This window comes from Convolutriloba macropyga, chromosome 1 (assembly GCF_964194025.1).
Source record: "Convolutriloba macropyga chromosome 1, txConMacr16.3, whole genome shotgun sequence".
In the NCBI taxonomy this organism is placed as follows: Eukaryota; Metazoa; Xenacoelomorpha; order Acoela; family Convolutidae; genus Convolutriloba; species Convolutriloba macropyga.
The window spans coordinates 75,423,747-75,567,925 of record NC_134468.1 but is presented as its reverse complement, the minus strand read 5'-3'; the positions used below and the strand labels follow the sequence as shown (position 1 = coordinate 75,567,925).

At 36.4% G+C, this 144,179-nt stretch overlaps 3 protein-coding genes across 11 annotated transcripts in view; all 3 read left to right on the top strand.

Moving 5' to 3' along the window:
• Positions 1–15,889, top strand: part of LOC142342668 (CUGBP Elav-like family member 3-A) — a 50,047-nt gene extending 34,158 nt beyond the window's left edge. For 4 of the 9 annotated variants that reach the window (XM_075394141.1, XM_075394178.1, XM_075394169.1 and 1 more), the window contains 10 exons: positions 269–460; positions 3,055–3,202; positions 3,574–3,777; positions 4,074–4,253; positions 6,196–6,279; positions 8,445–8,710; positions 9,028–9,292; positions 11,719–12,258; positions 13,597–13,740; positions 14,176–15,889. In XM_075394141.1, coding sequence (XP_075250256.1) covers positions 269–460; positions 3,055–3,202; positions 3,574–3,777; positions 4,074–4,253; positions 6,196–6,279; positions 8,445–8,710; positions 9,028–9,292; positions 11,719–12,258; positions 13,597–13,740; positions 14,176–14,303 — 2,151 coding nt within the window. In that variant the 3' untranslated portion in view covers positions 14,304–15,889. Of the gene's footprint in view, positions 1–268; positions 461–3,054; positions 3,203–3,573; positions 3,778–4,073; positions 4,254–6,195; positions 6,280–7,429; positions 7,500–8,444; positions 8,711–9,027; positions 9,293–11,332; positions 11,360–11,718; positions 12,259–13,596; positions 13,741–14,175 lie in introns of those variants that run through there. The other 5 variants (XM_075394195.1, XM_075394151.1, XM_075394204.1 and 2 more) reach the window with 5 other exon arrangements.
• A 44,532-nt stretch (positions 15,890–60,421) lies between these two features.
• Positions 60,422–116,880, top strand: LOC142342664 (uncharacterized). Its single transcript, XM_075394128.1, has 11 exons — positions 60,422–60,619; positions 60,699–60,854; positions 70,714–71,188; positions 71,716–71,816; positions 81,703–81,809; positions 85,978–86,378; positions 89,328–89,539; positions 96,929–97,230; positions 107,182–108,294; positions 108,654–109,085; positions 116,157–116,880. Exons 1-11 carry the CDS (start codon positions 60,459–60,461, stop codon positions 116,513–116,515), a joined length of 3,819 nt encoding a protein of 1,272 aa, XP_075250243.1. The 5' UTR covers positions 60,422–60,458; the 3' UTR covers positions 116,516–116,880.
• Positions 116,881–124,418: 7,538 nt separating this feature from the next.
• On the top strand, positions 124,419–141,611 carry LOC142350438 (heparan sulfate glucosamine 3-O-sulfotransferase 1-like). The gene is made up of 4 exons (XM_075402319.1): positions 124,419–125,002; positions 139,062–139,394; positions 140,334–140,398; positions 141,164–141,611. The coding sequence occupies exons 1-4, from the start codon at positions 124,871–124,873 to the stop codon at positions 141,609–141,611; spliced, it is 978 nt and encodes a 325-aa protein (XP_075258434.1). The 5' UTR covers positions 124,419–124,870.
• Positions 141,612–144,179: the final 2,568 nt, after the last annotated feature.

Genomic DNA, 144,179 nt, shown 5'->3' with positions numbered 1-144,179 from the left:
CCTAGTTGATGCAATAAATTATCAATCGTAAGTACTATTTTTGTTCATTCTGCTTATGTGACGTATGGAATTGTGAATAGAAAATTGAGGAATTATTTTTATTGAAAATTATACTTTTGTCTGTTTTGAAAAAGAAAGCTTTCGCTAGATAAAATGCGGGGTTTTTGAAAGCCACCAGCTTGCTAATATTTTTGGTTTTTTTTATATCTATTTTGACTTTGACCAAATCCAGTTTTCAATAATCTGGTTAATAATGGCCTGCTTACAGGGAGCTTCGTCGAGCATTGTAGTAAAGTTTGCGGACACTGAGAGGGAGAGAGCCATTCGAAAGATGCAACAGCATTTCAATGCTCAGATGAGTGGAATGGCAGCAGCTGCATCCGCTGCCAGTAGTCCCGTGGCAGCCCCGAGTTCTGCCAACCCCCTTCTGGCAGCACAGTACGCCACAGCATACACTCAGGTATGTACCATAATCTCAATCACTCGATTCGATTGATCATCATTTCGGTTATTTAGTCGATATGTTTTCTTTCCTCATAAGTGTGTATCTGTTTACCTAGCGAAACTTGTATGTTATTTCAATACTACTTGTAATGGCAGCAAAAGACATTAATGGTTGGGAATAGCAAGACAAATTTGTTTTTATTCATCCTACGCTATAGTGTTGCTAAATAAATACCCACGTTATTGTTCATTCATAAAAGTAAAAAAAAATCGTTGCTGAGGAAAGAAAACAGTTTTAAAGTTAATGATGCAATTAGTACAATTCTATTTTTGTGTCGATGAAGAATAAATTATTTTGCTCAAAATTACCTATGGAATCGGACACAAATGATCTGCTGTCCGTGGTTTCTGTTCTTGATTAAATATGAATTGTATTTTAAAAGGTGCTGTATTATACGACGTATTGTTTGTTCTAAGAGCTGACTCTTAAAAATGTTTTCAAGCACTTATCGATGGTGATCTTGTCCAAATATGGAAACGGTCCCCTGAGCTGAAGTGACTTGTGGTGATCCGCAAGGTATTGTAATATGTGGTGTTCCGCCAGGTGCTGTGCTGTGATGTAAGAATCTTCCTTACATGTATCGACGTTTTTAAGTCAAGTGCTAGTAAATTGGCCGAAGTGTTGATATTGGTATCTTGTAAGTTTAAATGACAAACTGATTGTCAAAATCACAATTATATGTTCTATACAACAGTTAGTTCAGCCAATTTGCTATCTTGTATTGTTGCCGTGTTTTCAGATTTTGATCGTATTTTTGTTTTTCATGTAATTACATATAGCTTTACGTTGCATTAGCGTAAGTTGAATATGTAAAAATTTTGCCTATTTTTAAATTACTTTGGATTTTGTTATCGTTATCAGCTACTGATGAATATCAAATTTGTGGCGGCTGTTATTCTCGATGCAATTTTTATAGGTTGTATATATGCTGCCGCTATTGCATAGCCAACAATTTTAAATTCCGTTGAAAAATTTGAGTTTAGCCGTTAAACCTACCTTTGATCATTTTCTGAAAGTCAAACTAGGAATTAATTATGGCATGTAATCTGACAATCTGACTAAAGTAGTAAAAATTTTCAGTGATTTACGTTAGAGCTCTTGATCAAACCAGCCATCTTTTATACCATCGTCTATTTCAGCGAGACTCACGATGGGAAAACGAGAGCTATCATATTGCGCTACTCTAGTTTGAAAATTGGCTGAAAAGAATTATTAATTTTACCTTCGTACTAAAATATTAAACGAGGACCCGACACTCTCTGAAGATAGTTTATTAAATATTTTAAAAAACTTTTATTGGTTTTGATCAGATGCTTATTGTGATAATTTTGTTTGATTTCCACGTCAGCTATACAATTAAGATTCGCAGTGGCGATAAATTAAGGATTTCCGTCCTTTAGTATATTAAGTTCAATTTTCTTTTTTTCATAATCCAATCTAAGTTCTTTCAAGTTTCAAAAAAAAACGAACCGGCGAAAGAATATTGAGAATATTCGTGAACATTGAGAAAGAAAGTGTTTCAATGAAGATTGTATTTGAGCCAGTATGAAACCGTACCACTTTATGTTAGTGGTTAAAAATTGGTGGTTGATTATCTCTCCGTGTTGTCACTAAAAAAACCAAAGATGTGTCCAGGAGTATTTTTTTAAGTTTGCAGTTGAATAACCAACTGGGCTTCTGTTGACAGTTTCCAAAAACGTGAAAATAGCACATACAGAGCAATAGAGCTCTTTAAAAGTTGATGTGATAGTCGCTAATGTCGCTCACCAATTTGAATTTATTTGTACAAGGTTTTTTTACATAGTTATTTTGAAAAAGAAAACGGAGCCTACAGATTTAGCTAAAACTGCCAAGATTTGATGTTAAGCCTAAATAAGGTGTTCTTGAGTATGACTATGACAGTCATAGAATAAGGATTAGTAGTCTTTGACGTTTTCAGTTTGTTTGCACTCGAAATGTTGATCTCGATGTTGACTGTCTTTCAGATTTTCATCTTCGATAGTTATCTGTTCTGTGTCTATTTAAAATCATTCAGCAAGCTTTTATTAATGAATCACTCTTGGTTCAGAAAAAGTTCGCGTTTAGTTTACCAAAAAACACATCAATTAGTTTATTTTTATAACGATTGTCTTTAGCGTTATAGAATGACTATTCAGTGTGCGTTCAAAATTACTTCCGGTTTTAAAATTAAAGATTTGCTGTTTTAATTTTATCGGGTGACGCGAAAAGTGACAGGCTATTATCAAACAAAGATTCAATGTAAAATCATCAAAATTCAATTAGCCCCAGCACAGTAAAAAAAGTCCAAGATTCGAGCTATATGCGAAAATGCAACTCGTGTAAATCTATTTAAAAAAGACGGCTGTGCCATATTAGTGTTCTTTGAATTATGAAAAGCTGTGTTATAGTATTCTGTGAGTATAACACACGTCAAGCCAGTAGCCACGCTAACGAGTATCGTTCGTCGAGTCAGTTTCTAGTGATGATTGTTTAATATCTAATTACTATCCCCACTTCGGTAATAACAGGTGTTTTTGGTCTTGTTTCAGTTGGCACAGCAGCAGCAACAGCAGATTTTGGCGGCAGCAGCTGCAGGATCTTTCTATTCTCCCTCGGGACCAGCTGGTTGTCCCCCATCGGGAACCCCTGTCAGTGTGAACGGATTGGCATCCCCAGCTTGCTCTGTCACCCCTAATGGTTCGCCTCTTTTGCAATTTTTACTGCTCATATAAAGCGATGGTATGCAAACTTACCGTGTGCTTGCTTAAAGGGTTTCAATGTTGATCCTGAATATGTCATTAGGAACGAATGTCATCTGGCTTCACTTACAAAAAATTAAACTCCTATAGTGCGTGAAATTGTTTCATTGTTTGTTCAACAGTTAACATATTTTTGCTAATTCCTCGGGGCGGGATACGTATTGTTAAAGTAACAAAAAAGTCACCGTTTTGTCGAGACAAGCTTGAAAACATTGATAATTAGATGTCTGTGCAGTTGTGTTAAATTTTTTCTTGAAATGTGCTTTGTTTCTCTGTCCATTTAGTTGTTGTTGTTTGTTTGCTGTGTAGGACTAATTGGACCTCACCACCAGTTGGGTTCAGCTCTCAGAGGTATCTCGGGTGGCGTCGCTCCTCCCCAGCCCCCTCCCCACAGTCTGACCAACGGGGGCAGCCCCATCCAGGCCGCACCCCTGGCGTCCCAACAGCACCCCCACCCTCAACACGCCTCTCCCAACACCAACTCCCCCACTGACAAAAACTCCACTTGCTCAGGTAGGATTCCAGATAGATCCAATGATATATAAAGGCACTGTTTGGTATATAGCTGAGCCCATCCATGCTGCGATGATTGATACTAATGCTAAATGATTCTTCTTGGAAAATTTAAGCAGTAATTTTTTTATAGTTAAAAATAACAGTACAGAAGAAATTGCTGTGGGAATGTAGCCATTCCTAGTGATGGATGTTTACGGTAATTTGGCGCGGGACGTCTTATGCACCCCAGGCTTCAAATTCAGAATAAATCGCACTCTTCTTAAAACATTTCTGAAATTTTTCTTTTATTTCAGACGAGGCCAATAACAACACTAATGGAGCAGCTAACGGAGTCTTGATGCCAGCGTCTGGAGGCGGTGGTCATCACGGACCCGGAGGCAATGGAAACCCAGTGAGCAACAGTCCAGCTGCTTCCGCACCCCTTCTCTATCATCCCTCTCAGCTGGCTGCCTCTGCTACTTTGCCCGAAATTGGTTAGAAAATTAATAGTATAATTCTGCCGGTTGCGGAAAAAACCTCACGGAAATAAACCCCCACTTCACTATTAGAGAACTGTGCATTTAGCGCGTTTGGCCATGCCCCGCGGGCCATGGCCATGCCTTAGCGACCCGTTGGACTTGATATGAAACGATCACGACTAAATAAATTATCACGACCAAAATTAAATTTTAAAATGGGTGTGTATATCCGTGGGAGTTTATATCCTAGACACTAATTCTGCGGTTGTTTAAAGTGAGCCTTTTCAAACAGTCTTTTTCCACAGATTTTGTAATTTATAAATTTATAAAAAGGATATTGCAAATTTTTGCCTATCAAGATTTTCTTGTGATACTCAATAAAGTTAGTGCTCGTACACAGGTATCGGTCTGATCGAAAATCGAAAATGGTGTTAGAATGAGCCACTTTCAAAAAGAAGTGCCAGTTATCAGTGAATGTTGCAAGTTAACTTTTTCGGGCTCATGTTAATGGTTTGATTTGGTATTCAATTGATTCTAATCAGTAGCCATAAGCAATTAATTCCCCCATATCAGCAAAACTATGAGCTGGTCTGAGTCAGTTTCTGTTTTTATAGTTTTTCTTAAACATTTTTTTTGAACAAATAAATAACTTTCATAACCAAAAAAAGTACATCTTATTTTGTACAATTTTGCAAATCAAGGATATAGGCTCTGTTTTCCGAAATAAAAAGATAACTTCTGAAATATCTTATCTTTCGTTTATTTACCCGAAATTAAAATGCTGCAATAATATTCTGTGAAACCATGAACCGAATTTCATACAACTCAGACATTTTCGCGTGTTAGATACTTGTTCTTGTTTCTGAGTATACTTGTGAAATCGCTTCAAGTGATGTAAACTGGTGAGACAGGTCGCCCGCCTACAGACTTTATCAGACTTTATAATGAGAAGGAAAAGGAAAATTTTAATTGGGGGAAAACAGATAGTCGCAGATAGTAATTTAGTAAAAGACGGTGCCATCTGTAAACGCGATAGCTTCTATTTATTTAGTCACTTTATTCAGGCTAATGTATATTTTTATCCTCTAAACAAAAGCGAGATGTCAGTTTTTATAATTGCTTTTTCAACCTTGTTGTTAGAGTGGTGTCAAAGCTCATATTTATTGCAAAAATGTCTTCTTCGTTTAGAAACCAATTTTTAAAAGATTGTTAAACTTGGCTTTAATTGGAAAAGCGAACCATTTCTTTTCTTTAATTCTGTCTTTTTTACCGTTGCAGTTGTAGTATTTTATCGACTAGAAATTATTAAACAGTTTAGTGCTATTTTACGCGGCGTAATTTTTACGAGCAAATTAATTTCAAGTCGCTATCAAGCAAAACCGCCATATCGTCTATATCGTCTCGCGCATGAAGTATTTTGCACTAGTTATTGCAGTTTCGCTAATCGAAGTTATCACTTTTCATCCTCAGGCATATTTTGCAAAAGCAGCAGTATAAGTTGAAGGCAAACTTGTACGTTTCTCATTGCAATTACAAAAAGTGTTTAACTAGTTGTCAATGTGTGGTAATATTATTTAGTGGATAGAAAAAATAAACTGAATTGTAAATTATTTGTGCATATTTTCTCCTTGAGTTAATGCTACTGCTGCTGTTTGTTTATTGCTGAGTCGAAAACCGGGAAAAGTTATTTGTCATCATATTTTTCAATTTCCTTCTTTTGTTTTGCTGCAGTTGAGTTTGAAGCAATCTGCCCTTCGATTTACGGCAGCTAATAGTCACAATAACCACTGATAATACTCAAATTTACCAGTACCACAAGTATTGCTTATAACGTGAGAGGAAAAGGAGTTAGTTTTGTTGTAAAAGTAACAATTATAGTACTAGTATTAGTAATAATAGTGCTGGTTATAACAAGTTATGACAGTGGAAGGTGCAACCACGTCGTCTTCTCTTTCAGTCGCTGCATCACACGGAGTGTCCTTGGCCGAGTTACAACAGGCAGCTATAGTACAACAAGCTGCTCTCACGGGAATGCCCATTGGTTAGTTCTACCACCTACTAACATAATATTCTACTAAATAAGACAGCAGTTTCAAAAAAACCCATCACAACAAAAAACCGCCTAGATTTAGACAGGAAAAACCCACGAAAAATAAAAACAACCTATTTTTAGATGGGAAAACTCATGGCACGAAAATTCAAATTTCCTGGCTTAATCAGCCAATAAAATATAAATTCAAAATTTAACTTTTGCCTGCTGGAATTTTACTGAATTGTGCTTTAAAACATAAGTATCAAATTAGTTATAAAGCCTAACTCGAACTGTTAATTAGTTTGAGCACTTAATCACTGGCGATCTTGAATATGTGTAGTTCCATGGCTGAAAAAATAGGATAATTTCTGGTTGCAGTTGAGTTAAATTATGTCCATAGACAGAATCCCAGGTACAGTCGAGGTCTGCCGAGATAAGGGAACTAAAAATGGAACTAAAAAATGGCAAGATAACTTTAAAAACCTTTTGTTTCAACCTGCCAAATTTACTTAATGAACGTGAAATGGTTCTCATTTATGGAACTACAAAGTATAGCAGAAAGATGTTTCTATTAAATGACTTTTTGAAAGTTACTAGAACAAGATCGATGATCACGTACATGCTGCACTTGTTATCAAAGCACGCTTACCTGGAAATTCTGACAAACTTGTTATAGTTCTTATTTATAGTGATAAATGAGAAGGAACTGTCGCAAAGAAGTAACACTTGACAGGAATTTAACATCAATCCTCGCTTCGAAACCTTGTTTTCAAATGTTTTAGGCTGCGTTTTTAGAAGCTGACTTCTCGCCTGTTTTTTTCCCAAAATAAGGCAAGAAGTTGACTGTAATAAATCAGCCTTTAGTTTTTGAAAACAAGGGTTTGAATGTTTTCATTGTGGGTTAGAAATTGGGTCTTGACCTCCACAGAAATCTATAGAATAGATTTAAATGTAATCTTGGTTTCTTTCTCTCTTTTACTATGCTGTTAAAGCTAGCTATGTTTTGCATGATTAGATTTTTCACGCAAGTATAATAATATTCGGGAGTTCTATTATGGACAAAATCTGAGGATGCATTGAATGCCCTTTGGACTGGTTTGAACAAATTAAGGAAATGTTTCCGGTAGAGATTACTATAAACTGGTTGTTTATTATGCAGAAATGATCCAACAAATACTCGTAAACAACCTCGGCTTAGCCCAGGTGCATCAACAACAACCCCACTTCAGGTTTGTAAACAACAACAACTCTGCTGCTGACAATGATAATGATATTGATCACCTAACTTGTATCACTAATTAATTAATGATGATGAGTTGCTATGGTCTGTTGAGTTATTTCTCGTGACCCGTTCGAGTCTGTCGTTTTGTTTGTCCTGAAAACAAATTTGATCACGAGCATCACACATATTCACTCTATTTGATGCAATGGATTGTTGTGATTGATAAATAAACAAGGTTATAACTGCCCTTGTTTTTAAACTGGTTTTTCTCAACCCGATTGGTTAAAGAGCTATTGTCAAGTACCGTGTACGTTCCTGCTACGTTTTGTCCGAACCTATTCAATTTTGTTGTGGACTGGAATCTTTAATTAACTTAAAAAACGGGTTAATTACTACAACAAAAAAACGATTAAACGATAATTTATTATTATCCTCACAGTAGATTTTCATTGTAGAAATATTCAAATTTCATTATTTGTCATCAACCCATTGTCAAATGTTCAACTCTAATCTCAAATTGCTGGATCTCAACTTCGGAGCCTTTAAATAAATATATTATGAAGAGAATCGAAGCAATAATTATGGAAATAGTATCAAGTTAAGGAAGTGAATTTGATTGAACCACCTTGTGTCTCGGATATGGTTGCGCGTGGAAGCACCTCTGTCATTATCAGCGTCGTGTAGGCATTGGTTCACATTAAAAATTTCCCCGTCCAACTATTCGATTTTCAATGATAATAATAACACTGCTGAAATCTACGTTATTGTGAGTTCAACGTCTTGTGCAATCTCAACTGAGTTTTGAATAAGTTTTGTCCAGAGATCCAACGTTGTTGTCAACGTTGTTATAATACAGAACTGGTATTATGTCCTTGTGTTTCATCCTGGTCAACTCTATTGACGTCACTCTAGTTTGTGTATTGTTTTGCGAGATGGGCGTGTATGGTTTTAGTACCTTCGGGGCAGGCACCAACTTCCTACCACCAACAGCAGCAGCAGCAATTAACAACGGCGCAGCTTTTGGCAGCGGCGGCTGCTTCCTCACCCACCCAGGCGCCAACCCCGGTCACGGGGGGCCAGGGGCCGCAGCAGCTACAGCCGGGCAGTCACCCGTCGCAGTCGCAGCTCTCGCCGCCCTCAACGGGGGGACACCCAACCCAGCAGCACCAATTGATGGCAGCTTTGATCCATCATCAACAGGCACAGCACCATCAGCAGGTAAACAATTCTACAATTTTCACCTATTTTGTTTATATCTACTATTGTTATACATGACACTTTATGCATAGGATGGCCGAGAGTATCTGAATTCTCATTTTACTGAAAATTACATTTTGGTCCATCCAATTTTTGTACGAAACTGAATCGGGGACATAATCTCGCGATTGTGTGTGATCAGATTAGTTTAACAAGAAGGAACCGAAATTGATTTTAATGTCAAGGGAGTTTTAAGAACTTTAATTCGTGCAGCCAATCCGACAGAGGAGTGTTTGAAGTATGTGCAAGTAGAGTATTTTTGACCGATGGTGGTTTAGGCGCTGGTGGCGGCAGCAGCGGCCCAGCAGCAGCAGGTGGCAGTGGTGGCGCAGCAGCATCAGCAGCAGCAACAACAGCAGCAGCAATTGGTGGTTGCGGCCCACTGTCAGCAGCAATTGGCGGTCATGCAGGCGGCAGCCTCCTTGGGACACCAGGCGACCTCAGCGGCAACGGCGGCGGCTTTGGCCCAGGCTCAGGCAGCGGTGGCCCAGGCGGCAGCTGCCCAACAGGCCCAAGCCCATCTGCCATCTCAGCAGCGAGAGGGTGAGTCACCTGTCACTACTACCACCACTACTAATCCTTATAAATTCTGTCTCACCTTCCGTCTTAAACCATGCTACCTGGTCTATACCCTGTTTATTTGAGACAGAATGAGTAAGGAGTATACTTTAAATTGATTTTTTATTGTGAATGTTTAACTTCTTTTGAACAACTTTTGAAGCAGTTATTGTAGTTGTGTGTCTTTTTATGCAAAAATATTTGCTTGACCCCTTTTGTTCTAGAATCATCTTTACCTTGATTTTTTTCGAACGAATTGGGATAGAACACTGGTAACGCCCCCCAAAGAATTAAGTTTCGGAGCAGATCTTTTCGAGTTTTACTAATGGTGCAGAACAAAAACGTAATATGAAATGCGATTTTGTGGGTTTGGACGGAACTCTCCGTAATTCGCCGTGATATTGCCTAAAAGTCATTTTTTACAATTATCTGAAACCCAAACAGACAATTTGAAAAATCTTAAATTTTCTTTTATTGATTTCTGTTAATTCACAGCTTGGTTTTTTAATTGCTCTCGAATGCAGTTTGAGGCGATTATTGCCAACGTGTTTTTTTTGTGACAAATTTTTGCTTGATCGTTTTTGCGTTTTTGTTCGAGAACATTTTTTGAGTTCTGAAGTGACTTTTTAACGCTTATTTTTTATTTTTTTGTGTAAGATTGCGACTGTATGATAGTAAATCACCACGGCTTGTAAGATAGTATTGCGATTGTAAGATACTAAATCACCACAGCCTTATATCCGAGCGGTTACTGCTTCTGTTGAGAAATGCGGAGGTCGGGGTCTGAATTCCTCGCGAATTGGACTCTTCGCAACAATAAAGAAAAATTTATCTCAGCTGCCGCGCCTGAATGAAAATGCGTTGTCTGAGTTTGAGAGCAATTTGTCTAACGTTAGTCGGTATATTTTTAATACAATTTTTTTGCTAGATTGTTTTTTGACTTTCGAGTGACTAGTACGTCATTGCCTTTTTGAAAAGTTTTGTTTGATATAAATTGTCCTCTCATTCACAATTTCAAGCAGCGAAAATCTATTCGCAGAAGTTTAATTCAAAATATCATTAATAAACTAAAATTGGTTTCTTTATAAATTTTTAGTATTTTAATAGCTTACATTTTTACGGCAATTGTGAATAAGTTGTGCCCCCTGGGTGAAACAGTCTACTGTGACCACTTCGTGTTTTTGTTTGAGAGTAATTCGTTGACGAAATAGCGAATTATGTGATCACAAGGAAAAGACTGAACAAATTAATGACCTCAATAATCAAAATTATTTCTTTTTGTTCCTACTTTCTGAAAATTTTTGACAACGTTGGATGTTAGGTTAAATGGATGTTCGTTTTTAGGACTGTTTTATTTCGATATCTCAAAGCGCAAACAAGTGCTGCCACTATACCCGATTTTTTTCTAATTTTTTTGTGTGAAATGCTTGAAAATGACTGTTTTTTTTTGGAAAAATTGTTCATTTACTGCTTACTATGTTGAAGTGCTACGTACAGATTTGAGCAGTTGCAAAGTTTGATCATAATGAATTGTTGAACGTTTTTGCCATTGAGCACTGATTACTTTTTTGGAAGCTTGATTGAAGTTTTAGAAGAGTGAATATACTTTTAAAATATTCTCTTAATCTTTTTGTCAATTATAATCTCTGAATAATACCTCATAAACGTTTAATATTCGGTGGTTGCGTAGAATTTAACGTTGCACTTCATTTTTTTTGGAAAACTGCAAAAAGTTTTTTCTTAGAAGTGATAATTCGCCCATCTACCTTATCAATTCATAACCTTCTAATACAGATTGAACACCAAGAAGTTGTCATTTTGAATATTTATTGCAATGTTTGCTGAAAGGCGTAATTGTTGCATTGAAAAATATTATATTAACCCTGGTTGTGTTTAAAAAATAATCACGTTCTTTGTATTTTGACAACAAAGAAAGTAACTGGTTTATTGTTAAGTGATAACAGTAATGGCGATGTTTTCTTGTATTGTCGGAAATGAACTAATTGTTTTGTGCTGTGATTGTAGGAGTGCTTTCTCAGTCAAATCGTGCAAGTATGTGCCCACTATGAGTCACTGATCTTACGAAACCCCTCTATTAAACATCCCCACCCTCCATTACTACGTAACTTCATTATACATTAGATCAGACTCCTTTTAAACATCTCTTCTAATCCGTCTTGTGAAACTGACTGATTCGCAACTGAGTGGCTTCAGTTTTTGCTCTTATCCTGCTTACAAACAGAAACCCTTTTAAACCATTCTAACATTTGATATAACCAAGATTTCAGTTTTAATTATTGCGGACATGCAATTGTTTCAAATTCAAACATTTTCACAATTTTTCTTGGAGTTATATTTTTTAAAACTGAGATGATCACATTATTGAATTATGAACTTTTTGATGAAAGCAGCATCAGCAACTGCTTTCGTAAGTTGCGAAATGAACACTCTCGGCGCGGGGCAAGTGCCAATGAGTCAGCTTGCACTTCCGGCTCCTACAACTAACGAAATGTCATTGGTACCATACGCTCAATCTTCAGCACAACACGCGAACAACTCTGACAAAGTACTTTGCTACACCACGTCATCATCAACGTCCTTGTCTTCCGCTGCAATGTACCCCCAACCAGGTGCTCTAGTACCATTCGACAAACAAATTCAGCTGCAAAACTCACAAATTAACCCGCAAATTGGGATGATGGATGGAGGAGTTCCCGCTGTGGGAGGAGTTGCAAACGTTTCTGGATCCAGTGGATCTCTGGTACTGGACTCGAATAACGTTCTCAGCGAGGATACGATGGGAAACTTGGTGTACGGGAGCGTTGCGCCGGCTAGTAGCAGCTGCAATGGACAATCGACGGCTGGAATCTACGCCAGCTCAAACGGGTCAGAGTCACCCTGTAGCACCACCAGTGCAGTCCTCCTCTGTGTACCTCAGATTATTAAGAAAGGTCAGCAGGGTTTATCACCTATAAGAGGGCACCTGAGGACACACACAAAACTGACTGTTCTTCATGTTGTGCGTGGGATAATGCTTCTCAATGATGACGTCACACCTATAGATTGCCTCATATTGTTGGCATACGTCATCATTAGCTATTGTGACGTCATTTTGGGTTGATGGATCGAAATCTGTGAAAATTTGATCACGGCTGGTTGTGTTGTAACGTTGATTTCTGCTCTGTAATCATTCTTCTAATGTCACCGCGAAGCTTCACTGAGATATGCGAAAAGGACATGTGGGATGGCGTAGATTGTAGTTCTTTCATCTGGTATCTTGTTGTACATGGTTGCGGGAGTTCAATATTGTGTCTTTTTCTTTCACAATTTCATTTCTTTATCATTCTGTCATTTTTTCAAATACTAACCACCTTGTTTTGCTACCAGTTTCTACTAACGAAGCGTTTTGAGTTCAATGCCGATTTTATCAACTTGTCCTCATTTTAGTAAATATGTAATTTTAGAGCTCGATCATTATTGAGCTAACTAACTTGCAATAATGAAGATTTTATTGGCGTGAAGTAGTTCTGCTTTCTAACTGACGCTGTCGCTTCTGCTATTTTCTTCGCTTCTCCTGTAGTCTGTCCTAACTTTATCATTTGTAAAACCTGAAACGGGATGGAGGTACAGGGTCTTTGAGCCTCGGTTCCAACTAGCCAAAACTAGATCCTGCTTGCCACAAATTTTATAGTGACCGACAGTAAACTCACGAAAATTTACCAATTCACAGCTGTTAATGGTAAAAATATTAACTAATATATTCGAATTGTAATGGTCGAAATCTGAACAATGGCTTGGTGTGATAGAGGCTCAAATACTACGTGGTAACGACCACAAATATCATTTTGACCTTCCTAGATATAATAAAACCAAGCTACTTGACAATTGACTTGAAAAGATATGGGCGGCAATTTAAATTGATTTATCAATTAAGAAAGTAGTGATAGAAGTCTTAGACATAGAAACGAATCCGATGTCCAGCTGAATGATTCAACTTGAAATGAGTTGATATTTCACGCCAAGTGGTTATTTCCCATTAACCCTCACCCTACCCTATCTTCAACCTATTTTTTACTCATAACTGGGGCTACCTATCACTTGAATTTGATCCTAATAATGAGGTATTTAGTTCTGCGTGGAATTCTAATGGGAAGAAAACCAGGCGACAATAATCAAACAATCCCATTTTCATGACTGTGAAAACTGAGAAAGGGAGAAAGGATGACAGGGTGGTGCGCTTTGACTTGACATTGTTGTAAGGTGGTGTATAACGTGGGTGTATTGTTTAGGGCCGGAAGGCTGCAACCTTTTTATCTACCACCTGCCGCAGGAGTGTACAGATGCGGACCTGACGCAGATGTTTATGCCTTACGGCACGGTCATCAGTGCTAAAGTCTTCATAGACCGAGCCACAAACCAGTCCAAATGCTTCGGTTGGTAACCACATACTCTGCATCATATACTCTCCTTACACGAACTCTGTTTGTTCAATCTTCCTCAAGCCGTATCAATTTTACTTCCGCCTTCACCATTGCTTAATGTTGCCCTAATTTGTGTTTTGATAACTGTCAGTATATTTGTCAATATGTAAGGTGGGCCTACTTGTAAGGACTTCATGGTGCCTTTTGTGTTAGGGTTCTTGTTCGATAACCCTGAAAAAAAACAGCTATCGATAAGCATGCGTGTGAACAAATTGATGCGTTTTTATATTTCGACAGCCCGGCTTAATGGAAACAGCTTTACGCTCCAGGCGCTCCTGCTAAGTTTAAGGAACGGGGAGGGGACAGAATAGATCACCTTTCCCCCTTAGATAAAGATTCTTGGCGGAGAAACAAAATTTCAAAGTCGTGACAATTGAGTTTTTTCAGGATTTGTAAGTTATGACAACCCCCAGAGTGCAGAAGCTGCCATCCATTCTATGCATGGTTTCCAAATAGGCAACAAGAGACTCAAGGTTCAACATAAAAGGCCAAAAGACCAGAGCAAGCCTTACTAGCCACAACCCCGCCCCACCTACCCACACCCACACTGCAAACACATTCAATTACCCTTCGAATGGAATCCAGCCAATCACCGGCTGACTCGTCACAGCAGTAGAATCGGGGCAATCAACCAATCAAATTCCGCCAATCATCTATCCATGCTTCAACTTTCCAAAAAAAGGTCACGCCATGACTCATGATGAAACGTGATTGGTCAACATTGTAAGCAGTCACAACAGTTGCAATAAACTTGACATTAAAAACTTTCTTTTAGTTTACATCTTTGTAACCTTTGGTTTGCTGTCATCTCATTATTTGATTAAGCAAAAACTATCATTTATTTAGCGGGTGACTTTGAGATTAATCTTGCTTGAATAATCATTTTATTTTTATAATACAATTAATTACATTTCACAATACTAAACAATGCCAAATATCTTTCTCTTCTTTTCTCTTTATGCGTAAACATGATTAACTTGAAGCTCATTTATAGCCATTATTTTCTAGTATCTTGCTTATTTTTCTATCTTTTCATTTGGTTTCATTTTGGTTCATCCATAGCTTATTTTATAGACTTTTTCCAGCTTTCTTGCTTAAATAGAACCCAATACCCCCCCCCCCCCCCTCTATTCTCGTTAATGATTCCGCTATTATTTCTTCCTCCTACCTTTCTGGATGTCCCAATTAGCTCACTCGACACTGTATTAAGGAAGTAGAGATTAAAATAGATTGCTTAATTAACCTCATTTATTTCACACAATACTCCTGTCTTCACCTCAACCACATATTAACCAGTAACTTCCCCCCCCCCATTCCCAACCCCATTATCTGTTGCTTAATAGCTGCTTTTTCCTTAGAATTTATTGGGAAAGCCAAAACAAAAGCATAGTTTATTACGACTACTGTTATCTTTGTGCTGCAATCTAGTTAAATTATTCCTCTAATTTTGTTCCATTACAAAATACCAATTTCTATTAATAAAGAAACGTCTAAAAATATAAAATTAAGTGAATTAAATGATCGATTCCGAAATTGGTATTTCAACGCTGCATTCATTCCAATGATCACTCATTCCGACTGATGCTAAACAAGCGAGAGCTTCTAGAATGTTCTACTTATCTTCTCAACCATTTCATGCGGAATCTATCGCTTGCTATTTTTAATGTACGGCCAATGTTGGGCTTATTTTAATCGCATTATTATTCAGGCTGTTCAAACAGCTTTGTATAAACGAACCATGAAGCATCTAATATAAAATTTATTTTGAAAAATATGTAGGGAATTGTTTGTAACCAAAGCAAAACTTAAAGTTGCAATAATGATGGTCTTTTCGATTATGATAGATTTTGATTGATCGGTTATTTGTCTGATTTCGACTGAGAATGATATTCGGCTTATAGTCCTACTTTGTTCCAGTTCATCTCTATTTCTGACGAAGTGATTTGTTTCTTTAGAGGCTATCTATTTCACTACTATCTCCTTTAGCCAATTTCGGTTGACATTTATTGAGGTATGTATAACATCTGCTGGTTTTGCTGATTTATTCTAAAATTTCAATCATTTTCGCAGCCTTAATTCAGAATTTATTATTCATTATTTGCTGTTTTTCATGTGTAAATGAGATTTAGTTGTAGCACCCCCTCCCCCCCCCCCCCCCCCCCCCACCCCACCACCACCACCGCTATCTCCTGGACCCTGAGAAGATAAAAGGAGGATTCATAATGTGCGTACGCGCAACGTTCCAACCTGTCAAACTCCAAGAACTCTTGAAAATATGAAAAGAATTTATAGTTCTAGATGCATATCTTCCGGTATGCATTTTTGTTATGCTTTATCGTATTGAATAATTTAGGATTCGCGTTGCGAATACTTGTCTCAAGAATATGATAGGAATTGCTAGGCGAATACACAACTACTTGTGTATTACGAATTCTGATTATTGGAAACGCGGTGCGAATCCGTTGCTAAGTTTAGCTTAAGATTATGAAGAGCGTTTACAGAGTAACTTGAATTCAGATTGACTAAATGAAATTATGATAACTTATGATAAACTATTATGAACAAAATATGAAATAATTTAGTAGACTAACGGGAATATTAATATAGGTGAATAAATAGAAGTCATAACTTTTAGTTATAAAACACATGATATAATTATAGATATAGAGGGTAAATAATTTAGTGCACATAAATGTTTCGATATATAATAGGTATCTATACGTATCACATTTCCCTCGTGACAAAAAAATTTTTTAATGTATTTACAATTTTTAGAATCAACACAAAACATGTAAACGAGTGGGATGAACATAACTTAACTCAAAGTTGTAGAAGTACTACGAATGTGAAATTTAAGAATAATTAACGATGAAAATTTAAGCATATGCGAGGCTTATAAATCTGAGAACTTTCAATTGCATATGTGTTGTATATGTTAATGAATGTAAATTATCACCACTTGACAGACAATTACAGCACATAAAATTCTCAATGTTTAATAATTTTGGAATCGTAAAACGAATACGCTTCAAAATTCTCAACATGGAAACTGCGTACATTAAACTGAATAAATTTAGCGCACACACAGTAATGAATGGATTCGCAGGGCGAATACTTGAATAAATGTAAAACTGACAATAGGAGAGCAAATGTTATAAATTAAAACAAGGTTAACATTAATTTTAGATTAAAGGAGCGGAAACAAGATTAAATAAATGAATGGAGTTTATGACAGTTTTGTTGAGTTTTTAGCTTAAATTTCATTTTCTGCATCCCAAACAGATAGTTCTCTCTCTTGTTCATATTCATGGTATCTAACTCTTGAATCTGGTGGCGAAACTTGGCCAATTTGAGTTTCCGGTCTTGGAGGAGATGGTATTCTTGAATGTTCCGCACTTTGAATCATGGCTACTACTGTATTCGCGGTTGCTGCCTCTTGCTTCTCTTTTTTCGATTTGCGTTTTCTCTGTTTGCCGGAACTGGTAGAGGTCAGGGAACTGGTAGGCGAAATATCCGCGTCTGTGAAGCCGTAAAATTGAGGCCGATTTCGTTTTCGGGTTCCTTGTTGTTTTTGCGGGTCGGGATGTGTGTCTTGAGTCCGCTGGTTTTGAGTGGAAGACATTTGCGGAGCGGGTACTATTGAAATCAATTGTTGTTCCTGAACTGTCGCGTTATCATTGTCGTTGATTGGAGCTGCATTTCGACGACGTTTGGGCTGTGGTTTTGTAAGTTTACGTACACTGAGGGCTCTAGAAACGTTTGAGTTGACCGAGGAAACAACTGAAGTGGTGTCTCGATGCCGGTGTCGAATTTTGATTTCCTCTCGCTTTTGTTTTTTATTGTCGTTGCTGTGCTTGGCAATCTTTATTTCAGTTGTCTGTTCATAAGGCGCAGGACGCCTTTGTGCGTACGTCCAGAGATTTGTAGATCTTTCGGCCTTGGTGCCAAACTTTGCCAGATCACTATCTCTGACTTTGACTGGCGTTCGCCCCGGTTCGTTAATTATGGTTGTCGTGGGGGAGGATTTAGTGACGAATGAGCCGGGTTTTAAAACTTCGTAAAGCCCAGCAAGCTGTCGTTTCGCCCTCTTTTTTCTTGGCAGTTTTCTGGCTAGCTTCAAACTTAATGATTTTTCTGTTCTTGGAATGGGGTTCGTGAGCTTGGGGTGGATTATGAACCGCGATTCCTTACCGACTGAGTCTCGGTATCGGAGGCCTGCATCTTGTTGTGCCTTATTCATTGCTGTCTCAATTTCCAGATCGCTTCTCTCCGGATTGACCCATCCAGCATCATCGAGGTATTTGGCTACAGGAACTGTATCGGCATCTAAATAGTGATTAATAATTTTTTCATATGTTAAATTTAAACTTGATGGACATGTGCTAATATTGCGCAAAGGAGTGTTCACCAGATGACCAAAATGAGCTTCAAACGGAGTTATCTGTGTTGTTTTCTGTCTTGTTATTCGTAAGTCAGAAATTATCTGATTAATTGCTTTAGATGTTGAAAATGTATCTTTATTTTCAGTTTTCAAACAGGATAACCGCCGTTTAATTGTCTATATCATTCGCTCCACTAATCCAATTGCTCTATGATCTCCGACTGGCGCGTCGATAATGTTAATATTATTTTCATTACAGTAGTTTGTAACTTGTTTACCTACTAAACAAGTGGCTTGATCTAGAAGGATTGTTCGCGGGATTCCACGAGTATAAGCGTAATCGCGGAGAAATTTTACCACATTTGTCCAATTTGCATGTTCAAAAATTCGAGCTGTTGGATACTTTGAGTAACTATCTATACATGCCAAAAAGTAAATATCTTTATCTTTATCATTTGTTATCGGGCCCCCAAAGTCAATTTGAATTTCTTCATTTGGTTCTTGACTAGCCTTGTGAGGATACCATTTAGATTTTGGTATAATAGGTTTTAAATTCTTACCAATATCTGTACACGGACCGCAGTCTGATGCTTTGGCTAGAATCTCTCTATGCATATATGGCCACCATGCATACTGAGATAATGAAATCTTGCGCCAACTACCAGGGTGGGTCATGTGTATGGATTCCAGTACCGCTTCCTTTATCGAATTGGGTATAGCGACGCGCTAATCCACACACAAGCAACCGGATCTCACGTGAAGGTCCTTCCAAAACGAATATATATAGGGGCTAACTTCCTTACAGCGGTTCTCGTCATCTTGGAGGACACAATCTCTAATTTCCTTTAATACTGCGTCCTTACTTGTTAAGACGGCTAAGAAGGATTTTGTAAATAGTTGGTTTAAATTACTTTCAAAAATTTCCTCTTTGGATAATTCGATGTCTTGGATTTCGGGTGATGATGAAATTGGGGTGTGAATGTTAGGGCTCGTACTAGTTGTCGCTATAGGGGTTGATTGGGTGCGGAAAGTTACTTTGGGAGCAGTAGTAGGAGTTGGGGGGTTAGATTGAGGCACTTCTTTTGCGGACATTATTATGTGGTTCACTTTATTTTCTGCTTTTGCGGCTGAATTACAATTAAAATTATTTGACTGGATTCGTGATGCGGATGCGATAGTGTTTTGAATTAATTGATTTGCAAGGCAATTAAAGTTAGAAATGAATTCAGAATTGTAATTGTTTACTTGAGCTCGATGAATGAGTAGATTAATTGAGGCATTTGAATTATTCGTGCTAATTTTAGCAGGTTTGCAACCGTGGACGCGCGTCTTGTTTACTTGTTGGTTATAATTACTGGTTATGTGCCGCTTTTAGAAAGGAATTTTATTCGCGTGATTAAATAAAGATGTAATTGCGTCGCGAATACGGGAAACTGTTGCTACCATGAATTCCTCGTCGTATTGATTGACACTTTTAGCGTTTTGATTTGGTTGACGAGAAATATAATCAACTAAGCCCATTCTAGTTCCAGGAATATGTTCGATGTTAAAATCAAATGGTAACAAACGGTCAATCCATCGTGTTAATCTACTGTTGTAGGATTTATTAGAACGGTGTGATTTTAGGACTGAAAGAAGTGCTCTGTGGTCTGTTAAAACTGTGAAAGTCTTTCCAAATAGAAAATATTTAAAATATTCAATGGCCCACACCACCCCAAGTAATTCGAGTTCATTTATACTATAGCGTTCTTCATTGCTATTAAGAAAACGAGATGCAAAAGCTACTGTTTTCCACCCTTCACAATCTAATTGTTCAAGCGCAGCGCCTAAACCTTGGCGAGATGCATCGCATTTGATTCGCGTTTCCAGTGTTGGATTAAAATGAGTGTTTTCCGTAGCATTTGCAATAACAGTTTTGATGTGTTCAAAATGTAATTGATGAGTTTCATTCCAAATAAATTTTACGTTTTTCTTTAATAAGGGCCGAAGAGGATGGCATATTTTGGCAAGATTGGGTATAAATTTGCTTAAATGATGAACACTACCTAAGAATGACCGTAATTGTTTCAATGTTTTTGGAGCTTTGATTTCCGCAATTGCCGCTGTTTTAGATTCTATAGGTTTAACACCACTTTGTGAGAATGTGAAACCAAGCAAATTTATTTGATGTTTTGCGAAATGACATTTGCTTAAATTAATTCGAAGGTTATCTGCTTCGAGTTTTTGGAGGCATTTGTACACGTATTTGAGGTGCGATTCCTTGGTGCCTTTGCTAACTACAATTATGTCATCCAGAAAACAGTATGTGTTAGTCAGCCCAACCAATGTGTAATCCATTGCCTTTTGAAACTCGGCCGGCATATCCGTAAGGCCATAAAATCCCGTTTTAAAACGATATGTACCAGTTGCATCGCCGTAAATGATATTAAAATTACAATGACGTGCGGTATCCGGATGCAGTTTTAATTGACTATAGGCATATTTTAGATCAATCGTTGAAAAGTAGACATTATCTCCTAGATTTGAATTATTAATTTGTTGTGAGATTGAATCGATAAGACTATCTATACTTGGCATTTGGTACTTGTTTTTGTGGATCGCTTTATTTAATATTTTCGAATCAAGAGCTAACTTTACAGATTTGTCCTTTTTGACCGTAATTACAATGGGAGAAATGTAGTTTTTATCCGAACATTCTTGTAGTTTTTCGATGTGTCCTTGTTCAGAAAGTTTCTTTAGCTCAGCAGATACTTTGTCTAGTAAGTTTATAGGAACACGACGGCCTTTTTGGTGGGATGGAGTATAATGTTTGTGGAATTTTGAACGAACTGTATGTACTTTGGACTTACCAATTCTGGAGATTATGTCAGGATAATCAATAGCAATATGTTTTTTGATTGGGCAATATTCTTGATCTACCTGATTGATTGTTATATGATTATTTGATTGATGTATTGAGAGTCCAAGAGCTGGAAACAAATCTCTACCCAATAGAGAACGATGTCCATCCGCCACTACTTGAATTTCTATTGGATTTGCGTACCAATTGCCGCTTTGAATTGAAGTTTGGAGAATGCCCACCGTATGAATAGGCTCGTTTGAAAATGTTTTCAATTGTTTAGGATTCGCTTCGCGTATCCACTTCGATTTCGAGTCATGGGAAATGATGGAGTTCGCCAAGGATTTATTTATTATTGTGCATACGCTGCCCGAATCCACCAGAACATTTGTTGATGTATTACCGAAAATTACGGGAAGGTTTATTGCATCCACTGAAGTTGTGGAATCTGTTGAAGATACTGCTGCTACACAATTATCTTCATCTGAAGAATAGTTTGACTCCAAATCAGGATCAAAATTAGCCGAAATTTGATTGTCATCTTCATTCTGATCGTCTTTTTCTACGTTATTGACCCGCGGTTTAGGTTTTGGGTAGGAATTGGGATCTTTAGGTTTGCGGCAAACCTTTGCGAAATGGTTTTCAATACCACAGTTATTGCATCTTTTTCCCCGAGCGGGACATTTATTCCGGTGGTCAGAGGTCCAATTAGATCCACAGAAATGACAGGTTGTTGGCTTTTTCCGTGCTGTTGTATTCATATTGGAGAAAGGGATAGCATTTGCGATGCGCATCCGTTGTACTTGGTTAACAGTTGAATTTGACTCGGTTTTACTTGCATTCATTTTTAGTTGATTGAGCGTACCCATCTCGATATTAATTGCTATTGCCAATGCTTTTTTCGGGTCTACTGTTTCTTTAAGGAGCTCCTTTTGAATGTCTTCATTTTGCATGTTCGCGATGAAGACATCCCGGATGATCGTGTCTCCTTTATCTCCTAGATCACAGTTTTCCGAAAGTTCTTTGAGATGTCCATAGAATTTCTCAATAGGTTCTCCCTTTTGCTGTTTTCGGGTGAGGAAGAGGTCTCTATCGAAGGCTATATTGTGGATCCGAATGAAGGTTGTATTGAGAATATCCCAAAGATCCTTCGTTGAAATTGTTTCAAGATTGACGGTCGAATTCTTTGAGTTGAATACGCGCCGACCTTCCATGCCTAAGCTCAAGTACATTAAAGAAGATGGTTTCCGATCACATAACTTCCACGGTTTATCACCGCAAAGTATGCCAACTTCTGTAACACGTTGACATTGATTCTTCCACGCTGTTTTTGCTTGCTCATTGCGGCTACGTCGATCTCGTTCTGATTGTGCCGTCGGGTTGTCAACTGCATCTTCATATGCTGGTTCAGGAGGTAAGAGGACATGTTCTGGAGGGTCCAATAAGAGGAGGTCCACTTCAATTCCTTCTCGGGCGAGAATTGCGAGTTTCAATTGTATTCTCCAAAACTCCCAGCGAATTGGGGGTTCTAGTGTCGCCTTTTCCCAAAAGGGTTGAATTCCAAGTGGGGATTTGCCGCTGTCCTTTGTCGCTGACTGCGCCATGTTATGCTTTATCGTATTGAATAATTTAGGATTCGCGTTGCGAATACTTGTCTCAAGAATATGATAGGAATTGCTAGGCGAATACACAACTACTTGTGTATTACAAATTCTGATTATTGGAAACGCGGCGCGAATCCGTTGCTAAGTTTAGCTTAAGATTATGAAGAGCGTTTACAGAGTAACTTGAATTCAGATTGACTAAATGAAATTATGATTACTTATGATAAACTAGTATGAACAAAATATGAAATAATTTAGTAGACTAACGGGAATATTAATATAGGTGAATAAATAGAAGTCATAACTTTTAGTTATAAAACACATGATATAATTATAGATATAGAGGGTAAATAATTTAGTACACATAAATGTTTCGATATATAATAGGTATCCATACGTATCACAATTTTAGCTGGAACTTGGCACTTTTTTTCGAAAAAAAAAGTTCAAAAAATTTATCAATATGAAGGTCCCGCAATTTTTGTTTTGCTATTGAGAACAGTCAGGTTTTTTAAATTTGGACATTAATTTCAATTAGAAGACCAGTATAATCAAAAGAATGTAAAATGCTCGAAAGAGAGCACTAAAAAAATAAAATAATTAGTTTCGTGCACAATGAAAACAAAAAAACAGTGAAATCAACCAACTTTTTACTAGAAGTTTGTGTTGTGCGAGTTTAAGACCCAACAGTTTTCGGTACGCTCGTCAGCGTTCAAATTGTCTGGAAAAACAAAAATTGATAATACAGATTAAAACAGATTAATCGAAAGTTTGCGTTCCGTAAAAGCCAAACTTTTGAATCAAACGCGGTTCGAGCAGTACCTGGAAATATTAGTAATTTTACACTTTTTAACTCTATACTTTAGGTGGGCTTAAATGATAGCGCGAAGCGATTAAAATCTGCAAAAAAATCTGAAATTAAATTGAAGGGCAGAAAATTTCACTAAGGTGTAGTGCTTTCAGATTAATGTATAAAAACGCATGATAGACTATAGAATCTTAGCATATTAAAACAGCATATAGAATTCGAGATGAATTTAGGAATTTGTATAATCAAGCGGCAATACCAGGTAAAACAAATCAATCTTTGAAAATTTCGTAAGCATAGCAGGACAAGTCGTGGAAAGCAATTCAAGCATGAAAAACAGCACAGAAAAGCAATTCCGACTAAATGATTGATTTCACGACTACTAACGTGTTCAATTAAAGATAAAAGTAAAGGGGTTAATCAATTGAGACAACTGTAAGAAAATTAATGATAATACTCAGACTGAGCTAGGAAATCTAATCAACACCACTGGATACCCATCAACACCACTGGATAAACCAACTAAAACAAAACACATTACACAGAGCCAAAGAGTGAGCAAGACTTAGCAAAATTGATTTGGCTTTTCAATATAGGTAGTGTCTCACTAATGCCGAAACATGGTAATTTCTATAGATTAAAAAAGAACAAAAAATACAAATATACAGCACAAAAAACGCATATAAGGCTAAATTTTGACAAAATTGCGGTAAAAAAAATGCAATTTAAATAAAGTGCTCAGCTTTTTTCTTCATATCTTGACAGCACTAAATTATTGAGAAAACTGCGACCATTGAAGACGGAACTTTTTAAAATTTCTGTTGAATTGCTTGAATCTAAAGCACCCAACAACAAGGAGAACAATGCAATTTAGAGGAAAACATGTAAGAATTTAAGAAGTAAAAGGTCCTGTTTGGAAGACCTATTCTAAGCAGGTCGGTTGGCGTAAAATAACCTCAATGCACCACACAAACCTGCCTCTATTTTTTGCGAATTGTTATCATTATTGATAATCAGGCCAACCCCAAATAAAACTTTGATAAGCAGAACTAGACTTAACTATTATCAACAACGTTTTATAAACATTCATTTTTAAAGTTGATAAAGTTAACGAAACTATTAAAAGTGATTCACAGAGTTGAAGCTGAGCACTAAATGAACTAACTTGTTTATTTTTAATAACAGTGTTGAAGAACTCTGATACTCAAAAGGGCGGTGAGTTATATCCTTGTGGTTCTGCCAATTTTGTCCGCATTATCATTCTGAGTGTTTTGTTTGTCAGATGATCCAATTTCTTAAATTCAAAAATGCTGAGGACAGAACTATTATTCTTTATTTTAGATTTCTAATTTTTGAAGTGAATTTTCTAGTCCCGCTGAACTTAGCTCCATTAGTGCCACTTAGATCTACAGTTTACAGAAGTCAGATACTTTTTAGGCCAACACGACCAAATGGGACTAATTACCATTGTCCATGAAGACGAAATCGTCAACGCCGACTGTTGAAAGATTTCCAGATGCCTTTTTACCAGTTTTATCAGATAAAGAATGGTAAAGCGTTATGGTGCCTAAATCCTGAGGTCAGCGTTTACGTGTGTTAGTAAAAGTGCGTTCAATGCCTTTTCGTTGAAACAAAAATGCTCAAAACCTCATCTGTGAGACGGCGTGCTGCGAAAACGGTATAAAGTATTCATGAAATTACGAACGACCTCTCCCAGTGCCACTTTGGGGTTGAGCACTAAGTAATATGATGCTTCTATTGATACCCTGGTGCGCAATTTCCGAGATAACGTTTTTCTACTATAATTTTTAGGCTCCTACGTAGCTTTTTACTGGTTTCCAAGATGTTGATACCTTTATCTGACCAAATCTTAACAGAATTACGTCTACGGAAGATGTATTGTAATAACCATATTTGTAGGGCGCCTATTCTGTCTACTTTTGGTGATTACTCGTTGTTAATTACTGTTGCTATTATTAGGCATATTCCGTATAGGCTTCATATGTATGGGCTATCGTTTTGAAGTCGTTAAGAAGCAATTCAGTGTTGCAAGCGTTATGTTAATACAATGATAAGTAAGACGTGCAATTGGAGGCATGGGCCGGTGATCGTGCTTCTTTTATTTCTTCAGACTAAAATTAAAGCGTTGTTTTATATGGGACAAAACAATTTATTCACAACAGCATAAAGGATGATTCCCTTTATGTGATTAGCTAGTACGAAGAGAAAATAAGTAATCAAATAAACTTGTCTGTAATAAATATAAAAAATGTGGAGTTATGTTGAAGGCAATTTTGAGTAGTATCCTTCTATAATTCTATTTCCGTACCTGTCTTGTTCTCTAGTACCATATCTACAGTCAACTTAAATACAAAATTTAATGAGTTCCCAGTTTATTTCTCGGCCAAGAGAAATTGTTATCGTCATATTTGCTTTATTCTAATTTTGTCTGCTTTTCCTTCCTTATTGTGAATAATAAATAGTAAAATAAGTAAGCATATGACACGTATCGCTCCTCCAATGTTGAGCAAGAAATAATAGAGCAAACTTCAACTCGAACTGCACGTGTATTTTCTTTCTCCACTGCTATGGCTGACAGTTGTTTCTCGTTGAATGACGGCGTTGGTAATTTTGATAAATTTTGCTAATGTCCTTATCATTTCTTCTTTTGCTGCAATAATTATGGCCATGTGGGGTAATTCGTTCAGCTCAGGTATTTCAGTAAAAAACGTTTCAGTAGATCGGACAATTTTAAATCTAATTGTATTGGCGAAATTTGTTTGCAGGCAGATAAATCTGATGTTATTTTTAAGTTTGGCCCAGATAGAGTATTTACGTATTCTAAAATAAAAATACATGATAGATATCCTTTGTGATTTTTCGTTCGAACAACTTGATCTGGGTATTCAGACGGAATTAATTCTGTTAGTTGTTTTTTAGACGTAAAAGACGTTATTAGCCATACGCAAATGTCCTAATTTTGCAATTTTTCATACATTCGTAAATGAAGTGATTTAATATTGCAGTTTTTCTCAACTGCATGGGTTTTGCGGTATATGAAATGAGACAAGATTTGTGGTTTTTCTCGATCGGGAAGCCATTCGTACAGATACCTATGGCGGGTGATCCAACACAAGTATCAAGTTGCTCTTTCGTCAAGAGCACTTGATTATTGCCTTGTTGAGCTGAATATTCTGTTTCAATATTCCAGACAGTTGCTATAGCCGGGTTGTTTTCATCCGGAGTTGAAATGGCATAGCCTTAAAAACTGTCATTTCGGTTTCAATTGAGTCGCGTGGAATTGAGACATGGAAAACTAGGCCAATATCGGTTGTCTCGAAGCTTTGGAGAGGTTGGGTTTCGTAGCAAGTGAGTAGTTGCTTCGGCGGAATCGCTAAAATTAACTTCTGTACGTTGTTCACGAGTTCATCAGATATATCTAGCAGAAAAATCTCACAATCTTTTTCTGGTAATAACGCCAGGTTGATTCTTTTGTCTGTCATCGTTGTTATGCTGTTAAAGACTCTGATGCGATACGTGCATGCTGCCGATCGGTAAGCTTATGTAGTTATACAGGGTTGTCAACATTGAGACTAGGTTTGTCACAAGGTGAAGACATTGGTCACGTACATATAAAACTTTTTGACCTTCTTCTAACAGACTTGTTCTGTTTATCAGAGCTTCAAATTTGGTGTCGATAATTTCGAAGTTCAAGTTGACTGTATTTGCCATATCTTGTTGCATCTTTTTAAAGTCACGAAGTTCAGATCCAACTAAATAAAATTTTTGTTGATTTCGCAGTTGTTTTGGCCCAAGTGTCCTTCAATGAGTTGGGCAAGTGCTTTAAGATTTTCTTTGTTTTCTTTTGCTTGTTTTCCACAACCACCAAGACAGGACTTATATACGCACCCGAATGCGGAGCCTGATCCTAGGCCGGCTGCAACTGCTGCGAGACCAATTATTCTCCTGCTTCGGTCTGACGTTGCTCCGTATGTATCTATAGGGTTCACTCTCGACGAGAGAAGCTCGCGGATTTCGTCTCGTATGATAGTGACATCTTCCATGGGTTTTTGATGTTCCACTATGACCAATGTAGCAATGATCGTATTTGAAATGATCTGAGTCTTTTAAAGCAGAATGTAGATTACTGTTGTAACCTGTGCTTGTTCAAAGCTGATACAACATAATTGAAATTTGTTCTATCTGTTCTGTTATATTTGTTTCCTTTAATGTAGTGTTATACTTAGGAAATTGAACTCCGAAATCAACATTAATGTAGCTTTCGGCCATGAATACCTTCTTGACTGGGTTTAAACATATTCCAGAATTATTTATTTCGTGTTCTGGTCAAAGAGGTCTGGTTTCTTCTAACTCAGCAGAGGTCGGACGAAGTTCTCCAATAAAGAGGAGAAATAGTGTTACTTTTTGGGCTTTTTCTAATTTTGATGTCATGTTTGTTGCTCTTTTTGTGTTTTCTTGGATGACCTGGGAGCCTAGAGTCAATTTATTGAGATATTAATATAAAAAATCCTTTTTTACCTGTTTGTTTATTCTGACATGAGTTCTTCTTTCTGAGAAAGCCGAATCGGTTGATGTTGAGTCGGGACTAAAAATTTCGCAAGGCAGCTGAATTAGTGTGGGGTCTGGCGCTAAACTCTGGGTTCGGCAATTTGGCTGTAGTATGTTGTTTGTTAATCTCAACTCGTCGTCTTTTTCGTCGTCTAGGACTAATGGCAAGCTTTTCGCTAGAGCAAAGCCGCTTGAGTAGAGGTGGAAGAAATTTCTTCTCCCAACGAATTGTAATGTTCAGCCTCGTCTGATGTTGTTTGTGAATTGTAGGCCAGATAAAACCAAGCTTGAGTATATGTTGGATGGCGAGCGTAGTGAATTTTTTCTCAAAAATTGATGAGTTGTATCAGGAAAAGAAGGAATTAATTGGAGTTTACGTATGAAGAGATCGTGTATAAGAATTTCGTGCGCTGCGCAAAAAAAACAATGATCTCTAACGGATATTAATTTCTCACAAGTTTTTTCCGATAAATGAATTGTTTAAATTTTTGGAATCAATTTTTCCTATTTGATTGAGCGGAATATAGGATTGAAAGGAGTAATTGAGTTCTGTTAAATTTAGTTCTGACGATATTGCGGTCAGACTAGTAATGTAACCTCATCTAACCTGGTAGTCAATTAAAATCTGTTTTTCTTGTGGTATAGTTTCCCTGTCTGCGTTGTGATAAGGAGGGGGAAGTGAAGAGAGATGGTTAAATAAATGTCCTTTAGTTGCTAATACTTTGCAATTTTCCCCTCTTTTTAAATTTTGATAGACAGCATTAACTTCAATAATTTATAATAAATTCGAATAGCTATTTCACCAGACTGCCGTTAGTCCGCCTGGGAAAATTTTTTGTTCGGCGATTGAAAATAATTTGGCTTCAGGTGCCCTGTTTTTTTGTATTAAGGCTCTAGGGGTCTTGTTGTCAGCCCTGGGTGGAGTCAGATGCAATAACTGTCTGGGAAAGTTTGATGTCATTTAAAATAAATTAAGAAAGTTTCTTTCTTTTTTTCACAGACTATGAGTAAAAAAGGACGTGTTTTCTTTTAACGGCTTCTTAGATTGATTCAATGAGCTTGAAGTTTGAAATAGTCTTTTTTATAATGATTGCTAATAGAATTTTTTCAAGTCAAATGCACCTTCATTTGTAGTTTGTCATTATACATCAGTTGCAGGATGGTACATTGCACAAGCGCTCCAGCTAATTAACTACGGACAAAGAGTCCCTTTCCGGAGACGATTGGAAATTTGTAGCCTCATTATCGATGATATGCCTCTCTTCGATGGTCAATTAATCCAACTTCTGAGCGAAATTGATTGGATTACTGTGAATCAGCACGTGACAGAAGATGGGACGCACACATCAAAGATTAAGGTGCAGGACATCGTCTGTGGGTTGAGTGCAATTTATCTACCTATCCAAAAGTTCTGTGGTGGCTTCGAGCGCTTTGTGCGCAGGTATTGAGTGGTATATACGTCTCTCTCACCCAATGAGAGGGGAGATACACTTTTCTGGTGTGGTGATATCGGTACTTGGTGTAGTTGGGAGGATATGCGCTATGTAGTGAAATGTAAGAAAAGTTTTTTGTAATTGTTCTCATCCAGTGAGAAGGGGAAACTTGCTGTACGAGTTTGATTCCGTAGTTTCCACCTGTTTTCTTGCAAATGCACCAGTGTAAGGCGTGCACGCGTTTCATCATTGTATACCGTGCTTCATTCGGGACAATTCAAGCTTCCATCCTCGGTGCTACAGTGTTCCAAAACAGGGGACCAAAAATTTTGCGAGGCAGCTGAATTAGTGTGAAGTCTGCCGCCCAACTCTGGGGTCGACAATTGACTGTAGTATGTTGTTCGATATTCCCAACTCATCGTCTTTGTCGTTGTCTAGAACTACAGGCAAGCTTTTCGCTGGAGCACAGCCGCATGAGTAGAGGCGGAAGAAAAATTCGTCTCCTAGTTTATTTCAATATTGAACCTCGTCGGATGTTGCCTGTGGATTGTAGGCCAGATAATACCAAGTTTGAGTATATGTTGGATGGCGAGCGTAGTGAATAGTCTCAAAAAATTGTTGAGTTGTCTCAAGAAACGAAGGAATTGATTGGAGTTACGTAGGAAGAGATCGGGTATAAGACTATTGTGAGCTGCGCAAAAATATCAACGATTTCAAACGGGCATTCAGTTTTTCAGAAGTTTTTTCCGTCAAATGGTTTGTTTAATTTTCTTGCAACCAATTTTTCCTATTAAAAGAGTATTTGATTGACCGGCCAATAGGATCGAAGGGAGTAATTGAGTTCTGTTCAGTTTAGCTCTGACGATATTGCGGTCAAAGTAGTAATGTAACCTCATCTAACCTGGTAGTTAATTAAAATCTGTTTTTCTTGTGGTATAGTTTCCCTGCTTGCTTTGCGATAAGGATGGGGAGTGAAGAGAGATAGTTAAATTAATTGCTTTAAGTTGCGAATACTTTGCAACTTTCTTCTCCTTTTTATTTTTGATAGACAGATTTAACTTCGATAATTTAACATAAAATCGACGATCTCTTTCTTATCTTTCACCAGACTTCCGTCAATCCGCCTGAGAAAATAGTCTCTTTGGCCATTGAAAATAATTTGGCTTCAGGTGCCCTGTTGTGTTGTATTAGGGCTTTAGGAGTCTGGTTGTCTGCCCCTAGTGGAGTCTGATGCAAAAACTGACTGGGAATGTTTGAAGTTATGTTAAAAAAATTGAGAAAACCTTTTTCTTTTTTCACAGACTATGAGTAAAAAAGCAAGTGTTTTCTTTTTACGGCTTTTTTAGAGTGTTTCATTGAGCTTGAAGATTGAAATAGTCTTTTTCATAATGATTGCTAATGGAAAAAATATTTTCAGGTCAAATGCACCCTCCTCTTTACATCCATTATACCCATTATACATCAGTTGCAGGATGGTACATTGCACAAGCGCTCCGACTCATTAACTACGGACAAAAGAGTCCTTTTCCGGAGACGATTGGAAGTTTGTAGCCTCATTATCGATGATATGCCTCTCTTTGATGGTCAATTAATCCAACTTCCAAGCGAAATTGATTGGATTTTTGTGGATCAGCACGTGAAAGAAGATGGGACGGACACATCAAAGATTAAGGTGCAGGACATCGTCTCTGGGTTGAGTGCAGTTTGTCTACCTATCCAAAAGTTCTGTGGTGGCTTCGAGCGCTTTGTGCGCAGGTATTGAGTGGTATATAGGTCTCTCTCACCCAATTCGAGGGGAGATAAACTTTTCTGGTGTGGTGATATCGTTACTTGGTGTAGTTGGGAGGATTTGCGCTATGTAGTGAAATGTAAGAAAAGTTTTTTTGTAATTGTTCTGATCCAGTGAGAAGGGGAAACTTGCTGTACGAGATTCATTCCATAGTTTCCGCGTGTTTTTTGCAGATACACCAGTGTAAGCCATCACGCGTTTCATCAGTGCATACCATGCTTCATTCGGGACAATTCAAGCTTCCATCCTCGCTGCTACAGTGTTCCAAAACAGACAAGGATTGCATTGTTTCAGCGTTTCCGACTACAATTCTAGCGCTGAACCGTCATGGAGGATCGAACATTGGTGACTTTGAGCGATCAAGAATGGAGGAATATGAGGCTGGATGACGTGGAGGACAATGGGGAGTGCGTAATTTCTTCCTTTTTCTTCCATTTAACTTGTTTTGTTTCCGTTAAAGTAATGGTTAATCAGTGTGCAAAAGTTCTGATTGCTAGATTGCTTCAGTTCTGACCGTGGCTGTGATGTTATTCGTCATCTATTGGGAGGGAGATAAAGACTGAAATGTTTAAACCTTTTTGCCGGGATACCATCAACCAGAACGTCAATGAGTTCATGGTTCGCTTTGAAATGCACACCGGTTACGTGCATGCTCTCAGCAGTAGGTAAATGAAATACTGTGGTAATTATTTTTTTCTTCGGATCATCATTTTCAGCAATGTTATTTATTTTAGTTTCTTGGAATCCTTTATGCAACTGGCGCAGATGTATTGATATACTGGGAATACGCACAAGGAGGTGCCTGAATGAAACATCTAAATAAGCAAAATTCCACGAACGGCGCAGCCTCCTTGTTTCATAACGTATATCAGGAAGTGGGCAACAGGTGTTCCCATCTTCCAGCTGTATATCTGCTGTTGAGTGCCGAAACCCAATGAAATCTTAGGTTTTGACCACCAAACAAGTCATCTTCAAGGGGATGAAGGAGAAGAAACGTAAGGCTGAACAAAATTTAAATTTATGTGCTTTTTCGTATTTGTTGTTTTTGCTGCTTTGTGTCTGGTGACTTTGTTCGTTAACGAAATCCTTTCTGCTTGTACTGAAAGCATCCTACTGGCACCTTGAAATTGGGATCGGGTGTGAACATACTGCAGAATTTGTATGAGAGTATGTTATATTGTTCGTTGGCTGATTAATACTCTGTGGTACATAAACATTGGATGTTCTGCTGCGCTTTTGACAACTTGTTTAAAAAAAGCCGAATCAAATGTTTGTGGTTAAGGTTTTTAGAGAGGGGAATGGCGTTATTCTATGTCGGTTGGTGCTGCGTATGTATTTCAGTCCTCGACCAATGATTTTATTATCGCTACTTTTTCTTAAATTTTCTTTGGTTTTGCGCCTTTTCAGAGAATTTGGACACTTCGAATCTTACTTAGGACTATTGGGTGCTATATACTATGATGCAGCAAATTTCTAAATGGTTACATTTTTTTTGAAAGGTTGGTTTTTTCAATGATTTGTAATTTCTCTCGTGGGCTATGGTGAACTTTTCGTATTGTTTTTGATTAGGGTTGAGGTTCCACTGCATTTTATAGATTATATGGCAATACCTGCTGCTGCTCACTATAGCAGACATAAAAGAAGCAGATTTATATAAATTTTTATTAATTAATGGCACTTTTTGTTGGATAGTTTTTGTTTTCGTCTCGATTTTGCTCATTTTTCAGCCGTTTTGTGTGCATTTTTCAGTTTGTGTGCCTGCTTTTCATCGCTAGGTTTGTCCAATTGGTTGCAAACGACCTCCGAACGCAGGCAAAATCGTTCGGAGGGTCATTTACCGTTTTGGACTTTTAAGTGTTCCAAAAAATGGCTGTTTTTTTGGTGTGCAGCACTTAGGCGTATAAACTAGTGACGTTTGGTCAACTTTGGAGATTTTTTTTCGTTTTTGCGTCTCGCAGAGAAAGACCAAACGTGGGAATTGGAATTTGAATGCTCGTCAGGACACATTCATTTATCTTGTTCCCTGTGAAGCATCTACGGTGTCAATTTATTGATCATTGGAACTTTTTCAAGATTTTTAGTAGGATTTGGATTCGATTTTTCGGTATTGTCATTACTTTTTGGGTTTTAAACAAGTTTTCGAGCTTCGGGGTTGCTTCCTGTGCTCTCAACTGTTAGAACGGACTTAGTAGAGTTGTTTTGGGGGAGAAAAAATTATTAACGGGAAGTTTGGGGTTTTTTTGCTTATATTCTTCAGGAGGCCTATCATTTTTCGTTTTTTTTAAAGATTCTGTCGCTTTTTTTTCTGACTTCAAGACTTTTTGCTTGCTTCAAATTAGGTTGTTTGCTTTGGCGTGATTTAGAGTGTACATTCTAGGCAAGCGCGTTGCGTCATGATGTATAAATTTGTTGAAGAACTCCGTTTGACTGCGGATGCGGGACGAAGTCCGACGGGGTTGCAAAGAAGGATTATCTGAATTTTCGATGTTTCCCATTGTTTGAGGTCTGTTGTGAGTAATAAGGCTTGCCAGGTGGCGCACCAAAGGTTGCCTAGCTTAAGAAATGGGCAAACATTCAAAAACGGTGTAAAGTTTGTTGTGTATTAGTAAAAGCTTGGCCAGAAATGTTTAGGTGATTAGTTTTTGTACCGAAGTGTTCGGGAACTCCAATTACTTAGCGTTGTCTAAATGGTGGTCCAATTGTCGTCTGGTTTTCAACTATGAACCCTTCTGAAATCTCTTTTCTGTTGGTGATGCATTCGGGGACGCAGTCAACTTCCCTTGTGTTAATCGGGGAGTTGTTGCAGTTTGTGGAGTGAATGAATAACTGTCGTCCACTTTGTAGTTAGTTTCGATTGATGTTTGGGGCCGCGATATTGTCGGGCTACCAAATGACGTTAAATTACAGTTGAACCTATGGAGGTTTTTTAGCTTGGGTTGCTGAAAGATGTGTTAGCAGTCAATATGGGGGTGTTTTCTTTTGTCGGTTATGCCAATGGAAAATGCTCAGCTTCTCTTTGCCGTGTAGATGGGAATTAGAAGGTAATTGTAAGCGTCTGGTCAGCTTGTGACATTCGCACAAAATTAAAAAAGCCGAGCGGGTCAATTTTCTGGTCTATAAGTTCGGGCTCTTTAGCATCTTTCTCAACTCATGGATCACAGCTGGAATTTTTTGAATTAATTATTTCAAGTATCTTTAATTGATGCTCTGGTTTGATCGGACATAATAGAATACGGTGTCCAATTGGCCTATGATTTTTTCCCACTTTGCGGATCTGATAGCTAGAATTTATCAGGGCTCTCTCAACTCAATATAATAACTGAAAGTTGCATTGTAACCCCTTCAATTTTTCTGATTGTGTTTTTATAAGTGGGTGTAAAAGTGAGCAAAAAGATTTAGGTCGTAGTAGTTCCTCTCTTGCTTTCTTATCGTATTATTCACGACACCTGTGATACGATGAAAGTACAGTTGTTGAAATACAAGTTGCATTTTGTTGTGTTGTTCTATGTTGAAGTCATATGGTTGTTTGTTTTGTAGGTTCTGTGTGTTGAATCAAAGCTCTAAGAAACTAAATGGCTTTCTTCCGTGAAAATTTAACGATGATATGCATGCTATTGAAGCATGGTACCTAGTATTGTGAGCATAAGCCTCAGATGTTGCTAACTGTGGTCTTGAATCAAGGTTTTCGTAAAATTGAAGATACTTTTTCAAAGGTCCGTGAGCTCTTTCTAAAAGTCCAATTGTTTGTGCATGCTTAACAGAAGCATTCTCAATTTTACTTTCCAGCGTTTGTACAAGCTCTTTGAATAGTTCTATTCGTAAAGATAGAGCCTTTTTCACCGAATATGCTTCGTGGAATATAGGACTGTTGAAGGAATAAATCTGTTAAGATCTGTTATTTTGCTCGTCTGTGAGAAGATGTGCTAACGTTATTATGAAGACTTCTGGTTTTAACGGCTCTTCTGTATGCTTTTTTTCTCGTTGTTTTCCAGGTTAACATTCGTTAATGAAGAGAATGTGTTATCTGTTTTTTTAGGTGGGATTTCTATTTCGACATCTTGAATAGGCAGTCTGCCAGCTGCAGTTTGACTTTAGTGTCGGGATTGACAAACATTCGTGAAAAAAATTTCTGCCGCTGCATTCGTTTGCGCCTTGGTATATGGCTTAAGACTAGGTTAAAACCCAAATTATGTTCCGTTTTTGACCATAAGCTAGGGGATATGTTTTTGAGTGAAAGAATCTTGTTAAAATTTTGTTGTCTGTTGACAATATAACTTGATATTTTGTTGCTCTCCAGATATTTGCCTCAAAGATTTCTAGAGCGTACACCGTTACCAAAAACTCTAAATACATTGATAGCTTCAACTGATTTGGGTTGAAATTTCTTGATCCGAAAGACACTGGAACATCCTTTTTTGTTTTCTTTCCGGCTTGGTTCTCACAATAGTCTTCAATAAGATGTACATATCCTGCAGCATAGTGATTTGCGTCAGCCCAAATTATGTACTGTAGATATTCTTGAGCTATCCTGAGATTACGTTCACAAGCCTTTTTGAGCGAGCATGTTTTTTTTCTTTTAATGCTTTTTCATGCTTCTGTGTTATAGTAATTGCGATATCATTTCGGAGCAAGGAACAAAATGGGCAAAGCTGTTTTTTTAAATTTGGTATTCAACCCCTAAAGAATTGTATTAATCCAATTAAACAGCGGATTTGCTTAAGGGTGTTTGGCATCCTCAATTTTTTCAAAACGTCGTGTACTTTTTCTTTATTGGGAGTAGAACTTTGCTGGTTTTTTGTGTGGCACAAGAACTCTATGGTTTTTATGCCAAGTTGGCGTTTGTCAATTGATAATCATAGGACATTAATATATCTTTCCAGATGATGTCGAATGCTGGAGATATAATTGTCAGTGAACGGCTTAAGTCTTGTGCTAAGCGTTTAAATGCCCAGGTTCGCCACTTAATTCATCAGCCATTTCAATAGAAATATAAGCTTGACTGCAATCAAGTTTTGCAAAAACACTCTTATTTGCTAGGTGTTGTCAAGCATCTGTCCGTGTTGCGACGGGGAAATTGTTGTTACTATAATCTTGTCGTAGGTGGAAGTTGATTTTTCTCATTTCAATGAAAATTCTTATTTTTCCGCTTGGTTCTCTCTCGGCAAATATTGGTCTGGAGTGTTTTGAGTAGGACGGCGTTGTTACAATGTCGAAGTATTGCATCAGGGCTAGTTCTACAGTTTAATCTTCTTTCAAATGAACGGTTGTCTGTGGACTGGGAGTAAAGTTTGCAAGTCTTTTTCGGGAGTTAATTTTGCATTGAAGCTGGTGTTCAACCCGACGTCAAAGCTATGTCTGGCAAAAATGGTCAGAGGTTTTCCGTCTTGTGTTTTTAGTTCTGGCTGAAGATATTTTGGCTCCAAATAAACTTTAGTAAAATTTCTAATCGTTCTTTTTCAGAACGTTTTGGGTCCAGTGCTTGTTTCAATCACAGAGCAAACCGTAATTTCGGCGCTCAATTTTCTTTAGTCAAGACAGTATTCAAGATTTGGAAACCAAAGTTTCTCCAGGCGTTGAGGTTTTCTTGCGTTGATTTTCTTTTTGATTTGTAAATTGTTCTGTAGGTTTTATGACTGTAAAAAAGCTGGTTAAAGAGGAACTAGGTATTCCACTTGTTCAGGAGTGAATAATTTAAACGTTGCTACTATTGTTTTTGTCAGGTTTGGTTATCCTATAAGGTTGCATATTGATTGCTGCAATTGTTGTTAGTCCATTTTCATCAATGCGGCTAAATGATGATGTGATACACATCCCTTTCTTTTCTTCAAACTTGATTGAAGGTTCAAGAACTCCAGTTTTGTTTCTCATCTAATCCGCATTGTATCAAATATTGGCAGTCTGGTGAAATTGTAAGTTTCTTCGAAGTGTACAGAGCAAGAAATTTTTGAGTGTTCTGCAAAATTTATCTCCTGCTTTGTTCTGAATCATGTTTAAATGTAGACGTAGATCTTGCGTTATCAGAATTCTGTGTTCCGTATGAATAAGATTGTTATGTTTCTCAAAAATGGTATTCCTTTAACGTGTTCTTCAGCTTGGGGGCTTTGAGAAACAGTTCAACGTATTCAAAATTTGATGAGGCAAATATTATGACAACTGTGCTCAATATTTTCACGAGAGCTTTGTTTGACACTGACACAAACTTCTGTTGTTCCTGTTTGATCGATACGATGTTATTAGGGCTGAGGTGTTTTATTTTTTGTAATGTTTTGCGACTCATTTCGCTATAGAAAGCTCCAGTCTCTTGAAAATTATCTTGTGTGTAATTTTGTGTTATAAACGTGACCTAACAAAAGAAATTGTCTTTTGTAGAGACGGCAATCACTTCACAGACATTATGTAGTTTCCTCTTTATTTGTATTTTATTGGTTTATAGGATTTGAATTGTATTGTTTTGGTAATTGTTTTTGTACGTCTGCTTGCTCTATGACTACATCTGACAACATCTATGACAACATTTGAGACTGCTGATTTCATCCGGGCGGGACGAAGCAGTCGCTGAATTTTCGGATTATACTCGACAGTGTTAAAAGTAGCTTGTTTTTTCTGTTGGTTTTGGTTATTAAGCGAATGAGGCAGTGTGGTCTGAGTTGTGGCTTTATATGTGAAAAAATTTAGAGATCGAGTGTCCTGTCGGTTTGCAACCCTTGCACACAAGTCTATTGTGGTAAAACTGTCCTTGATTTGCAAAGCGAGGTTGACAGAATAGTGCTGGCGCAGGTGCGCGGTTCTGATTGCCATTAACAAAATTTTGGTTGAAATTTTGTTGATTTCATTTATTGGGATAGTTTTATTTCTGACAATTAGGGTTTTTGCTGCGTCCCTGCAGATCTGATGTACTGCTTTTTGTTGCTTTGTCCCTTTTGTTTATTTGTTTTTTTTGTTTCTTCCCATTCCTGAAGAATTTCTGATGTATCTCTGTCTGATTCGCTTAGCGATGGAGGTGCAACATGGTTGAACGCTGCGACAACATCGTTTTCAGGCAGGAGATTTTCGAGCATCAGTTGTTGTGTATATTTTTCAAAGAGATCTTGGAATGTTGTTGTTTCTCGTTCTTGAAGCAACTTAAGTTGGTTTTTTTTCGGTAGGCTTTTAATGAAGGCATCTTTCACTCATCTTATTCAATGGAAATTTCGATTTTCTGGCTGTTACATGTTTTTTGGGGTTAGCTTCGATGTCAGGGAAAGCAAATAGAGCTGGGTGTTGTAATTCATTTACAAAATTGTGTGGTTTTTCACTGCCTTGCTGAAACTTACGGGCATGGAACCGGATCTTGTGCAATTTAGTATGATTTGCCAGGTTTTTTCTCTGCTAGAGCTTTTCAAGTGCCCTTTTAAAGTTTTCCTGTATCTCCTCCGGCAGTTTTTGATAAAAAGCTGAAGCTACTCCGAATAGTTTCAAATGCAGATAATGATGCCGCAAATATGCAGTGATGTTACCTGTTTCTAGAGATGAAGCTAATTGTTTTGAAAAATTAAAAATATCCTCATTGGTGGCTCCAGAAAACTTGGGCAGTGTTATGTTAGTTGGTGTTCTCAGAGCATTACTTTAAACAACAACTGGAAGTAATGCCTTGTTAGCATCTGCCATGTTTTTAGTACTGTTTACTCAGCTCTAATATTTAAATTATCATGAAAACTTGCCTGAGTCTAGTTGTTGGAGTCAAATTTGCCTCAAAATGTCAAACTTCTTGTATTTCCAATTTGTTGAAGTAGATGAGTTATTGTTGTTATGGAAAGACCCACCTCTGTTGATTTCTGTTCTTATTGATCAATCTCTTCATTTGTCTGATGACCTCAGCAACTGTCACCATGTGATAATCATAATTGTAGGGCACTTATTTTGTCTACTTTTGGTAATTACAGTTGCTGTTATTAGGCATATTCTTTGTAGGCATCATATGTATGGGCTACCAATTTGAAGTTGTTAAGAAGCAATTTGTTGTTGCGAGCGTTATATTAACACAATAATAAGTAAGACAAGCAATTGGATGCATGAGTCGATGATCATGCTTCTTTTTTTTTCTTCAGACTATTTTTAAAGAGATGTTAAGATGGCACAATACAAGATATTCAAGAGAGTATAAGGGATGATACCTTTTACAGAATTTAGCTATTACAAAGAGAGACTAAATAATCAAATAAATATGTCTGTGTTATTTATAAAAAATGTGGAGTTATTTTGAAGGTAATATTATTCAGTAGTATCCTTCTCTAATCCTCTATCCTTGCCTGTCTTCCTTTCTTCTCTAGTAGCATATAAAAACATAAAATTTGATCAGTTCCCAGTTTCTTTCTGGGCCAATAGAAATTGTTATGGTCATTCTTCCATTATTCTGTTTTTATATGCTTTTCCTTCAGTATAGTGACTAATAGTTAATAATATGTGTAAGCATATGACACGTTTCGCTCCTCTACAATGACACAAGATATAATAGAGCACATTTCTTTTCGAACTGCACGCGTGTTCAGGCAAGTGCATAGAAACCCTCTTCTCCCTCTGCATTTTTCTACGATTTGTATGGTAAAATCGGCCAACGTAATTATCACCTGTGTTTGTTAAAGGAAGAGTCTCTGAAACAAGTATGTTTTTCGGAGTTCTACCGAAAATAGTTGAATGATTGGCCGAGGAGCGTTCGAAAAAAACGGAGTTTTTTGTTTTTCTACTGAGGAACAAACTGCAGGGATGGAGTAATGTTTATGTGTTTTCGATTGTGAGTAGTCAATGCCTTCATGCTGCTTTTACATGCTTTTATTTCACGAGAAGAAAGTGTGAATTGCGTCTAACAGAAAATTGCTTTTCACGTCAATCGCGGAAAGAAATCGCGGTGGCATGGCGCAACAGGATGGACAATATTATGCCACCAAAAGGTTCGATAAGCGCTAAAGAAGGGGCATACGACTACTCCAGTTTGCGGATTTGTTGATGGACAAAGCTAATGGAGAGGAAGTTTGCTTTGTCATGCTCCACGGGGTCTGGTATGCTGCCATCAATGACTCGGGCTGATTTTAATGGACTGATCAGACAGAATATAAAAGTGATGGTGCAAAAAATCTTTTGATGAAAACGGAGTTTATCAAAGAGGATTAGTGATATGCTCAGTTCATTGGTGAGTTCAGCTAGAGACAGCGCTAAAGATGGTATTGAGTTTTCGAATTGGTCCATGGTTACAACGAAATGCTCTATTTTACCAACGATGTCGGCCTTTGACACGACATATAAATCTTTAGTTTTCAAGAAATCTGATCCTTTATTGCAGCCATTATCTTGCAAAATTGAGGCCCTGTCTGTCGGATTTTTAAGAATGACAGTGTCTGGATTCCATCGATTAACGCTTGTGTACTCCAGAATTTGTTTGACATACAAGTGCAAGTATTGTTGTTTCATTTGAGTTCTTGCAAGACAATGTTACTGTCTTTTCAGTTGATTATAGAGGCATTCAATGCAAAACAGTTTATCTTTTTCCAGCCAATAGAAAAGACAGTGGCTCCCAGTTCTAGCGGCTCCCATTTCTATGCGTTTTAATGAGTAGTTTGAATATTTGGATTTAAATTTGGCCCCCAAGAATGAGGTGTTTTAAATGAAATCAAGTACTGTTGATTACAAGGCAGCTTTTTTAGCCTCGAGAAATCTTCTCCTACTGCCAACCTGCACGGTGAACGTATGTTGTCTGAACATTGAGAGAATTTAAGAAAAATTTTACAGTTATTAACGGCCGACAAACAGTAACTTCCTCAAAGAAGCATTGTGAAAGCGCTGTGATGAGGTGAGTATTCATCGCGGTCTGACGGACTTATTGGCATCTTGATTAGTTACAACCAACCCTTTTTCCAGGTCATTGTTGCAGGCGTTTTTGTAGGTTTTATCGTTTTTTCAAAGACGTAAATTGCCCCAGCGCGTATATGTTTTTGTTGGGCTATCAGATGCTGTATTTAGCCCGCATTTTTCAGACATCAAATCTTTTCCCATTAGAAACAGTAGTGTATTCGAGCAAGGCGATTGCACAAGCATCTGAACCGGATCATGGCTATCTTTGCTAAATTACATCGTTGGACTCCATGTCGTACCAAGCGATCTCTCCACTAGTCATTCTAGATCGGGTTTCGTCTTTAAATTAAAAACCATTAAGAAACAGATTATAAAAGAACGCTTAAAACCACACTTAGTGAGGGGACAACAAAAATTTGCAGTTGTTGTCGACAGAAATGTTCTGTAGCGGTCAGATGGCATGACACAAAGCTTGCAAAGGTATTGTCTTGATATTTTTCTTTTAATTTGTTGCCGTGTCTGAAATAGCTTGGGGAGAAATTCTTTTGCATAGTGCTTTTGAGTAAATGATGTTTGAGTTCACATTGAAGTCATAATTCACATAAATACTTTCTTTGATATTTCAAGGGCTTTGTTTTTGGTTCAGTTTAACCAGTTTGGTGTCAAGAACTACCAAAGCTAATTTTGCTCTTACAGACAACCCAACAAGTTCAACCTGGTTCACATGTGCCGGTTGTGTTGTGTTATCAAAGCATCTTCAAGGCGTTTCCGTTCTTATTAACTGAGTTCGTGTTTTCCTATGCTTTGACTTTTTTGCTTTTCTTTGGTCAAATCACATTCCCAGGCATACTTCTTCAACCAAACTTTGAAGTCAAGCAGTGCTTGATTTTTTTTCTGGTGATCTGAGGTCTGTGACCGTGGTCTGTTGGTCTGAGACACAAAACTAGTTGAACTGAATCGAAAAGCTGAAAAATATCCACTCTAGCGCCCTATTAGGAATCGACATGGAGAAAGCGTTTGATGGTGTTTGGACCAACGGTCTGCTCTATAAGCTCAAAGGGTATAAGATCAAAGGGTCAAGGGCAATCTGTTGAAGCTCATAAAAAATCTTACGAAACAGTAAAACCTACATTCAGGTTGACTCCTTTTGCTCAGACGAATTCGAAATCCAAATTGGTCTGCCTCAGGGAAGCGTTTTATCGCCGATCCTATTCATCTTGTTTATCAATTATTTCTTGGTCGCCCGAAAAAAGTGTTCAAATTTGCAGACTTCATCGGTACTGGTTCATGCGGATTTGTCAGCTAACCTGGTAGACCAACGCGGAAATCTGTACAGTACAATAGAAAGTTGGTGCTTCATATGGAAGATGAAAGTGAACGGATCAAAAACAGAAATGAGGTTACCCCACACAGATTAACCTAAACCATCTACAGTCTATCTTAAAGGTCAATTTTGCTAAACGAAAGAGTTCACTAAATCAATAGGAATAATCATCGAAAGAAAACTATTATACAAGAATCATCTCGACAATGCTATCAGTAAAGGATAAAAAACTTGGGACTCAATCCAGCGGAAATGTTCAAAGCGATGGGATCTCACAGTTAACACTCAAACGCTCCTTTTCAAAACCGTTATCCAACCGCAACTCATCTATCCATCCCCAATTTGGGCACATTCTCACTTGAAAAAGCTACAAGTGCAACAGAATCGAACTTTAAGATCGATTTTCAGGAACTGCATTTCTCCGCCAATGTCCGCCTGTGAAGTCTTTCTTGGAGTCCACCCACTAGTTTTTCTGTTCCAGAGAATTAGCGCAAAGTTTCTGACAACACTAGTACAGAATCAACCGGATATAGTGGCTGAAGCTCACTTCGACGCACTTGATCACGCACGACCGACAGTACAATTCCTCGAAAGCTGTCTGAGAATATTTGAAAAACTCTTGGGTAACTATCGTGCTCTAGGATATAGTACTCAATCAGTCACTGCTTTCACCAATGAAATGTGGCTGAGAGGATGACCCTCATCTGATAACTTTGCTGTCCTGAAAATGCTGTCTTTTGCTGTGCAGACTGACACATCAAGAAGCCCTGATCCTTGGAAATCCTTACTTAGCCAACAAAAAATGCAGGATTGTTTTTGGTAACAGCCCTCTCTTCGCAGAGTTCATATGAAGAAGGAGTCAGTGTGCATCACCCCTTTGTATGTGCGGCTCAGCTGAGGAAAACTCGACAAATTAATTTTTCTATTGCCCTCTATGGGACCACTACAGACCAGAAACATTGAGGAGCTCAATCTACTGACTTACAATGACTGCCAATCCCTCAGCCATTTCATAGAGGCGACTGGAAACGTGATCAAGCAAATCACTCAGTGGCTGTCACTGTACTTATTTCATCAATCCCATTAACAAAACTAGCATAGAGGGGACTTTCTTAGACTTTATATATATATATATATATATATATATATATATATATATATATATATATATATATATTTATATATATTTTCCGGTGGTCTGAAAAGACTTTCTCGTATTGGGTAGCACATTTCGCACAGCTGTCTTAAAAAGGGAATCGGTCCTTAAGTCAGAGTCATATGGAAATGACTGCTAGGTCAACACAAGTTTAAAATTGGTAGAACAAAAAATTATGATATTATCGCTACTACTGAATAATTTCAAAAATTGTAAGCAACTTTGCACTTGACAATCAGAAGTTCAATTTTCACTTTTTATGTTTTTTATTAAGACTTTTTTTCTGATTTCCATGAACTCAATGACATTCGATCCAGTTGAATTCACTAATGATTTATTAAAGTAGTGAAAAACCAATTTGAATGCAAATGGTTTCTACCATATCCTGTGATGACTGTTTGCCCGGCAAAAGCAACGAAGAGTTTTTGGTCGAATACCGGGGTACCCACTGAAAAGAAAAGACAAAGACGCTGAGACTGCGGGAGGGCGACGCGCTTTGAAACGGGTTACGGCATGGAAGGGGGTTGCCAAACGAGTGACGCACGACGATTACCCGGGCCGAGGTGTCAACGCTAAAAAACGCAAAATTATGTAAGATTGGCGTTGAACGCGTAGAATTTATGTAAGATCTACGCTTGAGCGTAGATCTTACATAAATTCAACGCATTCAACGCTAATCTTACATAATTTTGCGTTGAATTTTGGCGTAGATCTTACATATTTAGCGTTGAATTTTAGCGTAGATCTTACATATTTAGCGTTGAATTTAGCGTAGATCTTACATAAATTCAACGCATTCAACGCTTATCTTACATAATTTTGCGTTGAATTTAGGCGTAGATCTTACATATTTAGCGTTGAATTTTAGCGTAGATCTTACATAAATTCAACGCATTCAACGCTAATCTTACATAATTTTGCGTTGAATTTTGGCGTAGATCTTACATATTTAGCGTTGAATTTTAGCGTAGATCTTACATAATTAGCGTTGAATTTAGCGTAGATCTTACATAAATTCAACGCATTCAACGCCAATCTTACATATTTTGCGTTGAAATTTGGCGTAGATCTTACATTTTTAGCGTTGAATTGTAACGTAGATATTACATTTTTAGTGTTTAATTTAGCGTAGATCTTACATAAATTCAACGCTTTCAACACCAATCTTACATTATATTGCGTAGAATTTTGGCGTAGATCTTACATTTTTAGCGTTGAATTTAGCGTAGATCTTACATAAATTCAACGCATTCAACGCTAATCTTACATAATTTTGCGTTGAATTTTGGCGTAGATCTTACATATTTAGCGTTGAATTTTAGCGTAGATCTTACATATAAAGCGTTGAATTTAGCGTAGATCTTACATAAATTCAACGCATTCAACGCTAATCTTACATAATTTTGCGTTGAATTTTGGCGTAGATCTTACATATTTAGCCTTGAATTTTAGCGTAGATCTTACATATTAAGCGTTGAATTTAGAGTAGATCTTACATAAATTCAACGCATTCAACGCTTATCTTACATAATTTTGCGTTGAATTTTGGCGTAGATCTTACATATTTAGCGTTGAATTTTAGCGTAGATCTTACATAAATTCAACGCATTCAACGCTAATTTAAATAATTTTGTGTTGAATTTTCGCGTAGATCTTACATATTTAGCGTTGGAGTTTAGCATATACCTTACATATTTACCGTTGAATTTAGCGTAGATCTTACATAAATTCAACGTATTCAACGCCAATTTTACAATTTTGCGTTGAATTTTGGCATAGATCTTTCATATTTAGCGTTCAATTTTAGCGTAGATCTTACATATTTAGCGTTAATTTTAGCCTAGATCTTACATAAATTCAACGCATTCAACGCTTATCTTACATAATTTTGCGTTGAATTTTGGCGTAGATCTTACATATTTAGCGTTGAATTTTAGCGTAGATCTTACATAAACTCAACGCATTCAACGCTAATTTTACATAATTTTGTGTTGAATTTTCGCGTAGATCTTACATATTTAGCGTTGAATTTTAGCGTAGATCTTACATATTAAGCGTTGAATTTAGCGTAGATCTTACATAAATTCAACGTATTCAACGCCAATTTTACAATTTTGCGTTGAATTTTGGCATAGATCTTTCATATTTAGCGTTCAATTTTAGCGTAGATCTTACATATTTAGCGTTAATTTTAGCCTAGATCTTACATAAATTCAACGCATTCAACGCTTATCTTACATAATTTTGCGTTGAATTTTGGCGTAGATCTTACATATTTAGCGTTGAATTTTAGCGTAGATCTTACATAAACTCAACGCATTCAACGCTAATTTTACATAATTTTGTGTTGAATTTTCGCGTAGATCTTACATATTTAGCGTTGAATTTTAGCGTAGATCTTACATATTTAGCGTTGAATTTAGCGTAGATCTTACATAAATTCAACGCATTCAACGCCAATCTTACATATTTTGCGTTGAAATTTGGCGTAGATCTTACATATTTAGCGTTGAATTTAGCGGAGATCTTACCTAATTTCAACTCATTCAACGCCAATCTTACATATTTTGCGTTGAAATTTGGCGTAGATCTTACATATTTAGCGTTGGAGTTTAGCATATACCTTACATATTTACCGTTGAATTTAGCGTAGATCTTACATAAATTCAACGTATTCAACGCCAATTTTACAATTTTGCGTTGAATTTTGGCATAGATCTTACATATTTAGCGTTGAATTTTAGCGTAGATCTTAAATATTTAGCGTTGATTTTAGCCTAGATCTTACATAAATTCAACGCATTCAACGCTTATCTTACATAATTTTGCGTTGAATTTTGGCGTAGATCTTACATATTTAGCGTTGACTTTTAGCGTAGATCTTACATAAACTCAACGCATTCAACGCTAATTTTACATAATTTTGTGTTGAATTTTCGCGTAGATCTTACATATTTAGCGTTGAATTTTAGCGTAGATCTTACATATTAAGCGTTGAATTTAGCGTAGATCTTACATAAATTCAACGCATTCAACGCTAATCTTACATAATTTTGCGTTGAATTTTGGCGTAGATCTTACATATTTAGCGTTGAGTTTTAGCGTAGATCTTACATATTTAGCGTTGAATTTAGCGTAGATCTTACATAAATTCAACGCATTCAACGCCAATCTTACATATTTTGCGTTGAAATTTGGCGTAGATCTTACATATTTAGCGTTGAATTTAGCGTAGATCTTACCTAATTTCAACTCATTCAACGCCAATATTACATATTTTGCGTTGAAATTTGGCGTAGATCTTACATATTTAGCGTTGGAGTTTAGCATATACCTTACATATTTACCGTTGAATTTAGCGTAGATCTTACATAAATTCAACGTATTCAACGCCAATTTTACAATTTTGCGTTGAATTTTGGCATAGATCTTTCATATTTAGCGTTGAATTTTAGCGTAGATCTTACAGATTTAGCGTTGATTTTAGCCTAGATCTTACATAAATTCAACGCATTCAACGCCAATCTTACATATTTCTTCGGTTGAAGTTTGAAGTAAATATTACATATTTAGCGTTAAACTTTAGCGTAGATCTTACATATTTAGCGTTGAATTTAGCGTAGTTCTTACAAAATTTCAACGCATTCAACGCCAATCTTACATAATTTTGCGTTGATTTTTGGCGTAGATCTTACATATTTAGCGTTGAATTTTAGCGTAGATCTTACATACTTAGCGTTGAATTGTAGCGTAGATCTTTCATATTTAGCGTTGAATTAAGCGTAGATCTTACATAAATTCAACGCTTTGAACACCAATCTTACATATGTTGCTAAAAATTTTGGCGTATATCTTACAAATTAAAGGTTGAATTTTTTGAATTCTTTTTCAGACCACTTTATGATTTCAGAAGTTTTTCAATTTTTTTTTTCAAAAAGTAAATTTTTTAACTGTTTCGACCCCATACTGTACAGGTGAGAAAAATCACTTTTTAGTGCTCTTTTATAGTGCAAAATCCTTTTCAGATCATTTTAAGATTTCAAAATTTTTTCAAATTTTTTTTTTCGAAAAATTAATTTTTTCACTATTTCGAACCCTATACTCAAAAAGTGAGGAACAAGAAGTCAGAAAAAATCTTTTTTAGTGCTCTTTTACAGTGCAAAATCCAATTCAGACCATTTGATGATTTCAATTTTTTTTCGAAAAATTAATTTTTTAACTGTTTCGACCCCTATACTGCACAATTGAGAAAAATGAAGTCAGCAAAAAATAACCAATTGCTCTCTTACGGTGCAAAAACCATTTCAGACCGTTTTAAGAATTCAAATTTTTTCCAAAATTTAATAAAAAAATTTAAGTTTTTTACTTGTACTTCTCACATAATAATGCGTCGAATACGTTGAAATTATGTAAGATCTAGGCTAAATTCAATGTAAAATATGTAAGATCTACGCTAAAATCAACGTAAAATATGTAAGATCTACGCTAAGTTCAACGCAAAATATGTAAGATCTACGCTTTATAAGGATTGCGGCTCTTACGATAACCAAGGTACGGTGGCGCAATGGTAGTAGAGGCGACAAGTAAACAGGAGGTCACTGGTTCGAGTCCCATACCAAGATTTCTACGCGTTGATTTTTTGTAAGATCAACGCTAAATTCAACGCAAAAATATGTAAGATCTACGCTAAATTCAACGCTAATTATGTAAGATCTACGCTAAATTCAACGCTAATTATGTAAGATCTACGCTAAATTCAACGCTAATTATGTAAGATCTACGCTAAATTCAACGCTAATTATGTAAGATCTACGCTAAATTCAACGCTAATTGTGTAAGATCTACGCTAAATTCTACGCTAAATATGTAAGATCTACGCTAAATTCAACGCTAAATATGTAACATCAGCGGCAACTAGCGTTGACAAGTCTGAAAATTCACCGCCATTTCTTACATAATTTTGCGTTTAATGCGTTGAATTTTTGTCTTTAAATTCAACGCATTCAACGCAAAATTATGTAAGAAAATTGCGGTGAATTTTCCGAATTGTCAACGCTAGTTGCCGCTGATCTTACATAATTTTGGCCACATTCCTCGGCCCGGGTAGGCAAACGCTGAGGACGCAGCTTTAACACCGGGCGAACGACGCGCGACTATCGGGAAACCAAATGGACAGGACGGAAACGTTCGTTAAAAAACGTAAAAGTGAGCAAGGAGAGCAAGCGAAAACGCCGGACGAATGAAGTGCAACACAATGGATACGATGGACGCGGGAAAGACACTACAGGAACAATTGACAACGGAACAAATTACTTTACCAGTGGAAAGGAAAAGCCAGGGTCCACTCGTGACGGAACGTAAATTTCAGACAAAATAGACGGAATAACTGTACAGGAAACATTTAAATGGGTAAATAAGAAAAGCGGGAAAGAGGAACAATTGAACAGGAATCAAGACAAACGAAGCAAGGATATGGAAAACCCGACATATACAAAAACTAACAAACTAATCAAACGTAACTCGTGAAATAACCAATTCAAACCCTGGAAAGAGTTCAGCAGGAAAACTGCAAGAAAAATGAGCAAAGAACGACCGCATGTGGTTGCAAACACATGGGTGCTAGTTTACGGCGACCCAGTAGGCTGCTGAGAAGGTAGAAGTCGAAAGCATTACCGGTCGTAACTCGTGAGTTAAATAAGTAACACACTAAAGGGACTTAGATCCGAAAAACCAATAAGCATACTAGCAATCTAGAAATAAAACAAGTCAAAATATTCTGCATCGGAAAGCTAGTGAACCCGTTAAATTAAAAGAATAAAGAAACAGACCAACAATATCTCGTGAGTCAACTATGTTATACACTAGACGACATCAACACCACGCCAAGCAAGCAGTAAATTAGCATTTTTAACTTAAGGCTGGACACCCAATATATTACATCGTGTTTGACAACATATAACATCATGTCAACCTAAAATACAATTGAATTAGGAGAAACTAATTGCTTTATTTTAACGATCAATAAATTGAAGAAAAAGAGAGGAAAACACTGAAAATACCAAGAGCAAATCTAAAAAGAGCGATAACGCAAAAACTCGATTACAACTCAAACCATAAGTCTAGAGTAATTTAAGTCACTACATCAGTGAAAGGATGGACTGTCGCGATGGCGCAAGAAGCAGAAATTTTAAAGCGGCGCTCAGAGATAATTTTCGGGAGTAGAGCTATTACTAAATGATCTTTTACTTATAACTCTATACAATTGTTTGAGTTTTTAGCTCAAACGTAATTTTTTGATCTGAGGCCCTAACTTTTATGTGAAAAAGCATGCTTCTGTTTACGCTTAGGCTCTACTTTTTCACTATGTGGTTTATAAATAGACTATTTTGCTTTAGTGGCCCCGATTTATGCGAGTTCTTTCTCTGGAGGGATGTATGATAGCTTCCATTTGCTCTTCATTATTTTTCAAATGTTGAAGTGAACGGTTCTTATGTGAAAGGCCTATTATCATTGCTTCGATGGCGGGACATTGAATTGTTTACTGCATCATGCCTTACAAACAACTGATTTTTATCACGGAATTATTATTGACTCCATTGATTTTGATCACTTTGCTGTTCCTTAGCAGCGTTAGGATTGAAGACTTTACCCGTTACTACATACAAATGATGTTTATGACAATTTTATGTTACTTGGGGCGCAGTTTTATTAGCGCATTGAAACTGCGCCAATCATGAAAAAATTGATGATCATTTTGATTAGACTTTGCTCAATTAGGAAACTTGAAATCAGTAGCATGTTTTCAGATTAATTTTCCCAAAACTTTCAGGAGACATTTCACTGAAATTGAATTTAAATTGCAATGAAAATTTTAATGATACGCACAGTGCGAAAAACACAGTTTTCCGATTTTGTGTCTTAGAAATACTTGAAAATTGCAGTTTAAACTTTTACATGAAAATTGCATTGCTTTCATTATTGAACTTCACGATGAATATCTGACTTTCATTTAGCCAAAATTTTACTCGAAGTTTGCTTTCATTATTGAACTTAATGATGAATCTGTGATCTTCATTTACCCGAAATTTATTTTCGTCAAAAAAACCTATTTCGAATTATTTCAGCCCTCAAAAAAGAAGCAATCAAATTGTGTTAAAACTTAACCTTTGATACATTTTCTCTACAAACCTTTGCGAAGAACAAGATTATATAAAATTAATTCTTCGTCGGCATAATTATAGAATGTGTAACTGATGAATATCTGACTACCAGAGTAAGGACTGTCCAAAAACTGATAATTTTTTCGACAGTCTTTACTCTAGTAGTCAGATTTTCATCGGTTTCACATTCTACGAATATGCCGACGTTGAATCAGTTTTATGAATTTTTGATCTTCGTAATTGTTTGTATAGCAAACATATCAAAAGAATTAAAGATTTAACACAATTTGCTTGCTTCTTATTTGCGGGCTGAAACGTTTAAAAATAGATTTTTAAACAAGAAAAATATTTAGGTTTGGTTTCAACCGGGGAATAAAGATATTCAAAAACACACGGCAACTAAACATGGCAGCAATTTACTGCAAAAAGTGGAACCATTTTTTATTATCCTCTTTTAACAAAATTGCTGGGTTGTAGTCGTTTCTTTTGGGTAGCAGCTGTTCGTTTATGTGTGAAACATTGTCTCTTTTTTCCCCTTTTGTCATATAACAGGTTCCTCATTCTGTTTATATTGACACAGTTGAAAACTTTTCGTGTTCACTCATTGGATATGGCAGATTAAGTTGCAGGAATGTTTCAAGTTTTGACCCTGTGCTGATATTTTTTGGCAACAGAGTTTCTTTTTAGTAATTGAAACGACAACGATTTGAGAAATTTATAAATATACAGTTATCCGTATGCAGTTATAATTATGCAGATTGTAACAAAACTATATCATAAGGTAATGAACCTGCCTTCAGTAACAAGGAATTTGTTCTTTTTCTGATAGCGCGTTGTACTCTGTGATAACTAAAATTGGTTATAAAAATGTACCAATAACAAACAGGTTACTGAGAATTTTTAATTATCTGACATTTAATGCGTAACAGCGGCGTAATCAGCAACCCTGATCCCTGCTCTACTTTGCATTGCTGGCATAGAACCTAATACCAGACCAGACGCTAGATGGCAACGTGGTATAAGCTGGAAAAATGCCACCAGAGGAAGCATTGAATGTGTAATATGCAGAAGATGGTTTCACTTCAAATGCATTGGAGACACAACGCCAAAGCAACCATGGTCCTGTCATGAATGTTCAACCACAAGCAAATGGCCATCTGAAGTATGTGGATTAAACGTAACTCACTCTCCCATCGAATGTGTCAAGTGCAAGATATGGCATCACTACAGATGCAATGGATAAATTGGTGATGGAACTCGATCATGGTTCTCTCCAAATGCAAAGGCAAACCAACCAAGTTTTCTTTATTAATGTTAAGTTTTCTACAACTAAACATCAACGGATTAAGGTAGAAGAAGCAAGAGTTATCCATCATTCTCAAAGACAACAATTTTGACATAGCTCTTCTACAGGAGACCAAAATCCGTCAAAAGCTGTCGATAGCTTTTGATGGATACAACGTCTTTCGGGAGGACAGAAACCTGAATGGGGAGGAGTATGCACCCTGTAAATAAAAGATCCCAAGTACAGTTTGATTTCCACTGAAGATGATTTTGAAATGCTGTTAATGAACGTCCATGGAAAGGAAACGCTTCGAACGATCAACTACTATCTTTCTGAAAGTAAATGTCAACCCAAGACAACTATTCAAGAATCAAACCGTCCCAACAGTTTGCTGCGGAGATGCCAATGCCCATAACACCGTATGACATTCAGAACTGCCCGGAGAAGCAAGAGGCATTGAGTGTGAAGAAGCGAAATCTGAAAGTAACGTTATTGTGCTTAATGAGTAGGGAACAACCAGAAGAGCTCCGAATGGAAATGACAAGCAGCCATGCCCTGACATTACAGCAGCGACAGAGGATATTGCAGACTGCGCATCCTTGAACATTCTCGACAATCAGTTAGGTGTTCTTTATCCCATGCTCACTTTAGCTGCACAGGCCCTTCCTCATGGCGAGAAAAGCCAGAGGAAAATTTCACTTGACTATAAAGCGACTGGAACCTCTTCACGCAAACATTAGAAGATCTGCTGACAGAATACCGTTGAGAAGGGTGAAAAAAGTGCTCCGGGCAGCTTTTTTGAAAGCCGCTACGCTATCTGTTCCTCATGATCGCCATCACGAAAGCACGATCAAAGTAACCAAAGAAATGAGAGAGTTGATCCTGCATAGTCACACATCAAGAGATAGAAATGTAATTTAAAAAAGCACGACCAAACTCAATCCTTGTAACAAAAACAAAAAAAGAGATCAGTGGACAGAGTTTGCGGAACGTAATATGCATCTGACCACTGAAAAACTGTGGAACATCATCAAACGATTGAATGGAAAGAAAACAAGAAAAATGAACTCATTAAATTCAATGACAAAGAAGTAAAGGATGCAAAGAAAATCGCCAACAAATTTGACAAGAAAATTGCAAGGTCTTGTCACGTTGAAAAAAGCCAAGCTGAAAAGACAAAAATCTAAGACTGGCGAAAAATGTTGAAGGTGAAGTCTTCATTATTTCAATTAAGATGATTAACGAAGCTCTAGAACTGACCAGCAACTGTAAAGCCCTGGGGCCAGGTGGAATCGAGAATTTACATCTGAAAATTACAGGACCAATTGCTAGAGAATATCTAGCAGGACTGGCCACCTTAAGTTTTAGCTGCTGCAGGTTACGGGCAGTCTGGAAGCAAGCAATAGTAATAACGTTGTTGAAACCAGGGAAACAAGCGGATCAGGCATCCAGTTACAGACCGGTCAACTTACTCACCCTTGGCACGCCTGTTGGAAAGAACACTGCTACTTGTTTTGACCTCAAACATAACTCTTCCTCATTTCCAACACGGCTTCAGAAAGAAACACCCATCTGTAGCGGCATTAAGTGTGTTCACTCAGTCTGTTCTCTCCGGCTTTAATCAGAAGGGGAACCCATCTACAACGGTTGATGTAGCCTTGGATCTTAAGCTTTCCTTCGATAGGGTAAATCTCAACCTATTCGCGAATCCATACTGATGTCCAATCTATCAAACTCAAATAAGAAATGGCTCTAAGGATACCTCAATGAAAGAGAACAAAAATCGAATTCGGATGAAATCCTTTCTCAAATGGAAAAGCTGAGAAACGGGGTGTATCAAAGAGGTGTGATCTCACTTTTTCCTTTCTGCTGACATCTGAAATATATGCCTCACTCGCGACGCAAAACTAAAGATTTCTGTTACGCTGATGACCTAACGGTCTACTGTTAGGTCATCAGCGTAACAGAAGGTCATTGCCTCACATCTACTACAAAGAGGCTGTTAAAAACATCAATGGATAGTTTAAAGATCTTAATACCTTCTTCCACAGAATTGTTTCCCTTGCCCTCGAAGTGCTCTGCGATTCTACTATCCACCTCCCACGCAGATTAAAAGGAAGATTTAGATGTTGTTCTGGGTACGGACTGGATTAAAACAGTCAATGGTTTCACCCTGGTTGGTGTGAAGCTTGATCACTTGCTGACCTGTAAAAATCATGAAAAAGACCTGATTGAAAGAGCCTTAAAAAGAAGCAATATCCTGTGATCCCCGACATCAAGATCATGCGAACTGAAGAAAAAACAACTCGCAACTGTTACTGCAGAATCAAGCCCAAGTATGAAATAGGCCATTAAAGTTATTACTTGATATTTAACATGTCTTCGCCAACTTGTTTAGTTTTACTGTTTCTGCAATCAAGACATTAAAATGGGGGCGCTACTTGTAGACTACAACAGGAAGCAGAAGAGACTGATTTGTCAATTAAAACATTTGTTTAAATAAATGTCTTCGAACTCTACGTTCATTGTAAGGCTAGTAATATTTCACAAGTTGTTGAAGGACAAAACGAAACTAATATTACATTGAGATTTATCTAAAAAGCTAAAAATTGAAAATTGTCAGATACAAATTATCTAGTTAATTGTAAAAATTTTTCTATTCCATGCTTTCAGTTTGGGCAATTTTTGTAATTCTAGGCTATTTAAGAACTTCACTCTAATCCTAAGCAGCCTACTTGTGAAGGTTTTGCGAAATTCGTTTTGCCAAGCACCAAAATTTTTTGTTCTATTATTCAGTCAAAAAATTTTTTGAACAAAAGTTTTAGTGGCCGTCAGTAAAATTTACCGCGTGTGTTTAGCACAGTTTCAACTTGCTGTTCTATAAAGCTTCGATGATCTTGAGTCTTGCCACTGTGGCAGGCATCCGGAATTTTCCAATCAATGCTACTAGCGGAACAACTAAATTGAACAAGGTCTTGAACTAACTGTGAATCCTTTCTCTGATGTTCTCATACTCTAGTGATAACATGCCAGCTTGCCTGTCCAGCATGTCTGTCCATTAAATTTTATTCCATATACTGCGTAGATTTCAGTTTTCTATCAAAAGATAAGTATAGGGTTAGACATTTTGTTTTGATTAAAATTAGGAATGAGACTATAGATAGACCGCTAGACTGTACATACCAGACTCCGTTAAGTTTATGGTGAACATGAGAAGACCTTAGCCCTAGCAAATTTAATTGAGGCTCTTGAGATCTCTGAAGCCAGTCGCTCGAGTAGTAGTAGTTGCAGTAGTAGCTGTAGTAGTAGTGAAAAAGATGGTATTCAAGATTAGGGAAATGCATAACGCATACATGCTAAAAACGATGACAATCTTTTAAAAAAAAACAAAAAGAAATGCTTTAGACCTGCAAAAAGGGCAAATTTTTCCATAAAAGAGCATGTGTTTTTGACATCAAACAATTCATGTCTTCTAAAAAAGAATTTAACCATTTCCACGATAAACTTTCAGTTTTTTTGAAAGGTATTTTTTCTTTGTAAAATCAATTTGTCAGAACGAAGCGATCGAAATAGGAAAGGCAAATCTGTTTGAATTTTTATTCATCTTGATTTCGAGGTGATCATTTTGATGAGTCCTAGTATGTGGTGTCACAAAACTAAGATCGATATAACAATCAAAAATTCATTAACTGATTTCCATATGACATCAGATCTGTCCGTGCTAGCTGCAAACAAAAAGGCAAGAAGTTTAGCCGCTTCATGCATTTGACATCTTGGCTTTTACAGGTACAGAGAATCATTCTAAGACAACAAAACTAACAAATTTGGAAATTTTCGGAAGTTTTTTTTGGGGACACTGCAGAAAGATACTAGGTCGGAGATGCAAATTGCAGAGTTAATAAAACGATTGGCAATTAATAGAAGTTTGCGACTCGAGAAAATTACTCCCTACGAAACAATTTGATACAAAAAATTAGAATTCATGACGCTTTGGCCATACTCTTATTGATATGTTTATCCAAAAGGCGGGTTTTTACAAATAAAAATTCCAAATACATAATGTAGTCTACGTGTTGGGAGACTATCGGCGCATTTATCTATTACTATATCCTCGCCAACCGGCATTTTGAAATGCAAACCTTTTCTGAAGTCACTTTTGCAAGAAATGCTGTTCGGTCGTTATCGTCAGGTGAATGTGACTCTAAAGCATTTTTTTAGCATATTCTGTGTTGATGTCAATGTTTGCACCTGGTAATTCTGGAAAAACGTTGCCAAATTTTTTGAACTCCTGCCAAGTATCGAAATAACAGGTCGGAGAGGTGTGTTTTTTTGTGTAATCTTGCTAAATAATAACGTCCGTCTGGTTGCGACGTTTGTGACAGATCTTCCCCCGCTTTTTTCGTTGTTGCAGGCTGTTAATTGTTTTTGTTTTTGTCACAATTTCATCTTGTGTTCCATTGATTCTTAGAACTGAGCATAGTTTAGCAAATCCTGCTAGAATCTTTTCCGTTTTTTGCCCCACAGCTTGGTGGGTGCATTTATTTAGCACCACCAAACAAACGCGCAATATTTTTTTTGAAACATGTAAATTACTCAGACTATAACCCTAAGGTTAGATATGTACAAGCTCTAAAATGTTAAATAAATTAATCAGCATTGTTATTAATATAGTAATCTTCAAATTGTGGCTGTTCCTTTTTATAGGTAAAAATAGGATTTGAAGGCTCCTATTTGTTTATTAACGGGTACTTTCCTGTGTTGATCGAGCAAAAACTCGGTTAAAACATTTTTAAAGCAAGTCTTTACTGTTAAAAGTTCTTATTGAAGAGGGCAATTTGTTCCATTTTTGAACGCTTTTCAAGATTAAAGATTTGTTTTTCCACTTCGTTTTTGTTTGTTTTATAATAATTTGATTTGTTCTGTTGTTCTGTCTGGCGTTATGGCGACTAGTAAACATTTTAAAATTTTCGGATGTGTCCCATTGTTTTATATCTGTTTGTAGCTTCATTAGGCTAACTTTTGGGATAAACAATTTGGCTTGTAGGATACGATCATTAATGAGAAGATCAATGGAGTGTTCAAATTTTTGACGAAAATTACAAACTTTTATTCCCCAGTTAATTTGCCTGTTTATGCGGTTTATGTTTTTCACTGTAAGAGTTTGGAGGAATACTCCACTGAAAGAAAGATGAGAGAGTACAACTGACTTGAAAACATCAGTTCTCACTTTCAAAGGTATTTGATTTCTTACAAGATACAAAGAACGAATTGCATTAGCCATTTTGCATAAAACTGAATTCAGGTGATTTTTAAAGGTTAAGTTTGAATCAATTTGTACTCGCAGATAACGACATGCATGAGCTGGTTTGATAACTCCGCCTTTAAAAGAAATTTCTGGATCCGAATTAGTATGATCTGTAAAGAATAACATCTCTGTTTTATCGGCATTTAATGTGAGTTGATTCTCTGTCAGGTATTTGTCTGTTTGTTTTAATATTTTTTCAATTTTTTGGGTAATATTTTTTTTACGTTCAAATTTGCATATAATACCACTGTCATTCGCAATTTGAACAACATCATTTTCACCTTCCAGCTTTTCAGAAAAATCGTTGACATATAACAGAAAAATAAGAGGTCCTAACACCGTTCCTTGTGGAACACCATGATTAATAGTTAATTTATCTGATAAGTCAATACCCAGTTTTACGCATTGTGATCGATTTTCGAGAAAAGATTTGAGAAGTAAAATTGTTGATTGAGAGAGGTTAAAATTTCCAGCTTTCTTGAGAAAGATTTCATGTGAAATTGAATTGAAAGCTTTTGCAAGATCTAAGAACACAGCACCTGTGTCGTTATCTTGCATATTTCCTATTATTTTTTCAATAAAGTAAAGAACAGCATCAGTAGACGACTTTCGAGATTGGAAACTGAATTGTTTTCTGTTCAAGAGGGCAAATTTTTCAAGATATTCTAATAACTGATTAAGTAAAAGCCTTTCAAAAACTTTTGCAAAAGTTGGTGTTACAGAAATTGGACGATAATTAGTTAAAACAGAAACATCTCCTTTTTTGAAAATTTGTGTGATGTCTGCATCCTTACGAATTGTTGGAAAACCTTTCTCTTGAATACAATCGTTAAATATAATCTGAAGATGTGTCCCAATAGCATATTTTCCGGATTTCAATGCCCAAGCATTGATGTATCCCGGCCCTGGTGCTTTGTGGTTGTCTAGATTGTCAATAACTTTATAGATTTCCCTCAAAGTAAAAGGTCTAAAATTAAACTCTTGAAAAGTTCGCTCTATTTTTTCGACGTTCAATGGAACAATCTGCCCTCTGTAGATGCCCATTTCGCTGAAAACTCTGTTAAAAACATTACATATTGATTTTTTGTCTTTCGTTTTTTTACCATTCTCATCAATTTCAGTGATGTTTGGACTGTTATTTTCTTTCCAATTTTTTTCTTAATGAATTTCCATTTCTTTTTTGTGGTTTCAGTTTTCTTAAAAAAATCCTCTGAAAATTGATTTTGTGCTTCTTTTAACTTTCGGTTTACAAGGTTGCGATATTTTTTAAATGACGCAAAAGATTCAGCACTTTGTTTCAATTTGTACTCATTGAAGTAACGATGTTTCTCAGAAACTAAATGTTTAATTTCTTTTGTCATCCAAGGTTTTTCTGAAGTAGTCTTTTTTATATTAGAAGCTAATTTCTTCTCTGTTGGTGCATTTTTCTCGAGTATTGTCAGAAAAATTTGGTAAACTCTGCAAACATTTCATCGCAGTTTCTTTGTTGATAAACTGTTCTCCAATCTGCAAGAGTTCTGAAGGCTTCTCCACAAAATTCTGAAGGATTTTCTGCCCATTTACGCTCAACATATCAATGTTATAATCACCAAATAAGAGAATATTATCTGTAGCTGAGAACGCATTATCTTAGATAATGTTTTTTACTACGTGATTACAAGTTCTCCTTAACTGGTGGGGTGCATAACCTACTGGGGAGGCACAATTGGAAAATTCCTATTCTTATAAAAATTTGATAAAAATCTTAAAAATTTCTGGAAAAACAATAGATCCACCCTGTACATAGATGTGTCAGTTTTTTGTCCAAGTTTATCAAGTTCAATTAATTGACTTCTGTGCAGTTTGAACATTCATTAAATATTCTCCATGTGCAGCACTCTTTTTTGTACTTCAAAAAATCTTGGTAGAGATGTAGAAGCTTCTTGTGTTGTTCATCAAAGAGGATATCAGATTTGAATAGACCATTGGAGATATTTTCCAGCTGTATTGCCCTGCTCCAGAATTTCTGACCAGATTAGCGTTTTCAGTCTAAAACTGTGACATCTGAAGTTTCGTTTTAATTGTGCACGTGTGCAACCCAAGTCCTGGATTGTGATATCGGCCGTTCAGTTTTTCAACGGTTGATTTTCGGCAAATAGGAGTATCACATGAAGTTTTAAAGAACGTTTTTATAACTAAGACTATTGGTGCTAAGAATCCATCTGACTGCTTTGCGTTAAACGCTTTCGATTACAATGAGGTTCGACTTTTTGAGATTCCACAGTGATGATGCATAGCTAATAATTGGCACTGCATAATGAGTGAATACGTTTCTTTTATTCAGTAGTAAATTATTGTTTGATAATTTGAAGTTTCGCTTCAACCTGAAGAGGGCTTTGAGTGCCTTTTGCGATCGATTTTTGGAATATTTTTTTCCGACTGCGATTATCCGATACGATCAAGCGAACATATTTCATCGGTCAATCAAATACTGTATTCTCCAAAATTGATAGGGGAAGCATTTTGCTTATGCGGAAATTTGAAGACATGTAGTTATTCTTAAACCACTGCCAAATTCTGAATTGCTATTGTCGCAGGATTTGTTTCGACAAGTTTGAACATGACACAGTCAGTCACTTTATGGGAACATTTCTTTGGCGACTTATCTGACCTGAATGCCAATCATAGATCTAGTGACAATTTTTTTTCATAAATGGATCAGTTTTATGAAAAATTAGTTTGGGTTGCAAACTGTTGTTCTGTGCAGACATTACAGAAATTTTTATTGGGGAAATTGTCGTGAAACCAAGTTGCTACAGTTTCATTACACTTTAATCGACGGGATTGAAGATCCATACGTAAATTCTGAATTCAACAACTACGCACAAGTCTTTCGAGATTGCACTAGCAACGGCAAAAAGGACAGGGAATGCGTCCAATCTTCTACAAACTCCTGCATTAATTGAACATGGCGTGTGTGCTGTGCGAGTTGTGTAGAAAATTGATAGCATTGTTATATTCCGACTCCGAGGGCTGCTGAAACGTCTGTATCTGAAATGTGGTAATTGTGAGAATCCGTTCTCACAATTCAATCTGAAACAATTGAAGATTATTTCATTGTGGTTGCTAAAGCCTTTTTTCTGTTAATTTAAAAGAGGGCAACGATAATTGTTGCTTTTGATATTTAGTTATTGTTACCGTCTTTCAGGTATAATGCGAAAAACCTCTGTTGACGATGGCTATCCGCACATGACTAATCCTGTTAACGTTTGTGATGTTGAAAAAATATATCGTTGGTTTAGTGAAGCTGAGCATTATGTGAGGATTAACTTTGTTGTAACTCTTCTTGAAAACTGTTGTGGTTTTGAGTACAGGTAAATAGCATCACTGATGGCTGTTTAACACTTTTTTCGGAAGATAAAGATCCTAAATTTTATATAACTTCGATTACAGGTTCATCGCAGCTTGTCTTGAAAACATGTGTCAAAAAGCATACAAAAGCCTCGTCGATGAAGAGAAAAAGGCCAACTGCAAAGAAGAAATAGAAAAACTCCTTGATAATGACACTAGAACTAGATACAACTTGATCATCTTCCTGAGCTTGTTGAGGTGAGAAAACAATTTACAAGGAATTAAATTTCTAATTTTATTAGAAATTAAAAGTGGCTGTTTTGGCCTTAGAAAATATTTTTCGAACTCCAGGAGGTCACCACTGATGCGTGAATTTGATGTTAGCAAAGTAGAGTTTAAATGAATCGTTAGTATTGCTCTGTTCTTGCAATTATTCTGTCTGAATTTGTTCGCATTTTTGTTATTTTTTTTCGGCTCTTGCTTCAGTGTCTCCTTTGTATGCAAAATTTTTGTCTCCTGTATTTTTTTTGAGTATTTGAGAATTTTTTATAGCTGCGAAGCTGTAAGCTGAGCGTAGCTATATTGCGATGCTCTTGGTTTTTTACGACTCGAAGTGGAGTATTGGTTTTCTCTCGGTCTTTTTTTTACAGGAAGTAGTTTTGTTGACGCGGCATTTTGACCTAAAAGCAAAAGTGAGAAAAGCTGTCTCGGTGACAGATTTTTGCTAAGCGAGAGAAGTTTTTTGATCATGCGCTTCGTTTATTGAATGACTTTTTGACTTTGAAAAGTAGTTTTTGACTGAATGGCACATATAGATAACCGTGTTTAGCCGTTTTTTCGTCTAAGTGGCCCAATTTCTTTGCTTTTAATTTGGTTTCTTGTAGAAAAAAAATTATTCGATACTAAATTGAAATTTCAACCTCTGAAATTGATGCCACAGCGTTTTGCAGAGACTGAAAATGCGTTTCAAGTTGAAAATTGGCACATATTTCTTGGTTTTTTATTTAATTTTTGGCTTTTTTTCTATTAATTTCTTGATTTTTGGATCTTTTAGGCGTCTTGTTGTCAAAAATCAGTTAATATGGCAACTTCTCCTTAATAATTCATATACTCACCGCCTCTTTCTACCTCGATGTTATTTTGTTTTATAAAATTGTACATATGCTAAACCGATTTTGGTAGTTTTTTTCCGATTTTCGTCAGTTTTTTTGTTTGTATTTTGGTTGTAATTGCTAGAAATAGTCTTTTTGTGCAACATGAGGAACTTTAATTTGGTTTCAATAGAAATTCATTTATTTTTTGGCATTAAGTTTTTGAAAAAAGTTAAAACTTTTTCATAAATGCAGTCTTAAAAGTTTTTTTGACTATTTTTTTGCAAAATGTTTCAATGTGTCGTATTCATGAATTCTGCTTTTTCCCATTTTTTTGTTCTCTTCAGGAGGATAGATGTTTGTATCGGATGACTAGTTATCGTTTCTATGTCTTGAATGCTGAACAATGAAATGTATTTGTTTTTCTTGAAATTTGTAAATTGATTTTTAACTTTCAAAATCAAGAATGTCTTTTTGTTACGGTGTTCCTTACATTGTGCCCATATTCTTCACATTCTAGATAGTATCTTTCTCTGGAACCTACATTTATTTTTGGTATATTGATTTTTTCAGTTGTTAAAAATGAATGATTTCAGCTTTTTCTTAGATTTTCGTCATTTCTTTGGTTTGCAATTGATTTCTTTCAACATAAGGCAGTACTGAGAGTTTGATAGCCAGCCTTTTCCAAAATTTCCACTTATGACTATTTACTGCAATTTTCTTCCGGCCTTGGTATTAATTCAAACGATATTAATTCAAACTATTTTTTGCCTTTGAATATTCTTCTGCTGCTTATGTCTTTTCTATGATCAATTTAATTTTCGATTTAGTATGAATTCATGTTGCCTATTATTTGTAGAACGAGGAACAAGTGTGTGTTGTTTTTTGTCTTAATTGCAGTGAATAGAAGTGTAATTATAGGTGTTTTCTGTTTCTTAAATTTCAGATTTCTGTTTTGAAAAGATTTAACTTAGTTTCTAAGAATATTATCTGCGGTTTGCTTTCGCGATCTTTTTCAGATTAGAATCATGAATTATTTGAGGGCAATTGATGACCTTGCCAGTTTTTTCAGACCATCACTTTTTTGACCGCCTTGATCATTTCGGTTTTTTTTTGTTACCAAACGGTTTCAATAATAAATAGCCGCACAGCGGTAGCTGGGGATATTATTGGCCTTCTCTTGGTTTTTTTTATTTCTTCGTCAGGTTTTTTGTTACGACCATATGACGTCACAACCACTTTAAATCTGCTTTTTGTTGATTCGTTCATGCAATTTTAACTGAAGTGCGTGCGTGACGTCATTTTTCGCTCTTAGTGGAGCGAGTTTTTGTTCATTAGCGTGATTAAATTTTTGGTCACACTCGACTTACCTCACTCACAAAAATGACTTCCTCACTTTGAAAATGACTTTTATTTACTTTAATTCAAAGAGATAAGGTCAAATGGGTGTGTGTCACTCTAAATGAAGGTTATTTGAGAGCAGCTAATAGAGGCAGCAAAAACTTTTACAGATTTTTAATCAAAGTATACATATCAGCCTTCAATGAAAAGACAATTTTTTGGTCTGTCTTTTTACTGTTTTTTTAGACTGCAGATCTATGAAGCTATTGCGGCTATTTTCTGGCAATCTGCCAGCTATATGATAAAATTCTGCTGTATTTTGTTTCTCTTGGTGACAGTGCTTTAAGTTTCACCAATTTTTATAGCAGACCTGGAGAGGTAGTGAGTTAATGGTTTAATAGAAAAGTTAGTGGCTTCCGCTGCAATTACGGTTTTGTTAGTGAAGTTTTGACGCTTCGAGTCGCTTCCGGAATTCTTCCGGCTATGTTTTTTTGTTTCGTCGTCTGACGCTCTTTTTTCGTTTTACATTTGTTCACACAGCAAAGCTGAAAAAGTCAAATTTTCTGAATGACTTCTTCCTCTCACTAACGGCATTTGCGCGCTTGACGTCATTTCTCACTCGCTTAAGCGAAAGTTTTTAGGTTATTTGCGTGATTAGATTTTGATCATACGTGACTTACCTCACTCAATAAAATGACTTTTGCACTTTAAAACTTAAGTTTAATTTGAATTTGTTTAAGGTCAAAGGAACTCATATGTGCAATAAAGGTCCCTAATAAGAGGCTTCTGTGGAATGAATTGTAACAAGCTTTATTAATTTATCGCTGAATTTTTTTAGTCTAGTTTTTTGAGCGGCGTCGATTTTTTTTAAAATTTAGATCTGTATCTGTTTCTATCTTTATTATATGGCACGCAGGTCTATTCTTTCGCAGCTATTCCGGCAATCTGCTGGCTATGTTTTATTAATGGCTTTCTGATTCTCCGTCAGTTAAAAAAAACTGTTCTAGAAATTGGACCGCAGTGTTTTTTTGTGCCCCATTTACAACGTATTTGCTCATATATGGTAAAAAATATCATGTCTGCTTGGTTGGCGTAAAAGTTATATGACCACTCTAAGGGAGGGGGTGGGGGTAAACAGAATAGCACCCATTATTGTACTGAACCATGTGTAGAGGGCGCTAAATAACTTTTTAGAGGTTTTCCTTCTAAAATTTTAAGAGGTTTTCCTTCTAGTGCGCTATTATGCTAGTTGTTGCTCTGAAGTTCTGAAATATTTGAAGTCTTGTTATTCATGTCAATAACGCTTGAGATAACAGTGGTCAGTCACGTTTCATCTTGTCTTAGTTTTGAACAAAAATTTCAAGAATAATAACATGCAGTTCGTAAAAGATCTTAGTGTTTGGGGGGGGGGGGTCTTCACCTATCAAAGTTTTTAATTGTTCTCGAACGAAATTTGAATCAATTGTTGTTAACGCGTGTGTCTTTTTTATGCAAAATTTTTGCTTGATTAGAACATTGTTCTTTTTGCTTGACTTTTTGTTCTAGAACATTCTTTAACTTTTCAAGTAACTTTTTCAAAATACAACGCGTAGAAAAAACAACGGCGAGTGGAACAAAGCAACCTATTACTAGCCAAATTAAGTTAAAAAAAGTGGAGTCTTTTTGATAGCCGCGAAGCGATAGCTGAGGCTATTATTGGGCTTCTCTTGGTTTTTTACAATTCAAAGAGTTTGAATTGTATTGGGGCGCTGTCTTTTTTTTAATAATTGTTCACACATTTTCATGAATTTTGAAGTCAAATTGGAGTAGTGATTTTGGTCACGCCGAAACAAGAATTAAACCAAAGAAGTGAGTGATTTGGTGGCGTTAAATTTTTTGCTCTAATTTTAAAGTAGAGTGAGAAAATGGTGTTGGAACAAAAATTCGCTTTCTCGCTAGTAGTTTTTTGTTCACATGCGTCAATTTCACTTTGATTTTTACTGTTTTTCTTCGATTTTTTGGATAGGACTTTTTTCTAAATGGTTTTCACAATCCATTCATCATTCATTCTATGCCTAGATAGAACCAAATTTCAATTTTTAACGCTATTGGTTTTTTGTTCACATGCGGCGTTTTGACATTGATTTTCTGATTCTTTTTTCATTTTTGCGAACTGATTTTTTTTAAGAAATGGTTTTCCCAATTCACTCATAGTCCGCTCCAGGTCTAATTTTTTGTGGACTCAATGAAAATCCTTTGAATTGTACGTGAGTCTTGTCCTGCTATGTTTTTTTACAATTCAAAGAATTTGATTTTTTTTGGGGCGCTGTCTCTTTTAAGATCTGTTCACACATTTTCATGATTTTTGGAGTCAAATTGGAGTAGTGATTTTGGTCACGCCGAAACGGGAGGTGGAGTGAAAAAGCGAGGGGTTTTGCAACGTGAAAATTTTTTACCCTAATTTTAAAGTAGAGTGAGAAAACATTTTTTGAACAAAAATTTGCTTTCTTGCTAGTAGTTCTTTGTTCACATGCGGCAATTTCACTTTGATTTTCACTGTTTTTTTTCAATTTTTTGGATTGGATTTTTTCTAAATGGTTTTCCCAATCCATTCATGGTCCCGTCTAGGTCTAGTTTTCTGTTTAGTCTTTGAATTGTACGTCAGGACTTGTCCTGCTATGTTTTTTTATTTCGTCAAGATTTTTGTTACAAAAATATGACGTTACAATCACTTCAAATCTGCTTTTTGTTGATGCAATTTCAACTGAAATGCAAGCGTGACGTCATTTTTCATTCTTATTGGAGCGAGCTTTGTCATTCGCGTGAAAAAGGTTTTCGGTCACACGTGACTTACCTCACTCTCAAAAATGACTTCCTCACTCTAAAATTGACTTTTCTTCACCTTAATTCAAAGAGATAAGGTCAAGTGATTGTGTGTCACTCTAATTGAAGGTTATTTGAGAGCAGTGAGTAGAAGTAGCATTAGGATAATCAAATTCGTAATAAAAAAAATAACATCTCAGCATTTAATAAATAAGATTTTTTTTGGTCTGTTTCTTTTTGAGACTGCAGATCTACAAAGCTAATGCGGCTATTTTCTGGCAATCAGCTATGTTTGTAAAATCTTAGTTCAACAAAATATAAATAAAAGTGGGCAGTTTTCTTATCGGATTTGGATAATATTGAGATCTGATATGCTCCTTGTTTGATGAACTCGTGAGCTTATCATTTTACAAAATAGTCAAAAAATGTTGAATTTCAAGCTTCTGCAAGTAATCGAGTAATTTTGAAGCTTTGTTTGTTCTCAAAAAAGCCGATACAAATTTTAGCGACTTGTGAGTTGTGTTTGTCATATTGTAATTCTAAACGCTCGCGCAGTGATTTTAGTTGGCTATTTTAGGAAAACATTTTGCACATCTCGTGTTGACATAGATGAAAAATCTCGTTCGATTGAGGAAGATTCAGAGATAAAATGCAATCCATTAGTCAGCGCGACCAAATTCAAGAAAGAAATACAAAGTTTTCTGGGTGCTGAATCAGAAACAAGATTTAGGTACGAATTATACCCCTCCGGGTGGGCCGTTTGTTTGAGCTATCGAGACAAGATTTCACGCCATATGAATATCTACAACTTTGCTGGGAACTAATCGTGAAAAAATTGTTTTGATTAGTTAAAATTCAAAAGCAGTGCATCTAATATCATACGATTCTTTTTGCGAGAGTGTAGAGCGCTTTCAGCTTTTCGACTTTTATCGTAACAGCCTGTTCTCTGTGGGACATTTTATTGAGAGCATGTATTTGCTGTAAGCATATAAGTATACTCGATGAGCGCTTTGGCTACCCATTAAATTCAAGACTCATTGCATTGCGTTTAGTATTTATTGTTCCGACCCCACTTGTGGGGGGGGGGGAGGAACTATATACTCAAATGCGTTTTTTTTTTTGTTCAGTCAATTTTGGCCGATCGATATATTCATCGCAGAGAAATGTGAGTGGTATCATTAAAAAGCTGGTCCAGCGTAGAATTCAAAATTAAAAAGATTTTTTTGATTTTCGTTTTTTTCAAGGAGTTATCGAGGATTGAAGTTTTGTGTGAACACGGGACATTTGATCACTTTTAGTGTGATTTTTCTTCAAATTAAGATATTTTCTATAAAAATAGTATTTCAAACTTAAATTTCTTGCCAAAAAATGAACCAATTTCGTGTTCCTAATAGGCTAAAGGCGATAAAAAAAGATTAGTTCTGGTCTCATAGGGATCTTCAAAATCAAAAAGTTCGAAATCTATCTGAGGGCTTTTTTTATAAAACTTTTCTACTTTTTTTGTTTTTTTTTTAATTCACCTAAAGACAAGTCACTTTTCATATCGATGTTCCGTTAATGACAAACTTTCTTTACAGCCAAATGAAGCCCAATGAATAAAAAAATCGTTTTTGAAGGGCTCATGTTTTTTTTAAATTCGACTCTTGAGTTTTCGTAGTTTTAATTGAAATTTTGAATTTTTTTTGAGGTTTTACTAATTTTTGGGGTCTTATGGCATAAACTCATTGACTAACAGTGCAATATGTTCCGTAGTTAGATTTAAGTGAGCATATCTAGTGCTTTGAGTGGACAGCTAATGGCTGTTAAGACTTAAGAATTTAAAAATAATTTTTCGAAAATTCTTTCGAACATTAACAAATCATAAATTTATTATCGTGAACTGTATGTCGTTCTCTGTGATGAGAGCACCCTCTTGCATCCTACTGTAACCAAATTTGATCTATTTGGTGGTTTTATCTTTTAGTAATATGACTTCGATGATACAAGATTTCGAAAAGTTTTAAATTTTTTTTTGAATATTTCCGTATTATTGGCTACTTTTTAGATCTTATCACATTATCCTTAAATTGACAGCCCCTATTGGCTTACAGAAGACGTTCAGTAGATCACTGATTAGTTTTTCAGAGAAAAGCCTATGGTTTCAAATGGCTTCGACCTTTTCTTCTCGCACTTCTCTGGTGAATTTTTGGTTTTTGCCTGATTTTGTTGTTGTTTTCATAGTCATAAGACTTGTTGTGATGTCTTATTGATCACCTATGCATAGCAAACATCCTCACACTCTTATATTCTTATGGAAGCATATTTGAGCGAATTTATTGACTTCCAAAGAAATTTATTGAGTTTAACGGCTGTTAAGAATTTAAAAATAATTTTTCGAATTTTTTTTGAACATTAACCAATCTTTAAATTTTTGTGAACTGTTAGTCAATCTCAGTATTGACAGAATTCACTTCCTTTCTACTGAAACTAAAATAATTTTTGTTGGCAGTTTTATCTTCTAACTTTTGATTATGTGAATTCAATAACACAGGAATTCAAAATTTAAAAAAATTGGTTATTTTCGAATTATTGGTTACTTTTGAAGTCTTATCACATTATCCAAATATTATACACATAATCCAAAAATTATTCTAATCTCATTGGCTTGGAAAAGGCATTCAGAGGATCACAGACAAAGTTTTCAGAGAAAAACTAATGGTTTAAATGGCTTCGAAATTTTCTTCTCCCAATTTTCTACTGATTTTTTCTTTTCGCTGTTTTTGTTGTTGTTTTCATAGTCTTAAGACTTAATGTGATCTCTTTTTGATTACCTATGCTTGACAAAGATCTTTTTCCTGCCATCGTTTTAGTTCTGATTGTAGTTATTGGCTTCCGTTAAAAGCTTTTGTGTTTAATGGCTGTTAAGTTTGGAAAAGAAGTTTTTCGAATTTTTTTTTGAACATTAACCGATCCTGAACTTTTTTTCGTGTACTGTTAGTCAGTTTTAGTACTTGCATGATCCATTTTTATTTCTAATGCAGCCAAATTCAATCTGGTTTGCGTTTTCATCTTCTACCTATTAGTTTTAAAACTTCAATGCGACTAGTTTTCATAATTTTATTTGAACTTTCCGGTACTTTTTCTTATTTTTGGATCCTCTGAAATCTTATCACCTCATCCTAATTCTGATGTTTCTCATTGGTTTAGGGAAGACTTTCAACGGATCATATATAAAGTTTTCAGAGAAGAACTTATGATTTAGATTGCTTCGACACTTTCTTCTGGCACTTTTCTATTGATTTTTTGGTTTAAACCTGTCTTTGTTGTTGTTTTCATCTTCAATGACTTGTTGTTAGATCCTATTCACCAAATATGATTGGCAGACAAACTTGTTGTCCCATGGAGGCATAATTTAGCGTATTCAATGGATTCCGTTGAAAGCTAGTGAAATTAATGGCGTTGCTACTACAAGTTTTCTCAAAAATTTCATGCTTCTAATGTATTTGTTCATATTTGATATTTTGAAATTGTATTGATAAAAAAGAGGAATGCCATTGCTGTTAAAAAATTAATTGAACTTACAAAATTTTTTAGTGAAAAGTTCATTTTCTAATGCCTTCGACACTTTTCTCGTTCAATTTTTTTCTTGAAATTGCTGATTTTGCCTGTTTTTGTTCTTTAGGTAGCCGTAAATTGCTGACAAGTCTCTTAAGCTTGTAATTGAGGATTGAATAATTGATTTTACCCGAATCAGCTTGTCAGTTTTTAGCCTTTAGTCTTAAAGTTTAGGATACACATTTTCAATCATTTTCAGTTTTTGTTGTTTTTCATCAATGAGAGGTCATATCCAGTTTCTTGTATTCCACAAAATAATATATCTACCGATATTATTTGTCACCGATGCTTTGTTTGTTGGACAGTATGCGTTTTTATAAACGTTTTTTGAGTGCTCTTTTTTAGCGCTTCTTTTTCTCTTCTTTCAGAACAATCGCGTAGTAACAGATCCCAATGGTTTACAAATGTGGCCCAAATAAACTTATTTAATCTCTCAGTATAATTCCTGCAGCTGAATTTGTAGAAATAAGAATTGAATTAAAAATACATAATATTTAGATAATAGCTAATGATTTTAATGGTAGCAATAGTTTGTGTTTTCGCAAATCGTTTCTAATTTTTTTAAGTTTTTCTTTGGTTCGTTTCTAAGTCTTTAATTACCCAAAGACAAGGCCATTTGGTTTTGTAGTAACTTCTCAGTAATTTATCATGGAATATTAAGTTAAAAACTAATGATTTTTAAGACTTTTGAATTTTCTTGGTGTAAAAAATGTTGATTAATTTTTGAATTTCGCCTCATTGATCGTTCTCTTTGTTGACTTGTAACTTAGTCTCATTACTAAAACTTTCCATCCGTTGTATAAATAGGAAAAGTTAAGCTTGAGTAGTTTAGTTTTTATATGACTGCATTTTGACGTTGTTACTATGTGCTTTTACAGTTAGATATTCAGTTTTTGCCGTGAAATTTTCGTTTTTGCTTTGTTTGGTTGTTTTTTTGTCTCGTAGTCTCTTTAAGATCAGATCTCATTGGCGTTGTAATAAGGCATGGCATTATGTAATTCAATTAGTAGATGGGTTGTGTAACGGTAGTTTTAAACTTAAACATCTTTTTTTGTTATTTCTTCATTTGGTTGACAATTAAGTCAAAAATGTAGATGAGGTCGGGTCGGAACATCATGTGCGACCGCACATTAACGAGCCGCCTTGTTTTTAACTGTATAGTCAAATCTATGCAAAGGCAAAGAATCGGCTAAGGTTTAATCAGCACTTCATGGAAACCTGCAGTAATCTTACAAACAATTATTGACAAACGAAAAGACTGGTCTCTTTGTAAGTTGTTGTTGGTTTAGGTCCACGAATGAAAAATGTGCAGTTGCAATCTACAATAAAATTTGTTCCTCAGAGGAGTGTAGATTAGCAGGAAACTATGATGCCTCTATTGAATACGATTCTCTATACAACAAGGAGCTGGGTCAAAAGCTACTTCTGTACACATTAGGCTCAAAGCATCCCGCCTTCTCATTTCACCATAGAAGGAAACTTTGCGAAACTGCGAGGAATCTAGTTCGTCACAAGGAGGGAGCCAATAAAATCGCAGTAGCTGCTGCGCATTGCACTCAGCCGGCAGCATCAACCTACATCCGAGAGCAATATAACCAACCTGTAACTCACACCCACCCCATAAGGGCAGCTTGTGCCAAAAACGCAGCCAGTCCTGCTAAGGGAGCAGTGAACCCAACCTTCACCCTCCAAGTGACATGGTCTGATCACCATATAAGTCATGCCAAACATACGTCAGAAGACTTTTCATATCTTCATGAAAAGGTTGGAGGGAGTTTTTGTCGAATGTGTTTCCTTTTCCATAAACAAAATATTCGAATTGTTAGCACGTGTGAACGACCAATTTGCGCTATTGCACTAAATGTGTTTTGTATAGCCCACTAACAGATGGGACTATCATTTAGTCTAAAATATAGTCTAAAAAATTATTTATCGTTTCATTATACCGGTAAAGTAAGTTTTTTTTTCTCACAGGTAAAGTTAGCCGCCTAGTTTACAGTGGCAACTTTGAGGAACTATTCCGAAATGATTTGCGAAATAAGCTATTAAGATTGGAGATGGTTATGATACGATCAAGCAGATTATTTCTGTAATGGCTTTCGTTTCCCTCTGACCCCCTTGACCCCTTTTTATGCGTTTAGTTACATTGTGCTATAATACCGGGCCATATTTTATTTCACAGGAGAAAATATTCTGTTAACTGCGGTGTGATAAACCTGGATAACTTGTTAACGATGAGTTTTATGATACTTATGAGGTAGAAGATAAAATATTTGATTGATTGTTGATAGGTGATGCAAATGGTTGAACAAAATTCGGCTGCTCAAGAGAGCCTTCAAAAGCTGCGAAACAATGGTTTTGCTACTTCTGACACTGTCGATAACTATTTAAAGTAAGTCTTTGATACAAACCCAGATTTAACGTAATTTCTCTCCAGTCAAGTTACGCTAGCAGAAAATCATGATAACTAGCTAATTGATGAGTTATCGTTCCTGTTTTCAAAGCGCTTCACATTATTCTACAATTGTTAACTTTTGAACTGGGTTATTTCGTAATGATTGTTGATGATTTGGAAGCCAATGATCAAATATTTAATTGATCCGTCTGAATTATTAGAGCTGCATGCTTGCTTTTTTAAAATCGTGCATAATAATTCGATATGAAACCAAAAACGAATATGGATCCCAAATGGTAATGTAGCCTATCATATTTACGAGAGGCCAATTTTTCTCTAAAGATCGGTTACGACCGCTATTCTGACCGTTCTACCTCCTCAATGCTGTTAATGAGACCAATTTTGCGTGGTGCATTTAATTGCTCTCAAACGAAGTTAAGCAATTATTGTAAACGTACGTGTCTTTTAAATGCAAAATTTTTGCTGGACCTTTTTGCGCTTTTCTTGCTCTCTAGTGAATTTTATAATGCAAGACCTCTTAATTTTTGTGTGATTTAAATTGCTCTAATTTCAAAATTATGTCTGTTCTTAACATAAAGGCGATTGTAAGCGAGAAGATCGCAAAGACGGTGTTTGTGTTTAGTGGTTAAGATTAGTATTAGTAGTTGATGCTTAGTGGTTAAAATCTCAGACGACTATCCGAGAGGGAGCGGGAAAATTTATTTAGACTGCACGCGCCCCGTCGAAATTAAGTTGCCCCGCCTGTCGTTAAATTCGCCGGACGGTAGTCGGTTTATGTTTTTGCTCATAATGCTGTCTATTGTTGAAGAGGCACCTAGGTAAGTTAGGGGCGTCGAAAAGCCCGAGGCCACAGAATATTTTTTAAGATAATATGAAACCATTTTACCTATTTCAAAATATTTGTTGAAGAGTTAGTATCACTATTCTCAGAACTCTTCGAAGCTGCTGAAAAGACACAAAATCATGGTGAAAAGGTAATTTGGTAGTTGAGTTTTTGGAGATTTGGTCCCCTTCATGAGACTTGTTTTCTTGTTTCCAAACGGTCATCAAGTCACATTTTTATTTTAAGGTAGGGTAGTAATATTAGGTGATCGGCAGTCGACACGCAGAAAGTTCCATTAATACTGAGAAGTTGAGTCTTGCAACTGAACTGTAGGGGATCAAATAGAAACTGGGCAGAATTAAGTTTCGTTTTGTTAATGACTATTGTTGTTGTCGCATGTAACGTTGGAAGTATATTAATGATCGGAACTTTGGAACTTATCGAATACTTTTTGGAGAAGGACATGAGTACTATGATTTGAAAACTCTGTTGTCTAGAATTTTTAGTATTTTTTTCTTTGTGGTGTGTGATTCACACGCCAATGATTGAGAGTTCAATCCCCTGCCTCCATGAAGCTGTCTGTAATAGGATGAGTTATCGTTCCTGTTTTCAAAGCGCTTCACATTATTCTACAATTGTTAACTTTTGAACTGGGTTATTTCGTAATGATTGTTGATGATTTGGAAGCCAATGATCAAATATTTAATTGATCCGTCTGAATTATTAGAGCTGCATGCTTGCTTTTTTAAAATCGTGCATAATAATTCGATATGAAACCAAAAACGAATATGGATCCCAAATGGTAATGTAGCCTATCATATTTACGAGAGGCCAATTTTTCTCTAAAGATCGGTTACGACCGCTATTCTGACCGTTCTACCTCCTCAATGCTGTTAATGAGACCAATTTTGCGTGGTGCATTTAATTGCTCTCAAACGAAGTTAAGCAATTATTGTAAACGTACGTGTCTTTTAAATGCAAAATTTTTGCTGGACCTTTTTGCGCTTTTCTTGCTCTCTAGTGAATTTTATAATGCAAGACCTCTTAGTTTTTGTGATTTAAGTTGCTCTAATTTCAAAATTATGTCTGTTCTTAACATAAAGGCGATTGTAAGCGAGAAGATCGCAAAGACGGTGTTTGTGTTTAGTGGTTAAGATTAGTATTAGTAGTTGATGCTTAGTGGTTAAAATCTCAGACGACTATCCGAGAGGGAGCGGGAATATTTATTTAGACTGCACGCGCCCCGTCGAAATTAAGTTGCCACGCCTGTCGTTAAATTCGCTGGACGGTAGTCGGTTTATGTTTTTGCTCATAATGCTGTCTATTGTTGAAGAGGCACCTAGGTAAGTTAGGGGCGTCGAAAAGCCCGAGGCAACAGAATATTTTTTAAGATAATATGAAACCATTTTACCTATTTCAAAATATTTGTTGAAGAGTTAGTATCACTATTCTCAGAACTCTTCGAAGCTGCTGAAAAGGCACAAAATCATGGTAAAAAGGTAATTTGGTAGTTGAGTTTTGGAGATTTGGTCCCCTTCATGAGACTTGTTTTCTTGTTTCCAAATGGTCATCAAGTCACATTTTTATTTTAAGGTAGGGTAGTAATATTAGGTGATCGGCAGTCGACACGCAGAAAGTTCCATTAATACTGAGAAGTTGAGTCTTGCAACTGAACTGTAGGGGATCAAATAGAAACTGGGCAGAATTAAGTTTCGTTTTGTTAATGACTATTGTTGTTGTCGCATGTAACGTTGGAAGTATCTTAATGATCGGAACTTTGGAACTTATCGAATACTTATTGGAGAAGGACATGAGTACTATGATTTGAAAACTCTCTGTTGTCTAGAATTTTTAGTATTTTTTTCTTTGTGGTGTGTGATTCACACGCCAATGATTGAGAGTTCAATCCCCTGCCTCCATGAAGCTGTCTGTAAGAGGATGAGCCTTTACTTAAAAATAGCTTCAGGTTGACCATAGCCTGACCAGTTTGAGATGCGGGGAATATTAAGAAAAAGGGCACTTGAAAATAGGCCGCTTTCTAATTTTTTAAATTTTTTTTGATTTTTATCAGCCCTAGGTGTCAAGGAACAAGCACTGGGTTTCATTGATAGGTTACTGCATAGTTTCTAGTGGTAATGGCATGGTTTCAACATTTTAACATCACGAATTTAGCATTTATTTTAACAATACTTGCATTTTCAAGTTTTTTGACTTTTGCTTCCTTATTCAGATCTTTCCAGACCCAGGGGTCAGAAAACATCCTAAGGGGTTTGATATTAAGTTACTGACAAATTTTTTTTGGCCATGGAATAAATTTTTAATTTTTTAATGTCACAAATTTTGGCATTTTGTTTGGATAAAAATTGTTTTTTTTTTCAAATTTTTCTTTCTTTTCTGTTTTCCCAGCCTCAAGAGCCAACTTACCTTTTCTACGGCTTGAAAATAAGTTACTGTATTTTTTCTATATGTAATGGAATGTCTTGCAAGATTTTAACATCACCAATTTTAACATCACCAAAGTTAAAGCAATTTTTTAAAATATTTGCGAATTTTTGTTTTTGAATTTTTTCCGGCACTAGGGGACCTGGGGCCTCCTTCAAGGTTCGATAATAAGCTGCTGCATAGTTTCTAGAGTTAATGGGATGTTGATCTTTTTCTTACTCTAGTGTTGGTAATTTTTGGATAAAGTTTGAAATTTTTTCAAATTTTTGGAAAATTATGTTCAACTGTATGGATCTTTGAGCCAATGAAACTATTTCAGGCTTGAAACAGGAATACTGGTTAGTCTCTTGATACAATTAAATGTTTTTGAGATATTATTATCTTGAATTGTAGCAAGATTTTGTTAAGTGTCTTGATACAATGAAATGGTTTTTGAGATACTAATATCTTGAATTGTAGCAAGATTTTCTTAAGTTTGTAATTGTTTCCAAAGTTTTTCAATATTTGTCTTTTTCCGAATTTAACGAACATTAGTGGCCAACGAAACTTTTAAGGTGTCGGAGATGGATTACTTAACAGAACTTTTGAGAGAAAAAATGGTTTTGAACTTTCTTTAATGCAAAGTTGGAAAACTTTTTTAATTTTTTCTTTTAGTTTTTTTTTCTATATGATGGATTTATTTACTAACAAGGCTCGAAAAATAGAAGTTGCAGAGTCGAATCCCATTATGGAAAGTATTTCTATCTCTCTTTCTCTCTCTGTCGGTTAGGATTTCTTTCCTTCTCGTTTACCTTTTACTCTCTCTATCTCTCTCTTTGTTGATTCCGCACTGCAGCTGCTGTTGTGGCGTAATGTCATCATCTCTGATCCTCATTAACAATGAGTTATAGTAGTATTGTTTCTTTAATCATAAGTGACCTAACAGGCACTTTTTGGGAAATCATTGTTAATTGCTCTCAAAATCAATTTGAAGCAAATATTTTAATCCTGTTTGTCTCTTCTTTGCAATTTTTCGCGTGGCCAATTTTTCGTCTGACCCATTTGATTTTCGTCTTCAGAAACGGGATAAAGAGGTAGCGCCCAGTTTGCATTAAGTGCTCTTGGAGCCTTTCAGCTCACTAGTCTTCTAGTATGCGATTCACAGAAATTTTTTGAGTCTTATACTTATGGTGCGAAGGGCGGTTCTTAGACATTGATCCCCCCCGCGTTTGTCACACCATCAGCCCTCCGGTGCACCCCGCGCTGCGCTCACTTACGCCACTTCAATTAAGCACAAGCTAGCCTCACTAAACAATGCCTAGCTACTGACGAAGCAAACCGCTCGCCGGTCGTTTGAGAGCAATTCGCCCGATGTTACTCGGTTATGTTTATTGGTTGAGAATCCTGTAATTTGTCTCATTATTCTGTTATTATCATTCAGTCTCTATGGGGACCTTAAATAATTACAATGATCTCTTAAACTGCTATTGTGCTCATAGAACAAATCCCTAATCGCTTTTTAATACTTCTAGGTTTTTCAATAATCTTTTCTCGATTTTTTCTACCTTTAAGACTTTAATTTATCTGACCTTAAAATCAGTTATAACGGATGAAAAATGCTACAGCTATAGGTTCCGTAGTTGCTACAACTATAGGTTCCGTATCTGTTAACGGAAAACAGAAAAGTTCTCTAATTTTGATTTGCATTTTTTAAGAACCTCAATTTAAAGACTTGGTAAAATTTTGAACTCTTTGCGAAAAACGGAGAGGCTCCCGGAAATTTCTCTCGTGAGTAGTAGTCGGAAAGGTAGTTGTGAGAAAGTCGTCCTGTTTGATGAAATTGAATCCCTTATTCGGCTTTGTTCGGGCCTAAACACGGCAAAATAGGTGTTTCAAATATTTAGACGTTAATGCTTTTTGCACTTAATTTTGAAACTTGTTTAATTTTCGACTTAGCAGGCCAATAATAAGTTTTACTGACTGACTTGAATTTTATGGACTGACTTTAAAACAAGTCAGTCAATAATAAGTATTACTAACTGACTTAATTAATACTTCAGTATTACTACTGAACGGAACTTAATTGCCATTTCAAACAAAGTAATCAGAATTTGTTTGGGACCTGTCGGTTTGGCTTTTAAGATGATTTTTTCTGCGGTTGATCGATTCAACTCTGCATCCAGAGAAATGTGATAAAATGGTAAAGCCCAAGTGCATTAAATCGCTGTTTAGTTCACTAAGGGCTTTACTATTCTAAAGATTCAACTTAACGACGAAAAGGCATATTTTTATGATGTAAAGGACGATTTTGGTCGGTTTGGACGGGTGGCCGCCGTATTGGCCGACAGGGCGTTTAACCGACAACCAAAAAATGAGAAATTTAGCCGACAATTTAAGTAAAATGAGCAAGTGATTTTATTCTAAAGCTGTGATTGGCCAATTTAAAACACTATTTCGTAAGCGGACAAATATACCGCAGTTTTTTCATCATCTAGTGTAACGAAGGTCTATCCGTGGTCGGACCGTATTTTACCGGATCTGGCCATGCCTGGCGGGCCATGGCCATGCCTCAGCGGCCCGTGGGACTTGATATGAATCTATCACAACCGAACTACTGATTTATGGACCAATTATGTACTTTTATTACCAATTATGATAAAATTGTCGGCTAAATTTCTAATTTTTTCCTTGTCGGCTAAACGCCCTGTCGGCCAATTTTCCTAGCGCCGTTTGGACGACCCCACTTTTTGCTCCTCGTAACCTTTTAAGACGCCACTCACTATTAACAAGCAATGTTGACCTTTCTAAATTGAACCTAGATTCAAAGCCGGTCATTTCGTGTCTGTTTTTTGCTTAAGAGCAGTAAATCGAACGTAAGCCAATCAATTTTTCAGTTTGTAAGTGATTTCCCTCCTTTTAAGTGCTCTCGAACGAAGCTCGAAGCAATCATCGTGAACGTGTTTTTTTTTGTTTTCACCAAATTTCTGCGTGACCTTTTTGTTCGCTTTTGTTCTAGAACTTTTTTTTTCGCGCTCTAGTGACTTCACTTCTTAATTTTGCGTGATATGGATCGCGCTCATTTCAATTTTTAGCCTGTTGCTATTAGAAAGGCGATTATAAACGCAAAAGCAAAGCCTGGTTATCTGATTGGTAAAGGTCCCAGACTACCATCCGGGCGTTTGCGGGTTCAAACGCCTTCCGCTGTCTTATTTTTTGTATCCATAAGGTTATCTAGGCTTCAGCCCCCCTCTGAATTAAACTACCCCGCTTCGTTTGTCGTTCTAGAGCAATTCGTACACGGCTTTAGTGGTTTTATGTTTTAGTTATTGTTTTGTACAAAGAAAACTACGCGATGGTTGGAAAATGAAAAAAGTTATAGCTGAATTTGTAAATTGAATAATTGATCCACTTTTTGTTTACTTCAGAGCTCATATGTAGTCAAACTTTAATGGGATCAACAAAAATAGCAATTTTTGGTCAATTTATTTTGAAGGAAGCAGAGGTTTTTAGTTCGAGAAAGCAGGAATTTTGCATCCAACAAAGTGGTGAACTATTACCCTAAGATTGAATTGTGGAAGGAAATTCTCTGAAGATGTTTGATTTTTTTTAAAAATAACTATATAACTATAAATGATAATTCTTTAAGATTGAAATCGTTCTCTTATTTTTTCCCCGGACAAATCGGTCATCAATTATTTCTATCATCATTTCTATGATCAATCATTTTCTGTACATCTGTTTGATTTTTGTGTGTCATGCACAAAAGAGTGCAAGGCGTCTACTGTGTATTTTTTTCTCATTTTATGCTTTATAAAACAAGGCGGGTCGGTAATGTGCGATGGCACATAAGGTTCCGACCCCGCCCATCCACAATTTTGGCATAATTGTCTACCAAATGAGGAACAGATAGAAAAACCCGAAAATTATTTTTTGGGAATCCCAAAAAACTCAAAAAATGCACAAGTATTATTCAACAAAGTTGTGTATGAACGATACGATAGCCACCAAAGCAAACAACTCAGTGGAGTAAAAATTGATGCTTTAGATTGCCGAGATATGCCAATATTAAGAAAGCGAGCCAAGACGAAGAGCGAAATCAAACAACAACAACAACAAACATTAATTACATCAAAAAATTTATGTCCGTTTTAAAAAACGAAATTTAATAACACAGTCAAAGTAGCGTCAAATCAAGCAAAAACTAAACAAAATAACTTATAAATTACTAGAAAATATATGGGACCAGTCCATAAAAGGGTTTGGTAACAAATAGACAAAAAAGAACAAAAACAATAAAGTTAAAAAATTCGCTCAAAGAATAACAAAAAAAACAACAAACAAAAATTCAATTGAAACTTGCCAGAAAACGCTGTCAAAACCGTCAAGCCATATTTTGGCCCTCAAAATATATTAAATTGCGCCTTCTTCAAACAGAGACAATGTAGTATGTGGCAATTCTTTAGTGAGACTAGGTAACAAGTAGACAAAAAAGCGAAGGGCAAAAGTATGTAATACTTTTGATTTTTTTTCGAAATAAAATTGCATCCAAAGTCATGAAAGACATTAATTACGAAAGAACTATTTCAATAGGGTCATTTATTCATTCAAAAGAAGCCCTCGAGATCTGATGTTATCCAGAATATTTCTTGCGGGTTCAACAAGAACGTCAAATATGAAAAAAAAATCAAATTAATTTACTTTTTTTTTGAAAAAAACCTATGACGAAGCCAGTAAGGTCATAACGAATTCTTTAAAAATAGATTTTAGGACATCAATCCTTTTTGACACCTTCCCTTGACACCCATAATGTCATATTAGACCTGTTATTTACTAACGAGATTAGGTAACAAAAAGAAGAATAAAAAGAACAAAATTGCGAAGTTAAAATTTTTTTTTAGTTTTGGAAAACGATTTTTTTTCAAAATCATGAAAACCATCAGCTATTTACTAATATCAGAATATCGGCTCATCTATTAGTCCATGAAAAACCAATGAAACCTATCACTATACACGAAATTTCATAGGACCGAAACTACAAAGTGAAAATGACAGTTAAAGACAAAATTAAAAAAATTCAATTAATTTCTTCAAGAAAGAGGTGTCGAGGCCGTTAAAACGATAATCTATATCATTCAAGATTTTTTTATGTTCAATTGTGCCTGATTTGGAACGCTAATAATGTGATACGAGAACTGTCAATAATGTGATAATGTGGAAAAACTAGAAAACGTGAAAAATTGGCAAATATCTAAAAACAAAAAAAAAATCTGAAATCTAGTAGTATCAAAGCCAGAAAACAATAACTTCAGGCTTAAAACCGCAACCGAGACTGAAATTTAAATCAGTAGAATGAAGAAGCTTTCTTTCTTTGCTGACACTAAGCTAGAACTTGAACAAATTAAGGAAAAAAGAGGAAAAGTTAATTAAGCCATTATTTATTTAAGAATCATTTTTTTCTAAAAATCCAAAAACGACCATAAACTTTCAAGTAAAAAATAAATGAATTAGCTTGGAACTGCTTAGGAAGCCAATTGGACCTATCACTCCTGAGCTTTGATTTGAAATGTTCTGTTCTTTATTATTTAAAAAAGGTCTTTTTTTTCAAAAAAGACCGACTGATTACAATCCGATTTCTTTTTGGATTGTAACAGTCCAAGATTGGCCCAAAACTAGACCTGCTAATGCCTTTTGTCCGCAAGGACAATTGATATTTCGAGTTTTGTAGATATAGATAATTTGTTAGTTGAAAACTCAAAAATAAAATCGGCATTTTTGATAATCAACGAGTAAAGTTAGCAAAAAACGGCGAAGTTTTGATTACAGAGCACTCTCAGCGGACGCTGAAGTAGGAGTAGCCCTCCTTTGAGTCTACAAAGGTTGTGTGATTGTTTTTTGGGAGTGTACTGCAGGCTTTTCTAATCAAAGTGGACTAAAGTAGCTTATTTCGTGCTGTTTTTGATGAAAAAGGCTGAATTTTGAAATATTTATCCAGAATTTTTGACCACAAAAATTTAATCAAAACAAACAACAATGCTTGCTTGTCTTTAAAAATAAAATCAACGACACTATTCTTAAAAATTTTAACAAATTTTAGCAAAATTGGCGAAAATTTAGGCAAAAATTCCTGAAAATGTGAATAAAAACAACGTGAATTCACTAATTTTCTCAGAAGTTTAAACCTCGATAACTCCCTGTAGAAAACGAAAATTAGAAAAATCTTTTTAATTCCATATTCTACGCTGGACGAGCTTTCTGATGATACCAGTCTCAACTCTCTACGATGAATATATCGATCGGCGAAAATTCACGGAACAAAAAAAACCCATTTGAGTATATAGTTCCTCCCCCCTCAAGAGGGTCGGAACAATAAATTGATAGGGTGTATGTCTTCCTGAATGGTGAAGCGTCTGTGACATACAAAGAATTAAGAGAGCCTTCTTGATAATCTTCTGATTTATTATTCCAACTAGTCTAGATACCGTGCTGCATTGCCAAATATTGTATTTTTCCTAACATGTGCTGCATAACAACGCAAAGCTAAAACGGGGCCATAAATGTCACTACTGGTGGCACAGAATTTATAAAAATTGACTGAGACCTCAGCAAGTTTTTTTTCAGATGCTTATTCAGCTCGTCTGTGCCTCAGGCCATTCACCAATCGGAGACTTTGTTCAAGTTCTTCAAGCCAAGGGTCAAGTCTAGAAGCACAATCGACGGAGAGACTGGTAAATAGTCTTACCAATTAATGAAGTATGTCATATTCACTAGAATTCGTAAAGAAGTCAAATTTTACGATTTTTTTCCAGTATTAATCATTATAATTTTTAACTTGAGTGTTCTATATAGGCCGCAGTCACGAAATGCTCTCAAACAAAGTTTGCGGCATTTTTAGGTTCTATTTGCTCTTTTATGCGATTTGTGGCCTGATCATTTTTTAATCTAACCGACTTGACTTATCATTATGAGAAAGAAGCGAGATTAATTGTCAAAGCGAGCGGGCTTGAAGTCGTCGCTTTTCATTGCTCCGAGAGCTTGGCGGGTCTCCAAATGTATATTTCATTGAAACTGTTGAGTAGTGTGAATTAGTGTATAATGTAAACAGCTATTCTGGTAGTTTGGAAACCCCCCGATTGCTAAGCCGTTTTAGTAAAAAAAAGTTTTGGATGATGTGAACAAAATTTGGTGTTTAGCTACTATCGGTGAATTGGTTCTAATGTCAAGCTGATCTCTTGTAATAGTTAGTTCCTTGAGATCTGTAATTACGAAAGGACAAGAGGTTCTGTTGTTAGCAATGCGACTGTATATTATTGCTCCAATACTTCTTAAAATGTAGGATAGTATTAGCTGGACAATCCGGACGTTTCTCGGTCAGTCAGTTTTGGCTGGTCGATATCGTTTGAGTAGAGAAAGCGTAAATTGATTCAGAGCCTTTAAAGTTAGCTTTAAAAAAAAAATAATACTTTAAATCGTGAAAGTTTCTAGAGTGGAGATCTAGAGATACAAACAGTTGGTTTGTCGAAGGAAGAAGATTTCGAATGCTATTCAAGTTTGTCTTTAATCAACATCTGAACCAATTTTTCTGGCTTGCTTAATTAAAATATTTTGCCACCCACTGTTTGCAGAAGTTATCACCATAAAGTGTCAGTTTGAGGCAGGAAGAAACGTTTCAAATGTTGGAAAATGGTTGCAAGAATTAGTTGGTTGCGATTAGTTTTTCAAATATGTAAATTAATTAATAGCCGCCCTCATCTTCTCAGCCGGCTATTATAGCGCTCCTATTTTTTTACAATTCAAAGAATTTGAATTGTATTGGGGCGCTGTCTTTTTAAGATCTGTTCACACATTTTCATGATTTTTGAAGTCAAATTGGAGTAGTGATTTTGGTCACGCCGAAACATGAAATGGAGCGAAAAAGCGAGTGGTTTTTGCGGCGTGAATTTTTTTCGCTCTAATTTTAAAGTAGAGTGAGAAAACGGTGTTTGAACAAAAATTTGCTTCATCGGTAATGGTTTTTTGTTCACATGCGGCAATTTCACTCTGATTTTTACTGTTTTTTCGATTTTTTGGATCGGATTTTGTTCTGAATGGTTTTGCCAATCCATTCACAGTTCATTCTAGGCCTAGTTTTTTGTTTGAATTAAATTTTCATTTCTCGCTAGTGGTTTTTTGTTCACATGCGGCATTTTGACATTGATTTTCTGTTTTCTTCTTAATTTTTTATCTGATTTTTTTTTAGAATGGTTCTCTCAACCCACTCATAGTCCATTCTAGGTCTAGTTTTTCTGTTTAGTCAATGGAAATTCTTTGAATTGTACGTCAGGACTTGTCCTGCTATGTTTTAATACTTCGTCGAACTTTTTTTCGCTTTACGATTTTGCCGCTTTTTCAGCATTTTGCGTGAAATCTTTTTGACTTCTCTAGGCTAGTTTCTCTCTTCTCTCATTCTGCTAAAAGTGAATTTGAACATCAATTGCTCAGCAAATCAATTCAAAATGTACAGAGTCAGAATAAAAAACTGAAGCCAGAAATAGAAACGGGATAAACCCATAAAGCCCAATTTTAGATGCCGGCTATTTGAACGTCGTTCCTATAAGTCGTAGTTACCATCTCTTGGTAACCAGCTCTTGCTTAATGGTATTGATAGTAGCCCCTGTAGCCTCTCTCTAAGAAACAGAAGTATGTTCAACTACGAAATGCCATCAAAATAAATCGGACTTAAATGTTTTTCTTCAAAAATCTTTTCAATGTCTTCTATTCTTTCAATCCCAATATGCTTATTGGAATCAACGGCGGCTATTTTCCGGCAATCTGCCGATTATGTTTATATAACCGAGAGGTTAGTTTATACATGCCTTCAGAATAATGAAAATAGTCAAAATTATACATCATTCTAATAATGATCTTCTGGTTATTGATTGAAATTACCCATTAAGCTTTTTGTTCCAATATATAAAAATAAAAATCCGAATGGTCCTTATTATCTGTCTCTTGGTAGTATTTTTTTAATACTGATTTGGCTAAAAAAATTCTTTTGAAAAGTAATATTTTCCGTTTCGCTCTTACATTAAATGGTAAATTCTTTCTTTTTGTATGCTCTTTGCGACCAACGATCTTGGTACTGTCCTTGGCATGCCTTTGCGTTCTAACTATGAGCTGGCTGTTTGTTTTGCCTTAATTGTAATCGGTTTGCACATTTCTCAAAACTTTCTGATGTAGCGCACTGACTCAAGCCTATTTTGTCGAGATAGTTGATTCAGCTGGTAAGACATGTGATTTGGAAGAATATCACGACAATGACTAAAGTTGCGATGCACATAACACACTCTTATGCACCATTTATTCTTTCGATTAATAAGCTGTGTATTCTCTGCCGACAATGTAAGAAAACTCTACTGAATGACAGATGAGAGAGGACTTAACTTTGAAAACATGCGGCCTTATTTCCAAGTACCAGATAATTTAGTACCAGATAGTGTGAGCGAATACCAGCCACTCTTTTTTGTAAAACTACATTTAGGTGTACTTCAAATGATTCTTCTTGATCAAGGTGTATTCCCAAGTAATGACACCTTAAAACATTTTCGTGAATATTTGTTTTTCGTGTTCTTATCAGCATTCAGAGGCTATTGATTTTCCTTAAATTTACTGTCTGTCTCTGTTAAACTAATTCTGTCTTGTTTGCATTTTTTCCCTCCTGGACCGGATCATGCCTACGGAATATACTAGTGTGTTGTCTGTTAATTGTTCAAGCTCAAATTCATCATTTTTGCGAGAAATTGTTTACGTATAAAAGAAAAATTAAGGGTCCTGAGACTGTGTGCTGGGTTACGCCTTGATTAATGGAATTTTTATGACATATCTCGGAGCCTATTTTAACGCACTGCGTTTGTTCTGTGAGAAAAGGTTGTGATAAATTAAATACAGGCGCACAGAAGTTGATAAACTCCACGTTTTAAGAGTGATTTTGACTGAGCAAAAAAATAAAGGCTTTCGTAGGTTCCAAATGAATGGCTACAGTGTTTTCATTTTCCTTGTTTTCTATTACTGTTTTAATGAAAAACAACCCTGCATCTGTTGACGATTGTTGGATTTGGGAATCCAAATTGCTCTTTAATTAACAGATTGTTTTGATCGATATAATCCGTCATTTTGCGTAAGTATAATTTTTTCAAAAAGTTTAGCAAATGTTGTTGCGACCGAAATTGGTTGATAGTTGCTCAGTTTAGTGGTTGATCCGTTTTTATGAATTAGTGTGACATATGTATGTTTTAGAGTACTTGGAAAATACTATTTTGAATACAATCATCAAAAATTATTTGCAGATGCGTACCAATTGCGGATTTTCCTGGTTTAAGAGGCCACGCTTGAACAAATCCTGGACCCGGCGATTTACTTTTGTCTAAGTTGTCGATGACTTGAGATTTCTATCAAAATTCTACAGGAAAGTTTGATAAGTGAATCATATTTTTGTATGAGGGCGTATAATAACAGCCTCAGTTAAATATATATTTTGAAATGAATAATCATTCCTGATTGTTCATTCGATATTTGAGATGTAAATATCTCTCCCGATGCCTCTTAATTTACCTTTTACCTCCGAAAAATTAGCTCGGAATATAAACGGAATCAACTAAGCCGACAAGGTCCAAGCGTGTTAAAATTAGTTTTCAATTGTCCAGCTCATCTCAACTAGTTTTAGTAAGGTTTCTGTAGTCGCCATTAGTTGGGCGTTATTGGGAAAAAAGGTTTTCTGAAAAAAGGAAGGCAAAAATAAGGTCATAACCCTCTAGATTATTATAGGATCTTGTCGTTGACATTGGATGTACTAAATTGAAGTGGACGACTTGGAGATAATTGTGCGAACTCGCATTACCAATCTTTTGTTTTTTTAAGATACCACACTGTCAACTACTTCAACCAACAGAGAGCGAGATCCTTTTATTAAAAGCAAAACGGTCGACAGCAGTCCCAGAAATAACAGTGGAAACATGCGAGACCAGAACTTGTCCAAAGAGGCTCCGGCTGTTATTAGAACGAGTCCTCGCAGAACATCTGCAAATACAAACCAAACTCTTGCCGTACCTGGTACCGGGGATAATCGGGTACCTCAAATGCACGATACTGCTGACTGTGTGGGTAACAATGTCGGTCCCACATCACAAGCTGTACGCGATGATGGTGCTTTGAATACCACCGCAGCTGCTAAGGTTGAAAGTTCAGCTGCTTTGGAGATTAGCGAGGGGCAGAAGCAGATGCAATCTAGGAAACCGACTATACAGTTTGGAGAACACACTGTGAGCAATTTTAAATTGAGTATTTTTGAAAATGTAACTACTGCAATTCAGTTTTTCGAGGCCAACTTCCCAGCTTTCTCAGTCAGTAAAAGTTAAATTATCTGTTGAATCTTTTCCGCTTGTGCCCCGAGCTTAGTGGTGCAAAATATTTGCACCCACAAGCGCCCGTATCATATTTTTACACGATTAATAGCCGCCCTCATCTTCTCAGCCGGCTATTATAGCGCTCCTATTTTTTTTACAATTCAAAGAATTTGAATTGTATTGGGGCGCTGTCTTCTTACGACTCGAAGAGGAGTATTGGAGAAGTCCTTTTTTTTAATCAATTTTATTGGAGTGTTTTTTGAAGCGGGAAATGAAACGCGTGAAAAAATTTGGAGTGATTTTGGTGGTAAACAAAAGTAAAGAGCGGATCGAAAAGAGAGTGGTTTTTGTTCATACCGCTGTTTTTGAGAGAGCGAGAAATTTGTGAGAAATGTGTGAAAAAATTTTCTCTAAGCGAGCGAAATTTTTTTGTTCACGTGCGGCATTTTAAAGCAGTTTTTTTCATTTATTTTCGTTAAGAGGTTTGGTTATGATTTTGTTTTAATTTTAGGATGGTTTCGGTAGTGGTTTGAAGGTCTCTGGAAATTTATATGAATTTTATGATAATTCGGTGGTTTTTAATGCATTTTGCTGATTTTCGGGCTAATTTTTGCGTTTTTTGACGATTTTTTTGTTTTACTGGCTCAAATGGGTATTGAAGAAGTCCCTTCTACTTGAGCAATATTATGATAACAACTGGTTACAGTTTTGTGGGTAAGAATCATTTTATTGTTGAGAAATATGACAAAAAATGGCGAAAATTGGAACTATTTTTCTTAATTTTTTGCAGTTTTTCGTTTTTTTTTCTGTTTTTAGCAAAGTTTCCTTGCCTATTATGACTTGCTTATTGATTTGCGAGCATCTGGATACCCTATTGGCTGAAGGAAATTTTTCTTTGGATTAATATGTTTTTTGAAATATTAAAAATAAATTAGTAACTTTTTCCAGTTTTTCAGTGAAATTTGTTTTTAAGAGCTTTTTTTTCATAATTTAGCCTAAAGTATTTTTTCTAAAATTCACATAAGTGGTTTTTGTGAGTACTAGTTGGTTTGATGAAGTTATTTTGGCAGAGATAGTTTTTTTTCGGGATCTCAATTTATAACAAAGTTTGATCAGATTTTTTATCATATTTTAACAGATTTGATTTTTTTGTTTTTACTTTTTTGTTTCATGACTTTGTTTCAAGATAATCATAAATTAGTGAGGGCACATTTTGTTTGATGAGTAGTTGGATGGCGTTTAGATGGATTTTCACTTCGAGTCGTTTCCGGAATTCTTCCGGCTATGTTTTTTTTAAGATCTGTTCACACATTTTCATGAATTTTGAAGTCAAATTGGAGTAGTGATTTTGGTCACGCCGAAACAGGAAATGGAGCGAAAAAGCGAGTGGTTTTGCGGCGTAAAATCTTTTCGCCCTAATTTTAAAGTAGAGTGAGAAAACGGTGTTTGAACAAAAATTTGCTTCATCGGTAGTGGTTTTTTGTTCACATGCGGCAATTTTACTTTGATTTTTACTGTTTTTTCGATTTTTTGGATCGGATATTTTTCTAAATGGTTTTTCCAATTCATTCATAGTCCGTTCTAGGTCTAGTTATCTGTTTAGTCAATGAAAATTCTTTGAATTGTACGTCTGGACTTGTCCTGCTATGTTTTTTTTACTTCGTCGAATAAAAAAAAATGTTTCGCTTTACCTCATTTTGCCGCCTTTTCAACACTTTGCGTGAAATCTTTGACTTCTCTAGGCTAGTTTCTCTCTTCGCTCATTCTGCTAAAAGTGATTTTGAACATAGTTGCCCAGTAAAGCAATTCAAAATGAACAGAGTTAGTACAAAAATGGATGTCAGAAATAGAAACGGGATAAACCCATAAAGCCCAATTTTAGATGCCCGCTATTTGAACGTCGTTCCTATAAGTCTTATTTACCATCTCTAATGCTTATTGTTATTGATAGGAGCCCCTGTAGCCTCTCTCTAAGAAACAAAAGTATGTTCAACTACGAAAAGCTATCAAAATAAATCGGACTTAAAAAAATGTTTTTGTACGAAAATCTTTTTTTTTTTCAATATCTTCTGTTATTTCAATCCCAATCTTGCTTATTGGAATCAACGGCGGCTTTTTTCCGGCAATCTGCCGGGTATGTTTTACTATGTAATGTGCACGTGCTGTATTTGCACCACAAACAAGTCAAGCCCGTGAAGGCGTTAAATGGCTGAGCAGTTCTCCTAGAGCCTTAGGGGTCTCTAAGCGAGCGGTTCACGGAAACAATTTTGAAGAGACATAAATTCAGTGTGAAGGGTGATTCTTCATCTTAGCATTTCTAATGCTAGCATTTGTAAGCACGAGCTGGCTATTACCAAACTCAATACACTCTCGGTCGTTTGAGGGCAATTCGGTCATTTTCTAAGTGAAAATGAAGGCTTTGACGAATTTTGAGTGCAGGTTAGTGTGAAAGTTTGCGGGTGGTTGACGATAACCGGCAGCTTTTGATCAACATTTATTACTTGCTCTCAAATGAAGTGTGTTGCTATTGTATTAGTCCCGCTTGTCTTTTTTTCCATTCGTCTTTCATCCTCAAATTGGGATCCGCAGCTAAAGCCCGGCGGGCAGTAATTTCTCATCGAGACTTACTAGGCTCTAAGCATGCGATTCATCAAAGCTTTTGAGAAGACATAGTTCCATTTTGTGAAGGGCCTCCCCCCAAAACACGAGACCACCCTCCCCCTCCCCCTAATGATAACATTCCTAAGCTCAAGCTGGCAACTACCGAAGCCTACCGCTCACCAGTCGATTAGCTTGGCATTTCGCCCGACGTTAGTCGTTTGTTATATCTTGTTCCATCTTTGATTTGAAAAGTATCTGCTTCAGGCCAACATTCGTCAGTTTTCTGCCGTTCTGAAGCAGAGCGCCAACCATGTTGAGAAAGAACACTCAAAAGTTGAAGCGGCTCCTGATTTGCAGCAGCCAACTGCTCAATTACCACCTGAGATGCCAGCAAATATTGCCTTTAATATCCAGAGTAGTGGCTCAGCAGCGCAGTTGGATCCCAATGCAGTCCAGAGAAGCGATTCTGTTCAAATGTTAGTTCCTTTTCTGTTAGACAAACATTTCAAGTGTGTCGTTTAAATTTTTTGTATTTTACAACGGTTTTTTAGGGCTAGTGATTCTGCATTAGTTTTATAATCGAGCCAAATATGCCTTTCCGACTGTTTTTATGTTCCAATGAATTCGTTAAAGGCCGTGAAACGAAGTGGAGCAAAGCTCTTTTTGGCGACATCGTTTTTTTTTATTCATCGAGGTGGGAAGATCATTTTTTATTGATCTCTTTCAAAGATAGCAGGATAATTTTTGTGGTCATGTCATTGGGAAGTCAATGAGAAACAAAATAACAGCTATCAGAGTCGCCCAAGTTTTCCCGCCTTCTAACAATTCCGGTCAAATGGCTTACAAATCGGTTTTTAAACATATCAAAAGCTCTTTATCGGAAAACCAAAAGCATGTTGGTTGGGGTCAAAATTTTTTTTTCAATGGAATATCTGGAAAACAGGTTTTTTGGAGCAGAAGTTTGGGGTCACCGCAATCGTCTAAGAAAAAAATGCAGAACAAAGTTTTGTTCAGCACCCGCAGATAACAGATTCCCCTATTGAAGGAGGGAGCCAACTAAACACACTAGCAGTTCGGTGCACACAAAAAATGTACATCTGAAAATTTATTTTCCCAAAAATTTTGTGAAAAACAAAATCACTCTGCCAGAATGACAATTTTTAGTGAGCTGTGAGAAGTAGAGTAGAAAAAATTATGATAGCAAATTTCTCTTACATTTTACCGCATATACGTAGTTTTCCACCAAGACGTTGATTGGTCAGTTTAATTACAAATGTCTCAAAAACCAACGGTCATCTCGGAAAAAAATAGACCAATTCAGTGTAATTAAACCTGATGTGCTCACTGTTCAAATTTTGATATTAATGGTTTCCCGAGGTAAAAAAAAATTAAAGAAGGATGGTGCAATTTTTTGAAAATTTCCTCCACCAAATAGCAAGCATTGTTTTATCCTCTCTACATGACTATTGATTTTTTATGCTTGCTGCACAATGATTTTTTATCACCTTTTCGAGGTAAAAAAATGTTGAGTAAAACATTGTTCATAGAATTTTTTTTAATTTTAACGATTAACATTTTCGGTTAGTGGATGTCTTAAATAACTTGAAAACTATCAAAACTTTTGATTCTTTAAATAATGTTCAAAGTTAGAATGTTTCAGCATAAAATATATTTTACTACAGATACTCGCGTGTTGAAAAATACGTATAGATGTGTATAGATATGTGCCAATAATTTAAATTTTCAGAAACATTTACTTAAATTTTTGATGTACTTTAATTTAAGAAGCATTTACCTCGAGTGGTTATCAACTCTAAAATAATTTTTTGGCTTAAAGTTTTCTTAAATTTTGAGTTTTGTTAATGAATGTCTTTATTCTAAATTTTCTGAAAATTTTCTAACTGATATAGCTGATGGTGCCCACTTCTTGGTTTTCCAGCTGTTTTAATCGTATTCTATTTTGGTATGGAGAGTCATTTTAGTCCATTTTAATGCAATTCGTTCGCATTGACTCGACTCTTACGTTGCATTTCTCATCGTATCTTTTCTTTTTGCTAGAAATCGTCTAGAGTTTAAATCAAGTGTGCCAAAATTGGTATCCAATGTTTCATTTTCAGTCTTGCAGTGGTCTATAATAAGTGCTAATGTCATCATTGCAAGCCTCTTAGTGGTATCAAACACCGACTGTCGTTCAAGAGCAGTTAAAACGACCTTAGCTGGTTATATTGACGTAATTTTATGCACCTAAGTGAATTCCCCCTCCAGGCTACCCACTACCAGAACAGGCTGAAACATTAGTGCTTTCGCTAGTCGTTGAGAACAATTCTTCAAACGCTTGTCGATTATGTTTTTGAATAGTGAAATGGTTGCATTGTTTTTGTTTTCTTTCCTGCAAACCTTTGGCTAATTTTTGTTTGTTTTGGTTTCTGTCTGTATTGGCCTTTTTGTGACCATATCTTTTCAATTGCTCTTGAAAGAAGTTCATAGCAATTATTGTAAACATGTGTGTCTTTTTTATTCAAAGCTCGACAATTTTGACTTTTTGAGCGACTTTTACGCCCTTGACTTTTTGCGTTTCGCGTGATCTAAAATTCTCTCGCAATCACAATTCCAAGCCGCTGAACTCAATTGGCAGCAATTTTATACTAAAAGTCGAATGAGAAGTACGCCGAAACTGGTGTCGTTTTTCACTTTAAATCTTAAAAGTGGTATATGTTAACCCCTAATGTGGTTATTTGAAGCCCACTATTGAACTTCTTAGTCGCATTTAGGCTCCCCTCCCTCCCTCCCCCTCCCCCCCCCTGACTAAAGCAGGCTGCAATTGTTTAGAGATCCCACTAGTCGTCGAGAGCAATTTTTCCGACGTTTAGTCGGTTATGTTTTCAACTCTTCAGCTAAGTTGAGCTATTTCTGGCACCACGACATAGATTATTGAATTGCAGGCAAAATAACAAAAAAATGCGAAATTGGTAAAGATTTCTTAAAACCCAGTAGAATGAGTAGACTCTCAAGTAGATTCTCAAATTTCAAAGTAGAGAGAGAAGACGGCGTTTGAACAAAAATTTATCGATTGTGATTTTGTTCGAATGCGGCAATTTGGCTTTGCTGGTTTTTTTTCAATTTTTTATTGGATTTTTAAGTGGTTTTTTTTCAATCCATTTATTGTTCATTCTAGTTCTAGTTTTTTGTTTCGTCAATAAAAATTTTTTTGAATTGTGGCAGGACTTTTCCGTCTATGTCCTTTACTTCGTTGAATAAAAATTTGTTTCTCTTTACATTGATTCACAGCTTGTACAACTTTTTGCGTGGAATCTCTAAGCTTGTTTCATTCTGATAAAAAGGGCTCTTAAACAGCAGCTGATCAGCAGAGCAATATAAAATGAACACGCAATACCGAAAAACGAGATCAAAATCGGATAAACACTTAAAGCCCAATTTTAGATGCCCGCTACTTGGTATTTGTTTATAAAAGTCTTTGTTTGCATCTCTAAAGTTTTTTGGAATTGGTACTAGCACCTGTATCCTCTCCTTATGAAACAGAACAATATCTTAACATTTTTTCACTCAAAATCGGTGTTTTGAGAATCACTGGCGCCCGGGAAATGTGCTGGGAATCTTTGTCCATTCTAGATCTAGACTTTTGTTTAATCAATAGAATTTTTTTAATTGTGGTTCAGGACTTCTGATATTCTTTTTAGTTGCGTCCTCAAGTTTTTTGTTACGACCATATGAAGTCAGGTTTGAATCTACGCTGTTCTTTTTTTTCAGTTTAGACCGAATTAGGTGCGCGTCGTCGTTTTTAATTGCTCTTGAAGGAAGTTCACAGCAATTATTGTAGACGTGCCTTTTTTATGCAAAATTTTCGCTTGACAATTTTGACTTTTCGAGTGACTTTTACGCCCTTGAGTCAATTGAGCTGAACTCAATTGGCGGCAATTTAATACTAAAAGTCAAATGAAAAGTGCGCCGAAACTGGTGTCGTTTTTCACTTAAAATCTTAAAAGTGGTATATGTTAACCTCTTTGAACCACTTTGAGGCCCACTCTTGAACTTCTTAGTTCAATTTAGGCTGCTCCACCCTCCCCCCCGCGACTGATGCAGTCTGCAATTGAATAGAGCTTCCACTAGTCGTTCGGGAGCATTTCTTCCGACGTTAGTCGGTTGTTTTTGAGTAAACATTAGTGCAAACAAATAGACGGAAATGAAATTAACTCTAATGAATTTTTGGTGCATTAGAAAAACAAAATGTCAAGCATCGATTTGTAGACAATAACCAGACAATAAATTTCTATCCAGAAATCAACCTCTATACCATTTTCAAACTATTTTTCAAACAGAAAGGTCTTTAGAGTGACAACTTGATTTTTAATTGCTCTTGAGCGAATTTCATTGCAATTATTGTAGACGTGTCGGTCTTTTTATGCATATTTATTGCTTGACCATTTTTCGCTTTTCTTCTAGAACATTCTTTGACTTCTCAAATGATTTTTTCACGCTTTCGTTCTTCATTTTTGAGTGATCTTTTTTGTTCTCACTAAAGCTAAAATAAAATCGAGGGTAGCAAAGTAATTATAAGGGCCTGATAGCCGAGTGGGCAGTGCATTTGGCTGTGGAGAGGGAGATCAGTGGTTCGAATCCCGGCGAGGTCAAATGTTTTTCTACCCGCCTGTCGTTCGAGAGCAATTCTTCCGACATTAGTCGGTTTATTTTTTATCAAACTTGCGTGGCCTCTATTTGATTTCGATTAATTTTCTAATTATTAACTAGATTTTCATATTTTCATATATGAGAGTAAAAGTATATGTGAGATTTATAAGTTAGAGTAGATTTATAAGAGTATTTATAACGTTACAAAATCTAATGATACTCATTGAAGACAAGTTGTGGCAGTGTTGCCTAAACTTTTGGATATCAAATGAAGCTAATAAAAAAGCGTATATTGCACCTTGTTAGAAAGCCGAGAAAAGTTGTTTTCTCGAATAACTAACTGACAGCAAAACAAAAAGAGCACAAAATAGGCGAAACTCAATAGGTGTCCTTTATTTTTGAAAAGAGGTATGGTCTGATATGAACTGAAGTGAGTAAATAACTCAAACATTGTCATATTTGACAGCCTATTGAGACCTGCCATTAATGAGAATAAGTGACAGGACAGCTAAAGACTAAGCAAGATTGGAAAAATCACTGATCTTTTTGAAAATCATCTGTGACAAAGTATTTTAAGCCTGTAGAAATTAATCGAAGCAAGTAGCTGCTATTAAATCTCATAAGAGAGTTAAATAGTCTAGTCATTAAAAGTATTCAGAAACAGGAGGACAAAAAGAAAAAATGAAATAAAAATCATGATAATTAAAAAAACGGTGTTTATTAGAACACGTGTTTGACAATTTGACCAGATGACTTCGGGCAAAGGTCAGGAGAAGGAACGGCAAAAAAATATCATTTTGTGGCACTTAAAAAGTTTCCAGAATGCAAAAATCTGTTCGAAAAGTGATTTCTCATTCCACTTCAGTAGATTTATAAGAGTATTTACAACGCTACAAAATCTACTGATACTCATTGAAGACAAGTTGTGGCAGTGAAACATTTTTATTATGCTCCTTTAAGTGCTACAGCCAGACAATTATTGCTACTGTAATTTTAATTCTCATTGACAGCAAAAAGTTTGAAAAAAACTGAAGAGATCTTAAAAAGAAGAACGTGCACCAACACAATCTTTGTTCTTTTAATTTCGAAAAAACAGCACAAAAATAATTACATTTTGAAGATTAAGTGAAAAGTTGATTACTCTTTGACCTGGCCAACAGGCCAATTGAACATCACAAGTCAAAAACAGTAATCAACGATTCCACAAATTTAGAGGAAGCTAAAACAAATAGCATAGAAAATGGTAGGTAATTTTTGGGAACCGGTGTTGATTTCAGGTTTTTTAAAATCAATACTAAAATTACAAAAACAGAAAACTTTCCACTTATTACGAATTTTTGTGATATACTCGAAGCCTGCAGAGGCAGGAAGAAGTAAATGCAATAATAATATTAAAAATAGCTGTTCTCAAAAATGCTGAGATTTCGATAGATCTTTTTGTCAGTGTCTGCACTTAAAAAATTGTAAAATCGAAATCTGTCATGAATGCAGCCTCTGGCTCAAGAAAAAATAATTGACAATATGAGCTCAGAAGATACAAATATGACAAAAAAATCGGGTAAAATTTGAAAAAAGACACAAAAACTGCCGAATTGACGATTTTCTTGATAACTTTTTGGTGCAGACACTCTATCTAGCTATTATCTAAAGAATAACCAATTTACGATCTACCATAAAACGGGCTGACTATAAAAGACAAAGGAGCACAAGTAACAAAAGAATGTCCAAACTTCTTCTTGAAACTAACGTCCTCAAAACTGTTTTGTTAAAAAACTTAATAACGCAAAAAATGTTTGGAAACCGTGACCCCAAAAAGTAAAAAAAAAGTCAAATGTGTCAAGAAAAGTTGAGAAATTTTTTAAAAAAAATAATACAGTTCTTTGTTTAATTTGACTTCAGCAAAGAAAAAGCCTCACAGGCATGAAAAAGACAAAGTTCCATTTGCCATGCTATTATGAACTGGTGAAATGCTGCTCAATTTTGGGCTCGAAAAGCTCCGGAAAAGACGTTTTCACTTTAGAACATCCCAACAACTTGAGCGCTTTCGTCATTAGTGCTTTCGTTTTTAGGCTGCTAAAAACAGCTCATGGCCTTTACCTGTTAATGAAATTTAAGGCGCGCTGGCTTTTACCTGTTTATCACGTTTTTAAAGCTCAAAATCATGAATAATTTGGTGAACATATGGTACAAAAAAAGAGACGGAGCCTCAATGCAATCCAAAATCTTCGGTTTGTATAAAAGGACCGAAAACAATTATGTGAACATAACCACTGAAACGTTAAATATTCGCAAAGATAACCCCGGAAACTCCTCGAAAAATGCGAAATTTGAAAAAAAAATTCAATTCTATTCTCTTCGTTTGACGAGCTTTCTAGCGATACCAGACAAAACTCTTTACGATAAATATTTCGATCGGCCAAATTTGACTTGAACAAAAAACCCCAGTTGAGTATATAGTTCCTCCCTCGCACTGAAAGTGGAGTCGGAACAAAAGTTGGAGTCGGAACAAAAATTGAAGTTTTTCAAAATTGTGTTTACGGCTATCTGATACGCTTCCTCTTCTTTAAACACTTTGGTAATTTTAAAACCTGCTCGTTTCGTGTTTTAAGCATGCGGCTCTCGATAGACGCCAGAAATTCTCAGTGACTTCAAGCAGAGTCACGTAATCATTACAACAATTGGCTGTCGACGATTCCGAGTATCTAATCACTTTAATGTGGAAATTGTTATGCCCTTTTTCAATCTTTGTTTAGCGCCTTTCTCGAGGATTAAATTTTGCAAAACGGCAATTTTCTGTAACTCATAATAAAAAGCTCTTTTTTCAGTTTTGAGAATCATATTTTAGCAAACTTTTTGAGGCTCTTAAGTTTAGCATGGATATTTGAAGGTCCAATGTTTAGTCTCAATGCATTATGTTGAAGATACATTAGCTGATGTTCATGATTCGGCTTGGCTTTTGTAAATTGTTAAATATTTTAGGTTTCTTTGCTAAGTTCATTGGTATAAGTGGTACGTTTTAATATATCGGTGGATCAAAGACTGAAAATGAAAACAAATTGTTCGATGAAATTAAGAAATGAGGAAATAAATTTGGGTCATAATAGCTGCTTGCTGAATTATCAAGAGAACTGAATCTTTGTCGAACAGCTGTTGGCATGGGCGGCTATCGTAAATATCTAAGTTAGAGATTATTGATGGAATCTTGAGCTTTAATTTAGAGTTCCACGACAAGTATTGCCCGTGCAACAACAGCAACAGCACCAACAACTTGCACACCCCTCTGGGGAAGAGTTTTGTAGAATTGCTGCTGTGGATACGAATGAAATATCAAATGTGCCTGTGTCAACTCTGGTAGTGTCCCCCAACAAAGCCACAAGCAACACTGGTCCACAACAAATACCCCTACCGCCGCTACCACCCGGGCAAATACAGCAGCAGCAGCAGCCTTCCGCAGTAAATAGCGGGCAACAATTAGTTCAAAATGGAAGTAACACTGCCAGTCCAGCAAACCCTATGCTGAGTTAGTACAGTCGCTTACCGTGGGTATAAACTTTGAAAGTGGGTCTCTATTTGTGTAGGTTTGCGCTATCCAGTCAACTTGGGCGCTAAACCCTAATTCTGTAAATCCCGTCGTAACTCCGTGGGCAGAAACAGCTTTGCCTCTCTATAAATATAACTTTATTGGGCTGTACGGACTAATGCTTTTGATTTGAAACTGGACCGTATTCAAATAACATGTCAATGGCTTTCGTGAATAATTTTTGCCAAGATCAGTCGCTAAGTTTCAGTTCAATTTATTTCAGAGTGGTTGTCTGAGATTTCAGACATGTAAAACATGAATGAGTTCACACAGAACATGGATTTTGGGGGTATGGTCTCAAGATTGCCACTGGCAACAAGTTTGATAATGTTACGATTCAGATTATCTAATTTGGGTTTTTAATTGAAATGTAAATATGCTCCAGTCCAAAACCATCAAAAAGGGGTTCAAAGTTGCTGGTAAGAGAGGCTCGGATAATCAAAGTAATGCTAACTAATGCTGTTATGAATAGTACTCCATTTTTTTAAATCAAGCTGCGAAAAATACAACGGTTGATGATTTACTCTTGAAAAAAAAATTACGGAATACTTTGATGGAATTTAAATGACATTTTACTCAAATCCTCGAATTTTTTCATTAATGATGTTGCTTTTTATATTGGTAAAGCTTTTTGATGGCACAGTTACAGATTCATGTTTTTTAAATGTTAAATGAGATACTCACCTTAAACACATAGTTTGTGCTTAGAGGAAAAGAGGACTTATAAAAAGAGATCGTTCATTCATGTGGAAAAGGTGTGATTATTATGGTTGTAACTTTTTCAACCTGGGAAGCGTAACTTCCTATTCGAAATATTATAAAGCTTTGATTTTTAATCGCAATGGTAAAGGAAATTAAATAAAACGCGGCCGTCCCGTTATCTTATTTTTCGGACGCTAGGTGGCAGTGATTTCATTCGAGACAAAATTTGCTTGTGGTTTCGGAGTAGTTCAAATCTTGTACAATTAGCAAAACAGGCAATTAATCATTATTACCTCTTGATTCGATGGAAACCTCTGGTATGTTTTCGCAAAAGTAAAATTTTTCCCATTCTTTGCTCGCATTTAAACTACTCAACCTTGAACTGCAATTTCGAAGGCAAGGATTTGAACCATCGTTGTGTATGATTAGGGTTTTTTACCGCTTATGTCAATGCGACACGGTGATCGCCACCGATACATTATATAGAAGCAGATTTTAAGGACCGCGAAGCGGAGCGGAGCTCTAATTGGCGAAATGATGGCATTCATAATCATCAAATTGGTTTCCAAACTTCCTCATATTCAGTGCTAGGACCAAATTTTTGTCATGTAATTGGGTTGTGGATAAGGAACAAAATTAAAGCTCTCCGGGTCTCCTAACTTTTCCCACCTTTTAAAAATTTACCGGTGATATGTCTGCAAGTTGTTTGTTTTTATAGCTGCGAAGCTGTAAGCTGAGCGTAGCTATATTGCGGTGCTCTTGGTTTTTTACAATTCAAAGAATTTGAATTGTATTGGGGCGCTGTCTTTTTTTTTTTTAAGATCTGTTCACACATTTTCATGATTTTTGAAGTCAAATTGGAGTAGTGATTTTGGTCACGCCGAAACAGGAAATGGAGCGAAAAAGCGAGTGGTTTTGCGGCGTGAAATTTTTTCGCTCTAATTTTAAAGTAGAGTGAGAATACGGTGTTTGAACAAAAATTCGCTTTATCGGTAGTGGTTTTTTGTTCACATGCTGCAATTTCACTTTGATTTTTTACTGTTTTTTTTCGATTTTTTGGATCGGATTTTTTTCTAAATGGTTTCTCCAATCCATTCATAGTCCGTTCAAGGTCTAGTTTTCTGTTTAGTCAATGAAATTTCTTTGAATTGTACGTCAGGACTTGTCCTGCTATGTTTTTTGTTTCGTCGTCTGACGCTCTTTTTTCGTTTTGCATTTGTTCACACAGCAAAGCTGAAAAAGTCAAATTTTCTGAATGACTTCTTCCTCTCACTAACGGCATTTGCGCGCTTGACGTCATTTCTCACTCGCTTTAGCAAAAGTTTTTAGGTTATTTGCGTGATTAGATTTTGATCATACGTGACTTACCTCACTCAATAAAATGACTTTTGCACTTTAAAACTTAGGTTTAATTTGAATTTGTTTAAGGTCAAAGGAACTCATGTGTGCAGTAAAGGTCCCTAATAAGAGGCTTCTGTAGAATGCATTTTAACAACCTTTATTGATTTATCGCTGAATGTTTTTTAGCCTAGTTGAGCGGCGTCAATTTTTTTTTTCAATTTAGATCTATCTGTTTCTATCTCTATTATATGGCACGCAGGTCTATTCTTTCGCAGCTATTCCGGCAATCTGCCGGCTATGTTCATGAATATCTCCAAACCCAAATTTTTTGAATTAGAAATCTCATGAAACTGCATTCTTAGTACAAAAATGGTCACTATTGGTATAGAAATAATCAAAAACCCAAAAATTTGTCCTAAATGCTTGATATCTTTCCTAAATATTACACGAAATCATTGCTCAATTCTGTTTGAGCTTAACGAACTGTTGATAAGCAGTTTTTGCTTTTCTGATTTTTACTCTGTACAGTCTCACAATGGTTATCACCGTTTCCGAAGTAAAAACTGAAAATTTACCTTAAATTTTTAATATGCCTCAATTTTGAGAGATATCATGGATTCGTGTATCAAAAATTGATAGGCTTATATCAAAACGTTTGACATTTAATTCATATTTAACATTGAAATGTTCTCACGTGCAAGACTTTAACATTTTTTCTAACATTTTTTCTAACATTTTTCCCGAACTTCCTTCTCAATAAAATGAATTTTTGTTATCATTAATAGCCGCGCTGGTCTTCTCAGGCGGCTCTTACAGCGGCTATTTGTTACAACCCGTTTTTGGATTGTATTGGTGTGCTCTCAAGATTGTTCGTAATTTTTTCGGTTTTTCACATGAGAAGTCAAATTAGAGTGCTGATTTTAAACCCAAAGGAAAAGTAAATAGAGCGGAAAAGTGAGTTGGTTTGAAGCATGATTTTGATTCAAATGACCTGTGAAGCGGAGTGAGAATTTGGTGTTTGAAATTTCCAAATTTTCGTTTTGAAAGCGAGATTTTTCACGTGCGTCAATTTGGTTTCTGTTTTGGAAGATTTTTCTCTTGAGTGCTCTTAATATGATATATATGTGTTCTAATTGCGCCTATCTGCAATTGATTGAAGGGCAACTAATGCTCCTTAGCAGTTTGACGCTATTTGTTGTCAGATAATATCAGTGATTTGGTTTTTGCCCCATTTTATTAATATTTCTGTTGTCTTATTTTTAGTATCATTACTGAGAGGTCTCATCGTTTTCTAATGAGCTATAAACGAACCTAGTTAATTGTTTATGGCTAATGGTTTCCATGTCCTAAACACTACTTGTTCTCTAAAATTTTAAATGAACTTTTGAGTTTTGCGAGTATTTGTTGTACTTTTTGTTGTAGCATCATTAAATCTCATTACCAACAAGTCTCATAGGTTGCTATTAGGGATCATTTTAGTTGAGTAATTTCTCTCGAATGAGAAGCAATTATTGTAAACGCATGTGTCTTTTCTTCATGCAGATTTTTTGCTTCACTGTTTTCGCACGTTTCTTCGAGGATGATCTTTGACTTCTCAAGCACTTTTTTGGCCCTTGTTCTTAATTTTTGAGGGATTTCATTTGCTCTCACTCCGAAATAGAGTTTGTTGTTAAAAAAACCGATTGTTAGTGATGCCATGACAAGCCCTGATGGCCGAGTGGTTAATGCCTCTGTTGAGGTGAAGGAATCGGACTAGGAGGTTTTTGCATTCATAAAGAACAGTTCTCCCCCTCTGTCTTTCGAAAGCAATTTTTCCGACGTTAGTCGGTTTATGTTTTAATTGTTTCAGTTCAAAGCTAATGCTTTCTATGACTTTTACACCATTTTTTTCAAAAAATGTTGTCGAATTTTTGATTTTTTGTTCATTTTATTGTCTTATTTCATTACCTCAATAATGACAGGTCTTAAACTAAATCGAAGTTATTATTTCAACTCAAAGTTTTTGCTTTCGATGACATGCGCTCTTTGTCAGAAACTGATACTGAATTTTTGAGTTTCGACAGTATCTGTTTTAATTATTGCTATCTTAATATTTAATCTTCATTAAGGACATCTCATCGATTGCTAATAGGATTTGTTTAATCGAAATATTGTGTTCATTCCGTAGCTCTTGCATTCTTTGAGTTTTACTCTATTTGTTGCCAAAAAAGCACTAGCAGTAGTTTTTGTTTTCTTTTTTTGCGAAAATATTTTTTGTCTCTATTTCAGTCTGATCAAAGCCAGGTTCCGTCGGTCGAGAATAAGTGAATCTAATTATTCGCTTGACTTCATAGCTGTTTTTATGATAATTTTTAAGCTCTCTTGTCAAATAAAGAAATGTTGATTTTTCAGTCTTGCGTCCTTTCGTATTTCTCGTGTTCTTGTGACTTAATCTCCAAGCTAACAGTTTCTATTGGCCCTCTGGTGCGGCGTAATTTTGGCCGATTTATTGGCTCGGAGTTTCGGGTAATGTTTCTGGAATTTGGCCTTTTTTTATGAGGTTCTTTTACTTCAAAACCACTGTCTTTGAAAGATATTCTTTTCTGATTACTTCTGATCATTTTTTAAGATTTTGCTTAGCGTCCTTGATTTTTAATTGCTCTTGAACGAAGTTTATAGCAATTAGTGTAAACGTGTTGGTCTTTTTTATGCAAATTTTTCGCTTGACCATTTTGCGCTTTTCTTCTAGAATTTTCTTTGACTTCTCAAGTGACTTTTTTACGCTTTCGTTCTTCATTTTTGAGTGATCCCTATTGCTCTCACTCCGAAGTTAAGTTTGTTGCTAATATAAAATCGGTTGCAGCATAGCAAAAATAAAGGCCAAATTGCACAGTAGGCAGTGCAAATGTTTATGAAGAGGGAGGTCAATGGTTCGAATCCCGGTGGGGTCAAATGCTTTTCCACTCGCCGGTCGTTCGAGAGCAATTCTTCTGACATTAGTTGGTTTATGTTTACAAGGTTATCGTATTGCTTACTCATTCTAAGGATGCTTAGAGGTGATTTTTTGTAAATTTTTCCTATTTTTAGTGATTATTAAGAATTTAAATCCCGGAAATTTAAGTTTTTAAAACCGGAAATTGTTCTTAGATTTTTTGTGCATTTACGATGGGTCATGGTCTTTGTCACTGTCTTACTTTGATTTGGCTATGAAATTGTTAATTTTTAGGTTATTAGCTAATTCGATTCTTTGGATTGTAATTCAGGACTTGTCCCGCTATGTTGTTTTGACTTCGAATAATTTTTTGTTCGCATTACCGTAAGTCACAGCTTGTTCAACATATTCCTTGAAATATTTTTGACCTCTTTTGGCTATTTGTATTCTTGGCTCATATTGCTTTTAAAGAGCAGTTGCTCAGCAAAGCAATCTAAAATGAACGAGTCATAAAAACGAAATCGGGACTAGAACGAAATAAACCCATAAGCCCTAATTTTAGATTCACGCTACTTGAGCTTTGTTTTTATAAGTCTTTGTTACCATCTCTACATCTATACAAAAATCACTTTTCATTTTTTGGTTCTTTCAATCCCAATTGTCTGTTCCCTTTGTAGTGCTTTTTAAAGGCTAAGTTCTCTCAGAATGCAAAAATTTTCACCGGGAGCATACCTTTCAGCTGCCCGTGCTATATTTGTGAAGCTTCGTTTAAATTGCACTCAAACGAAGTTTGCAATAGTTATTTTTGTTCTGCTGGCTTTTTAGGCACATTATTGGTGTGACCAACAACTTCATGCGACTTATTATCTTTTATACGATCCACCGATAATGCTCTTCAGACATAATATCATTTCACCTTCACTCCACCCAGCTTTTCCCACTATTATTTATGCGCTCCTTCTTTAATTCATATAACACAATTTCACTATTGACCTTTGGCGTACTTCTTTCACTGTTTCACTGATTAAAGCGGTTTTTGACACTTGAAAAAGGCTGTCGTCACTTTTTTTCTCTACGGTGTCAGTTTCAACGTCGGTCAGGGATTCTATTCTCCGGCGATCTGCTGGATTGTTTAAAGAATTTGTATTGCAATCGAGCTCTTGAGATTTTGTTAGGGTTAATGACAAAACTTTGTTTCTTGGTTTAATATGCACTGCACCGAGTAAGGCTTGAGCAGCTTTGAGTTCTGAAAAGTTTAGAGCTCTGTGCAACTCATGCTATTTCAACTAAATTGCGTGCGTGACATCATTTTTCATTCTTAGTGAAGCGGTTTTTTTACAATTCAAAGAATTTGAATTGTATTGGTGCGCTGTATTTTTTTTAAGATGTGTTCACACATTTTTCAATGACTGTGATCTTTCAAAACGGGATAAACAGGTAAAGCCCAGCGAGCATTAAGTTTCATTAGAGACCCAAAGTGGACTTTAGTAGTCCTTCAAGTGCTTATAGTGGTGCAGCTGCTGTGTTGGCCTTAATTTAAGGTTAAAAGGTCATTTTTAGAAGTTTTTGGGCTCAAAATTGTGCAATTTTTCGTGTTTTTTTTGTGATTTTTCGTTTGCATTAGTCTTAGATTGAAGCTTTTAGAAGTTGATGAAGGCCTTTGCAAGACAAAATTGCTTGGTATGACCATTTTATGAGCTATATGTTTTGGTACTACAAACATAAACACGCAAAATGATACGAATTTCTGCAATTTTTTCAGGTTTTTTTGAAAATGTCTGGCATTTTTTTGAGTTTTTTTTAATCCTAGGTGCCAAAAAACCTCCTCTTGGGTTTGATAAAGGGTCTGATGATAGATTACTGCATATTTTTTGATGGTAATGGAATCGTTTTCAACTTTTTGCCATCACGTGCAATTTTTTTCATATTTTTTGACATTTATTGTCATTATTCAAGTTGTTTGAGTCCCAGGGGGCAGAAAACCTAATCAGGATTTGGATCACAAGTTACTGAATATTTTTGAGTTGCCATGGAATAGCTTTCAGCTTTTGAATATCACAAATTTTTTTTGTCAAAATTCGCATTTTCAGGTTTTTTGAAAATGTTCATTTTTTCAGTTTTTCCAGCTTCAGGGACTAGGCAATCTCCTTGGCGGTTTTTTAATAGGGCACTGCATGATTTCTGGTAACAATGGAATGGCTTTTACCATTTTAATATCTCGAATTTTAGCATTTTTTTTGATAAAATCAATTTTTTTAAGGCTTGCTAAAGTTTGTCAGTTTTTGATATTAGTCCATTCTGAAGTGCGAGAAAACATATTCCACGTTCTGATAAAAAGTGACTGCATGGTTTTTAGTTTCAATGGATTTGTTTTCAACAATTTAACTTTCGACTTCTAAAAGTTTTTTGATTAAATTTGCAATTTTTTTCAAGTTTTTTCGAAACATTTGTTTTATTTGTTTTTTTTTGTCTCAGTAGCCAGGTAACCTCATCCAGGGTTTGATAGTAGGTTATTAAATAGTTGCTAGGGGGCAATTAAATGGTTTTTGACATTTTAAAAGAAAGATTTTCTATTTTTTGAAGTTTGAAATTTTTTCTAAAAACTTTTGCCTATCGATCTATGAGCCAATGAGTTTTTTACAGCTTGGAATTGGGTTACTGGATAGCCTCTAGAGACACAGAAGCGATCCGAAGACATTTATATCACAATTTTTAGCAACATTTCCTTATATATTGCAACTGATTCTTTTCTAAATTTTTTCTTCATTTTCGAGTTAATCGATCTTCAAGGGCCAATGAATTTTTTGCAGGTCTTGCAGATATAATACTGGACCAATTTCAGAAACAAAAATTGGTTTTGAACATTTTTTTGAAATAGGTTTTTTAAAGGGAAAAATTTTACTTTAGGTTTAAAAGCTTCAAGAGTTTTAGCAATGAGTATATTTTTGTTTAATTTTGATTCTTTTAGTTTCTCAATTTTTTTGATGATTTTGTTTGTTTTGGTTGGCATTGTTCAATTGATCTGCTGGTCAGTTCTAGTAGAGTACGTCTGAGTTGTTCTTTCAATTATTTGAATTGTATTTCAGGACTTGTCCTGCTATGTTTGTTCATGCGCGTGATTAAGTTTTGGTCACACGTGACTTGCCGCAGACTCAAAAATGACTTGCTCACTTCGAATGTGACTTTACTTTAATTAAGAGAGATAGGGTCAAGTGAATGTGTGTCACTCTAAATGAAGGTTATTTGATATCAGCTAGTAGAGGCGACAATAACTCATAAAGATTCTAGATCAAAGTATAACCTCTCAGCCTCTAATGAAAAGCGGATCTATGACGCTATTTCGGCTATTTTCCGGCAATCTGTCAGCTATGTTTGCAATCAGCCTTCTTTTTTTCGTCGTCAAGATTTTTGTTACGACCATATGACGTCACAACCACTTCAAATCTGCTTTTTGTTCATTAATTCATGCAATTTCAACTGAATTGCGTGCATGACATCATTTTTCACTCTTAGTGAAGTGATTATTTGTTTTCGCGTGATTAAATTTTTGCTCACACGTTACCTCACTCTCAAAAATGACTTCCTCTCTCTCCAATTGACTTTTCTGTACTATAATTCAAAGAGATAAGGTCAAGTCTTTGTGTGTGACTCTAATTGAAGTTTATTTGAAAGCAGCCAATAGAATGAGCTATACGTAATAGAGATTCTTAATTAACAACGAACATCTCAGCACTAAATAATTTTCTTTTCTTTGGTCTGTTTCTTTTATAAACTTTTCAATAGCCACCACCAGCCTGTCAACCGCTATTAGATAGGCACTCTCCTTTGTTAATTTTGCTTTACCTTTTGATCTGTCGGATAAGTCAAAAGCAAATCAAAAGAGACGGTATGAAGCCTAGTCATTAAGTCATTGAGCATTAGGTTATCAAAGTTCATTGAGGGTTTGCTTGCTGAGATCGGTATTCAGCTTATTGGCTTTCAGTTTCAGAATCTGGTTGAATCTGCACGCCAAATTAAAACTTTTATTTTTTGACACTGAAAAAGAAACAAAAAAATCGGTCAATTTCTGTCTTTTTTGTTTTAATCCCGATGTGCATCAAGCGCGTCAACGGCGTCTGTCTTTCGGCAATATGCCGGCTACCTTAGAGACTGCAGATCTACGAAGCTATTGCGGCTATTTTCTGACAATCTGCCAGCTTTGTTTGGAGTAGTGTGTCTTATGCAAAAGTTTCGCTTGACCACTTTTATTGTGGAATCTTCTGTGCTCACTTCTAGTGATAGTTTCCATTTCTACCCCTACCCCAGTTGTTGAGCACGTGTAATTACATACTATACCATTGTAAAAATTTGGTGCGTATTTTTGGGGGATGCAAATCATATATGCCCTCTGAACTGGAGGGGGATAAAAGGAAAAGATATTTTTTTATAACAATTGTTTTAACGCTTGACTTTTTTGCATGGTCAAAATTGACCGCATTCGCAGTAGTTTTCCATCGAAAGTCGATTTAAGTATGCGCCGATGTTGGGTTGGACTTTTTCACTCAACTGTTTTTGCGCTTTTTTCTAGAACATCTTTGCTTTCAAGTGACTCTTTCGCGCTTCACGTAATTTTTGCGTTATCTTTATTGCTCTCATTCCGAAATAAAATTTGCTAAAATAAAAGCGATTGAGAATCAAAGCCGGTGTAGCTTAGTGGTCGCGGGTTGGAACGGCCCTCTGGGGTCATTTTTTGCACCCATTAAAAATTTCTCAGCTACACACCCTCTTGTTATATTGTCCCCCGCTTTTCGTTCGAGAGCAAATCATCCGATGTTAGTTAAGATTAAGATGAGATTAATATATTTATTAACGCTCCGCCACTCTGAACTAAATTGATCCCCGCCAATCCTTCAAAAGCACTTCGTCCGATGTTTGTCGGTTTATATTTATATATTTAGACGCGAACCCAGCAATGAGGCTGAGCATCGCAACTGGCGAGGGGTCCAATGACAACATCATAATGCTCACTCCACATGGTCTGGCTGCAGTACAAGCGGCTGGCATGGGCAACGCTGGTGTTATACATGTTCCAATTCATCCATGCTTCTATCAAGCCCCTCCTCCCCAACATCTAGCTCAAAATCCATCCAATCAAAATGCTCCCACGATGTCCACGCAGAATTTGAACCCAGGACAGGGTGCGGTCAGTTCCTCCAATGCGCCAAATGTTAATAATTTGTCTGAGTCTAAAGCTAACCTTAGTAACCCGCCAAACGTGAAAGTTCCTCTGGCATCGGACATTGTCAAAGGTGTCGCGTCGGCTCCTAAACTTAGTCCCAATAACAATGTGCCTGGACCATCGGGTTCTGCGCAGACCAATCCTGACCAACTTCCAAACTCGACCGGGAATCAGTTTCCCCAAAGGGAAGCTACTGGGTCAGTCGATGGCGGTAATGCTATGAAGCATGCAATCCCGCCACAGCCTCCAACAGCATGGTTGTTGGATCAGCATCTTCACGATCCAGCCAGTAGACAAACTGCCTTGTCAAATTTAGCAGCTCTGAATAAGTTGGCGCCTGTGGAACCCCAGACTGGTTTGGGTCAGACGCTGATGCCTTTTAAGTACGGTGCAGTAGCGGCTACAGGAGCCGCCAACCTTAACATCCCTGATCGAGCATTCATATCGCAACATCCCACTGCCGCAGCCGCCCCAACCATAAACCCTCAGGTTTGGCAACTCTTGCATCACGCACAGGGCAACCAACTGCCGATGCCTAACAGGCAACCATACAACAACTTAGCAGTGACTTCAAATTTGGTTCCTGGTCAGATTGTCATGACACCAACGTACCATAAGCACCTCTTACCGACGAACCATTTCATAACACACGTACCCGGTATGGCCATGGAAGCGGCTACTGGTCAGCCTATGGAAATGCCAGGTGGGCCTGGGTCAAATTTGGTGTTGTCGCCCACAGCTCCCAGAGAGGTGTTCTGTTCGAATTGTGGTCGCCCAGGACATTGTTTCCATGATTGTGCAGAACCATCAATGAATACTATTCTGAATTCAGGTTAGATTCAAACGAACGTTTTCACAATGTGTAATCAATCTATTGAAGTTGAATTGAGACTTTAGTCACTGAAGCCTCGCAGTTTGTAAGAGTTTACTCAAGGTTGAAATTATATGTAAAAAAAGAAGTAGCACAGGAGCTCTGAGCCAAAGCGGATATCTGAGGAGCAGACGTTGTCAGTTAGTTTAATAATAAAGTATTGAACACCAAAAATTAAAACAAAAAAATGACAAAAGTGCTAATTGACAAAAGTGCCCATCTTTAATTGCGAACATACTTTTTCTTGATATATTTATCGTATATATTGATCAAGATTCTCTCAACTTATGATTTTTTCTCCCAAAAATCTTGTGTTACAGAGGGCTTCAGGATACAGACTGAGGGCGAAGACAGATCAGGAGACAGCAACAGTAGTCCCAACAGGCCACGAGATCCTGACAGCACTGTTCCTGCAGGTTCTAACTCAGTCAATCAGCTCAGCGTCAATTCAGACCATTCGAACCACCTCCAACCTCAACAGCAAAACTCAAAAGAACCAAGGAGCTCCAGCTCCACGTGCTCTAATAACGAGTACTCTGGAAACAGAAGTTATCAATCCAACAAAAATAGCCAACATCAACAACAATCTGTGTCACACCCACATATCTCCAAACAGTCTCACAATAATCAACAGCAACACTCTAGAGGTAGCAATTCAAGCAACACTCCTGCGAAACAGCATAATCAAAATCCACACCAGCAGGAGAACCAACGACAGAATCTCATAGTGCCCAAACAAATACTACAACGGGGTTAGAAATTAAAGAAATAATCTACTGGGTTTGAGGAAATATTACCCTGATTGGAGGCAATTTTTTGGTTCGTTGGTTAGAATTGGCGGATCCGGCATTTCCAACCGCAATTAATGCGCTTCTGTTGATTCTAAGCGAAGAGAAGTGTTGACATCCGTTTCCAAAAGGTTTTATCAGTTGTTAATTGCTCTCGAATGTAGTTTGAAGCAATTTTTGTCAATGTGTATTGTGTCTTTATGCAAAATTTTGCATGCTTCACCATGCAATTTTATACTAATTTTAACATTTTTTTTCAAGCTTTTTATAGCTGCGAAGCTGTAAGCTGAGCGAAGCTATTTTGCGGTGCTCTTGGCTATTGTTCACACTGCAAAGCTGAAAAAGTCAAATTTTCTGAATGACTTCTTCCTCTCACTATGGTTTCAACATTTCAACATTACGAATTTTAGCATGTTTTTGACAAAACGTGCAATTTTTTTTCAATTTTTTTGACATTTAGTTTTCATTATTCAAGTTTTTTTTAGACCCAGGGGCCAGAAAACCTTAATGGTTTAATAATAAGTCAGTGCAAAATTTTTATGAGCCATGGAATAGTTTTAAATTTTTCGTCACAAATTTTAGCAATTTTTCGATAAAATTTTTATTTATCAGGTTTTTGAAAATTATTGCCGGTTTCTAGGTTTCTCCTTCCACAATAGCAGAGGAATTGACCATACGTTACTGTACAGATTCTAAATGTAACGGAATGAGTCTCAAGATTTCAACACCACAGTTTTTTGCATTTTTTTTTCAAAACTTGAATTTTTTCAAATTTTTTTTGACATTTATTGTCATTATTCAGGTTTTTCAGCTTAACGGAAAATCTCCGTTAGGGTTTCATAAAAATTCAATGAAGGATGTTTTTTGGCCATGGATTAGTTTTCAACTTGTATCACAAATTTTTGCAGTTATTTATGCAAATTGCAATTTTTTAAGTTTTTAAAATTTTTGGTCTTTTTTCGAGTTTCTTCAGTCTCAAGAGCCACTGAACGTCCTCTAGGGTTTGATAATGGGTTACTGCATAGCTTCTAGATGTAATGGAATGTTTTTAAAGATTTTAATATGAGCAATTTTTAAATTATTGCAATTTTTAGTAGCCGCACAGCGATAGCTGGGGCTATAATTGGCCTTCTCTTGGTTTTTTTTTGTTTCGTCACGATTTTTGTTACGACCATATGACGTCACAACCACTTTAAATCAGCTTTTTGTTCATTCGTTCATGCAATTTCAACTGAAGTGCGTGCGTGACGTCATTTTTAGCTCTTAGTGGAGCGAGTTTTTTGTTCATTTGCGTGATTAATTTTTTGGTCCCACTTGACTTACCTCACTCACAAAAATGACTTCCTCACTTTGAAATTGACTTTTATTTATTTCAATTCAAAGAGATAAGGTCAAATGGGCGTGTGTCACTCTAGATGAAGGTTATTAGAGAGCAAGTATTAGAGGCAGCAAAAACTTATACAGATTTTAAATAAATAGATAACATATCAGCCTTCAATGAAAAGACTGTAGATCTACGAAGCTATTGCGGCTATTTTCTGGCAATCTGCCACCTATGTTTCAAGTTTTTGAATCTTTTTGAATTTTGTTTGTCGTTTTTTCCGGCACCAGGGTCATAGGGATCTCCTGCAAGGTATGGTGATAAACTGTCGCATAGTATTTATACTTAATGGAATGGTTATCAATATTTTAATGACTCCAGCTTTAGCAATTTTTTGGTAAAAGTTACTTTTTTTTCAAATTTTCGGAAAATTATATTCATGTTCCAAATTTACGGATCTTTATGTGCCAGTGAAACTACTTAAAGCTTTAAATAGGGATACTGGATAGGGTCTTGAGTCAATGAAATGGTTTTGAAGGATTTAATATCTCGAATTTTAGCAAGATTTTGTTAAAATTTTCGATTGCTTTCAAAATTTTGAATGTTTTTGTCCTTTTCTGAGTTTAACGATCATTACTGGCCAACGAAGCTTTTTAAGTCTTGCAGATGGGTTACCTGACTTAACTCCAGAGACAAAAAGTAGTCTCAAACTATTTCACTGCGAAATCTGGAATCTTTTCTTTTAATTTTTTTGCAAATTTTTTAAATATCTTTTTTTATTTGATTTACTAACAAAGATAGAAAACTAAAGGTTGAAGAGTCAAATCAAGCTAAAGCTAGCCTCACTAAACCGTGGCTAGCTGCTGACAAAGCCAACCGCTCGCCGGCCGTTTGAGAGCATTTCGCCCGACGATAGTCGGTTATGTTTCTGACATTTTCGCTAACTATTTGAAGTAAGTTTTTGATACAAACGCAAAATTATTGCAGATTCTGTCCATTCAAGTTACGCTTGTAGAAAATTATGATAACTGGCTAATTGATGAGTTATCATTCGTGTTTTCAAAGCGTTTTTCATGATTGCAGTGGTTAACGTTTGAACTTGTTTGAAGATTGTTGATGATTTGGAAACAAATGATCAAATGTTTGATTGATCCGTCTCAAACCTGAGAACCGCATGCTTGTTTTTAAAACCGTGCATACTAATTAGATATGAAACCAAAAAGGAATATGGATTCCAAATGGTAATTGTAGTTATTTGAGGCCGATTTTTGTTCTACTGATCTGTTATACCGCTTTTCTGCCCGTTCTACTATCTCAATTCTGTTTATGACCCCCATTTTGCGTTGTGCACTCAAAGTTAGTAGCAATTTTTTTCTAGTGTTTTATAGTCGCCCTCATTTTCTCAGCCGGCTTTTATAGCGCTCCTATTTTTTTTACTTTGTCGACGAGTTTGAAATTTTGGAGTGATTGATTTAAAAATAGGTCGCGCAGTAAAGAAACGATTGGCCCAGAGGCGTAAAAATTCGAGTTACTGGAATATAATCGAAAAACTGTCTCCTTTATTTCTTAATCACTGAAAGCAACTCTTGGTTTACGTGTTGAGTGATCTAAATTATGCTTCCAGTTTTAATTGCTCTCAAATGAGGTTTGTAGCAATTAATTTTATCCTGTTTTTCGTCCAATAGATTTGTAGTGTTAAGTACATTTTTTCCAAAAAGTTGAACCCCCTCATCAATACACTCCCTCCACGACCGAACTTGGATCCGTATTTGGAAATTTGCCGTTAAAAAAAATGTAGTTTTTCTCTTTCCGCTTTTATGCCATTTATGCCCTTTTAACACTGTCATTTTCACCTTACAATTTTCTGTGACCGATGCCTGTCGGTCTCTATTTTTATAGCTGCGAAAACAGGAAGTGGAGAGCAAAAGCGATAAACACATAAAGCCCAATTGTAGATGTCAGCTACTTGAACTTTGTTCTTATTAATAGCCGCGTCTGCAATTCCAGGCGGCTATTATAGCACTCACTCCTAATTGTTTCTCTTCATCTAACTGATTTTTGTTTCGTCTTACCCTGACTTTCATGACTTTGATGACTTTTCGTGACTTTGAGCTTGCAAAACGGGATAGACAGGTAAAGCTCAGCGGGCATCAAGTTTCATTAGAGGCCCTTAGCCGCGTTTGGTAGTCCTTCAAGTACTTATAGTGGTGAAGTTACTGGGAACTTACCTCACTTTAAGAAATGACTTGTGAAATCACTTAATGAACTTTGATTTTTATGACAATTTACTAGTTAAAGATCAATAGTGTGTATCTAAGTATTGCCAAACATATTTTCCCTAATTATTGAGTATTAGAGTCTTGAGTTTATGGTTTCGAATATCATTTTTGAAAAAGCCACCTTGGGCTTTTTCCTTACAGAGCGTATGTATCTCATAAAAATGACAGATCGGATGTAACTGAAAAAGTCGAGTGGTCTATTAAAGGACTGGTGGTCAATCTCTATCTTTTTTAGTTGCTTCAAATCCATGGAAGGTCTGAAGCGTCTATCGTGGCTATTTGCCGGCAATCTGCCGGCTATGTTCATTTACAGAGTTATAGTTAACTTATGTAATGCTTATTTGTATGGATACTAGCCCTGTATCTTCTCGTTAAGAAGCAGGAGTATGCATATCGACGAAATCCAGTCAAAATAGTTCGCGCTTTAAAAATGTTTTTGTACAACAATCAGTTTTATAATTGTTTTTCTGTTCCTTCAATCCCAATCGGTGTTATGGGAATCAATGGTGTCTATTTTCCAGAGCTCTGTCGGGTGTGTTTTAAGTTAGTTGGTTGCGTTTTCAATTTTCACATGCAAAATATTTCCGTATAGCTCTAAATCAACGCCTCTTCGTGAATAGAATTCGTTTTTTTTAAGTTCCGTATAAAGAGTTTCGCTTGTCTTGAAGCTCTATAAATTTCAGCTCTATAAATTTCTAATGATTCCGTCCTGTACTCATATGGCCTATGTGTAGACGCTTTTCTTTCGATGATTTCCCTCTTAGAGGCTGAGTGGGTCAATCTCGACTATTTCTTGCTTTCGATTTTAGTTGGCAACTGTAATTCTTACTAGGCAAAAATACGCTGTAAACACCATTTCAAACCCCGTAATGAATTTATCCCTACTACTATCCCCTCTACTGGAGCAGGTCGCAATCAATTTGATTCGCAGACTGTCTTTCGAAAGAAGTTTAGGCGACGTTAGACGGCTCATGTTTGAAAGCCTTTTGCAAATTTTTATATTTGCAAAATTTTATCATAGCTGTAGCGTCAATGCCAATTCTTGATTTGAATGCATTTCCCCCTAAATTTTTGAATATGCAAGTCTTGAGATTTTAACGCCATTTTACGTCATTGATTTTTACATTATGAGGCCTACATTTCGCTTGAGTAATTTGAGGTTTTGAATGACATTTTTACACTTTTTCTTGCACTTTGCGTGGTCAATAATACTCTCTCAATCTTAATAATAGGTAGCAGATTTGAATTGGCGACAGTTTACACATGTAAGTCATATAAAATTGCCCAAAATTGGTTTCAAATTTTTTCTAATTCTTATTGGTGATCTAAAATAAGCTTTTGTTGCAGTCTCTGAAGCCTCTTAGTGCATATATCTAGGCTACAATGTTTAATTGCTCCCAAAAAAAGTTTGTAGCAATTATATTAGTCATGTGGTCTTTCTATCTTATGCTATTCTTCGTCTGACCCATTTGACTTTTTGTCCTCAAAAAACGGGATAAACAGGTAGCGCCCAGATCGCATTAAGTTATCTTAGAGCCTTTTAGCTCGCTAGGCTCCAAGTATGCGATTAATAGAAATTATTTCTGAGGCGTATAATGTGAAGAGCGGTACTTAGAGTCTACCCCCCCCCCCCCACCGCCCCAAACTTAACCCCTCTCACTCTTCACCCCCATCCCCACCCTGCACATCGCACAGAGACCGTAAGTATGTGACCCCGTACAATCAAACCCCCCCCCCCGCTGCGCTCGCTAAGCTAAAGCTAGCCTCACTAAACCGTGGCTAGCTAGTGACGAAGCCAAGTTGGTAGCTAATGACGTTCGCTGGTCGTTTGAGCAATTCGCTCGACGTTAGTCGGTTATGTTACAATTATTTGTTGTTCGAGAGCAATTTGTCCGCCGTTAATTGGTTTGTTCCAAATGTTTTCTGGTGAGCAATTTGTCCGTTGTTAATTGGTTTGTTCCAAATGTTTTCTGGTGAGCAGTTTGTCCGTCGTTAATTGGTTTGTTCCAAATGTTTTCTGGTGAGCAATTTGTCCGTCGTTAATTGGTTTGTTCCAAATGTTTTCTGGTGAGCAATTTGTCCGCCGTTAATTGGTTTGTTCCAAATGTTTTCTGGTGAGCAATTTGTCCGTCGTTAATTGGTTTGTTCCAAATGTTTTCTGGTGAGCAATTTGTCCGTCGTTAATTGGTTTGTTCCAAATGTTTTCTGGTGAGCAATTTGTCCGTCGTTAATTGGTTTGTTCCAAATGTTTTCTGGTGAGCAATTTGTCCGTCGTTAATTGGTTTGTTCCAAATGTTTTCTGGTGAGCAATTTGTCCGTCGTTAATTGGTTTGTTCCAAATGTTTTCTGGTGAGCAATTTGTCCGTCGTTAATTGGTTTGTTCCAAATGTTTTCTGGTGAGCAATTTGTCCGCCGTTAATTGGTTTGTTCCAAATGTTTTCTGGTGAGCAATTTGTCCGTCGTTAATTGGTTTGTTCCAAATGTTTTCTGGTGAGCAATTTGTCCGTCGTTAATTGGTTTGTTCCAAATGTTTTCTGGTGAGCAATTTGTCCGTCGTTAATTGGTTTGTTCCAAATGTTTTCTGGTGAGCAATTTGTCCGTCGTTAATTGGTTTGTTCCAAATGTTTTCTGGTGAGCAATTTGTCCGTCGTTAATTGGTTTGTTCCAAATGTTTTCTGGTGAGCAATTTGTCCGTCGTTAATTGGTTTGTTCCAAATGTTTTCTGGTGAGCAATTTGTCCGTCGTTAATTGGTTTGTTCCAAATGTTTTCTGGTGAGCAATTTGTCCGTCGTTAATTGGTTTGTTCCAAATGTTTTCTGGTGAGCAATTTGTCCGTCGTTAATTGGTTTGTTCCAAATGTTTTCTGGTGAGCAATTTGTCCGTCGTTAATTGGTTTGTTCCAAATGTTTTCTGGTGAGCAATTTGTCCGTCGTTAATTGGTTTGTTCCAAATGTTTTCTGGTGAGCAATTTGTCCGTCGTTAATTGGTTTGTTCCAAATGTTTTCTGGTGAGCAATTTGTCCGTCGTTAATTGGTTTGTTCCAAATGTTTTCTGGTGAGCAATTTGTCCGTCGTTAATTGGTTTGTTCCAAATGTTTTCTGGTGAGCAATTTGTCCGTCGTTAATTGGTTTGTTCCAAATGTTTTCTGGTGAGCAATTTGTCCGTCGTAACCACTTGAGTTTCTGGTGAACGAATTGAGTTTTCTTTAAGAAAAATCAATTATTGGCAATTATGTATTGACATGGGTGAGTTGGAGAGCACTATGAAAATGTTGGAGCTCACTCTTTCACTGTTGTTCTAAACTTTACAGTTTAAGGGTTGCTGCAATACTTAGGTAATAAAACTTTGTAATCAAAAGCGTTTTCCGCCATTCTTTTGACCGTTTTGGAGTCAAAATTTTCTGTGCATTTATTGTATGCAATCACTTTATTTTAGGTAGCGGCGGGCCTAGCAATAACAAAGATATATCACCGCGGAAGCAGAATTACTACAACTCCAAGTCAAATGAGAACATTACCTCATCATCAAGTGCAGCTCCCCCTCCTCATATGGCGATGAAAGGACAGTCGAAACAACAGCAGCAACATACACAGAATCCAAATACAGGTGCACAGGCTGCAAGTAGCTCAGGAGGTGGAGCCAACAAGAGTGGCAATAGCAAACCCTCTTCAACCTCCTCTTCATCCGTTGTGTCAACAAGTGGTCAAATGAAGGGCAATGCCTCAGTCTCACCAGCAGGCGCTTCTGCGGGAGGCACCGCAAATGGTGTGACGTCATCGAGCGAATCAAGGTAGCATATCCTTTGTGACCTTGAATAAAGGTCATCGTCCTGAAACAAATGCTATGCAATGGTGAAATTGGAAACACCTGTTTATATGGTGGAATTGATTCACTTGATCTGAAGTTTTGTGGAAAAGCTCAAAATTAATTTTAAAAAATTTAAAACCCTGAAAACTAAACAAAACACACTGCCTCGTGGAGCTGTTTTCTTTTGTACTTTTTAATTTGGTTATATCTGAAAAAGTTAAGGTGCTGTATTCGTCATTTAGATTATTCGAGACCTTGAAACGAAACCGGAGAATTCTTGAGGATCTTTTGAAAACTAGCTAACAGTTTATTTGCTCCTGCGAAACTAGCTAAACGTTCTGCGTGTCTGCTTTTATGTGTGACAGCAGTATTATATATTATCATGAAATTCGTAGTTTTTCGATGATTCTTCAAAAGGTCCAAAATCTTCGCTGATGCTGCATATCATTATCATTTGAGATCATTATCTAATTTGGATAGAAGAGAGAAACAGATCAATAACACTGATGGCTATAAGAATACTGGAATTATCTATATCAACTCTGCTTCTTGTGCTCCTTGTGTAACCGGTTGACAAGCAATCATATCGGTGAGATTAAAATATTCTCATAGGTGCTGTTGACTATTAGATATGGTTTTGAAAGTGGAGTTTGCAGTGCAGTTACCCATTATCTAAGCTAAAAAAAGTAGGCAGTAAAAATCATGAGCATGGGCAAATTTCGAGTTAAAAGAGATTAGTTCTTAGTAGTTGGAGGCCCACTAGTTTTTATGACCAGAGTAATTTTCATGGAAATTTCTCATGAGTTTATTTAGATCGTAAGTTTATAAAAACCGAATGAAAAGACTTTAAGGATTTCGTTTTCATGCTCAATTTAATGCTTTACAGCTACATTTTAATACTGCTGTTCATTTAATATTTCCTCAGCTTTCGTCCCACCCGTAACCTAGCACGCTCGAACCCCCACCCCGTGCGCTCCCCTCCCCATGTCCCCTCCCCGCCGCGCTGAATCACGCACCTTTAATTAAGCTAAAGCTAACATCCCTTAAGCTTAGCTAGCTGGTGACGAAACCAGGCGCTCGACAGTCTGAGAGCAATTTGTCCGACGGTAGTTGGTTATTTGATTAGCGATGAGCTTTGCGTCGTGCACGCTGTTTTTTTCTAATATACTGGGAACCGAATTGCAAACTCCGCTTCATCGGTTACTATTGAAATTCTGAAATGAGAACCACGTTTCAACTGTAACACGTCGCATTAGCATTAAATACCTATTTATTGCGTTTATTATAAAAAAAAAAGTTATGAGTTAATTTTAGTACTAGAGCAGTTTATTTTGTTCATTCAAACGACTTATTGTTTCTTTTTGCTTTTCTATAAATGTTTCTCTCCCCAAGTTAATTGCTAGTTTATTGTCTGTAGGAACGATCTTTATAAAGAATGAATGATGCGCCTCACTTACCTTAGTTCTTTTAACTGTACAACAAACAAGTACTTGTTGTAGCTGATCTTAATTAAAAACCGAAAATAAGTGACCTCACGTAAACTGGGAAAACTAGGATCACTCAATGTCAGTTTGAAAATTTGGAAATTGGCATTGAAATATGGTTCATATTGTTCCTTCAAGTTACGATTAATGAAACCTTTGCAAAAATGGTAATTGGAGAGTTTGATTTCTTGAATTCAGTTTTGTGAAATTTAATTCTTGATATTAGAATGGCTTCCCTTTGTTCACGTGAGTCACGAAAAAAAATATAGAAACCTTTTATCGATTGATTGAAATATTTTGGGTGCCATTTTGTTGATTGATTGATGATCAGATGCTAATCTGAATTTTAACATTTTGTACTAGTCGATGTTCATATTCATGTTTGTGACGACCATCAAGAAATATGCTTTCGTTTTAATCTCGCCGAGTTCTCGCCGATATTGGTAGCCGATTAGGATGACCAGCCCTTGCCATCCCCTGTAACTTGTTGCATATAAATCAAACGTCGATTACAGCAATTAAATTTTAGCAAAATTTATTTTGGTACAATGTCTATCAGATAAATCCCGATGACTCACTTCATTATGAGGAGATTTAAGTTGAAATACTAATGTTTAAATTTAGTTATTACTGGGTATTCCAATTAAGAGATTTCCTTAATTAAGAGAAAAACTGGTTGAGAAGCTGGTTAATCAATTTTTGATGAAGTTTATCAAGGCTTTGATTTCTTATGACATTTGACGTTGATTACGTTGTCAATATTATCCTGGGCACCAACTTCGATGTTGAATGTTTTGTTTCTCCTCAGCTCCTTTACACGGAAATACGTGCAATGAATTATTTTCCTAGTAGTGGGAGAAATTGTAACAAGTAATCATAAAGATACCGGAACAGGGCTTAGAAGAATCGGCACCTCAGTAGATGAGTTCTCGACCGTTCCTCGAACTTGCTTACTTAATTTTTATCAATAGAAATTGATTTGTGACATCTTCAATTGCTTCTATTGTTGAGCTGATTTTGTTTTTCATGACAGCCTGTCCTTATTGGTGGCACTGACAATGATGGTTGTGTTGTTATCTGGGCGAATGGGCTCTTTCAATTCCTGCTATTTGAACTATTTTACTGTTTGAAACTTAAGGGATTGTGAAGTCTGTTTTAGCTCTGATATTTGATGTGAGCCAAATGATTTGAAAAATGATTTATTTGATTTAATTCATAATATATTTTGTGGTGGAAACTTGTCACAGACGCATAGTTCGTAGCTTGAGTCAGGTGATTTAGGCTAGCAGGAAGAAATTCAAATCCAACCTTATCGGGCATTAAAACATTGCAAATTTGCGGGAGCGGAAACCATTTAATGTAGGGTATCGAGAATTATTTGTTGCAAGCAGTGCGAACATTTTTTATTCAGTTAATCAACCGAAAGGGTTCTCAATCAACAACTTTTCATCAAAAGTTTATTGACAAAGATATTAACTGAGAAACTAAATGATCTCAGAAATATACTTCAAAAACCCGAGAAATTTAAAATAAGACCAAAACCTTCGAAAATAGCTTTATTTAGTCTGAATTAATTTGACCTCTCGTTCTCTGGAAGGGCAAATTTTTAACGGAGTGGCACGTAATTGACAGATCAATTAAAGAACATTGAGAATTCTTTCAAGCAGCAAGCGAAGTTCTATTATATTGCAGTTATTCAGAGTTTGAGTCGTAAGATGATAGTTATAGAACGAAAATTGCATTGTTGGCACTTAAAAACTTTTTTTGTTCATGTTGCATCCAAACAAAAGGACATCAAAGATTAAACCTAATAAAAGAATAATGCTGACCAGAAAAGTTAACTGACAATTTTCGGGAATGTCAAGCAGTAAATTCTAGGTAAAATTTACAATTGAAAACCAATTAAATTTTTGTATTCCTTGAACCATCTCTCAATAAAAGCTAAAGAGATACGAAAATTTGATTGGATTTCAATTGCACATTTTACCAAGAAGCTCTTGCTTCAGATATTTCCGAAAATTGCCTGGTTACTTTTCTGGTCAGTATTAATCTTTTAATAGGCTTAAGCTCTCAAAAAAAGTCGAACTAACCAGCGTAAACATAATCTAAAATGGGCATGGCACCCAAATTAGACTGCTATAAATTGACTTTGTCCTCACAATTTTTCTCTGGTAGCTTTATTTTGAGTAAACTTCGCGCGTTTGCAAAAACGTGCAATTCGTCAGAAATAACTAAAACAAAAATTGTTAACATAGCTGCTAACTACAAAAACTATCAACTTGGTGGCATTGCTTTGCAAGACGTTCATCGCCATACTTTGAAACCCTACGTACATGATGCACAGAGATATCTCTGAAAATTGAGATTTAGAGAAATATCATATCGTCATCATGATCAAAAGATTGCCTGTCGTTCGAATGGTAGACGCTGTATTGGCCAACATGCTGTTTAGGCGAGAACGAAAAATGAGCTATTTGCCGGGCAAAGACGTCAAATGCACAAACAGATTCATTTGAAGCTGTTAGTGGCTAAATTGAACAGATTGTTCAAAGCGGCGAAAGCAGCAGCAGCATTTTTTAAGAGAATAACGAAAGGAAACAGAGTAACGAAAAATGTGTGCGTGCGTTAACGTAGAGGTCTTGTGAACGTCAACCGCACACCAAAGATAGTGGTCGACCGGACTATTTATTTACCGATCAATGATACTTCTTGACCATTTGGATAAAACTCTCTGCTAATTTTTTAAATAGGAAATTTAGCAGAAAGTTTTATTCCAAATGGGCAAGAAGTATCATTGATCGGTAAATAAATAGTCCGGTCGACCACTATCTTTGGTGTTCAGTAGACGTTCACTAGACCTCTACGTTACCGCACGCCCCCTTGAAGTGTTTTTCGTTACTCTATTGAAAACTGCTGCTGCTTTCGCCGCACTGTCTGCCAATATTCCTAGCGCCATTCTAGATCTTTAACAACAAAAAGCAATTGGGAGCAGAGAAACCGTGTCTTAGTAATCTGATATTGGTCAATTGTTTTGGACTGAAATTTAAGTAATCACCACTTTGTGATAATATATTTACAAATTTATGAATTGTTTTTGTTAGACCGGTAACCTTAAAATTTGAGTCGTAAGATGATAGGTATAGAACGAAAATTGCGCTGTTGGCACTTAATAACTTTTTTTGTTCATGTTGCATCCAAACAAAAGGACATCAAAGATTAAACCTAATAAAAGAATAATGCTGACCAGAAAAGTTAACTGACAATTTTCGGGAATGTCAAGCAGTAAATTCTAGGTAAAATTTACAATTGAAATCCAATTAAATTTTTGTATTCCTTGAACCATCTCTCAATAAAAGCTAAAGAGATACGAAAATTTGATTGGATTTTAATTGCACATTTTACCAAGAAGCTCTTGCTTCAGATATTTCCGAAAATTGCCTGGTTACTTTTCTGGTCAGTATTAATCTTTTAATATGCTTAAGCTCTCAAAAAAAGTCGAACTAACCAGCGTAAACATAATCTAAAATGGGCATGGCACCTAAATTAGACTGCTATAAATTGACTTTGTCGTCACAATTTTTCTCTGGTAGCTTTATTTTGAGTAAACATCGCGCGTTTGCAAAAACGTGTAATTCGTCAGAAATAACTAAAACAAAAATTGTTAACATAGCTGCTAACTACAAAAACTATCAACTTGGTGGCATTGCTTTGCAAGACGTTCATCGCCATACTTTGAAACCCTACATACATGATGCACAGAGATATCTCTGAAAGTTGAGATTTAGAGAAATATCAGATCGTCATCATGATCAAAAGATTGCCTGTCGTTCGAACGGTAGACGCTGTATTGGCCAACAGGCTGTTTAGGCGAGAACGAAAAATGAGCTATTTGCCGGGAAAAGACGTCAAATGCACAAACAGATTCATTTGAAGCTGTTAGTGGCTATATTGAACAGATTGTTCAAAGCGGCGAAAGCAGCAGCATTTTTTAAGAGAATAACGAAAGGAAACAGAGTAACGAAAAATGTGTGCGTGCGTTAACGTAGAGGTCTTGTGAACGTCAACCGCACACCAAAGATAGTGGTCGACCGGACTACTTATTTACCGATCAATGATACTTCTTGACCATTTGGAATAAAACTCTCTGCTAAATTTTTTAAATAGGAAATTTAGCAGAAAATTTTATTCCAAATGGGCAAGAAGTATCATTGATCGGTAAATAAATAGTCCGGTCGACCACTATCTTTGGTTTTCAGTAGACGTTCACTAGACCTCTACGTTGCCGCACGCCCCCTTGAAGTGTTTTTCGTTACTCTATTGAAAACTGCTGCTGCTTTCGCCGCACTGTCTGCCAATATTCCTAGCGCCATTCTAGATCTTTAACAACAAAAAGCAATTGGGAGCAGAGAAACCGTGTCTTAGTAATCTGATATTGGTCAATTGTTTTGGACTGAAATTTAAGTAATCACCACTTTGTGATAATATATTTACAAATTTATGAATTGTTTTTGTTAGACCTGTAACCTTAAAATTGATGTAATTTAGCAATCGCAATTGAATAAACAGTGGTCGATATAGACTGGTGAAACATGAGTTATTTGGTTTAAAATGTTTGAGAATAAAAGAATTGACAAAATTCAGAGTTTCCATAAACTGAAATTATTATTTTCCGAACAAGTTTAGGACTTCAGAACTTGCGTGTTTTTTGGTTTTGTTGGATAACAACAATGTGGAAAGAATTTTTAGAAATTGCCTAAGGGTGTTGAAGCAGGCACTAATTTTCGAAAATTGAGACGAATTTTATAACCATACGATTTAACAATTTTATGTCAAAGAAAAATTTTTTGAAAATGATCATAGAGTTATACTCTCAACTTTTTTTACTCATAAATTTTAACATTTTCCCCTAGGGGTTTTCAATTTGAACTTTTTAACAAAATGTACAACAAAATCACTTAAGATGACGCAAAATCATGTTCAAAAGGCCCAATTTTGTTAGACTCAACTTTCAACTTCTCTTTTGGCGAAAAGTTTTAAGATTGCTCTTTGTCACTGAATTCTAAGATAGAAAAATCTTAGCTTGAACTGCGCATCGTGAAATGTATTAAAAATAGGCTTGGAGTCGGCTGAAATAGTTTTGTTAGTTTTCTAAAATAGGAATTCGTCAACGTAAATAGCATTTCCACTATTTTTAAAATAAGGAAAGAACATGCCACCTCTGCTGTCAGTCGGGAGATTTTCCTTTTTACATCTTCCATGTTTTTAATATACTTTTGACTAGATATTTTTCACAGTACGCAAATAACAAAAAGGGATGATAAATGGCACTGTTGTATTCTTTTTTGTGTCGCAAAGATTTAGTTTTTTATTTGTTGTGTTTGTAATTGTTTTATGAGTTCAAATGGCAAATGAAAATGTCCTATTATTCTCCCTGACTCTTGTCTGTCGCGTTCTTACATCTACGGACAAAATCTTTCTGATTAAAATACCAAACAATTGCTCCTTTAATAACTAAAACCAGATCATAGCTATAGTGTTTTTTATAAAGTTAAAGAAAACAAAGTCAAGAAAAAAAAAGAATCAAGATTTTTTTCAAAAAAAAAAACGCGATAATTGAAGATGGAAGGAATCTTTTCTGATTTTTTAGACTTTTAAACTTTTGTTTTTTTTGGGGGGGGGGGGTTCTTTTTTTGCTGATAACCAGAATATGTGTACTTTCAAATATTGCGACCTTTGATTATTTTTAAGTTAAGATTTCTTTGACTTAGGAGTGGATTTAGCGCAATTTGTGAATTGTAAAATGCTGTTGCGAAATTAGCTGTGTTGTAGGATTCTGACCAAAATATGGCTATCCAGTAAGATTCTAATAGAAAACAATGGTTATCTGGAAAATTCTCACGGAAAAATTGCTATCTTGCAGGATTTTGGGGAAAAATGGCTATCTTGTAAACTCTGGCAGAAAAATAGTTATCTCGCAAGATTCTGGCTGAAATCTTTAAAAGATATGCATATTCTTGCAAGAATCTGGTAGAATCTTGCAAGAACGCCTTCCAATTTCGACCCGGGTAAGCTCTTCAGTTGTTTCATGGATGTCATTTTTTATTAGCCCTGGGACCATCGTAAAAAAAGACATACTTATCAGGAACAGTCAGGAAATATAAAAGAATGTTTCTTGGAGTGATCTTGTGGAAAAATTGTTTCAATGCAGCTACAGGTTGAAAATACATCATATTTAAGGTTAATTGAAGCGCAAAATAGTACAAGTATATTTCTCACGGTGACACGGTTGGATTGTGTTATAAGTCTAAAACTGAATTACTAAACAGTGTTACGCTTGATAATAAGTGCCAGATGCCTCTTAATGTAGCAACTGGCTGGATCTCTTGATTATAAAATGACATAACTAAAAAAAACAACGTTTAATAGCCATTAACTCAAAACATTCACGATACTTACAAAGCAACTTGAACTCAAACTGTGATTGAGAATGGTTTAATTTATAGACTAACCATTTCACTGAAAAAATTTTGCTTGACTTGGCTTGCCTCAAAACAGAAATTCATCTGTTTTATTGCCTTTTTTAAATTTTCAACTGTGTCAAAATTTCAATATTCTAGTCTAGTATATTTTTTCCTACTTTGTGCTTCCTATTATTCTGGAAATCTACAACCTATTATTGCAAAATTTATTGCTTGTTTTGTTTATGAGTCGCTATTTTTTGCCAGTCAACTGTGAAAAAGTTGGTGAAATACAAAACTGTGGAAAAGTTGGCAAAATACAATTTTGGAAAGAATCTTACTGAGTCGAGTCGATCGTATTCGATAAAACTAAAGGTGGAAAACGTCAAAACTTGCAGAGATGGATATCAGCGGTTTCAGACAATTGAAGTTATGGTCATTACGGCCTAGATGGGCCCACGTTACTTCGTTCCTTTCATTTTTACTATTAATTAATATTTACTACTACGTCTGCTGGTTCAAAACTGCATACGTGAGTCTCAATAAAAAAATTTCTTTGTTGAGAAACAAACCACGAGAAGGGTCGAAAAGTTTCCGCTATATTCTCTACCTTCCTATTAATTTTTCGGAGACACACGGACACGCACAAACACACACACACACACACACACACACACACACACACACACACACACACACACACACAAGTAAGCATTCATTCATGCATACACACACGAACACACACAAACACACGCACACTAACACATATATACATACAAAAACACAAACACACATATGCGTACACGTAAACGTACACATACTCGTACACATACACACTCACACAAACATACATACACATACAAACACGCATACACATACGCAAACATACACATACATATATACATATACATACACATACACCCGCACGCATACATTCACACATACGCGTACAAAAACACATACATATACACATAAACAAACACATACAAATGTGCACAGACATGCACACGCACACACATACACACGCATACACATGCGCATACACTTATACACAAACACAGATACCAATAAACGAACACAAATATACATTGATATAAATACGCTTACACAGACACACACACATACACATAAACATACACACACACAAACACACACGCATAAACACACGCACGCGCGCACACACACATAAACATAAAGAAACATTCACTTACACATAGACATACACTTATACATACACATACACACTATCGCAAACGCACACACACACACACATAAACATAAACAAACACATTCACGTTCACATAGACATACACTTATACATACATATACACACTATCGCAAACGCACACACACACATACAAACATAAACACATGCACATACACATTGTCGTGCAACAATCAAGTCAGAAGTAAAACTTGAAAAAACATTGACTTTTGTCCTTATCGCAACCAAAACGAGTTGGTTGTTCCCGCAACTTAAAACTGATATAAAAACTTACCAAACTAAACTGTCTAGAACAATGTAATTGAACCTTATCTACATTCTCTTACATTTTATGGTTTACCCCTCGTTCAAAGAACAAAACCTTCTTTCCCCAAAACAATTTTGAGGACAAAAGTCTCCCCTGTTACTGGCAAAAGTCTCTTAGGACACAAAAGAGACACAGTAAAGACACAGAAGAGACACAGTAAAGACACCGAAAAGACACAGAAAAGACACCGAAAAGACACAGAAAAGTCACAGAAAAGAAAAGACAAGCAATTTTTTCAGCGACGAAGCCAAGATTGGGTTACAGACGTTACCCAGCAGACGATTTTTTTTTGGAAATTGGGTTTCAGACGTCACCCCGACGAGAGGATCTGTTTTTTTTACTGGTTTCAGACGTCACCAGCAGAAGTCCGCCCGAGGTCTCAGACGTTACCTCTGATGTCCTGTTCCCCGGTTAGAGCCATCCAAAATCTCTACTTTTTTTTCGACAAAAAGCATTCAAAAAATTGATTTTTGTCCCAAAAAAAAACTTTTTGTTACTATAACACCTCGATTGACAAACCTTGACTAGTAATATTATTTTCAAAGCGAGTAAAGGCAATTTTCTAACTTTGAAAGAAAATTATGCGAAAAAAACGCACAAAATTTAGAGAAATGTTCCTTAAATCAGAAAAATCGAAAAACATAAGTTAGTTTTCTGACTATATATCCATTTGAATTGCGGAAAAAACTATTAAACCACCCTTCGGAATTGGCTTTCGATCAAACAAAAAGCCACTTTTATTGATATATCATATCAGCATTATATAAAGTGGAAATGTCAGAAAAAAATTTTTGAATTCAGAAAAATCAAAAAGCACAATTTAGCTTTCTGACTACATATCCGTTTCAATTGCGGAATAAACCCTTAAACTACTCTCCTGAATTAGTTTGTAATCAAACAGAAAGCCATTTTCATCGATTTATCCAATCAGTATCATATAAATGAGAAATGTCAGAAAAAATTTTTTGAAATCAGAAAATTCAAAAAACACAAGCTAATTTTCTGACTACATATTCATTTGAATTGCCGAATAAACCACTAAACAAACCCCTACAACAAGTCATTGTCATTCGGTTTGATGGTTTCACCTGTATATGGAAGTAAATAGAAAGTCATTAGGCGCCACAGCAAATATCAAAACTTTCATTTGACGAAAATAACTAGCTTTTTAATTTTTTTTGGAAAAAACTTCCAAAACTTGATTTTTTGCAGAAGTCCTCGGTCTCAGACGTTGCCGTCTGCGAAGTCCCTTTATCCCTATTGGTTTCAGACGTTACCATCAGCAGAAGAGGAGTTTTCGAAGAAAATTGGTTCCAGTAGTCACCAGAAAATTTGATGTCTCTTTTTTTTTTTCTACTTTCAATATTTTTGAAAAGCAGATCTCAGACGTTATCTGTGGGAGAAAGTTTTGAGAGTTTATTAGAGTCAATGCAATCTATAAATAACGAAAACAGAGTGAAAAACAGCAGACAAAGTCACACAGTTTTAAAGATAACGAAAAAGCTTTTGCAAAACCCGAAAAAGACAATACACCAAAGAGTTCTAAAGATTTCCACAATATGATTCGTCTCTGCAAATTTCTAGCATTCAGTAGCCCTCCTGTAGCCCTTGTTGCCTAAACGCATCGCATTTTTACTAATTTCTTATCTTTAGCCGTCACAACAACAATAAACTCCTAGAAAAAGAACACGTTTCAAAGTTATAAATTCGCAAAAACTGTGAGAGGTATTTATTAATCATAGTGTTTGGTTAGGGTTAGGGAGTTAAGACAAATTTTCTTGGGTAGTTTCATAAGCTTTCTGGTTGGTAATCTATTCCTATTTGAGGGAAACAGACGAGTGTTTTGAAGTTTTCAAGAAAAAGGAGTTTAATGTAACAATTATTTGAGTTCTGGTCTAATATTGGTTCAACTGCATAATTGTAGCAAAGCACAAGTTTCCTGTCAACTACAGTAGCCAGACACACTAGTTAAAACAGTTAAAGCCAGCTATTTAACCAAAACTTGTGTTAATTCAACAAAAAACAAGCAATTATTTAAGTCTGTTGAACGAAAGTCGATTAAAGCGCGCGAACGTTCGGAAAAGCTTTTAAGTTTTTTTTAGCGCAAAAGGCAAGATTTAGCACACAAAACACATTCTAGGACATCACTTTTTGAGAAAATTTGCGTCGCCGGTCTTTTGAACAAGAAAAAACTAGGATCATTAGCATTCAAACCTTAGACAACTTTTTTTTTTTTACATCAAAAATTTGCGTCGCTCCGGTTCTAAGCCGTTTTTCACCTTCAGTAACGAGCTTCTTCACCTACATCATCAACAATCAGCTACAACAAAGCAGCAGCCACCAATATGTCAAAGCAGAACAGCGCTGAATGTCAGTTTGCCATCAATATGTTCAAAGCGACAGAAATGTCAATGAAGAAACTGCTCGATCTCCTTGAGAAAACTGTGGAGCAGAAAAAGAGTTTCCGGTCATTGTCTTTGATGATCAACAAAATCAAAGGCCAGGAAACAGAGCTCAAGAAACTCTCAGAGGAAGTGATGAGACAGCAGCCACATCAGAGCACTGCATCATCAATATTGAATAGACAAACGACACTAATAACTCGCCTCAATGAACTGGAACTGCAAGTTGATCTGTTGGACGACGATGGCCAGCTCAGTCAGTCTTCTAGTCGCATTAGAGATGATGTCAGCATGATCTCCAGCAGAAGAAACCTGTCTCGGCAATCAACACCTGCGCCCAGTGACGACAAGGAACGAATCCAGCATCAGCGCGACATAGAAGGAAAGCAGACCAGCAGTAACATCTTCAATCAGCCGCCTCCATTACCACCACGGCCAAGACAACCATCACTGTTTCTGCAAACATCTAATGAACCAGGACTTCAAATTCAACATGTGCTTGAAGCCCATCAAAGAAATCCTAAAAAGGAAGTTCATGAAAGTCTTCTAAAATCCAAAACTAAACTTGGAAACGAATTAAACGTTCCGAATCCTTTTCCATGCTTTGACAAAGATATCAGCAAAAAATTCACATCTCCAACAAGATCAGGGAAACTTGAAATTGCCTCCAACCTGGTAAATAGAGATGTCTGCGATATTGAAACAGCTCAAATCAACTTGAGTGACAACTTTGACACGTCACAGAACCTTTTGCCTCCAATCCAAAATTTGAACCTTTCAGGTAATCACTCACTTTCAAACCCCTTCAATTTGGCAGATCCAACTATTCAATTACAAGCAGATGGTCTTTTTGCCCAAAACTCGGCATTGGAGAAAACCCTTAATTTAAAGTTGCCAAAGCGAAGAAACAATCAGGATTCATATGCCAACAGAAATCCTCAATATCATAATTTTCCCAATCTACAACAGAATGTTGGACCTTCTGAGGTTCAAATAGGAACAAATAGATACCTCGATAGTCAAGTGTTGAACTGTGATCTGCAAAAACTCCCCTGCTTACCCACAGTGGCAAACAGAACCTCACATCTTCCAAGTACAACTGATAAAATAGTGGCAGAAAACAATTGCCTACAATCCAATCAATATATTAATCCTATAACTGGGGTACATTCCGCAAGTGTTCCTCCAATTACCGTACAACTGATGGAACAACAGCATCAAAATACCGTCTTAAATCCTGCAGCTCCTAATTTTCTGCCAAACCAGGTAGCTCCACAATCAAACGGAATTGCGGCTCCTCTGCAATTTCCACAACCTGTTAACAGTCAACACGGTTTTACCAGCACTTTCCCAGTTAACCAAAATGTGACACAACCCAGTCAGTTGTGTAACAACCAGTTTGTTCCTGACTCTCAAGTTCCATCGAACTGTCAAGCTCCATTAACTTCCACGATCCATGCCCCAATGTGCATTAATCAACACTCAAATCCTGCTGGACAAAATCAGTTGAGCCAGCCTTTAATTAACCAGAGTTTACTGCCCACTGTCAATCAACACATAAGCTCAGCATACTCGAACCCTAATGTAACACAGGAAAAAGGAAATGTTGATTTCAAGCATTCAATCAAATTGCCACCTTTGAAACTTCAGAATTTCAATGGTGATCCTATCCACTTTCACGAGTGGATCAATAATTTCAACACGATGATTCACAACAACCCTTCCATTACAGACACTCATCGTATAACTTACTTACAGAATTCTGTGAGTGGGAAAGCAAAAGACTTGATTCATGCTTACTCCTGCGATCCATCCTTTTATCAGACAGCACTGAATGAACTAATCCGACATTTCGGTGATCGTACTATAGTTGTTAATGCGTTCATTAACCAGCTTGAAAACTGGCAAATGAACTTCCAAAACAAGCAAAGCTTCATTGCCTTTTCCTCATTTTTGAAAAGACTTGTGCAAGCCTTCCAATACCTTGGCTTTACAGCAGACCTCCAGTCTACAACACTCATTAAGAAAGCCAAAGAGAAAACGCCACATCATTTGGTTCTGAAATGGACAGAACATTGTCTCACCGAGCTCAACTCAGACCCAACTCTTGTGGATTTTCAACAGTGGTTGGGGCTCCAAGCTCAAATCTACGACAAAGTGAGTCGAGAAAGCAATCAAAGAACCATCAGTTCTCAAGCCTCAAAGTTTGTCAACTCGAACAACCCGCAAACCAAGCAATACAATGGCAATCTCTCAGTGTCAGTCAACAACGCATCAGCGGAAAACAGTAGAAAACAATGGAACTTTGGGCCTCAGCAAAAGCAACCGTCAATTTCACAAAACGTTCCGAACAAAACCTTTAACACAAAACGATCTTGTGAGAAGTGCAAACAAGAACACAGCATTGCCACATGCCCTGAGTATCAATTGTGCTCACCAAGTGATCGATACAACCTTGTCAGCCAAAATAATTTGTGTACAAACTGCTTGAGCAACAAACACCACAAACAATCGTGCCCATCGCAAAAACGATGTCAGGTTTGCAGTGGATTCCACCACACAACCCTTCATGATCCCGCCAAGCAAATCAAACGCCCTACAGCAGCTTTTTCTACTGAAGTTTTTTCTGGTAACAATCCAACAGCTTCGTCTAGTAGCAAAGCTTCAAGTCAAACTCCAAATACATCTTCTCAACAGAAAAGTCAAACAAACAAAGCCCCCAACAGCCGTTATGGCCAAACTTTCAACAACCAAAGCCAGCAAAACGTGCAACGACGTAATTTAAACGGCAATGCAATTAACCAATCGTTCAGCATTAACCAATGCTCAGAAACACCGAAGAATTGGTATGAGCAATTGCAGCTTATTCCAGTTTCATTCCTCAAGGGGAATAAAGCCTTCGATACCTACGCCCTCATAGACCCCGGTAGCCAATTCAGTTTTGTATTGGACGCCATAGCTGAATTTCTTGAGCTTCCCCGTGAAACACAACAGTCAGTACCACTACAATTTCTCAATATAGAGAACAGCATGTCCCTCTCAAAAATTGTTGAGCCAGTCACAATAACTCCATATAAGTCAACTGAAATATCGTTTGAACTCTCTCGAACGTTCAGCACCCCGTCTCTGAACGTCGCAGCTGCAAAAACTTTTGAACTTAATCAAATTTGTGATGCCTTCAACAGTTTGCGCCACATACATTTCCCAAATATTGCCGATGGCAAAATCGGCGCCCTCCTCGGTGTTAACGCATTCGCATTCACCTACCCTACACATGTTATACCTGGCAATCAAAATCAACCGTTTGGTGTGAAAACTAAACTTGGTTGGACCCTCGCTGGTGAATATGAGAATTGTATCTCAGCCACCACTCAACAGCCCGCAACTCAGCAGAAGAAATTTATTTTCCATGTGTCAAGAAACAGATCAGATGAACCCGGACTTGACGAACTTGTTCAACAGTTCTGGAGTATTGAAGCCGATGGCATTCAGAAGGACCGTGAACAAGTTTACACAAAGCAAGAAGAACAGTTTCTTGATATTTTGAAGAACTCCATCAATCACAATGGTGAGAGATATGAAATCAAACTGCCTTGGAAATCAGAAATAAATTTGGAAAACAACTTCTATTCTGCACTGAACCAAGTCAAAAGCCTCAATACACGCCTTCAACGTAAACCTTTGTTGCAGGACAAATACAATGAGACTCTCTTGACAGACCTCGAGAAAAACTATGTCAAACCGGTGGAAATGCAAGATCCTCAACCAGACAGAATTTGGTTACTGCCACACCATCCTGTGGAAAATATCAATTAGCCCGGAAAAGTCCGCCGAGTTGCAAATGCTGCTCCAAAATTCCGCGGCCAATCGCTTAATTCAAACCTCCCAACAGGACCCGATCTCCTTAATAACCTTTTAGGTGTCCTGATGAGATTTCGAGAACATCCCGTTGCAGTCCTTGCGGACATCGAAGGCATGTTTGTGAAAATCACCATACATCAGATTGATCAATCTGCTCTTCGATTTCTTTGGTTAGCAGACAATCAGATACAACAGTACCAATTTACCAGACTCATCTTTGGAGCAAATTGCTCACCTTCGTGCGCAATATACGTTCTTAACCATTGTGCCAAAGAAAACAGTCAACAATTCCCAGAAGCCCTCAAAGCCGTCAGAAAGCACTTTTACATGGATGACTACATCCAATCACATGCAACAGAACAAGACGCTTGTAAGGCAGTTTTTCAAATAAAAAATTGTCTGCAAACAGGTGGGTTTCGACTCACAAAATTTGTTTCAAACAGCTCTCTAATTCTAAACCAAATCCCTCCAGAAGACAAAGAGAACAAGACAGATATTGTTAGAGTTCTTGGTGTTAAATGGAATCTTGAGAAAGACTGCTTTTTTATGAAACCTCTCACTGATTTCCCAAAAGATGCCTCAGCATACACTCAACGTAAGATCTTTAGTCTTGTCTCCTCGATCTTCGACCCAATAGGAATAATGTCGCCATCAACGATCCGTTTCAAAATAGTTCTTCAAGAACTGTGGAAACTTGGGAAAAAATGGGACGATCAAATTGCCCCTCAAGTAGTTAAACCACTTCAAAAGAATTTGGATTTATACTTTTCTTCCCCAGAAGTGACATTGAACAGAACTCTGAATAAGAGTTGCCATTCACCAGAAAGTGAAAATGAAATCCATATATTTGTCGACGCCTCAGCTGTAGCAGTTGCAGCCGTTGCATACTTGAAAACAGTTCCTAACTCAGCCACTGATGTTGAAACTTGTTACCTAATAGGCAAATGCAAAGTTGCCCCAATTAAACAAATCAGCATACCCAAATTAGAGTTGGAAGCCGCAGTCATCGGAGTGCGCCTTCTTTCAACCATCATGAAAGAGTCATCATTTCACATTACTCGCTCTACACTCTGGACAGATAGTCAAGTAGTACTTGACTGGTTATCGACAACCAAGAAGCAACCTGTTTTTGTTGCGAATCGCCTCAAAGAAATCCTTGCATCAACTGATGCTTACCAATGGAAACACGTTGCCACCAAAGAAAATCCAGCTGACCACGGGACCCGTGGTCTCAACCCAGACGAAATTACAGCCAAGTGGCTAACAGCGCCAGCATTTCTTTCCACAAGACAGCTCAGCGCTGCTGAAAACTCTTCAAAGCATGTGTTAGCAACGCATGAAATTTCACGCAATTTTTCGGAGCAAATAATCGACCCGACACGGTTCTCAACTTGGAACAAGTTGCTCCTGACTTTAGCAACAGTCTTCAATTTGCTCTTTCGGATCAAAAAGCAAAGGCCTAAAGATCACCAGTATATAACAGAAGACGTCATTCTTGCAAGAAATCAGCTGATCAAAATTTCGCAGCAAAATTTCTTCTTCTCAACAATCCAAGCCCTGAAACGTGGTTCCAGGATAGATTCAAAGTGCAAAATCCGTTCGCTCAACCCAATGTTGGACAACAATGGAATCCTTCGGTCATGCGGAAGACTGCAATTTGCGCCAGATAACCTCGAAGTTGAGAAATTTCCGATTATACTGCACGCAAAGGACAAGATAGCGAGACTCTATATAGAGCATGCACATAACATTTGCGTTCACCAAGGAACAGAGCCAGTGAAAGCTTTTGTGCAGCAAAGATACCACATCATTGGACTCAGAAAAACACTTTTGAGTATAAAGTACAGATGTTTTCTCTGCAGACGATTTGCCGCTCAAAACATTCAACCCGTCATGGCTCCCCTCCCTGCCTGCCGTTTCCCGACAGACTCTACCCAGTATCCTTTCGCGAACAGCGGAGTCGACTTTTTTGGACCCTTTTATATAGAGGATGCCAAAGGACAGATTGAAAAACACTACGGCCTCATCTTCACTTGCCTGGTTACTAGGTGTGTCCATCTAGAAGCTTGTCCCGATCTCAACACTGACACTTTTTTAAACGCCTATCGACGTTTTGTAAGCCGCAGATGCCAGCCAACAACAATGCTCAGCGACAATGGCAAGACATTTATTGGTGCATCTGAGGAACTAAAAAGATCTGTGAAACGTCTCGACAACGACAAAATCTACAAAGCAATGGCAGCAACGAACACAACCTGGAAGTTCAATCCTCCCTATGGACCTCATTTTGGCGGTATTTGGGAGCGCTTGATCCAGACCGCGAAACGCACTCTATTGATCATTCTAGGCTCCAGAAGGCTGTCGCTTGATGTGTTCAGGACAATTTTGGTCGAGACCGAAGCTATATTGAACTCCAGACCACTAACGATTGTCGCTGACCTTCCAGAAAATGAAATGCCTCTCACGCCAAACCATTTTCTGATCAACAGACCGTTCAACTCTCTCCCACCAGGAAAGTTCGACAGCCAAGAACCCGCCAGTTTCAAGTCTTGGAAGAATGTGCAGCAAATGGTCAACCATTTCTGGAAACGACTCGTCAAGGAGTATCTTCCGACACTGTTAAAGAGGTCCAAATGGAGCGATAGTGACCAAACACCACTCAGAGTCAACGACATCGTTTGGATTCTGAAAGATATGACTCCACGTGGAATTTGGCCCCTTGGACGTGTTCTTGAAGTCTATCCTGGACGAGATGGACAACACCGTGTGGTGAAGGTGAAAACGGCTTACGGCACGTACGTTCGTCCGGTCTCCGCCCTCGCACGTGTTTTGGCTGATTAGCCTATTTTTTCTTGACCTTTTTTCGAAACGGTTTTCTAGGCAACTTGGGTTACACCCTCTTCGACGATCTGGTCAAACGTCTGTGATGTGTTAGTTGGCCTCCTCTTTCCCCTGGAGCATGTCGTGCAACAATCAAGTCAGAAGTAAAACTTGAAAAAACATTGACTTTTGTCCTTATCGCAACCAAAACGAGTTGGTTGTTCCCGCAACTTAAAACTGATATAAAAACTTACCAAACTAAACTGTCTAGAACAATGTAATTGAACCTTATCTACATTCTCTTACACACATAAACAAACACATAAAAATATACATAGAAAAACACACGCAAACAGACACACAAAAACATACACGCATACAAATATACATATAAAAAGGAACAAACACATACAAGTGTACATACACACTCACACTTACACGCACATACACAAGCACACACACACGCGCGCCAAAATACACACACACATACGCATACTCATACATATACTCATATACACACAAATAAACATACATATACATATATACATACACAAACAAACACATTCAACTACAAGTAGACATACACTTATACACTAACGCAAAACCACACACTTATACACATACATGCACATAAACAAACACATACACATACTTATACACATACACACATACACATAAACAAACACGCAGACATACACAAGTACAACCAAACACACACACACACACACACACACACACACACACACACACATACGCATACACATACACACATTCATATAAACAAACACATGCACATATGAATAGACATACAGACTCACACTCGCACACACACACACACGCACACACACACGCAAACACACACACGCACTCCCACACATATAGGCATACACAAACATATACTCATATACACACAGAAACATACATACACACGCACACGAAAACACGTACGAACCTGCGCAGACACACACATTCACATACAAACAAACATACATGCACAAACACACACGCACACACTCAGACACGCAAACACATACACATAAACAAACACATACATATACAAATATTTATACACATAAACGCATACACATAAACAAACACATAGACATACACACGCACACGCAAACACACACACATACACACACATACATATAAACAAACGCTTGAAAATATACTTAGACATACAAACTCACACGCACACACAAATACGCAAACACACACAAACATATACGCATTCACATACTTATACGCATACACATACAAATACACGTACACTTACACATACACATACTCGTGCACATACACATAATCACAAACATATACACACATACAAATACGCATACACATAGACAAACATACTCATACATATTTACATATACATACACATACACGCGCGTACACACGCTCATACAAACGCATACAAATGCACATACACACACATACAAATACACACACAAACACATACACAGAAACACATAAAGAAACACATAAAACTATACATAAACTTACACACGCACTTGCACACACATACTCACATACACATACACAAACAGACACAAATATATGTAGACATACACACGCACACGCAAACACACACACAAACACATTCTCATACACAAACACATAAACATACACATACATGGACACACACACATACGCATACACACTCGCACGCGCAAACACACATGCACATACGAACAAACACATGCACACACAAAGACACACACACATACACATATGCATACACATACACATAAACATACACTTACACACACACATACATACGCATACACACACGCACGCGCACATACACATACACACAGAAACACACACGCGCACACACATACACACATAGACATACACATAAACAAACTCATTCAATCAAACGTAGATATACACTTACACATACACATACACACTAACGCAAACCCACACACTTATACACATACACACATACACATAAACAAACACATACAACTATACATAGATATACACATGCACACGCACACACACATACATACATACACATACACATAAACAAACACACACAAATATATATATATATATATATATATATATATATATAGATATATATATATATATATATATATATATATATATATATATATATATATATATATATATATATATAGACATACACACGCGCAGGCAAACACACACACACACACACACACACACACACATAGTTCATACCACATTCTTTTCAGTTGTTCGTGGGCCCCTGCCTATCCCAGGTTGAGGTCGCGCTCGAAGTCGCCTCTGATCAGACCGTCCCAGACAAGTGGGACCTCTGATCAGACCGTCCCAGACCGAAGTGACCTCTGATCAGACGAGAATGCGCTCGAAGATCATATTGCGCTCGAAGTGCGCTCGAAGCCGCCTCTGATCAGGCGAGTTCCAGACCAAAGTGACCTCTGATCAGACCGTTCCAGAACAAAGTGGCCTCTGATCAGGCAAGTTCCAGACCATTGTCCAGACAAAAGTGCGCTCGAAGCCTTTTCCAGACCATGTAATTCGAGCGCACCGGGAACATATGTGCGCTCGAAACTCGTCTGATCAGGGGTCACTTCGGTCTGGCCACCTCGACCTGGGATGTAGTCTTTCAGGTGTACTTTTTGTTCGTCTGGGCTCCCAATTTTAAAATATAGTTTGCAGACAACATTTTTTTCCGGTTCTTTAATCGTTGACGTATATGCATTTAGTCTTGACAACCACAGATCCTGGGGCGAGAACGTCATATAAGCCGCCAAGGTTGTTCTTGGAACGGCAACTGTGGGACATTTCGAAAATTAATTGCCCCACTCAAACGGCGTAACCCGATTTGGAATTTCTGCAATTCTTTTTTTTGCAAACGAAAAACGATTCACTCTCACTGACCCCGCTCTCTCACCTTTTAGTATCGTTTGTTGCTCTTGTTTTCTCATTTTTTACTTCGATATAATTTTGGTAACCATATTTTTATTTGCAGTCGGGATGAATTTCTTCTGTTGGTTTTACTGTTTTTCAGCCTTTGAGAAGTATTGGAATAAACTTTCTTGAAGTAGATCTGTGTATCGTTGAACAGTGCTAATGTTGCTTGGCGGAGTTTTCGCTGTTCGACTAAAATGAGCTTTAGAACGCGAAATACCATTAGTTTATACTAATATTGACGACAACAGTACAAATTCTATACTGATATATAATATTATGAACTTGTGTGTTAGGACTGCCATCTTTTGGTTGGTTCCAAAAGTTGGTTTTGTACCGCTAATTCATTTAGTGGAGGAATGATTTTGATCATAGTGAAACTTTTTTTCTTCAAGAACTTTGCTAGAATCTATATTTTTAGTTTTATCTAATACAAACTCTTCCAACTAAAGTCACAACAATTCTAAGACTGCTAAAACTACCGCGTATCTTAATTCAAATTGCTAGGTACAGTTTTTTTTCGTCGTTTTTAATGGTCAGACCTTGATTCCAGTCTAAAAGATCACAAAAACTTCTTCGTTTCTGGTTGCAATGGGCTGGCTGTCATGTTTAAATGTTGGCACAATTGATTCCACTTCGCCGGATTGAAAGATTGTAGGAGCTACTATATGTCAAAATGTAAGGTTCATTGTATTTTGAGTTTGGGAGCATTCTCCCTCTATTCAGGGTTACCATCCATCCTCTACGGAATTAACTGTCCTTTGAGTCTGGTACGGTTGCTTAGACTTTTGACAAGCTCACAAGAAATGGTGGGAAAGGACGTAATTATGGCACTGTTTGCTTTTGACAATTCATCTCTTTTTTGTGATCAGTGGTCCTTTTCGAAACTTTCTACGGAAGTATTTATTGCAGAGCTAAGATTTTTAGGGGGAAAACCGGACTGTTTTCCAATCATGTCAACGAGATCATTTTTTAATAAAAAAGTCAATATACATTTTTTTAAAAAAAACTAAGTTTTGTTTCTATTCTACTTCCAAACATCTCTGTTCAGATATCAGAAAATCTTCCAGAAGCGATCGTTATCGGCGCAAGAAAAGCTGGAACTGGCGCGTTGCGCTCTTTCCTCAAAAAACACCCGCAACTCAACTTTCACATGCATGAAATCCGTTTTTTCTCCGATTTCTGGAATTACCCAAAAGGGTACAGGTGGTATGTGAAGCAATTTGACCCCAAAACGAACAAATCCCAACTGAGAATGGAAAAAACACCTGGCTACTTTCATAGCCGGTTTGGGGCTCGCAGGATCTGGAATATGAACTCCAATGTGAAGCTGATTTTAGTTGTTCGCGACCCTATAAGAAGGACGATATCTGATCATATGCAGGTAAGTTCTACTCCACTTTCTATCATTGAACGACACTATCCAAAAAATGAACGGTTAATTCTCGGTTAATTCTCACAATTAACTTCATCCAATTGAAATAAGTAAATCGCATATTTGTCGCCACTTCTTATAAAATGTGGGCGGTTGTAAATTGAACTCAAAATATCAGAAACCAACAAAAAAAACTTGTTCAAAGACAGAATTGACTAAGGAAAAGCCGTGTTCTGGAACTTGTTCCTTTTGTTGTAAACAAATGTTTTGTTTTTAATTGAATGTGTCAACAAACAAAGAACAAAGAGGTCTATAAATTTGCCCGAGAAATAAACAAAGCTTATCAAACAGAGTGAGGGAATGAATTCAATTGGCATTGAAATCCAATGGCAAGAGTCAAAACACTTGTAATAAATTATTGTTCTGGAAACTTCTATATTCACAGGATCTGAAAAATTCGATCAGTTCTTAATGTTGGTGGAAATTTTTGGCACTGAATTGTGCTCATTTTGCAAACGCGAGCTTTTTCGGCGGCTACCAATCCCCAAGTAATGCAGGCTTAGGTAATTTGCGCGCGGTGGTCGCATTGTCTTGGATTTCTAAAATCGCAAGTAATTTAAATGCTGTTGTTGCACAATTTACCGGAAAAATTGAAGTCAAAAAATGACAGTGGCCAACTTTCGGCAAAAGAACTATATTGACGTATTTGTTTACATGCTGTACAATTTTATCAGGAGTCGCATGTTAAAAAACACGTTTTCTGAAAAATTTCGTTTTAAAAAAATATTGATAATTTTGATTTCGAGCACTTGGAGCGCTTTTTTAAACATTTTTCACCACTTTCAAAGCATCTACTTTGCATATATTCCATACTTTTAACGCTTCTCTTACATAATTGTCACAGTTTCCTGTCAGAAAAACTTTTGTGCTGAGAGCGCTGAACTTCAGAGTATTTTTGAAATCATAGGCACTAAACGAAATTTGCGGATAGTGAGGAAGTGTCGTGAAATTATGTTAGAATTACACTGATTTTTTATTTATTAAATTTTTTGGGCTAAGGCGGTGCTGAACTCTTGTTATAAAAAACCTATGCGGAATTTGAAAAGGAGGGCGCTGTGAATGTGCTGATTTTCAGAAGTGAGACGTTTATGTAAGATATGTGTGCCGAAAATGAGCTGAATCTTTGTAAGAATTGCATTGACAAGCGATTAAAAAAATATTCTTGCCCAGCAGATTTACCACATAGAGATAAATATTCAACACAATCTGTCCGATCAAAAAAACTCTATCTGGGTCATCAATGAACTGCAACGAAGATCTCGAACTGGGTAAATCTTCAAAGTGGCCTGGAATGCTAATTAGGCTACTAGTAATACTCTGTAATACTTTATCGATTTCATTGTCAACTGCATAATGTTGACAATAAACTAGATTTATTATTACCCGAGGATATCTATTACACCTAAAGGCAGAGCTGAAACGACTGTGGCTGATTTTCCGGTTGCAGTTCGGTTACACTCAATTTCACCTATCTTTTATAATGTAACAAAATTCCGCTATGTTCTTGTAAGTACCTTGTAAAAAAGCAAGACTGAATTTAGATTCAAGCTCGGACAAATTTGACCGAGTCAATTCAGGTCTGCTTTTGCGGTGTTATGTCAATTTTTTAACGAAATTGTAATTGTGGAATTTTACTTTTTCAAAAAATCTTTGAGTAATATTATAATGGTACCTTCGTCGAGGACTAAGATGAAGAGTGTCATTTTAAGTGTTTTTAGGACGAAGCCGCAAAAACCAGACATCGCACTTCAATCGAAAAAAAAGCTACTCGACTGGTTTGGAAACATTAACCCAAATGCCAAAATCATCTGGCCCAGTCTTTACGCCAAACACGTGAAACGATTTTTGCACTTTTTCCCACGTGATCAGTTGCTTATAGTGGATGGAGACAGTTTGATAAATAATAATCCCTCAATTGAGTTGAGAAAGATTGAACAGTTCCTGAATGTGAGCAATTATTTCACAACTGACAAATTTGTGTTCAGTCAGGAAAAAGGATTCTACTGTTTCAATGCAACAAACAATTCACAAACTTGTCTCGGCCAATCAAAAGGACGCAAACACGAAATTGTTGCTGAAAAAACGAGAACCAAGTTGAGAGACTTTTTCGAGAACCACAATCATGAGTTCTTTCAAATAACAGGACGGCATTTTGACTGGAAGTAAAATGTTTAATTCCAAATGTATTTTTTTTACCTTAATGGCCTATCAAATACCTTAACATCATTTTTTAATACAAAATTGAAGAATCAAACACACTATTTTATTAAAATTTGTTGTTAATAGCTATAATTGTTGCATTACTAATATTTGAAAACCTTGAATGCATAACTAAAATTTGAAATATTTTGCTCATCAAATCTGTGTGCTGAGTTATATTCATCAATTGTAAAATCAAATTCAAAAGCTTTAGTTTTTCACTCAAACTTGTGTTAGAATTATTAAACGAAAACTTTTATTGGTATTGTACCACCACGTTTTTGCAATTTGATTGAAAATTTGAAAAAAAATATGCGGAAGGTCGATTGAATAGAAGAAAATTTACCAATATATGAACAAGATTTCGCGTTTGTCGTTCACTTTGTCATCTCTGTTCTGCGGTTCAAATAAGATTTCTAGAAGCCTCATTACTGCCAACTGCTAGGTCAGATTGGCACAAAAAACATATGAGTGCATTTACTCAGATGAATAGGCGAAACTCGTTTAAGAATATTAATACATGAGCGAAAGTGGTTCAAAACAAAATTGGCTCACGCTTTTATGCTTGCACTTTTGAGCCAAGATTGCTATGTGGACGAAAATGAGGAGATTGCTCATGTGATAATGGGGTGAAATCAATAGAGAAGTATATGAAAGATTAATATGCGGACGAAAATGAGGAGATTGCTCATGTGATACTGGGGTGAAATCAATAGAGAAGTTTATGAAAGGTTACTATACGGACGAAAATCAGAAGATTGCTCATGTGATACTGGGGTGAAATCAATAGAGAAGTTTATGAAAGGGTACTATACGGACGAAAATCAGAAGATTGCTCATGTGATAATGGGGTGAAATCAATAGAGGAGTATATGAAAGATTAATATGCGGACGAAAATGAGGAGATTGTTAATGTGATACTGGGGTGAAATCAATAGAGAAGTATATGAAAGATTAATATGCGAACGAAAATGAGGAGATTACTCATGTGATACTAGGGTGAAATCAATAGAGAAGTTTATGAAAGGTTACTATACGGACGAAAATCAGAAGATTGCTCATGTGATACTGGGGTGAAATCAATAGAGAAGTTTATGAAAGGGTACTATACGGACGAAAATCAGAAGATTGCTCATGTGATAATGGGGTGAAATCAATAGAGGAGTATATGAAAGATTAATATGCGGACGAAAATGAGGAGATTGTTAATGTGATACTGGGGTGAAATCAATAGAGAAGTTTATGAAAGGTTACTATGCGGACGAAAATCAGAAGATTGCTCATGTGATAATGGGGTGAAATCAATAGAGGAGTATATGAAAGATTAATATGCGGACGAAAATGAGGAGATTGTTAATGTGATACTGGGGTGAAATCAATAGAGAAGTATATGAAAGATTACTATGCGGACGAAAATGAGGAGATTGCTCAAGTGATACTGGGGTGAAATCAATAGAGAAGTATATGAAAGACAATTTGGTGGGTATATATTGATATCCTTAATTGTGCCAATTCGTCGATATCAACATCTTGTAATGCCTGCAACCAGATTAAATATAATGTTAAAATCAGGAGTGAGTTGAGAAACTGTGAACAAATTTGGTCAGAATAGAAAAATTTTTCCAACAAAAAAGTAGGATATACATGCAGCGATTTGAAATTTTTTTGTTTATAGTATTTTGAAATAATGGTAAACCTATCGTTAAAATAAATTTTTCTTAATGTTTTTTTAAATTGAGGTTTCATTTTGGAATTATTATTATAAATTTCTACAATAATTGTCCTTATTTTGAAATCTCTTTGGAAATTGATTTTTTGGCCGACATGAAGAATGACCTATGAATTTTGAGGTAGATGCAAAAAAAACTTAACTAGCTGAAGGAATGTCGAAAGCGTTTGGAACATAAGATATGAAATAAGTTGTAATGCAAACGTGAGTGAAATCCAAAACAACAACACAATTTTTTTTTCAAGTCTTTCTCAAGCCAAGGTATCATTTGAAAGTATCATTAGTTGAAAACGAGGAATTGTTTGAACTACAATGATCGGTATGATATGCCTAATTTACGGAGGAAATTTTAGGCATTAGAGTACCTGTTTGACAAAAAAATAGGTTATATATGAATTTAGATATAAAAATTAGACTTAAAAAAAGTCTGATTCTCGATTTTTTTTCTGAAAGATAAGAATTTGGAAAATGAGTCAGAGACAAAGCTGCATAAACCATTTTCAATTTCAACTGATTTGTGTCAGTTGCTTTCGTTAGACGGCTTATAAACCTTTTTTAAACCGATTTGATTTCAGAAAAGTGCTTTAGAACTTTCTCAATTTTTTTAATCGTATCATTCAATATATATCTAAAACACTGGCTATATTTTTGTGTGCCACAGGTGCTTCTATATTGTGAAATGACATTGCAAATTACGTTTTTTAATTAAAAACTGTAAAAAGTGTTTCGCCTTGCTTTTGAATATAATAAACAGCTGAAAAAAATTAAGAAAAAAAATTAATTATGAAAAGTAACGATTTTGCTAT

Excerpts from the sequence above, each read along its gene's own strand:
- LOC142342664 (XM_075394128.1), top strand. The coding sequence starts at position 60,459 with ATGCGAAAAACCTCTGTTGACGATGGCTATCCGCACATGACTAATCCT. Across the intron at positions 89,540-96,928 it reads AGAAGCGATTCTGTTCAAAT|AGTTCCACGACAAGTATTGC; the intron begins GTTAGTTCCTTT and ends GCTTTAATTTAG. Across the intron at positions 97,231-107,181 it reads TCCAGCAAACCCTATGCTGA|ACGCGAACCCAGCAATGAGG; the intron begins GTTAGTACAGTC and ends TTATATATTTAG.
- LOC142350438 (XM_075402319.1), top strand. The coding sequence starts at position 124,871 with ATGGATATCAGCGGTTTCAGACAATTGAAGTTATGGTCATTACGGCCT. Across the intron at positions 125,003-139,061 it reads GCTGGTTCAAAACTGCATAC|ATATCAGAAAATCTTCCAGA; the intron begins GTGAGTCTCAAT and ends ATCTCTGTTCAG. Across the intron at positions 139,395-140,333 it reads CGATATCTGATCATATGCAG|AGTATTTTTGAAATCATAGG; the intron begins GTAAGTTCTACT and ends GCTGAACTTCAG.